General features: G+C 41.4%; 1 protein-coding gene across 4 annotated transcripts; it reads left to right on the plus strand.

Annotated features, from left to right (window-relative positions):
* Positions 1-16,957: 16,957 nt before the first annotated feature.
* pdzrn3b (PDZ domain containing RING finger 3b) lies at positions 16,958-115,233 on the plus strand. 4 transcript variants are annotated; one of them, XM_042406552.1, is made up of 10 exons: positions 16,959-18,012; positions 23,573-23,659; positions 25,809-25,916; positions 108,393-108,646; positions 109,654-109,741; positions 111,242-111,340; positions 111,636-111,698; positions 111,882-111,983; positions 112,225-112,341; positions 112,833-115,233. In XM_042406552.1, the coding sequence occupies exons 1-10, from the start codon at positions 17,299-17,301 to the stop codon at positions 114,342-114,344; spliced, it is 3,144 nt and encodes a 1,047-aa protein (XP_042262486.1). In that variant the 5' UTR covers positions 16,959-17,298; the 3' UTR covers positions 114,345-115,233. The 4 variants fall into 4 exon arrangements, with proteins under 4 accessions (XP_042262487.1, XP_042262486.1, XP_042262489.1 ...); XM_042406553.1 differs by lacking the exon at positions 23,573-23,659 and having other exon boundaries at positions 16,958-18,012; XM_042406555.1 differs by lacking the exons at positions 16,959-18,012; positions 23,573-23,659; positions 25,809-25,916 and adding an exon at positions 103,206-103,520.
* Positions 115,234-131,915: the final 16,682 nt, after the last annotated feature.

The raw sequence follows: 131,915 nt of genomic DNA on the forward strand, positions 1-131,915 counted from the left end.
CAGCTCAACAATAGTTACAAATGTTTGCCCTTTTCAACACTTGCTCTCAGTGTTACACTTTTGCTTATTTATTAGCTCTTTAAACAGCTGATTCAAAAACCTTCTTGTTTGGAGAAAGTGGAGCCAGACCATCTCAAAGCTAGTAACAGCTACTATTGATTTGTGTGTCTGTTTTGCGTCGTTGATTGTCCATCGCTAAGCAACAGTGGACAGCCGAGGCAGCGTTCAGTCATTGCTGGTGCCGTTCCAGAAGGTTAATGATGAGGCTTTGACCACGGGGGACTCCACATCTTTCCTGCATGTCCTCTGTGGTTTAATGCTGAAGTGGTTTCAGCGTGCACAAGCAGATTAAAGAAGAACTGGGGGAGACGGTGTGGGGAGGATATCGAGTTATGCAGCTGCCAAATCTCAAACACTAATTGCAGGGCAGCATCTACATATGTTGAGGAACAGTATGCTTTGCAGGAAATCCCACTTTTCTTCTTCTCCTTTTTTTTTTTTTATCTCTGTTTCATGCTTCAAGAATAGATGTGTCACTGAATAGTGCTTCCAGTTAACTGTCAGATTTTATTTATGGTTTTATTGACATCTGTGAAATTGGCAAAATGGTGTTGGTATTTAAATACATTGGTATTGATGAAAAGAACCAATATGAGGCAGAAATATACTTGCTTTACAATAAGCCCTTATGCATGACCTTTTTTTTCCTAATTTGCATCTATTTTCTCCAGGCATGTTCAACACGGGCCAATTTACTATTAATAAATCCTCATGTATCCCCGGATATGTGTAAATAATCTTAATGACCTAATTATGATTCCACAAAGTAAATCCTCTCTGTTGTGAGAGAACACTGATTTGCATCCAAGAGGTAGTGCATATTAGGTCTGCTGCGTATCCTACAGGGAGGAGAATGTGTTTAAGTCAGGCTTACATTAACTAATATCATATAATGAGACCCTTTAAAGCAGCTTGTACTACCTTCAAGTAAGCATCCAGAGTTACTGCCAAGCTGAACTCCCCCAACAGTGAGTCAGTGAAAGCCACAGGCTTGAAATCACTGGAAAAGTCATCTTTGGATCTGGCATCGATACCTCAAATATCATATGATATCTTACTTTGTTTGCTTACAAAATGTAACTCTATCATATGCAGATGTGCCTTCTCTATATTTTTGGTCAGCTCATCTATTATTATTGACACACTCAAGCAAAATGGTTTACTTTAACCATTTGATGATGATTTCTTTTGTATTAAAAAGACAAGAATGTTTATCTTAATAACATCAACATTGGAGAAATTGTGGTGGAACAATCATACCCGCAGTATGTAATGGGTAATATTTGATTTTAGACTTTGTGTCTTCGAGCTTTTAACTGTTTAACCTCATGAGGTTGTGGACATTTTCAACACTGCACACAAGAGTGAAGATTCACAAATGTGAACCTCACTTTGTCATTTTTACAACATATTTGGCATTTATAGCCATGCTAGCAGTGTGGCAAGGGATGGCAATTTCAGTTGATTGGTTCACTATTTTGGTCAAATATGCCAACAACTATTGGATGGATTGCCATGAAATTTTGCACAGATACCTATGGTGCCCAGATGGTAAATCTTAATGACTTTGGTGATCCTCTGACTTCCTTCAGTGCCACTAGCAGGTCAAATTTTTCACTTATCCAGTGAAATATCTCAACATCTATTGGATGGATTGACACAAAATTTTGTACAGACATTCATGGTTCCCAGATGATATATATTCCAATGTGCGACCATGAGTTTCACATTTGTAGTTTTGAGTGAAATGTCTTGACAACTGTTGGATGGATTGCCACAAAATTTGGTGTAGATATTCATGTCCACCTCAGGATGAATTGAAATAACTTTGGCGTGCGCCATCATTGGCTTTGTTCAATACTTCAGTTTATTTGCATTTTTATTTATCATCCACATATGAGGTACAATCCAAGCCATAGTGGTTCAAGGAGAAGCCTTTGAGAATAAGTGCTGCAACACTCAACTCCATGTTCCACTTGACACAAGTGGTACAAGGTTGTAGGTGCATGAGCTAACACATGATTGCGTAGAGGATTACTTTGATTTTTTTAATTTTATTAGAGACAGAAAGATAGAGAGGAAGAAAGAGCGAAAAAGAGAGATAGCATATTCGGCGAAAAGGTATATTTGTTCCACCAGCAAGGGAGCATACAGGAGAAGAGTTTGGATTCAGATTTCCTGCCAGTGACAGTGGGACTAGTCATCGTTCATTTTCAGATAGTCAATGAGAAGGTTCTAAAACCTGAATGTGTAAGTTCAGATATTTGGGACCTACTCTATTGGCAAGGATAAGTGACTTGAACTTAATGCAAGAAGAATGCCATGTTTTGGACCATTTTCAGAGGCTTTACTGGGCATGCTGGCAGCCCAAAACCTGCTGATGACCAAATATCTGAAAAGCTTATGACATCAGGTTCAACTCTACTCTAATGCTAATTAGAAAATGTTAGTATGCTAGCGGGCTAAACTAAGATATTCAAAATGATAAACATTATACCTGCTAAACATCTGCATGTTTGCATTGTTATTGTGGGAATGTTAGCATGCTGACGTTAGCATTCAGCCCAAAGCACTGCTGTGCCTAAGTAGGCCTACAGCCTCTAAACCCTCCAGAACCCTCCCTCCAGTCTGAGTGGCACTCCCTATGACCCACATTAATTAAAATTGATGAACTGTCCCTTTTATCCTTACCTTTAATTTCTTCTTTTGCATTACCGACTTATTCATATAAGCCCTCCACGCTGATTATATGGTCAAAATCTAATTTGTTGAGAAGCTACCTCATTAACCATTACATTTTTCAATTTTGATGATTTAATTGAGCAAATTTGCCCCATATTATATAGGCCACAAACATTAAATTTACCACAGATGTTATGATTTTTGAGCACAGCAAGTGGTTCTCTGCTACTATAGTCAAAGAACACTTTCTATGAAGTTAAGTAGATTTGTAAGTGAGAATGGGGAGCTGTTCTACTTTGTAAAAACTTGTTTTATGTCAAAGTTATAGCTTTCTTGTGGTTTTACTGTGTTCCCATGAGCAAAGATATTGACATAGTACTTTATAACAAGAACGCTCGTCTGGCCACAACTCTAAGAGGGATGACATCATGGGCTAACTTCAAGCTATACTGGAGAACGTCCAGATAAAAGTGGCAGGATATGCAAGCCATATAAGCCCCATCTGGTGTGAGGACTGTGTATGCAGTCTCAGAGCTTTATTATATGTGGCATGAAAGGATTACAGCACAACGGTTTATTTAGGCTTCCTTGAATATCACTGATTTGGCCCTGCTGCAGAGTGAACATTTGACCTGGAGGGCAGCAGGGCAACCAGATGGACAGCTCTCACAGACCAGTAGACATGTCATGGCTGTGTTCGTAACAGCAAATACTGGGCAGCTATGAAGTATCTCTGAGATACTGAGCATCAAAGACATATCGTCTCATATAGAAGATAAAAACAAGTATAAACAATTTCACAAGACCATGAATATGAATGTGTAGATAACACAGTTTAGATTAAAATAAATAAGTCAGCTGGAACTTTAATTTCAAGCACACAAAATGCAAAAAGGTGCAAAGTACTAAGACTTCTTAAGAGTAGAGATTGTTTCCTGGATGATCATTATCTAGCTCATTACATGCTCATAATTTCCATTTAGAAAACAAAACTATTCAGGTGTGTCTGAAAGGTGTCTTATATATTAATGTGTTATTGATTCAGTGCTGCACACATCGTTTAAAAGAAAAAAAGTCTGGTTTTAATAAGCCTCGCAGTACTTGAGCTGACATTCTCAAGGTTACTAATGATCTCCCGATGGACTTCTTATTCTGTGAGCAGCGTTAGTTCTGCTTGAGCTGAGCTCAGCATTCAACCTGCCTCGTCATATAATTTTGATAGATAGTTGGACCACCCCCCCAAAATAATTCTTACCTGTCAAACATAAACTTTTAACAGTGTGGCTGATGCTGTTTCTTTTTTTTTTTTTTTTTGACCATGTTATTTGTTTTCACCACAGCTCTTAAAGGGTCAGTTCACAAAAAAATACACGTCAAAATACATGTCATATTTTACTTACATATAGTGGTATTTAGCCATGCAGATAGTTTTGGATTTATTTGTCTGTGTTTTGAAATACAGCATCTCTTTCTGAGATTTCTATCTGCACCTTGGTGAAGCTGAATGGAATTTTGTTTGTGGTGCTCAGAGCATTGAAAAATTCAAAATTCAGCATCATAATGTTTGTTCAGAAACAATGTCCCTGTCCACAGAATACAGTGTTCGTAGGACTATTTCTTTGATAAAAAGTATATTTCCAACTACTCACACTGAGATTTGAGATGATCCTGAGTTATCAGAACATTGTTTTATAGAAAAAGGGCATTGTTGTTTTTTTGTAATTTTTCAGTACTGTGAGCATAGCAAAAATTACACCTTTATTATATTGGGATGGAGACAGAAATTGGATAAGAAAATCAAAACTATCCACATGGCTTTATACTACCAGAGGAAAGTGGCAAATGTTTTCTTTATAATTATCATTTCACTCTATACATAAAGAAGATTGTACTGAAATATTCAAATGCTACAAGAACAAGAAAATAAGTTATTGGTCCATGTCCTCCAGAATGACACATAAAAGCATTTCCTGATCTGGCGCCACTATTTTACCATCTGACAAGGTTTGGTTAAGTTTAGGCACTAAAAAACATTGTTAGGGTCACATCATGGTCGAGCAAAAATTACTACATTGTTAAGGATAAAAGACCTTTGTCGTCATGATTACAGTAATACCCACTTGGTTATACCCACAGTTAAGGAATAAAACACGGTTAGCTTTTAGAAGCTCTCACCCGTCTGAATGGTTGGCTAATGCAGCCCTCTCCCATTATTATGTAGTTGATTATAGTATTGAAACACTCAGCAGGGTGTTCAGTAAGACAAAGAGAGATGGAGTTGAAGTTCAGAACTTCACCACATAGAGTACTTCCACACACACCTACTTGTAATTTCCAAAGTGCAATAATGTGGTTCTGAAATGTGGTTGAATATGCATATACAGTACCGTATGCACACATATAAATGCATATATGTAGCCTATGAATATGCACATAATTAAAGATTCACCCATATATGCATATCTAGGTTAAGGCACTGTTAATACAAAAGAGAAAACGTACAAAATAGAAGAATCTCAATCTTCCTAATATTCAACCAAGCACAGTCATGGTTAAAAGAAACCAACGTTGACTGTTGGTTGATGTGAAACAAACAGCAGTCTCCTTTGTTAAAGAGCCATTTATCTACTCTGACCTCCTTCCTCTGTGAACTTAGCTGCTCCATAATGTTATACTGTTTACTCCTTTGTTCCCAGAGGATAAGAGCTATAATCACTATGACTCCTAGAGGGCTTTTGCTTTAACAAATGATGCTCTCATTTTTCTTTGGAGGACCGTCACCTGACTCATGTTTAAATTAAATATTCAGTGTGGTGCAGACATGCTGTACAATTTTGGATGTATTTTTCCTACCATTCCAGGCAGCCATTGGTTTCCATTCCATTTCCTACAGGATGAAAATCACCCTTTTGCAGGCTCTTGAACCTTGCTTAAGTTGTGTAACCCATAACAGTGAACATCAAGTCTGTATCAGAGTTACATTATTGTTAATGTTTGTTAATGCAAAGTGTGGTATTGTCTTGTAATCTATCAGTGTATTCTTTATTGATGTTGAGCCTGTACTGACCACTATTAAAGTTTGTCTCAGAGAAGTAACAGTCTTCATCTCAAATCTGAGGTGACAGGTCTACTAATGGTCATGTTCAAGTGTCCAGATGGCAAAAAAGGGTCACATTTGGAATATTGCTGTCATGTTGTGTAATAAAGACTTTTACTGTGTAATTTATTTGACCCATTTTATCCTCATTTTCTTTTACTTAATCTTTCCCAGTTTTATTTTTCCTGCTTTCCCATTCATGCATAGAATGTATTTTTCTCATTATCTTTTATTTGTCATTTTACTGTTTGTACAGTACTTTGCTTATAAATATTTACTCCACACTACAAATTCACTTCTACATTATGTCATTACAACAGCCAAAAGAGATGCACAGTGTGTTCTGAGACACAAACCAGGACAGCCTCAAGGTTAATATCTCCATATTCTTCTACAAGTTATTCAAGCGTTGCACATTTGCGTGTAACAAGTAGGTCAGAAACTGAAAGGCTAAATAGGATACTCATGTTTTGTACCAAGAATTAATATATTTTTGCACATAATATTTTTAAACAAAAGCTACTGCATGTTATTTTGGGCCCAGCCCACACACTGTTCCTTTGTGAGATTTATCTTGCACCGTGATCCACAGCAGAACAACCAGCATCTAAAATAGCCAAATAAAAGAGAATGAGGTTTTTTTTTCTCTCTTTATTTGGACAGTGTTTACAGGAAGGTTGTCTTCAGCTGTGGAGTGGAGGTATGTTTGTTTTCACACCGCTCCAAAGAATATAAGCAGAGACGGTATCTCCATTCCCATCTGATCTGGCCAGGTAAAGCAGCAGCACTGGCAGGCAAAGACTCCTTTGGACCAAATGGAGTTGAGTTATTTGCCTCTAAGGCATCTTAAGTGGGACAGGGAGAGGTGTACGGTATAAGCACCCCTGCAATTATGTGATTGTGATTAAATCTTTGCTTTGCAAAATTAACTGATTGCTCATCACAAAAGAATAATTTATGGTAATTTTTAATTATATGTTCTTATGCTTTTACATATGCTACAGCTGTCTGGTAGGTCATTACTAAGAAAGATCCTTTTTTGCGTAGGTAGGTGTGTATTTTTTGACCATGATTATGAGGTAACATCAGCAGTGAGAACTAGCATGGCTGACTGAAGAACAACAGAAACTTAAATCCCCTCAAAACTTGGTTTCAAACATAAAGTATTTCTCTATAACATTAAATATCCTTGACTTAATAAGCAACAATATTATTATTATTATTATTGTTTATTAAGAGATAAAGTTCAAAAACTCTGCTTCAACAGGACTCTGTCGGTGTGGTTTGATCAGATACTATCAACAGTGCTGATAACATAAGCAAACATCCACAACCATCATCACATTTTTATTCAAGCATTGCTGCATCCTGATTGGTGCATGGCAATACATGACATCACCTTTCCCCAACCTAGCCCCATCCTCTTCAAACCAATGAGAAAGGCACAGACAAAAACACAAACTACAGAAATCTTTCATAAACTGTGTGTTTATGTAGGGCCACATCACTCACAGTAATGATTGAGAAAATTTGATTTTTATGGCCTTTAATAAACTTAATCAACAGAAAATTCAATAGTCATAGTGCCATTTTCATTAATTGTCTGACAAGTGATCTATCAAATCACTAGAAAAAGGCCACAGCTGTTTGCCAGAGATGGAAAAAAGAACAGCTAAATAAAAGATGAGTTAACATGAATTACCTCTTCAGGCTGCGTACTCACAACAATAAATAACATCAGAGAAAATGGCAACAATCACTTGATTATGTGGGTGTCTGTTTCACTGAAGGCTGCATTTAAAACTCCGAGTCTAAAAATACTTCATTTCAGCCACCATCCAAATCGAGTCAAACCCAGACCAGTGTTCCCCATAAGGGAAAGCAATAACTATGACCTCAGTCTGTTATTTTGGTAATGGCTAATTAGAAGGGGCTTGTTTCCGATTAGCTCCTAATGTTACTTACACAGACCATTGCCTTGTTTCCGTGTATATTGAGTTATCCCTCAGTGAACCCCACTCGCTGGTGTGCTGCTCAAATCACTGGTTGTTCCAATCAGGCTGTTTGTTTTTGTCCTTGATCGCATACACAATAATTACACTCAGTTCATTATTCTTGCTTTTTGCATTTTCAGTATTTGTCACTTAATGAAGGCGTTTCCCATTGAACTAATCACTTCTCTGGTTCTGAGAAACTCCCAGGAGACAGATTTGATATTTGGATGAATGGTTTTAATTATTCTGTGAAGAGGTGACTGGTCATGCTTGCTGGATGGACCCTATCGCTGTTTGTCACTGCCTTCCAAAACTGTCACGACAAAAGATTCATTGTTGTACCAAAAAGGATTAATAGAATGCTTTCGAATCTTAACTCACCTTGAGGTTAGGTTTGACTGAGTTTAAGCAACTAAAACTATTCAGGGAATAAGTTTCCAGTAAGTCAGATACTTCTACTCTGGCCTCCTCACTAAAGGTGAAACTTATTTGTACCTTTCATTATTTAGGCTATGTAAATTTGACTGCAGGAGTGGTTTGATTTGGGGTTTTTTTTGCCTGTATATATTCACTCCAGTACAAAACAGCTGTACAGCCAACTGTTCCACAAACTAGACATGATTTGCACACAGTTAGATAAATATGTCTCTTACTAACTAGCAGAACTAACTGACTACTGCTAGCATGTTCCCAGCTAGCTAGCTTGCAAGTGATAGCTCACCAGCTGCTGTAGTTTGCAACATGCCTCGTGAGTATTCACTATAAGTGCATTTCCATCCACCTTTTTATACTTGCATATTCATTTTGTGCATTAAATACCTAAGTGGAATCACCAAAATTTGAAAAAATATTTTCAGTTTTTACACTTGGTGAGGTGGAAAAGTTGGTGTATTGATAAAAGCAAAATGCCAAAAAGTGCAATGGAAACAGACTTATATAAATCACAACATACATGATGTATGTGACTTTTAGACTAGGGCAGTACACCTGTCAAATGGTAACTCAGGTGTGGTAAAGCAAGCCCAGGTAGGACAGAAACCTTCCATGGGGCAGAAGGCAGAAGGGCAACTGCTCACTTGATCTGGATTTTCAGTATGAGTACAGTACATAAACCCTGTTTTTTTGGATTTCAAGCAGGAGGTATGAGAAAAGTTACCACAAACCTTTTGAAGTTTGACTGGTGCTCTTTTAAGTACATCATCATGTTGCTTCCTCTTCTTCTGCAATGGTTTAATGGCCCCAAACTGGAAAATTAGCACCACCAGCTGTTCATCTCGATGACCCAACTCCAAATATTCACACAAAGGCAGTGAATAGAAATGAATTCATTCAAAATAGGCTGTTTTCAGTGACAAACAACCCGTGCTGTTGTTTTTGTGGTGAGGAGTCTCCATCAGAAGCACTATATAAATGATTCAAAACAAGAAGTCACACACCCCACTATTCTTGTGAAAAAAATATTCTGTATTCTCATGAGACTGGTGGAGCAGTGTAGCTCCACATATAGTTATTTTCTTTTTCAGCTCTGTGTAAAACCAGTATGAACACAAAATTTATGAGTATCCAAATGTTAATCTGAAGTTGACCTATTTTTAGCATTAGTGCATTGTAGTCCAGGAAGATAGGACAACTGTGAACGCAAGGCAAAACAGCCCTTAAATGCACAGTGAGGAATAAATGTGATTTTTGTGGCTAAAAGAGATTTAATATTTAAGATGCAATAACAAACACTCACAGTCAGTGTTTATATTCAGCCTTGTTATTTCCATTACCATATTCAAATATAAGTGATCTAATGAGCTGCTTGCAGACTTGTATAATAAAAGCCTAGAAATGTTGGCAGTGCTCACTAACTATATACAGAGTTGTCTGTTTGCTGAAGATGCATTAAAACTGCATTCAGAGCTAATACAGAATAGCATCTGTATGCGTCCTATCCCATCAACTCCCACTGCTTTACAAAGGGGATGTACTGTCACATTCATCAGGAGTCGCCTGCATATGATGTGACACAAATGGAGGCATAGTGGCCTCTGAGCAGCTAGCCTAGAGACTTTGTGGTGAGCGAGGGGCATAAAAATGTGACTTCCTCTTCCTTTGTTTTGATTGAGTTGAAGTCTGGCTTCAATTTCTGCAGGAACTCATGAAACCCTTACCTGGCCAGCTATAAAGCAGCTGATAAGGATTCTACTCTCTTTTTTTTTCTTTATTTTATTTTATGCAAGATGAGTGATTAAAAAAAACAAACATATATAACACGGGACAGTACAAACGGGAGAAGCAAGAGAACTAGACAATAACCCAAACAAACAACAACATGAACAAATAAAGCAAATAAATAAATAAAATTTTGACTTAATACTAGATGCACGTGCATGCATGTGTGTGTGTGTAAGAATATAGAAGGGAGAGAGAGCAGAAGGGACAGAAGAGAAGAAGAAGAAAAAGGAGAAGAAGAAAAAGAAGAAGAAAGAAAAAGAAAGAAGAAAGCTACAGTGCTGTTGGGGGGCATCACTGGTTGAGTCCCAAATACGATGGGTCAGGACAGCTGGGCCAGGGAAGAATTTATGTCTAAGAATTTATGTCATTCTTATTTATGTCTAAGTTATTAAACTCCCCTTTCTCTCCTCCTTCCCCTTCCTGGTTTTTCTTGCTCTCTCCTTCCACTTTCAATTTTAACCCTTTAATCTGCTGTTTACTAGTTCAGGACATTTAGTACTACACAGGATCTGTTGTGTCTCTTTACTTTGATTATTAATTATTCTATCACAACTTTTCTTGGCTATACTTCTACTTTCAGTTTTTGTGGTTGGTATTGTTGTTCAGTTTAGTTCCCAAGAATGTAAGGAATCAAGTCGTGCTAGTATCATTCTCATGCTCATCAACTATGCATGAGCGGTTAGTAGGAGGGTGTAAGTGTGAACGATGCCTGTTGGATGACCTGTCAACACTGTTGTCACAGCTTGCTGGTTCATGGTTGCTGTTCTCATTATCAACAAGCTTTCAGCATAGCAGCTTTTATCTGCAGCTCCAGTTCCTGCTGTCGTTCTGCTTCAGGTGTTAGACTCAGGCAAGAACAGCTTCTCCAACGATGTAGATAATTTGCTGTATAGACAAGTCTGTTAAATCAAACAATGAAACAGATATGATACATCATCATGAGGCACATGCGGAACACGCATCTGTGTCTGCAGATCCATGATTGTAGTATGTATGGAACCGCATGCAAGTCCACAGCTGTCTGCAGAAGCGTAACGCAGAAAGTAAGAATTGGCTTTAAGGCTGATTGGGATTGGGCATTAGACAAAAGGCCACAGAGTCATTGTATCAAAAGAATTTATTCCTTTAGAAGCATATGTGCTCAGGTAATTGAATCCCATTAGAATATGAAATATCCTGTTTGCTGAACTGATATGGAATGTCCAAAGTGAAAAGCTGTCATCTCCTGGGGAGCATGAATGTGCTCAGCAAATTTCACTGTAGCCTTGCCATTCAAATTTCTTATGTTTTGTATTCTATGTGAAAAACATTTGACTGATGATGGCACTGAATTAGGATCAGTGGGTGACTACAAATGTTAGAGTTTACACTAAAGAGACTGTCCATATTCATCATAGATTCAGTCACTGGTTTCTAAGATGGTTAAGTAGAAATGTGGATCTGACTATGCCACTTAAGGGAAAAATGAAGATCAAGACCAAAATTCCATTAAAATAGGAAAACTGTCAAGATATGTTGCTGTGGAGCGAAGTGTTGAAAGGACCAAACAAACGTCTGACTGTCCGTAGCAAAATGTATTAAATGTGCTTTATATGGATGTGTAATCAAAACCTTTAAACTCTGTGTGGTTTATCTTTAAATGTCTTTCTTTTTTTTTCCTTTTTTTTTTTTAAATAAGCCACAGAGATAAGATGTGCCAAGTATACTTTGAATGTTATTTATGGAACCAGTGGGAACAGAGCTTCCAGAAAATCGGCAGTGCTTCACAGGCTTCAGAAAGGAACTTTTGATTGGAGATTCTCAAGTAGCCTCCTCCCCTCCTCCCCCCTGCAGAGGGACTCATCTGTTCCTAATATTACACACTTGTGCCCTGGAAAACTCTGTAACTAATGCATTATGCTAGTCCATCTGAAAAAATGCTGAAGGCTTTATACAAGATCTATAGCAGATCACACTCTGTATATAGTTTCAGGTAGAAAACACATGAACACATTGTCATTACCTGAGAGTTGTGATGCTGCATATGCCGCTAAATACTGCATTCATTTAACTCATATATGCACAGTTAGAACACACACACGCACACTGCTGTCTAAATTTATACTGTAGAATAACACCACCACTGTATAGCAATGTCGACTTACATTGTTAAAACAGGCTATAATGTAGGCTTAATTAAACTATTAGGTTTACAGTCCATTAAGAACATGCTCACTTCCAGATTGAAAAAAAGAGACAAACAACTTTGGAGACAAATTACGTAAGAACACGTGGTTTAAACCTGGATATTTTAGTCATAATGAGTGACCTGCTGCTTTGTAAAAGGGGTTATTTCTTTTACAGCTCTTACTCTCTCTCTCTGCTCCTTTTTTTAAAGGGCACTGTCGCTGTGCAACACTCAATGTGAAACTTCATTTATGAGGCTACATTAACCTTAGGTAACCACAGTCAACATTATTCTTTGATAATAGGAGCTCCACATTATCGAACGCAACCAGAATGTTTCTATACATGAAATACTTGTTAAGAAATGTTGCATATAACTTGCTGCATTTGATTCAGGGGAGTTGCTGCTGCTTTTTATTGTGTATTTTCACTTCCTGTGGTTTTTCTTTATTAAAAACAGTCTCTACTTGAAAAAGCCCTTTACTTATTCACATTACCAGGCAAAGTGTTGCAACACGCTGACCACATAACATCATTAAGATCCAACTGGGAACAAGCAAGTATGTACATAGCATGTAATAAAGAACATACATGTTCATTCATGCACAAACCAATAAAGAAAGGTGTAGAGGGCAGACTTTCTCACATGATTATTATAATAATAGCTGCAGCAGTAGTGACAACACCAATAAAACTTGTAATAATGATAATCATTATTTTTGCTTTGGCCCAGAAATGCAGTTAAGCCAAAAGAGGGCAAAGGCGCCGTGTCTGTATACTCTTTCTACACGTCTGTGCCATGAAGATTTAATTAGCTACTGTATGTGACTGCAGATTTAGGTCAGATTTTCTTCTCAGACTTTGACTTAGTTCATATAAAATGGGGATTTTCTCCACTTGTGCAGTTTTGCTTTTGGGTAAATCTGGGTTCCACTGACCCACATCCTGTTTCAAACCTCCCTGAGAGAATTCATAACAGTCTGCTGTGAAAAGTGAGCATAATATTTATTGACTTCCTCTCATGTTCGCATAGCAGTTTGTGATAACGATCTTTCTAGCAACAGCAAATATTTTGCTCATCACTATCTCTACTGTGGATGTGTTTTTTTTCTCTGCATTTGATTATCAATTGTGTTTAGCGAGGCGATATGCTTGTGTGGCTCAACAAGTTAACAATCAGTTGGAAGTGTCATACCTGTATACTATTAAGTGTGTCTTCAAACAACACCGCTGCTGACACCTGTGTTGTGCAATCATTACTAATCACACATTCACATGTTTATGCCTGTGAGGATGTTGTGACGGTTGAGCTGCTGTTCTCTGTCATAACACACCAACAGGGCCAGGGCCGTTGTTTGGTTCACACCATCTGTCAGTAGTGTGTTAGCAGAGGCCAGTGTAGCCTCACTGGTTCCACGTCACGAGCCCAACCTGCCCATAAGGTCACCCTGAGATCTTTCCAAACAGCCTTTAAAGTTACTCATTCACTCAAGGCGCTGGAGCCACAAAACTCCAATTCCCTTCGTGAAAGGCACAATAAGTCACTGATGTTTGTAAGAAAAACAAACCATACTATTGGCGTATAAATCATTTTGGGGCTAGACTCAGTTTTGACAATATTACTGACTCCCGAGGGAGTTGAAGGCGCATGGGAAACCACAGCGAAATGGATAGTGTATTCCTTTTGTAAGTACATCATGTTTCAGTGCAACATGAAAAGGCATCCCGAGGAGCAATAACTCATCTTTGCAGTTTCCCACATGGCCCTCATGTCTTTGACATATCTAAAGAAGAGTGGTGATGATTACTAAATGGCCCAGCTCCAAAGCCCTACAAAACACCCTCATCACACATGCTGAAACCTAGATCTCTCTGTTGCTTTACAACAAAGGCTTCAAGTAAGACGGTTCAACAATGAAATCCAGGACCACTCAGTCCATGTCACTCAGAGCATGCATTACATTGCACACTTTTTTTTTTTTTGTTGCTCAAAATAGTTGTTGCATCTATTAAGTGACAGATTATTAGTTTAAAATGAAAACAAAGCTTTTGCTCATTTAAAGAAATGTTTCAACATTTTGAAGAATATGCTATTCACTTTCTTTCCAAGAGTTAGATGGGAAAATTGATACCACTCTCATGTCTGTATGCTAAATATGAAGCTACAGCCAGCAGCCTATTAGCTTAGCTTAGCATAAAGCTAACAAAAAGTTAAATAAATTAAATTTGTTAATTAGTGAGCTTTAGAGGTTTCTGATAGGTGCTTTTTGTTACCTTTGGACAGAGTGAGACTTGTTGCAGTCTTAATGCTAACCTAAACTACTGGGCTGATGGCTGTAAATTCATATTCAGTGTACAGACATGAGTTTGGGATCAATCTCATCTAACTCTCAACAACAAATGAGTCTATTTCCCACAACGTTAAATCTGAATCAGCTGGTGTTGTAAAGTCAAGACACTAGAAGTTTGTATTCTTGCGTGGTCATTATCTTCAAATGCTATTTTGACCTGTAGGTCTGTTGGGAGCATGTAAGTCCAGTCTGTCCTGATCCTTCATTCACAGTTTAGTTTGAAGGAGTGGGATTAACTCTTATCTCAGCTGGGACGCTGTCTGTCTTTGGGCTGTACCCAACATGGACTCGTCTAAGCCCCCTCTGTTGCCACTTCACCCAGCTTCATGGAAAACATTCCTAAATAGGCCATTCCCATCCACATACAGATAGCGTATCTTTAACATACTGTAGCAAAGAAATCCAAAAGCTTCAGCCTCTCATACTGTACATTCCTGCTTCCTCTCACTCCAACACAGTCTATAAAAACATTGATATCTTAGTTATACTGTTTGCTTGTTTATTCTCACTCCATTTTGAGAGCAAACATTTTTGAGACTGAGGCAGACCAAACAACTGACTCTCATAGTAAACAGCCGTACACAGACAGGCAGGTTGTTTGCTCCTGGGCTGAAATAATAAATCACAGGCGGCAGGTTGGCCCTGAGGTCGAGAGGCTGAGCATAGCTGAAAGGTTGCCGGTTTGATTCCGCAACACAGAGTATTATCCTTCTAAAATACCCTGAACAAAAGTGCTGGAACCTGATTTGATAGCGACCTTAAGCTCTGAACTGTGAAATAATATATAGCTTTATTGTGCCATATACAGCTGATGTGCATCAGCATGAAAAAAATCCAATTACCTTGTGAAAACTGACTGAGGAAGCAGGTGTTAAAGTGAAACACCAGTTCACTCTTCAATTTTTCATCCATTCATTTTTCCACATCTGTTTAAACATTTCATGACACATCATGTAAAAAAGTTTATTAAAGATAACTTAAAAAAAAAAAAATCAAGCCATGACCTAAAGTGTACCTGCTAAGAGAAATATGTAATCATACAGTTAGTATGAAACAGGCTGTATATACAATACAAGGACCTTTGATGTGTTCTGCACAGGGAGTTTTTCTTCCACCTCATCTAAGACATCCCATAACATCAGTGTAGGATTACCCACAAGCTCAGACTCTCTCTGTCACACTTTGTCCATGAAGTCTTTGATAAGCCCTTGTTTTTAGTTCTGGATAATGTACATATGGAAAGGTTTTATTGAGCACGGCATTGCATAAAACTGGATTTCCGAAAGAGGAGGCAACCAGTAGGAATGGATATCTAATCATGGCAGGGTCAGATCCTACTCTGGCTGTGTGTTCTGCCTGAGCAGCAGATCCTATTCTTTTCCTTCACTGAGCACATCCAGTGAGCCCACTGAGTTTCATCTACAATTCAAATACATTTAGTTCCAGAAGACCTCCTGCATGGATTAAAAATGTATTCAAATCAACGTGTCATAGAGGTAAAACAGAGTAATAGCATGCCCTCTTTACATAAGGAGTGTTTTGAGAGGTGTGTTCAAACACGAATCCTATGGAGGTACCTCAAATATTCATTTTCATACCACACATTGTGATCCAGGTTGATTTTCCCAACTTTCACCTGATCTCCTCCTCACTCAAAGTGTGTTGAAACTTGAAAGTCTCGCTTGTGGTTGTGATGGTAGTGTCCTTCCAAAGTTGCTTGTTTTCACAAGTGTTGTGCATGCCTGAACGCTCACCCACCGTGTTGTAAATATCTAAGTGTCATGTCACCTCGGCTAACATTTATGTAGTGGAATTTGGCAGTTCATCATTTAGAAATATTCAGGTGGGGAATATACCTACAGCATAGGCCTACATGGTAGACAGCATTGTTGAACTGTATTCTTATCCCATCAAAATTCCAGACTATGTGTGAGAACAAAAATTATAGGTCAAGTTTAACCTCTCACATTAGTCTCAAAAAGCTTTACACTGCCTATAATTTGAACCAATTAATGACAACCATGGTTTGTTCAGTTATTACAAGTACACAGTTAAGCTACAAAATATCTCTTGCGTATAAAACTTTTAAATCTCGACAGCAAAAATTAGCCAAATTCTATTTTGTCCCAGTCTCAACATCTTATGCGCAGTTGTTAGAGTAGTTACGGTAGAAAGTTCCTCCACACTTTCGTCCCTAGAAATGTTGCCTTCACTGCCTGTCAGAATAGGTTCATTTACCGATTGAGGTCACGTGAACGGTGTGTGAGAAAGTTTGACATAGAGATAGTTTTGTGATAAACACACTGTATGTCGTGCCATCAAGAAAGACTTACATCTTGGCATGTTGTAAAATAGACTATCTTTATTTTTTCATTCCTCTATTTACCTTTTAGGTGTCATGAAAAGCCTTTAACAACAATATTTTTCATCTAGATTTTGTCTTTTTCATGTTGTAGCTCCACAACAAAGTTGGTTCTATTTGAAAAGTCACCGAAAGCAGTTCTGCTGTATTCCTATAAACTTTTCTAACTTTTCGAACTTTAAAGCTTACGAGGCGCACCTGAAGGCACCAAAAAGTCTCGGTCAATTAGTTGAGTTTAGACAGTGAGGAGAGCTTGTAGTCGGTCTGTGAGCGCTCCACCAATGACCAGCTAAAAACGCCCCACTGCTCCGACTCAGATCTGCGGGGGTGGGGAGTCCAGAAGTTTGGATTCGGACTTTGAAAACCATGGGATTCGAGCTGGACCGCTTTAAGGGGACCGTGGACCCGGATTTCAAATGCAACTTGTGTAATAAAGTCCTGGAGGACCCGCTGACGACTCCGTGCGGTCACGTCTTCTGCTCAGGCTGCGTGCTGCCCTGGGTCGTCCAGCAGAGCAGCTGCCCCGTCAAATGTCAGCGGATCTCCACCAAAGAGCTGAACCACGTCCTGCCTCTGAAAAACCTCATCCTGAAGCTGGAGATCAAATGTGACAACCACGCGAGGGGCTGCGATGCGGTGGTGAAGCTGCAGCATCTGGCCGAACACGCCGAGATGTGCGACTACTCCCCGGCGAAGTGCAGGAATAAAGGATGCAACGAGGTGCTCAACCTGGGGGACATGGATGCTCATATGCGTGAGACTTGCGAATACAGAGCTGTGGGGATATGCGAGAACGGCTGCGGGCTGATGCTCACCCATAAGGAGCAGAAATTAAACAGCCACTGCTGCCTGAGAGCCCTGAAGGCGCACAACAGCGCGCTGCACTGCAAAATCATCAGCCTGGACAGAGAGTTCAAGAAGCAGACTATTAAAGCCAACAAGAGGGAGAAGTCACTGCTGGCACAACTTTCCGCCGTGCACAGCGAGCTGCAGATGACAGCGCTGAAATATCAGAAGAAATTCACCGAGTACAGCGAGAGGATCGACTCTCTTACTAAGACCGTGGCTTTCTCCTGCAAGGTAACTTAAACAACAAAGTTTCTACTGTCAGAGAGCACAAGCAGCTTTTCTCTCTCTCATCCACAATGCTTTTTCTCCCTGTAACTGAGGGAAAACCTGTTTTATGTTAGATTAAAATGCACAACAGAGAGAAAACAGTAAAAAAAACTACACATATTCTCACACTTGTGTTTCAGAATGATCCCAAAATGTGAAGATTGAGTTTATTCTCATAGTGTAGACAGAGACAGTAACTAGCCTATATTTTCTTAAATATGTATCAGCAACATGCTGTATATTACTCATCTTTAGTGGCATCCTCCTGTACATATGCTTCTAGGTCAACTTTTATGGGCTCTAAAATATCTTTGCCAACATGTTTGCTTGTTTGCTTGAGCTGTGGGGACTCGGTGTCTCAGTTTTATGGGATCTTCATGTTGTTTGGGCAAGTATATTTTGACTTCTTCCCTGGTAAAAATAAAAGTCAAACTTTCTGTGTTTTCTCCCCCCTGATAATTCAAGAGTCTGAGGGGCCAGTTCTCCAGGGCTCAGAAGTTTGTTTCTTTGCTGTCCTCTGCTTTGAGACATGGATGTCAGCTGTGCCTCTGGCCAGCTGGCAGTCAATGGGGGAGGGCCAAATATTTACTGCAGTTCTGTACACAACAAGAGCCAGGTTCCAGTTATATTGCCTCCTGGCAGCATGCTTGTTTGAGGCTTTCTGTCATCTGATGTTCGCCCCTTTTCCTTAGACAATCATAACAAATCAGAATCACGGAAGCAGCAGAGTTACTGGCACTGAAGTTTTAATAGTGTGGTGAGCCTCAACAGTTCTTAAAGGAGTTCTGAAGGACTGCAAGGCTTTAAAAAAAAAAGAGCCATTGTTATGGGGATACTGCAAGCTGTGATGACGGTTGATGTTTTTTTCACTCCCACCTACAGTGTTACATGATGTAGTACAGTACCTGGTTAATGATGTATCTAAATCTGAGGGCTGGTGCAGGCCCCTATTGCCGAAAAAGTGCTGTTGTAAGGAATAAGTGTGTTTTATGGTTCAAATTTGAAAACCTAATGCCTCCTTTAATGACCAATTATCAACATCATAAAGGATGCAGAAGTTCATAAGTCAGTTAATGAACTGAATTAGTGCATGGTTTTTGCACTGCTGCTGTGATCAGCAGAGGGGAGCGGTCAGATTGTAATCAGGCTTAGTTATAAAATCTGTCCAAGAACAGGAGGAGGAGCTTTTGATTCACTACAATTTGCACAGAAGGTACACAAACTGCTGGCAGTGTTACGTAAAGAAATCTGGATGAATGGGAACTTGGATGCTGGACTTGTTTCATTTTACACCTCATAACTACTTGTGTTACTTCACTGAAGTTTCTTGCGCAGACACACAACTGCACGTCTTGTTTAAGTCACGTCTTTCAAAGACTTCACTTTTCTCTGAGTTTTCTTTTTCTTTTTCGGTTGGTGGTTTCATTTGTTCGTTATGGGCTCAGTTCCCAGCGATATGTGTTCCGGTAGACTGGTAAATTGCGCATCAAAAGCACCGATGCGGGGAAATGGTGAAATCGCTCATGCTGATATAAAGGAGCTTGCAGGGCCTGTAGCACAGCTGTTATCATAGTTCATTTGACAGCGGCTGCTCCTACCACTGAGGTAAACTGTAAGTTCAGTGCATTATTCCCAGTGTAACCCTAATAAAGTAATCAGAAGGAATAAATTCCCCTGTTCTGACACTCCTCGAACGTATAGGCCTATAAAACACACAGGAATTGTTCTGGAAATTGTCCCCGAAAGAGAAGGAGCAGCTCGGGAAGAGATGAAACGACGTTTTGCGAATGATGTGGTTAGTTGGAAAACTTTTTTTTTTTTTCTAGAAAGGCTCTTTCACTGGGTCCAGTCAAGCAGTGAACAGGATTGTTTGATGGGAGAGGCTCAATGCACACATGAAACAGAGCGTCAAAAGTGGGATTAGCTGTGGGAGGCGGGCGATTCGTAGGCTGCCACTGAAACTCTGCCGGAGCACAGCTTCCTTTTTGTGAAGTCAGTGATCAGTTGTTATCAGATTTCATGAAATTCATGGCCTGTAGACCTTTTTCATGGGGGACATTTTGACTTGTCATACCAGGAAAAGTCCAGGTAATCATATTTATGATGTTATCCCTTTGAAGCGTCCCAGTAGCCAGCATGTTCCTCTGAACCAGCATACACAATGTCAAGGCATTGGAACCGTCACACTCAAATTGACCTCTGCCATTATTGATATTATGTAATAACACAAAAGGTCTATAGCATTATTTGTTATGACATATATTTTCCTCAGATCATTGTCAAAGAGTGAATACAGGCCCATCATTCCATGTGACGTTTGACGGGTAACCTACTTTAGTCTGTTTTTGAGTCTTCGTCTCTCCTGGGCTTAGGCTTCCTGAGCCAGATGGAGGATTTTAATGTCATCTTTTAATATCCAGGCGGTGACTGTGAGGGAGATCAAGATGACCTGGACATGTGGAATAACTGACTGGAGTTTCCAATAATAGTCCTAACACTTTTTAAACTTCTTCAGTGAGCCAGCAAGGGCAATAAACACAGTGAAAAAAAAAGACAAAGCCAAAAAAAAAAAAAAGTGAGAGCTCAGATCTCCCTTTCACTGTCACACTTTCCGTTCAGCCTCAAATCTCTGTTTTGAACTGTGCTCCTCTGCTCTAACTGTGGCAGTGTTTGTGCTACTTGATGCGATAAAGGGCGTCTCTTCAAATCACAAGACATCAAACAGACTGAGCCTCCATTGAATTTGATCTGGGTAATCATGGGCTCAATCTGATTATGCTAATTGAGGTCTAATTTTAAAGCGTGAATCTATGAGATAATTTAGCAGAGTAATGTAGCCCATTAGTTATCTCCAATGCATGGGTGTCAATTGAATATGAGAGATCGCATTAATGAAAGGCATTAAGAAGTCACAGAAAGGATTTCCTGTTTCTTCTAGCTGATTTTATTTTAAAGTAATCCTTCAAACATAAGATATTGATTAAGCTGCTTCCTTTGTATATACTGTCTTTATATCTTTACTTCACCGCCACTCGCTTTACTTGACCGGCTCACAGAGTTTCTATCTCCTGATCACCAGCCAAAAGTTTAAGAATTAATATTTTTTTTGCTCTTGATTACAATACCAACACTATAATTAGACACACTATGTTAAGAGGCAGATGGAGGGGAAGCAGTTTGATGGAGGACAGGCTCGGAAAGTGTGACTGGTGCTGAGGTGAAGGCTCACCGTGAGTGTGCCAAGTCACCAGTAAGCAGTAGACGAAAGTTTCACTGCCAGTTTGCTTTCTTACCTCAGTAACAAAGTGCCCTGTGCTGCTTTTTCCGTAGTCACATTAAACGTTTGTTTACTTGACATTGCTCCCATGTGTTTCCCCCTAAATGATGTCAGTATGATCATGTTTTGCATTTTTGTCGGTAAGAACATTTTATTTTTATCACCTGGGCATGCCTGATGTTTTAGTAAATACACAACCTCCTGAAGAGAGACTCTTCATTTAGGGATTGGAGCTTTGCTAGAGTGTTCACAGATGTGCAAAAAAAAAAAAAAAAAAAACACTCCTTAATTACTCTGAGTTCATTTTAATGGTTCTTGCAAGACTAAATGTGAAAGCACCTTTAAAATCCATCCAATTTGTTTTGGGGCTTGAGGCAGATTCAGTGTAACTCAGTTGGATGAAACTGTCTTTAATGTGCTTGCTTTTTTGCTTTTCTTTGTCAAATACTCTGTCAACGGTTTTCACTTAATGCCCAACTGTCCTCTTGTTGACAGTAACGGCTGTAGTCACTATGATTTGAAAGCATGTGTTGCTAATGCTGCCGTGACATGGTGCAGGAGCGCACATTCCTGAATGGCCTGACATGCACATGATGGTCTTTTTAGCCTATACGGTGGTCAGGACACTGTACATACCGATAATATCTGCTTTATATTTAGTCCCTCTATGTCGCAGCATACTGGAGTGGCAGCTGAAATTATGTTACCTTGCAACTCCCCTCTAAGTCCCCTTTAAAAAAAAGAGATTAAGAGCTGACTCTGCTAGTTTCCCAGAGTTCTTCATGTCATGTTGCCACTGAGTAAGAGGTCCGCTGGTGTATTGATTTACATAGGACAACAGTTTGTGAGAGGGAAAGGCTCTTTGAACTGGTCACTTCTGGGCTTCAGGCTGGCTAAGACTCAGGGAATGGTGAAGATTATGTCTGAACAACTTTAAAAAATGATATAATTGTTTTTTTTTGTTGTTGTTTTCAGCAATATTGGGATTAAGATTTAATTAAGAATTATTTTTCATAAATTAAACTCCAGACATATATTTTTGTACGGTTTAAAACAAGATCATTTGTAGCAAGCATAAACACAAACTCACTTTGTTCTACAGTCATTTAATCTGTTACAATAATGCAATTTCTTGCTGTCACTGTTCCGCCAGAGTTTGTCAAACCAGTGAGTTGGAGAAAAGTAAAGTTTTAAGTAAACTTTCTCTTTTTCTATAGAAAAATTGAGCAATTTAGCCCACATTCATTAATACATTACATTAGTGGTTGATGTTGTAACATTCAGATATAATTGTGACATTCAACAATGGTGTTATTATTATTAATAACAGCTACATAGCTAGCCATTTATGATATTAATGACGAACTATAAGTAAGTCATGTCTTACAATGTCTTTTGACAACCTAATGAAACAGCTCACAGCTCTGCCCTGTAGCTGCTTAAGCTAACGTTAACGTAAGACTTAGAGTCTGACTGGAAGAGCTGCTTCACAGTCCTGCTTTAAGATGATAAGCTTAAAATAATGATGTGATATACTTATCAGTTTAACCAGCAGCAGCAGTCTGTCACAACTGACAGCTACTAGCTGTGACAGACTGCTAGCTACCTGCTACTGTAGCTACCTGTCTGGAATATGAGGTACCTTGAATGTTTATTGTGAGAAAAAGTCACTCTTCTTTTGAGTGGTGAGTGATGTTTTCCTTTGACAAAACCATCTTTAACCGAGCGTTAATAATACCAACATGCAGAGAGCATATTAACTACAGAATAGTCTCATTTTTTTGCTGTCTGACCAGTTCACCCAATTAACATCAGTTAGCTACAACTGAGTTGAATTTGCCAGTTGTCATTATAGCTGGCAAAATCGGCAGTCATCTACTAAAACTGTCACTTTCTACATCTTGATAATTGATTGAATTATAATTAAAATTCCAGAGATTTTCACATCATGATTTTGATATAAAATAAAATGAAGATGTGAAAAGAAAGCTGTTACAGTTTGACATCACCCCTTAATGTCTAGAGGAGTGTATAATTAATTTCTATTACCCCTACACCTTGTTTTTTAGTGTGTCAGTGCCCCTATTATCTGCTAATTTGGTCGAGTATTTATTGGTCATTTTTTTCTGTTCTGTTCCTCTTACCCAGTTCAATCATTCTGTCGACCTCCTGGACGTGAAAATGGATTATTATGAATAACTTCCTGCCATCTCTTTGTTCACGTGTCTCTCCTCTGTCTGTCTGTAGGAAGGCGAGACTAAAAGCGTGACGGTTGTCCTTCTTCGTGAGGGCGGATCTCTGGGTTTTAACATCATAGGAGGAAGGCCATGCGCGGTAGGTTGAAAGCAGAGCGTCTTGGAGGTTTCATCTCCCCACGGTGATCAGCCAAGTGTCATATGGCAACCCAGGAATGAATAGCACATACTTGAACCACCACAAGCTTTCTCTGTACTGACTGACACAGCTTAGACAGTCATGCATGTGTTTTCTAGTCTGTGGATAGATGGACCGCATCTATCAAGTTTTTATTGTGTTTATATATTGGTCTGGTTTAGCGGATTTGGCATTACAGATTAAAAAAACTATAATTACTTTTATGAGAGTTAAATCCGGGATTATGGCTTTGACCGCAGTTGTTTTGTCTCTAATTGAGGGGATTTTGGTGGTGAGGTAAACACAGAGGAGAGGAAAGGGTCTTTTATCCCGGGCTGAACCTTTCACAGCCGCTGTGTTTTCTGCCTCGAGGCTCTGAAGTTAAAGTCATTAATGATGCCACACACTCTTGTGAGTGAAGGGTTGAAAATATCTCGACACCAGTCACAACTCTATTTTCCATACATGGAGCTTCGTTCTGCAGCGGAGGTCCTATTGAAATGGTGTTCCCTATATCTGTTTCACCGGGACTGAACTCAGCTTTAACAGGGCTGTTTTTCCACAGCCACAGTGACGCACTTTTCTGTAGCGACATACATTATCACTGTAAAACTTTTTATAGCGGGAAACTATAAAAAGATATGGACATAAAAAGCTGAGTCCACAGTCTAGATTTGCAACCTTTCTCGCTCTTGTGACAGAACCATGTATCAAACTCAATCATAAGAGAGCAGAGATAATACTTGGTTTTTGCTTTCCCTGCTAGCCTCAAATCAACAGTGTGTGTAAGGAGCTATTCCTTAAAATGGAAATAGCTAATATCCCTGTAGCCTTTGACACATATGTTTCATGTGGCTGTCATTCTGCCATGGCTTGGTAGGAGCAATCAGCTGCCAGGGTTTGTGGTCTCCAGAAGGTCTGGTTTGTCTACAAATCTCAAGATAGTTGTAAGGCAAAGTAGAAAGCTTGTCGAATAATTTGCCTCTGAAAGAGGAGGCGCACCAGAAATTATTAATTAGACAGATTGCAGTGTGACTTCTGAGGTTTCTTTAAGTATCCCATTAAATTGCAGTTGTGTTGCAGAGCTCAGCAGGACTGTAGTGTATGTTTCATGTGGCTTTAAAGAGAGTGCAAAGAGAGATCTTAGCAGCAGTTTACATTTTTTTTTAAAGCCAGTCATAGCTCTGACTCTGGGGTCATGGCCACAAGGTTCGATGCAGACTACCTTGTGTCCATGCAACATGTCCTCATGTCAACATATAGGCCCTTTTGCAAGCCGGGGTCAACCCTCCAGGCCTGGGAAGCATCTGAAGTTAAAGCTAACCCTTAAGTCCACACTCAAGGGCAGGGTGAAAAGGTCAGTTCACCCAAATTACAAAAAGACATATTTTTTCCATTTACTTCTACCGGTATGTAGCCATTCAAATAGTTTTGTTTTCATGTGCCCAGAGATTTGGAGATATCCAAAACTGAGATAGCTGCTGCCAATTAAAACAGATGACAGTGAGGATTGTGGATTACCCTGGACTGGGAAATTCCTTCTGGAGAGTTTTTCCAATATAATGTTAAATTCTTTTGAGCAGCACAAACAAAATTCCATTGAACTGCATTGTATTTGTGTTGAAGCAGAAGTTTGAAAGACCTATTTTTTCATTTTTTTATTTATTACACAGGGTCAAAGTTACATACATAAACATATAAAGGAAAATATTAAGTGTCAACAATGAAAACATACTAGAAAAGAAAAAAAAAGTTTGAAAAACTTAACAGCATGGCCAAATACAGCTAGGGTTTTAGTGATAAAATATGTTTTTTTTGTAATTTGGGTGAACTGTCTCTTCAACTAGCATGCCTTACAAAATTGGTTTGAATTGGTTGGTGTGGGCAAACCATTTGAATGTGTGCAAAATGTTTTTTCTTTAAAGTGATTCATCAGTTTTGAGAGTGTAATTGAATGTTTCTAACACTCCTTTTGTTCAGATGTCAGCCCTAACTTTAGCAAGGTTTCAAAGAATCTGTCAAAAAATTGTTTAGTAGCATTCTCCTTAACAATGTGAACACTGTGCTTATATTATTATGCTCCAGTGAATAACTGCAATTTACTCCACAGGACGACAATGACAGCACTTCAAATGAAGGGATCTTTGTATCCAAGATTGTTGAGAAAGGTCCAGCGGACAAGGAGGGCGGCCTTCAAATTCACGACAGAATAATAGAGGTATGTGACCTCCACTGTAGTATACACTGTAATGTTTCATGATATGAAGGGAAAAAGCATAAGTTGACGTACTGTAGAAGGGAAGTTGGATTATGTGACAGCTGCTGTCTGCCCTATAAAGATGACAGCAGCGAGGAACCATGAAACCATCACTCAATATTTATATCCCATTGACCTCTGAAAATTTAACTCCAGCTTAAAGCAGCAAATGTGACACATCAATTGAGCATTTACATTTTATTTCAGCTCAAGAAAATAAATCTTGTAGACAGCTAAAGTTTCTACATATACTTCTACCAATCGACACTCAGTCGGAGGCTTTTGTTAAGTGGGGCATCACTGCATATAGATGGAGATAAACCTGAGGCGAGGCTGTCTGTCTTTAGTTTTAGGGAGTGAGAAAGAGCCCTGTGTTTTGCTTCCAAGCTGACAAATCCCCTATGACAGAGCTGCCGCGTAGCATCCTCCTCTCGCCTTTAAACAGAATCTCGTGCGGAAAGGCCAGCTCACCCTGAGGTCAACTTGAGGGATGCGTTGAAAAACCCAACATCACAAAGGTTGCTTTTATAGAACAGTTGTCAGCTAGAATCCTACACAATGGCTGCATTGAACAGAGAGGTTTATGTGGATTACAAGCGTGTATTACCGCGCCCCGCAAGATGACAAATACGGTTTGTCGCAGGCTTTATTCGAACCTCAATGAAATTGCCCTCCGAGCATTTTGACCAGCACATTGCTTACAGAGTTGTTTGTGGAAAGTGTTTACAAGAAAAGAAGACTACCACATCTGGACTCTGTTGATCACTCTATCCTGCCATTCATGCACTTGAATACTAACTGCTTAGAAAAATGCCACAACTCCTCTGGCACAAGGCTCACACTGTAGTTCTAAATATTGTGGTTGTAAGTATGGCAACACCATTACAAAGATGTGACATGTTAGTCTTAAGTTGTAATCTCTTCTAGTAACATAATCAAGTGTTTCTGCAACTTGAGACTTGTCATGAGATCCCCTAACAAAAGGCAGGTTGAACCAGCCATTCATTCCGATCCTGGTGACATCAGGCCAAAGAAGGGACTCCAAGTGGGCCACTAGCTGATGCTGGAAGAGAGATTAGCTCATATGTCACATGAATATGTATCAGTGGAACTAAAATGTGTGTCTTTGCATGCATCTGCAGTGTCTGTTTTTATGAGCTTGCGTGCATGTGTTGGCCTGGGTGTGTGTGTGTGAAGGCATGAAGTTTGGGGAATCATGTTAATGGACCAGATGTTGCTGTATTTGGTTACTTGAGAAGATATCTTGTGTAAGGCTTAGTGTTGAGATAGCCATTCACTGTTTATCAACTTAAAAAAAAAAAAGAAGGTACAGATTTTGCTTTAGGATAATGCTGCACTTGTGTTTGTCTTGCTGTTGAGCCATTGTGGGCGAAGTCACGGAATCTCTCCAATGGGAACATGAGCAGAGAGAATGTGAAGAGCCTAAGGAGGTAGCAAAGCACCCTATTCAGTGACCTTTTCTTTTCATGAGGTGAGAAACTACCAGACAAAAACCGACAAAATTAATCATTCAGCCATTGAAATAGAAATGCATAGACAGTTCAGAATTGTTGTTCCACATTAGTGCTTTTCATCGGATGGGAAACACGATAGTAGAGGTGGTTCATATTTCGAAGACTCCCTCTTTGTTGGCTGGTTAGAGGAAAAAGTTCCATGTCATGGTTTCTCAGACCACAATAAGACATGCAACGTCATAACGACATGTTTGCAATTGTGTGAGGTCTTTAACCTCGGGTGATTGGGTCTCTGAACTCTTGTTTATAGTGGTGAATTAAAGGAATTTAATCCAAGAGCCTAAAGGCAGTTTCATGTTCATGTTTTGAAACAGCTCGTTACTCTGTCCTATTTAGCATCCCGTGTGGGACGCAGTGCATTAGAGAAGCAGAAGCCTTCAAGTGGTTTCGCATCGTACCTCTCAGGAAGCATTTTTTTCAAGCACATACTGTATGACTCCAATGCCTTTCACTCATCATATCTATAGGTATGATTTTATTCATGTTTGATGATCTTTGCAGGGAAGAAACCATTGATGGTTTCTCATTAGAGTTGCTGCTTCAACTATGTGTAGAAATTGTTTGAGGTTGAGATTTAAGGCACTCTGGCACTTAAGGCACTTGAAGGCACTCTGTTGTGATAATTATTATTAATATTACTTTCATGATTGATGAATCTATTAGCTTTAGAATAAAATTTCAGAAGAAAAATGAAAAATTTGATGTACCCAAAAGTTCCCTGAGCCCAATAATCTAACCAAATTTATTTGCATGAGCTTATTACTACCTCACTTTTCAAAAGTACTTTTGTAAAGCAGTCCAAACCCCAAAGATATGCAATTTGGTCATATAACAAAGAAAAGCAGACAATACTTGTGTTTGAGAAGGTGAGGTTTTGGGACTTTTGCTTAATAAATGACAGATAAATGACTAATCCATTAATTGAGTAAAAGCTTCAGCGTTAATTAGAATTGTAAAAGTGAACAATCTTGAATTCCCAACGCAAACTTAAAAGCTTGAATGAAGTTGTAGCTGAAAAGTGTTAAAACTTTTCTGATTTCCCATGAAGGCTTTAGCTTCAGCATTTCGTAACATTCTATAATAACCACAGTCCTTGTGTTTCTGCCCACGTGACAAATGTATGCCCAACATTCACTCTTCTTCTTGCTCTGTTTAGATCCTCACCGCCTCCAGAGAAAAACATCTTTCTAGCTTGATAGATGCTATGTGCATTAGCTAGTTGCTGACTTTGTCTGCCTTCTGGTGCTGGTCTGGTAGTATATAGTCACTTTATCAGAGCTTCTTCTCTGAAAATAGCTGCTTGCTGCACCTGGAAATAAGGTGGATAAGAGTGGGGTAGAGGGCCAGTAAACAAAAACAATTAGCTAAAAGAGGCTAAAACACTCCATAGAGCTTAGGGAACTGTGAGATAGGGTGATAAATGTCTGTGGGTTCATTTCTACCAGCGATGTCTTTCACATTATATATAATTTGATCCATTGTTTATATAAAAAATAATTAGTGCAGCTTTAAAGAGTATATTCAGAAACTTCAGTGTTCCATTTTTAGTCATCATCACCCTCATTTCAAATTATAACGGAAAAGGAATATTTTTCCTCTTCTCTGACACATGAAATAGGCCTTACATGCCAACAAAAGCAATAATTTTGACAGCCATTCACAAGGCATAGCATAACACTGCTATGGGGATCAACCGCTCTGTATGAGGACAATCACATTACATGGAGCAGTGAAAAGCACGTTCACCTGAGGAAGCAGAACACCGCAGTACTGTCAACAGCCACAGAGCTGTTTTCTCTTCCTGTAGTAGAGGTGTTAGTTCCAGTAAGTCTATATGGATGTAACATGTACATGATGATCCACGGCTCGTCCTTCTATAACAGGCTCTTAGCGGGGGAGTGTGATAGCAGATGGCTGTCCTCTAACTGAGCTACAGGCTGGTATGAATCAGCACATGAATGCCTCCTTGTTCAGCCAGACATTTTTCTCATAAAAACCTTGAGCTGTGTTTGCTTTCACTAGCCCCCTCCGCAAGCTGAAAAATCTTTGCACTCTGGTCAGGATCTGCCCGTGTTTGCGGCCAGGATTTGATAAATAGGTTTTGATTCAGTTTAACTGTTTGGTCTGGTATGATGGGCACTGCTCCGCGGACCTGGCTTCTTCTCTAATCAGGTTTTAAGATAGTAGACTGATTACATCTTATTTAGAGAATGTTTACAAGTTTACCGTGTAAATGTAATCCTAGCATTTTTGTCTTCAATCTCACTTCACCCTGAGCAATGCTGGAACTCTGGCAAGAGTTTGTTGCTATGTATTTTCCTGCAAAGAATGACCTTCTACTTTCTTCAAGCCTCTTTGCTTGTGCAATATGACTAAGCCAATGTCACAATCCCAGAATGACCGTGCCTGATCTCTCAGGGCTGAAGGGGATGTTTTCTGTGTGGGCTTCCGAGTGTGAAAATAGGAAGAGAATGGAGACGCCTGGGTTGCTGTTGTAAATATCGCCTTGTAAATCCTCAGCAAACATTCTTAGGTCGCAGAGGGTGAATGGCAACAACTACTTTAAAATAAACTGACATTGGGAGATGCCAGTTCTAATATGGAGGACGGGTCTGCGTGTGTGTCTTTGGGTGGAGGGGGAGGAGGGGGTGATTTAGCCAGCAGCAAAATGTTCCAGCTAAGACAATGTTTATATAAATATATAAACTGCATGTCATTTGAATTGGAAAGTGGAGACTGGAAGGGCAAAATTCAGCAGGACAACCTTTCTAGTCAGTTTCAACAACTCCAGAAGACATAGCATCTTAAAACTTGGAACCAAAAATAGCAGACATGTTTGTGCTGGCACAGTTTTGTAACAGATGATGCAAGTTGGATTAGCTGTTAGTTACCTCTGTTCATTTAACCTGTCTGAGATCGATAATGTATTTTTGCACGATAAGCTCGAGGAAGAGCAGGAGGATCATGGTGGAAAAATGCCAGCAGTTACAGTCGAGCGTGCATGAAATGCAAAGTCGTCTGCTCTGAATACAGCTACTTTATTGGCAACGCTGATATAAAATCCTTGTTGCTCGTCCTGAGACTTTGTAACTCACTACTCTCATATCAGCTTTATTATGTTAGACACAGCCTGGTCCCATAATCATATTGCTTTAGTTTTTACTACTTATAAAAATATATATACATATGTAGGCTTTTAAACTTTCGGATGAAATTAATTTCACTGTAGATGTTTAAAATCTAGGGAAAAGGATTTTATCCTATTTGGTACTGCAAAATAATACATTTGGTATTTAAACTTCCTAGTCTTTGATTATATAAAATATAGAAGCGTGACACTCTTTAAGGCAGTCTGCAGTTTCTTACTTGTCACTTGCTCAATGAGTTGCGAGGTTACCCACAGTGAGCCACTAAACACTTCAAACCTCCCTGCAGTTCCTTAAGTATCAAGTCACCAGGCCAGAGACAGCTTAAAACCCAGCCACCTCGCACTTAGCGATGACTGACAGAAATGTGAAGTGAGCTGTGTTGGAGGCGGATCCGAAGTGTGCGTGTCGATGAGCCTTTTATTCCTCTTTTTTTTTTTGTGTGTGTCAGGGCCGCCATCCAAGGCAAAAAAAGAACCAAGATATCTGGATAGTTTGGGGAGAAATTGGAATGTTAAGACATTCCAGATATTATTCCGATCCCTGGAAAGCTGTCATGACAAAAAAGTTTATTTCCATTATGATTGATTCAGTGTTCAATAATGTTCTTCTTTATGGTTTTTATGGCATGTTTTACAACACGGCTCTCAAGTGTAATTTTACTACAAAACGTTCGGTGCGTGCAAGCTCTGAATGAAATGTTATACTTGAAGGCTCCACTGATGAATATTGCTCTCAACCTTGGTTTGTGGAGCACATGTAATGTCATTGAATCTGACAGTTTCTTTCATGAGCGTGTGTCTAAAGGTGCATTTAGCATGTCATCAGTCCTCCATGGAAATAAAATGTCAGACTACAAGAGAATTGTGTGATTGGCTTGACTCCACTCTGACTAATAAGTCATTGCAGCACATGGCATCCTCAGCAGGACATGTGCCAAAAGTTCCCCAGGCGTTATTTCTGACCCGGAGGGCTATGAGGAACAGACATAGAAGTTATTTCCCTAAGGGGGATCACATGTTGTTTGGCATTCTGAGGCAAGAAGCAGGCCTTTGTCAAGCCTGTTATTGGATTTTGGTCCCCGTGCAGGCAGTGTGTTTATTCCCCAGATGGGCAAGCTGAATGTGGCCTTGCTCTGTTGCTCCTGTCTGACCCTAGACAGGATGAATCCACCCCAGGCCAAGCGGGCCAAGCCTAGCAGCGAGCCACATTCCTGTGCCCCGTGGTCCAGCTGAGGCAGGAGCAGGACATTAAATCAAATCTAACTTTAAAGAGTCCATAATCAGCTTCTGGTGGTAGCCGCTGCCCTATGCAGAGCTGGTTTTAAGAAGTGAGGACAAGCACATCTTTGTTTTCCACTGCTCCCTATGGGGTGAAAAGAAAAGATTTTTAAGATGTGGAGTCGTCTCAGTCTAGAGATGGTGTGAGGTGAGATTCTGCCTCGCTCTAGCTAGAAGGCTGCTTTTGTCTCTGTCCCTCACCGCACACAGAATATTGTATTTTCCACTGAGTTTAAACAGCTTGTGTCCTCAAAGGCGAGCTGGCGCTTGATGATTTTTGTGGAGACATACAGTCTGGGCCTACAGTAAATGTGTTTGCTCTGCTCCAACACAGTCTCTGCCGGCTCCTCGTTCATTGGAGTTAGTGTGTTAATTTATGGCTCCTAAAAGGTTTAAGGGGGGCAGAAATAGGCAGGTGTAATTAAGACTAATTTTCCTGCCAATCAATCACTGGCCTTGTACAAATGGATCAGCAACAATCGGCTCAGGTTGCTCTGCCAGCTGCTTCTCTTGTCAGACCCTGACCCCCAAGCACAGACTGCCCACCGACTCCTAATTAACTACCCTCAATTAAACCCTAATAGGCTGATTAACAGACCCTTAGTTGTGCTGTAATGGCCCGTCGTTTCCTCCCAGTGCCCCTCTGAAATAATCACCGCCCACTCTCTCTCAGCCTCTCTCTCTCTCTCTCTCTCTCTCTCTATTTGCAGGGCAGATGTGAGCTTAGCAGACTTGACACAAGCATGTTCACGTCTAGATGGAATACATACACATTTTCAAAAGCATTACAACAGAAGGACAGTAGCTCACTATTTTCCATGTTCTCTTTTATGTTCACAATAACATTTTACATAACAAATTACCAGATATGCCTTTTTTTTGCAAACATTAAATGACCTCTTTACATATAGTCACTCAATCCTGAAAGATAACAGTGAAGGAACATCCCCAAACATGAACAATAACCCAGTAAAACTACACAGTGTTGCTTTTCATGTCCATGACAGCATTTTTTATGTCAAAATTCCCATTATTCTACAGCAATGAGAGAGTTCAGCTTCAAAGTTCATTCTTGGCTTTGGAATTTGACAAAACAATATCACCTCGAGGTCCATTTAGTAGCTGTTTTGGAGCCTTCGATCCTGTCACATGATCTTCATCAGCATTTACAGTTTTCCCAGTTGAAATGATAGATTTTTAAATTTCCATTTTTTCCGAGCACTCGAAAGATTTTTGTCCATGTTGACTTAAAAGTTAACAAGTTTAGAAAAGCTTGAGAGCTGCCACTAAATGGACCTTGAAGTGAATTTGAAAACTAGATAGTTTAGCATTCCACCAATTCTATATATATTTTTAGATAAAAATATATAAAATTACCACATTTTTGAACCATCTTTTTGTCAAATCGACACCAGTCTGCCCTCACATCAAGAAACAATATGTGTGGCCGAGAAATGTTACCGCAATTTAATATGTGTGTCAATACCGCAGTTTATGCCAGTTTTCTTACAACCACATCTACTGAAAAATCTCTTTAACTGCACCAAAAATAGCACAGCTCGTAAATGTAGCTTTCTTATTATTTGAGATGATCATAGAACGATTCTCACGAGGGAACGAAACAGAAATAGGAAACAGTGGTGCAGTCTTAAAGCCATCATCTTAATGAAAGTGTTGACAGTTTTTACCAGATTGATCATCCGTTGTGTAGAACAGTTTAAAACTGTGTATAACTGCATTGAAAAAGTTGTAAATCTTTCTCGCTTGCTTTCTTCTGCAGTGGAGTCAAAGTCATGAAGGCTTGTCTTGACTTCTTCTCATGTCTGTCTGAGCTTCAGGAACAATAAGCAGAGATGACTCTACATGGTCAAATTCTTCACCGCAGTAGTTATGTCAAATAAAATAAAGGTGCTTAACATTAGGCCTGTATAGAGGTAGTTTATTCCACTTAGAGCTGATATATAGGAGCATTATGGCAAACATAAAAACGAAATGGGGACTGGTGATAGAGGGAATGCTCCATGCAGGGAAATCAATTAACTGGAGAAACAGACTGCCAAGACTCAGTGGTAGACTTAACAATAAATCACAAGATGTCGACATGCGTGCAGCTTTGTTTACAATTGTTATTGTTATTTTTCATTGGAATCTTGTTTTTTTTTTCAGTTGGACTAGACCTACAGTTGTATCTTTCTTGACATAACTGGATTCTCGTGAGTCTATTTTACGACCAGTGCCAACATCATGATGATACACGAAGGGGACTTTCCTGTTTTATTACACAGATTCCATCTCTTACTTGTTGGCGGCAGACACCGTGACATATGTATTTGTCTCTATGGGAATGGCTATAGGCTGACAGTGATTTAAACATGGTTTGTGTGGCACTCTGTGATCCAACATTGGTCATTCAGCAGATTATAGGCTATAGATTTCCCTCATCTATCAAAATGCCAGAATGTGCTTGTCTCCCTCTCATATGGAATCATTACAGTTGTTGCTCCATTGAGATGATGAAGTGGACTTTATTCCTTTTCCCACAGCTTTGTATTACTTTAGATTCGACTCGCTGTTCGTCATGCACAGTAGTTTCAGTTTTTTTTTTTTTTTCCAGAATGTGTCACCAGTGCAACAGAAAAGTTCACAAATCCTGCCTTTCAAAACTTAAAATTTCCCTAACTTTCTCAATATGTATATACTTCCTCAAGCACTTTGTCTGATACGAATTTCCCAAACTATGAAACTTAGCCTAATGGTTCTTCAGAGCTACAAAAAGTGCAAGACTGTCAACAAGAGTCCATGGTCACAGCTGGTGACTTTAGCATTAATGCTAGCTGCTTGCTAGTGTTCAGGTACTTTACATTCTGGGCAGGGTGAGAGGATGTGCCTGAGGTTGCTGCCTTCACTGTAGAGCAGGTGATGACGGCCACACAGTGCATGATGAATGTGGCCCGGCGAGCAATGCAGTGCATCCAGCGGTCCAGTGCACTCAATCTCTGCTTAATGCAAATAGATCCGACTGGCACAGAGCGCTCTGCTCACGGAACTCAGATCAAACTGTCACGTTTAGGTATTTCAGGTCGATTTTTAATAAAAGATTCAAGAATTGCATTGCCTATTTATCACTGCAAATGTTATTCGATTGGACTATGTAGGTGGAACATGTGTGGGCTTCCCTGTTTTTGCTATAAGAACCATTACAATACTTAATTTGCTTAAATTCAGCTAAATTCTTAAAAAAAAACGCTACCTTTACTTAAATAATATATTTGTACTTGACTTTTCTGAAATGTATCACTCCTTTACATCAAAAAGTGCCAGTCTGACTTTCAGAAGAAGTCTGAGGCCCGCATTGAAGTGAGATTAATCAGGCTCTACTCACAGCAGCGCTGTGGCCATGGCCGATTCTGCTGCCAGCAGATGTTAGGTTTCATTTTGTAGGGCTCCATTAGGACTTCACAGATGCAAAACACACAGAGTTGGCATCACTGTATCATAATTGTCCCTTCTGTACATGACAGATGTTCAGTAATATCAGAGTTAATTGGACTACATCAACACATTTGTTTTTTTTGAAAGAACTATTGCACATGTGCCTTAACTTGACATATTTATGTACAGTAGTCCTGCAGTGCACACCTGCTCTTTTTCAACTCAAACATGTTGAGCATCTCCTCTCTGTGTAGTGAATGGCATTAGCTGTTAGTGGTTTGTTGGTGTGGTACAACATGGTTAGACTGGCGTTGATGGACCACAGCTAAGAAGAAGAAGCTCGTCGTCCCTTATCAAAATGTTTCCTTCATTCTGACGACTAATCCCGGCGATGCATCCTGCTTTGTAGTTTGCCACTGCCCCCATTCTCCCCAGCCTCTCTTGAGGAGGTTCGGAGCTTTCCTACATTCACCAGCCAACTAGTGGAACGGGTGGCCGCTGCGCCGCCTTTTCTCATGCAAATGTGTGCAAATAGAAAACATTGTTCATCAGCGTGGTTCTCCGTCTCTGTTACGCCGCTTTGCTCTGGCCTTTCTCTTGTTCCCTTGAGAGAGATGTTCCCTTTCAAGTGTTACCTCTCTGTCTCATTCAAGACTTCCTCTTCCCTTTCGACAAATAGCCTGGAGGAACGGTCAGCGTCGGCTCATTGAGCAACCTTTATAGGGACGGGGAGAAAAAAGAGATAGAGATGTTCTGCAGGCGCCTCCCTCACACATCCCCACTCAAGTCTTATTTCTTTTTTTTTCCTCCCCTCAGAGGATGAGTTATTCCAGTGGGAAGTAAAGTGTGCTCTCTCCCAATACTCCCTTTTCTCTGAGAATATACAGGTGCCCTCCCTGCAAGTGCATGCTTCCCTGTCTTAGAAAGAAATCACAGCTTTTCATATCTTCTCAAAAGAAGCTGCTATATTTTTTTAATCGCACTACTCAGCGTCCATCTGTGAATATCTGTTCAGTTATGTAGCGATATTTCAGCATGAGCTTGCAGTTCTATTAAACTCTTTTATTAAAAGCATATGTTTAATAACTTGTCTCTTCCATTCCTGCTGATCTACTGAGCATTCAGTCGTCTCCTTAAAATGGCACACCTTGTACCTGGGGTTGAATAGGTTGTGTCCGCAAATTCCTTTAGATTATGACATACGATAGTGCTTAGGCAGAGAAAATAACTGGCAGGCTCAGGAGAAGCCCAGGACCACCGGCTGAGAGCGCAGAGCCCTGTGCCAAGGTCAACGCCAAGGTGTCAATAAAGATACCTTTACTCCCTGCTAACAGAGGAGTGCTTTGATTAGCAACTGGGAGAATATGTAGCAGTTAATCAGGGAGGCATGCCAGCGGATGCACAGTGGCAGCCATTTTGTCTGCATCTTGCAGCGAGATCCAAGCAGATTTTTCCCCCTTCTTCCCTCCGTATTCCAGCCAAGCGCTTGGCCAAACGCGTGATTGATATGTGCAGGTGGTAAAGGATATCCCCCTGGGTAAAAGTTCCCAGCTAACTTGAAAGAGAACATTTTCCCTTCTTGCCATCTTATAAAAACAGTTGTCTCAAAGCTGAAAGGCAAAGCAAGCCAGGAAAAGAAAAAGAAGTGTAATTTAACGTCTAATGTCTCTAACGTCATGCCTATCCTGGTTGGACAATAGGCCTTTGTAAGTCTTTGTAGGCCTGTTTTTTAATGCTCATAACACCATAAGCCCAGCTGCCTTGGGCTTACTTTTAAATACAAGGAAATTAAGCCTTTTGTCACTGTAGTTTCCACACTCCCCTCTTCTGCGACAGTATACCCTGAATATAAATGGAAGGAGGCTGCAAAGTGCCAAGTGGGAAGATGGAAAATTATTGTGAGGTAAAGCAGGCAGCCTTTTCTCTGGCAGAGTGCTGGGATGTTCCAGTTTGTGTGCAGCGGTGAGTCTACATTCGCTAAAAACAATTGATTTTCTCAAACTCTTAATAGGGTTGTTACGGTACACAAAATTCACGGTTCGGTATGTCAGTTTTGGGGTCACAGTTCGGTACAGAAGGAAAAAAAACATTTAGAAAATAACATTTGGTCTTTTATTTTCAAAAATGTAAACATCCAACAAAGGGTCATTGGCAGTAACTATTACTGAATCAGTTAGTTGTGCTGCAGTGGAAACTATTACGGAAACACTGCTGTGTTTACTGCTGTGGAAAAGGAAAACAAGCTTTCTGTTTCTTGCAAGAAGTCAGGACACCTGCTGACAGCTGTTTTGTGCTGATTTATTGTCTAACTGTATATAAAGTAGTTGAAACTATTTCCACCTCCAGTAGCTACAACAGTAACAAGCTGCTAAAGACACTGATGCTTCAGTATTAATAAGCTAATGATGTCATATATAATAATAGTCAGAGGGACCAAACCACTCCTTTGACTTTCATACTTTTTGAAGTACTTTTGAGCTTTCTCTCTCAGAACTGGTTCTTGCAACATGCTGTCTGACCACGTCAGAAATCAGATGTTTTTATCGTTTCTGAACGGCTTCACTCAAAGGCGAAGTGAAACGCTGACTGTCACAGAGAGGGGAGGGGGACGGGGAGACACGGTATCACATCGCCACAGAGATAACGATGCATATTTTAATAATAGTGTTGTATTCAGTCCAGTGTTATGGGTCTCTCATTTGTCATTCTGATGGCAGCGACACTACAGTGTAACCAGGGTAACCAGGCTACCTTGGCTAAGCCGGCTAGCATACACCAATCAGTATGCTACACAAGCGTGTCTTGCAAAGAAAAGCAGTGGGATCCATAGTAACGTGTATGCTACTGCTAGGTGGTGCGCTGCAAAAACATTCTGGGTGTAACTCGCACTCTACAATTATTGTTCAACACGTCAGAGTAAGTGGATTATTAAACTATTTTGACAGTAATCGTTTGGGTCATGGGGCATATTGTTCGTACGACTGTACCGTCCGTATGACCGTCCCATCCTGAACTATAATATCCATACCAAGACAGTTCAGGACGAATACACATACTGTTACACCCCTAACTCTTTTGCAGCATAGAACTGAAATGCTATTATGTACCTGGCACAACAAAGATGAAATGTCTTTCAACTTTTAAGAGACAGAGAGGCCACAGAAGCTTCTTTTATCGTCCAAAAGAAGACAGAAGTTGTTTGTTTTCTCTATCCATGTCTGTTAGGTTTAAGGTTAAAGCCCCCAAACCCCCCTTGAATTCTTGATTTCTGCTCTATCTAGTTCTTGCTAAGCACGAGGTCACCGCCATCTTTCAGACACGGCGTAGATTTACACCAGATATCTATTTCTCTTTTGTTTTCATATCGTTGGGCATCATCTAGACTTATTCTGCCAGGGCACGCACTCTTGGCGATAACAGAACATAAAACAACATGGAAAATATGAGAGCTCAGGAATCCAGCCACCTGAAGCAGACTGATGTAGATAAAGCAGAATTTGGCCACAAAAAGAGGGAAACTGCATTGCTCTGTTTGGCTTTGAAATCCCTTCGTGGACACTACATTTTACATTATTCTTGAATTTTACATCCCAAAAATTCTCTTATTTTTGCATCAATAGCGAGAGCAAGAGCACAAATGTCATTATTTTTTCCTCTGCCATCATTAAAGAAGACTACCTGCAGTCTTTCTTAGAGAGAGAGCCTGTGAAAGAACAAGGCTGGTTTTAACAGTGTGGCCTCTCTGCTCTCTAGCCATGCTATATCAGGCCAACAGCTGCTGTCTCTCAGCAAAGGCATGCTGACTGCTGGGGCTTGGCTTCCACACACACCGGATCTTACACAAGGCCCTTTATTTTTGGGCTTATGAGTTCGAAAAAGAAAAAAAAAAAAAAAAAACACAACCCCAGCTCTATCTTGGATTTTATTAGTGTAAGAAATGAAAACATTTTTTCATGTTTGACGTGAAACCTTGAGTGTCTGGATAAACTATAGTGTTTGTTGTGCCGCATAGCTGCTGTCTTACCCTGGAGTTTAAAGATTTAAACAAGGTATCTCAGGTAAAGAGTGTGCAATGTTCTCCATGACTCAAATTCCTTGAATTAGAGCCAAAAAATGTAAACCCTCTTCCAGCTGTCCCTTGGCACATCAAGACAAGGCCTTTATCTGATTTTCAGGGAGTTTGAGTCGGTGCTGTTTGAACAGTACTGTTCACAGACAACAACCTTACACAACATGGGACGAATGCCACTAGAATCAGCGCCCAGTACAAGCTCCACTACATCTGTAGAAGCACATCTATAACCAGTGTTTTTTTTGGGGGGGGGGGGTGGGAGCTTTTTTGTCATGCCACAATTTGCTTTACCTTTTTAAAACCTGGTAGATTTGATGGTTACAATAATATTTTCAACCATTATCACCGTGTGTTAAACTTGCTGTGGAAATAAGAACCACATGTCCATTCGTTTTTCTGTACATAAAGGTATAGGTTAAGGAAAATGAAAGCTTCTCTGTCTCATCTGGACCTCCTCCCAGTCCCTTACCTCCAAGTAGCCGACTTGCTCCTGCAGACACACCACAACCACAGCGTGTAATACTGACATACTCTCCTGCCCCTAGAAAAAGCATTTCACCTCCTGCGAGAAACATTTCCACTTCCAGAACTCACATAATTCAAACAATAATTAGGAAATGTTCATGGCACCGACTAGCCCCTGAGTTCATGTTTCAGGTAGGGTTAGAAAGAGAAGTGGTTCCAGACTGTTAATGTCTGTCACAGCAGAGTCAGAGCCCTGTGATTATTTTGGTGCAAAGGTCCAAATAAACCCTGTGGGTCACGACCTTGCTGATCTGAACCAAATGTGCTGCGCTTTGCAGCCTTTGTTGAAAGCCTTACCGAGCCGAGTGGCTGGATTGGAGCGACAATGGACGTTTTTTTTTTTTTTTTTCCACTGTTGCTGTCCTGCTAAGCTCTTCTTGGGTAGAATGTTTGAGTAGTAAGAACAGGGCGTCTAGCAGGCCATGCTTCATCTGCTCTCAAGTTGGTTTTCAGACAAAGGTTTCTTAGACAAATATACAAATCCTTACTTGAGCCAACCTTTTGAGGGCTCCTTCACAATGTGTCTAGACAAATACCTTTCCCATCGATCACTATCCATTTGCGAGTGTTAAACAAGTGGATTCGGTTTTTATCTCTCCCGCAGCTGCATTAAAACTGTGGACATCAGCATGTATGTTACACATCCATCGGAGTGGGAAAACATGGTTCATTATGATGGCATTTCTTTGAAAGGCAAGTGATTCATCAAGTGGTGAAAGTCAACACTTTCAAACATGTTCAAAGGCTAAAGGACTCAAGCGTGTTCCAGCTATCTCCTCTGCTTTTCTGCAGCCGAACAATTTACATGGCCCTCAAAATTCAGTCAATATTTATGTAAGCGTGTACATTAGGGGCAGGCCGACAGAGCTCTGATCAAACGTTTCTTTCATCTATGACCTTCCTCTGACTCGAGTCACAGAAGCCTCGAACCAGGCCGAGGGTAATCAGATGTCAGGCCGGGTGTTTCGCCAGGGAATTGAGCACAGCTTCATACACGGGGGCCAAGGCTTTTGCATATCCCACCCCCCCCCCACCCCTGTGGACTACCTATCCGCGTGCCCTCGGCTTTTCACTTCACTCTGACACCTTGCAGTGACAGAAGTTAAATTCCTCTCTGTGTACAGCTCCTAACAAGGAATGAAGGATGGGCGGGAATGGAAAGGTGGGGGCAGAATGGAAGCGTTCAAATCCATTGAGAACATATAATTCTACCCAGATTCTATGCAGTGTATATTGCTGTGGCCATGAAATGTTTCTAAATCAATTATCCGACTGGATCATGTGCTGCCTCACATACAATGGCTGTTAGTGGTACGTCTCGGCAGTTGAAGCTGCCTTTAGTTCTTTTTTTGTACTGCTGTAACTGTAACAATCCATTTATGTAACCATAACATCTCTAAGAATAGCCAGACATGGCCCTGCAGGATTAAAAAAAACAAATCTTTACCTTTTTGTGTTGAGAAGAGCATGCCAACACTATGAAGTCAAGGGCTATAAACGGCCACCAGTGGTACCAGTATGGCACAGGCTAGCAATAAGATCTCATAGCTAGTTTCAGCTCTTATTTGAGGACTCCCTGTTTGCAGACTAGAAAGGAGGGGGGATTAACTTTGTTATTAGAATCCCTTGAAATGTTTTCTCAGATGTTTTTGCGCTCATTTGTCTGGCAGTAAAAACACAAAATCACAGTCATTCATAAATGACTGTTGTGGTTATAGGCTATGTCTTCGTCCTGTTAGAGCCTCACTTGGCTGTGTTTTGCCGCCCATGAATTAAATTACATGATGCAGAAACTCTAGGGGGCCAGACTGGAGACTCCACTCACTCAGTGGTGAGGGGCAGTCAAATAACTCTCCTGGTTTGCCTTTTCCAAAAGGATTCTGTGCCATCGTGCTGAAATGACAAGTAGCTGCTCCTGACATTGAAAGCCTCGCACTCACTCTCTCTTAGCCTTCAGTGTCTCTTTTGCTGTTTTCTCAGATGGTTCTCTCCTCATCTTGAGCACACATTTATTCTCTCTTCCCCCAACCTCTGATTAATCAAGTATGACTCTCCGAGGAAAAAATGCAACTTGGTGGTTTTGATGCTTCGCTCCTTGTCAGTGTGTCCAAATATGGAATTTTTGGAGCTAAATATTAAGTCTGGACTTCGGGGGAAAAATGAATGTCATCCCTTTGCAGTGTCCATTGTGAATGGTGTCATTGTAATCGTACACTCAAGCTGCTCCTGTTAATCATTCAGAATTGCACAGTAAGCCCAAAACAAGGCCACTGAGTTGTGGTTTGACTGACACATGACATACGGTTTAAAAAAATATATTTTGGTAATGAGGTGCAACATGGTGTGATTTTCACAGCATGTGTCTGTGGTCTTACACCTCCGGACTTCTCCATAAAGTTCACATTTAAAGCCACTGTTTTACCTGTTTTGGGAAGGAAAAGAGTTTTAAGTGAGGAAGAGAAGGTTCATTTGGGGAGAAACACCACTGAGCTGCATATCATTTACATCACTTAAACAGGGATTACGGTAATCTTCAACTTGCATCACCTGGTTGTGTTGTCACCCTGATTCCCTTGTTGTCGTGTCTCCCGAGGAAACCGTCACACCGGCTTTCACAGCTGACTGAGCTGTTTGTCCAGCTCCTACACAGAGAGTAAAAGTCAACACAGAGAGTAAAACTGCACTCCCCTCATCACGAGAACAAGAACCGTCCAGCTGGAACCAGAGGAGGAACGCTCACCCACAAACACATGATTCACTTTAGTCAATTAGCCTGTTCGCTCAACAAAGCTTTTTATACCGCCTCAAAAATATCCTGCCTTTGTGCTGTTCATTCCAAAGCTTAATCTGTAAATTGTAAACAAGCGTGTCTTAAAGGAGAAGCCTCGATGAAGGAATGACGCAGTGGACATGTCAGGAGAAAGTGATCAAGAAGACTCAAATCTCAAGAGGACAAAACCTGGAGCGAACATCCAGCAGCACCTGAGATGAATTATAAATTATTCGGAGTCAAATGAATGATAAGAACACAAACCTCTCTCTGTCTCTTAGACACATACCATTTATAGTCTGCACCATTTAGCCATAAGTCATGAACTGTGTATATAAAATCAAGTTTACTGTTTTTGCATTGGTGCCGAGTAAAGAAAAAAAATCTAGTATGTCAAACTTAATTAGTCATTTGTCTACATTTTCAATCCAAGGTAGAGCAGTATAGACATAATGTGGCAAGGCATGCTTGAGGAATGCATCGTTCAGATATTTGCTTTTGTGAAACTACAAAGAAGGCAGTGTGCACGGCTCAGGTTAGATTGGTTAGTTTAGAATAAGCACGACATGCTTGGTGTAGGAGATTGGACACAGTCCTAGAGAGACGCACCAATGGGAGAAATGAGTCTTGGAATATCAAAACTTTTGGCATACACTGTCTCTTTCATGAACTGTCAAGAATTCTTTGTTTCTTAACATGTTCTCCTTTGTCAACTTGATTAAGATATGCTGAATTTTTCACAAGAAGAAGTAAAGTGAGATCTGACGACTCACATGGCTCGCTGTGTGCTAGCTCAAGATGTTGGCTGTTTGTGAGGAAGAACAGGAACAGTTTTTTTTTTTTCTTTTTTTTTTTCTTTTTTAGGTGCAACATTTCCACTGTGAGGGATTCTGCTAAAAGGGCAAGTTGTACACTGATTTGGCAAGTGTGACATCACCAGCTTGTCAAGTCTATACAATGATTGTGTTGAAGTACTGAAAGGAGCTTTGTATACTGTAAAACAAGACGGGACAAAAGAGGGGATGGTGTATGTCTGGTCACTGTAGAGAAGGCTTGAGAAAACATTCCTGTACAGCTTCCCATCTGGAACACAGAAAAAGGCTACAGAACCATATTGATGGAAGAAAATATGAAGGAGACAAAGAGGGGAGTGGAATTTAAACAGGATCTCCCTATTCCTGCTGGTTAATTCAAAAGCTGCAGTGCCTGGAGGCTGTCTGCCTGTCTGCTGTATTACTCTAAGGGGCAGATCCCTCTGGTTCTGCTTATCTAAGCACATCCAGTCTGGTCCAGTTTTTTGACCCACTGCTCACTTTCAGCCCCGGTGTTTCCTCCTTTTGAGCTGGATGTGTGGTCCATTGTGAGTGTGGCAAAAAGCTGGCAGCACAGGGACCACCAAAGTGAAGCGAAGGTCCCAGTGGCCCCTATCAGCAGGGGAGGCCAGTCCAGTCTGCACCAGATACCAAATATCACATATTAAACACTATCCTCAGTCTCTCTATCTGCTTTGCGACAGTTATGTCCTAAATATTTAAAGCTGCATTGACACGCAGCTACCTCGGTGTGGATAAGGTAGCTGCCAGATATCAAAAAGTCATGTGTAAATGCAAGCAATAAGCTTTTGAGATGGATTCAGGTGCGTTACCACCAATCTCTGGACTGGAGTACGGCCGATTCTGATTCATAAATGAAACAGTACAAAATCATATCTGGATTTTATCTGGATAGAATGCACTTGAAATGAAAAGTGTGTGTATTCTCTAGGCCTAAGAAATGTGTTAAATGTATTTTCTAACTCATAAAACCTTTTTTGAATCCTGCGTTGTTCACATCAGTTAGCAGTTTTCTCCCTCCCAGACGTTTGTAGGTGCATCGTTACGATTTTGCCACCAACTCACAATCAATTCAACTGTCAGTTAACATAGAGGCCTAGCTAGTTATGTTTCCAGTCAAGGCAATGCTGGGACCAGACTACACATTAATTTTGTCTCTGTGTCAGATAAGGTGTCTGGTTATAAATTCTTTCTGGGACTCGGCCAAGAGAAATGGTAGACTACAAATTGGATCCTGACCAATCATAGCCTACTATCTTGTCAGAGCATGTCGTAGAACTTGTCAAATTAGGTAGCAGAAGGCCAAAAAACTGACACCGTAGTGTTTTGTGGGTATGTTGTAAAGCATCCCAGATGCAGCCTCATTTGTCTTTGTTCATGACACACTACACAGGGTAAAAAGAGCAATTGTAGCAGCTAGCGCTTATTTTTGTTCCTGCCGCCCCACGTCTGTCGCCTTGAGCTATAGTTAGTTTGATATTGTCTGGTCTGATTCTGGCATAAGACGCTCTAAAAACATTAGCACACCACACGGCTCACTGGAATCTATGGCCTCACCTGCATGTTGTTTTGTGTTTGGGATACAGGCAAAACAGGGACCTACTGATCAAAACCTTATTCCACTAATGGACAAAAACTCCACATGAGCCTTTAAGCTGCAAAATGAAATAAAACCCATCTCACTGTAAATCAAACTAGGGTCTCATTCTCTCTGATGGAAACATTGTAGATAAGTCATATGACATATCGGTGTACTTCCTAAGCTCGAAGCCTTATATATTTTCCATGATAACATCCATGCTTGTACATTATGGTGATTATTGGATCTTGCATGTCAGCAGTGAACTTGGCAAGGTTACTCTAGTGCTCTGTGACAGATCTGCAGCCATATTCATTTTCTTCCAGCTCACTTGCTGACTCATCCAGCCTCCACAGCTCGTAGGAGCAGCTGGGAGGCTCACATGTTGCAAACACATTATTAATGTGTGTGAGCAGAGCAAGACTAACAGTGCCAATAAAGATCTCAGTTATCACTATGTTCATATCCTTGATGTATCAGTTGGATCCCCTTATAGTTTTGAATAATGAGCCTGAGACTAATGGATGTTGTGGAGAAAATGTCATGTTCTGTTGCCTATCAAAACACCAGTTTTCAAACTAGATAGTGTGTTCATATTTCATCAGTTTGACGTCAGAATCTGGAATTTCATTTTTTGGAAAAGAAACACCTTGGCATAAAGTAAAAGGAGTTTAATTTTTACAAGATTTTTTAAAGAGATGTGTTGTTAGAACTGCGTCCCATTTTTCACTCCATTTTTATTTACTAGTTTGCTTCTCACTGCTTTTTCGGAGCATTTTAGCATCATAACAACTGCTTTGGCTGCATGAACAGCTGCACAAAAGATGCAGTTTGTGAATTTTTTTCAGTTTCAGACTGATGGTTTGCCAGTTTAGCAATTTACTCTCAGTTTACTCTCCTTTTTTTCAAAACTGTTCACAAAATAAAAAAGAATAATCAAAGAAAATTGGGGGTTGTTAACTAGCTGCTGACTGGGCTTGTCACCCTCCATGCTCTCCCAAATCAAGTCATCAGTCCCCTGCTCATATTGACCGCAGTGATGACACAGGCCCATATGACACCATACCAGCCTCTGATATGCTTTTTGTCCGTAGAACAAGAGAGTGTCATTCCACACATTCCTGAGCGGAGCCTCTGTTCTCTCAGGATGACCTTCAACTTATCTCTCCATCAGAGCATGTCTGGGAGGGAGAGGAGTAGGGGGGGAGGGTGGGGGACAAAGGGGAGGGGGGTAGGGAGGAGGGGTGCAATCTCCCTCTCACACACACAAAGAACCGGTCTAGCTTATTGGCGAGCTAAGAAAACCCACAGGACTGGCTCAGTATTATTCTGCCGGACTCTGTTTGTGTGTGTATCTGTGAGGAATTAAATCTTTATGTGTGGTTTGTGTCCATGTGCGTTCTTGTATTTCAATCTTTGAGAGAGCCAGATTGAGCTTTAGATCAGTGGAGTCAGGAAGTTTTGTGAAGTGAAGTCATTTTGGCTTCTTTTGAGATTCTATTTTAAGACTTTGGTTCATTTACATTTAGGTTTGACATAATATAGAGAATTCATTTTGTTTATTGATGTGTTGGAAGACAACCCAGCAAATATTTCATGATGTTCGAGATTAACATCAATCTAGACTAGCTGAGATTTCACTTTATAATGTAATATTTAGGTCCCCAACTGTCATTTTAGTCTCTCTGGTTTCTCCAGGCTTCCCACAGAGGAAGATGACTTGAGAGCCTGGTGATGGTTTCCAAGGTTGTCTCCACAGTAACATCATCGCTGAGTCCCCCTCCAGTAGAAGAGGGTCCTGACAGTTACTACATGTACTGTTGTAGATTAGGTTCTTGCGGTTTCAGCGGCCCTGCGCACTCACGCACACGTCTGACAGGATAGGAAACAGTCCTGGCGTCCCTGCTCCAACCTCTCAACTTCAGGTTTCCACTTTCATACTCAAAATGTCAGCTTCACTTTATTAAGTCATTTCAGCCCCATAGGATCCAAGAACAGTACTAAATCTGTCACTCGTTCGAAATGCAGGGCCAAGAAAGCATTGAGCTCTGTTGCATGAATATTACCTCTTGTCACGGTAATGGAGTCATTTTGAGGAAGTGAATGAAGGTGGGGAGACTGGCTGCTGGCCTCGAATATGTACGAGTTTGACTTGCCGATCTGATCTGGTAGCTGTTTTTCTGCTATCACGTACGTGCCGCCTTAACTATGTGCTTGACTAGATAACACAACAAGATTTAGTGCTGTTGGATTATCTGTGTCCTACCAGAACAACAGAGTAAACCCATGTTGATTTATGGACCTCTACATGTCAGAAAACCATTTTCCTACAAGCACTTTAAGTCACAGGCATGTAGTCAAATTACATTTTCAAAATTGTACAAATTTTCATTAAGTTTTTAATTCTACTAGGAATCCAATGTGGAACACAGAGGAGATGTAAGCAGGGCTTCAACTAACAATTATTTTCCACAGCCATGCTAATAGCTCTGCTAATTTGTACTTAGGCACAATGGCGCTTTGAGCTAAATGCTAATGTAAGCACTCTAACATGCTTATAATGACAAAAAACAAGTTATGATGTTTTCCATCTTCACTATCTTAGTTTAGCGTGTTTACTAAACTCAAACAAGAGTAGAATCAGACTGGTTTATGACAAATTGAAAGCGGCAAATCCTAATATTTGAGAAGCTGGAATCAGCAAATGTTAAAATCCTTTTTTGATAAATGATTAATCAGTTCAGCTTATCAGCAGAATGGGTGATGCTTGGTTTGTCTAATCTTCTAAAAATCTAAACATTTACTCAAGGAAATGTTAGAAGAAGCGTACTCCACGTCAGCAAACAAAAAGCTACTGAGGTAGTGAAGAAGAATTATCAGGTGTTGCTAACATATCTGTGTTCTTGTTGTTTCATATCACTACTCCAACTGTCAGATTGAATTACTTCATGCTCTCAGCAACAGTATGCCTGAAAAAACAAAGATACTCAAGAACAGTTTTTTTCTGTTATGAGTTCATATTTCGCTCGTGTGGGGAATAACAGCACTTCAGTGGAGAGTGGAGAGTAAGAAGAAGAAGTGCACATTATGCTGTACACATCATTAGCTGGCTCAGTGGATGAGTTCTCTGTGATGTATTCTTCAGAACTGTACGGTGAATTACTGCGTCTATTTAAATGCAGTCTGTGCACATGCATTTTGTACGTGCAACCGACGTCAGCTTGTGTCGATCTGTGTGTGTGTGTGTGTGTGCCATGGGGTGTGAGAGAGAGAGAAAGAGAGAGAGAGAGAGAGAGGGTTTTAGTAAAGCCCTGCAGACTTTTCACATAACTCCTCTTATGGCCCCGTAAAGCCTGATAGCCAAACGCCACAGGGCTAATTGGAGAATGTGTGTCTATGTACTTGGATACAGCTGAGGTCGCAGGGTGTCATAACCCAGCTAATCAACATCAACTGCTTGCAAATTACCAACACATGCTGCCTAGTTAGAGGAGGGTGTGGGCTTGAGTTGGTCCAGGGGGTGGAAACTGCCTGATGAGTATTCTTGACACTGGGGGGGGGGTGTTTGGCTTAGATGCAATCAATATCTTTTATTTTTGATTGCTAGCGCTCATGACTTGTTATCTTTTCAGTCTTTCAGTCCTATATTTGTACTGCCATTGTTATAAAGCCGGCTGGAGGGTAATTGATTGACGGATTTCTTCCCTCAGAAAATCAGCGGATTTACTTTTTGCTTCTGTAAGATCTGCCGCAGTGCAGATAAAAACAGTTTTCTATTCCTCTCAGTAGAATAGCAGAGTTAAGGACTTCATGCAGAGATGAGTCCCAGTGCACATTACACATTCGTCAAAACCATGAACAGCTAGTAGCTCTGAGCTCTCTGGGTAGTGCTCTGCCTACTGAAAGCTGCCCAGATGGCTACTTAACTAACACCAGAAATTCTGACTTGGAGGTGACTCAGCACTCAAGTTCCAAACAAAGCTCAGCATGGATTTTTAGCACACTTTACACTGCTGCTAGCTACCACGCATGGCAGAGAGAGGCATGTTGTATGTAACACAATGTTCAGTGGTGGTGGACTCACTGAAAACCGCACAGTCCCCAGACTGCTGCTCCACTGCTCTCCTAATTAGCTGCTCTTAGTTTCAGTCATGATTTAGGTCTGGACCAAAAATCCCCCTGTTCTCCCACCGGAGACCATAAATCTGCTTAAAGCCGGCCCAGTCAGAATGCGGGCAGCTTGCCGAGGTCCGTGTACTGTAGCAGTGTTCACATCCACACAGATGAGCCATTCTAATTTCATTAGCAGACTACATATACAGCCTCTGTGTCCCTACTGCGCCAATCTGGCTGGAAACAACATGCAAATGAAATATTGCATCTTCTCAGGAGTGTTGCTGATTTAGAGTGGTTCTGATTTAGGTACTGTAGCAGGCAGCCATGTTAAACTTGGCAACACAGGTCTGCGCTGGGCTGTGCGGGGCCAGGGGAGTGGCTGACTGAGTTAAAGCTTGCCTCAGCATCCAGCTGGAGCTGAGCTCATCTCCCTGGTCTGACTCAGGCCTGAGTGAAGAAGCAGATTATGTGTTTGTGTGTGTGTGTGTGTGTGTGTCTGTGTGGGATTGGATTAGAGAGAGGTGTATTTACAGACATTGTTAATATCTCCCTATCCTGTGTGGTCACATTGTTGGAGTTAGACATCATCAGACAGGACAGGGAGAGCAATGTTTAGTGGCTTAAGTAATTACCTTAATCTCTTTCAGTGTTTTTAAAGCTGTCCCTTCAAATTATGCTCATAACTATAAAACCTTAACACATTTAACACTGTTGCTGCTTGTGGACCATATTGCTCACATCTTGACTCTTCTGTTGACAAGTGACTGAGTCTGTGCATCCCTTGTGTAAATGAAGAGTGTTAAAAAGCCCCAAATCCTGTTCTCTTATCCAACATCTCACTATAATGATGGGCCCCCACATAAACACGCTATTTACTACCAGTTAAAACAATGTTGGTTATTTACATGAGAGATTTCTGCATTTTGTGTTTTTGTCTGTGCTCCTCTCACTGGTTTGAAGTAGGAAGGGCTCCACTAGAAAAAGGCGATGTCACCTATTTTCGTGCACCATTGAGAATGTAACAGTATAAGAATTAGTATCTGATGACACAATGAGCTTTTTGCATATGTCGCCAGGGAGAAGCCGCTGTCCATCCCTGATGAAGCAGACCAGCTGAGTTTTGATTGTTAAACTCATACTAATAACTGAGGATGTTTTTATTCATTTATTTTTTGGCCACTTTAGAGGCAGCTGCTGTAACACAACATTGAGATTACTATTACAATTTATCCAAAGCAACGTGAGAGTTAATACAACACAAGCAAGGATCTCATCAGGAGAGAGCAATGCGAGTTAGCATCATAAAGCTAAGTTCAGGTCTGATAGGATGCAGGTGCCAACAGGCAGAGGCAATGCATTGAAGCAGATAATAGTTTTTTGTTTTTTTTTAATTTTAATTTATAAGTCCATTAGGTGCGGAGGTGTTCACAAAAGAGCTGAGTATTTAGCTTTTTCTTAAAGATTGCGAGGGACTCTGCGGATCAAATGGAGTTTGATAACTTGACCCCCACTGGGGTCCTACAGAGGAGAAGAGTCTAGCTAGCGACTTAGGGCCCTGCTGTGTTGGTAGTACCAGGCACCTTTTTTATTTTTTATTGCTCATATTGCAAACAGTTGCCAATTTACACGTCCAGTCACACAGTAATATCAACCTAAAGTTTGCTAACATTAGCCAACATTAGCCACCGTAAGCTACTGATCATACCAAACCAAGAAAGGCTGTAACTCTTGAGGAAAAACATGCTATTTCTTCTTTCAAAAATGGCATAGTCTCTCTTTAAAACCTGACAGTAGCATGACTTTTATAACATTAGCGTCATGTCTGGGTGCCATTACATTTTTGGTCAAGTCCTTGGCGGGACAAGTCAATATTTCATGCCCACCCGCTAACAGGTGTCACGACTGTCTTCAGTATATGCTTCTCCATCACGATCAGTCTTGCAGGTTACAGCAGAGCACTTGATCAGTGCCCGGATGGGTTTTTGTCCTCTTCATACGTCAGTTATCTTCTTCGGATCCTAAATTTACAAGTCTGCGTCTGGTTTGCACACTCTCAGGCTGGCATCGATACCTCCACTTGAAAGAAGAGCTGTATATCAGCCTTTAATTTGGCATGAGCGAAACCGATCTGTTTTATCGCCACGCTTGGGTGGCACGAAGTGTCAAAGCAATCAATGTTGGTGGAAACTAATAGCATTGATGAGCACACAGCCGTGTAACTTCATCTCTAGCCTGCACATGCCTTCATGTGGATTTACGCTGATAACCACCTGCATAAACTAGTGCTGAGTGCATATAAAAACACATATATCCAAGAGGCAGTGCGACGGCTCATAAACAGTCTTTATTAATAGCCAACGCTTTTATATGTCGGTATTCCGTTTGCATGGGAAGCAGCCAGGAGGTATTCTGGGTACTTTGCCTCCTAAAACACTGGCATGCTGTTCACTCCATAGCACAGACATATAAACCTTCTCCTCTACCGCCCAGCTATATGTTTATCCTGGATTAGGTCATTTGTATCCTTATACCAAGGAGACCTGCTTTTAGCAGCATGGCTGAAAGTGTGAGAGGGCTCTGTCTAAACCTTTGAAGTATTTTCTCGTCCAGATTGTCGCACAGTGAAAGAGATGGTGTGCGGTTGCTCACTACCATCGCAGCTCAGTTTCTACCGGCGTTGTTTGTTTATGTGATACTCACGAGCGGCATGCGTCCTGCATGTGACATGGGGTTTTAATTATGAAAAGTTATGGCTGCCGTTTGTATGTGCACCCTGTTTTCCAACTGTGTGTGTGCCTCTCTGCTTACCTTCATGCCTGCCCGTGTGTATATAACTGTGTGTGTGTGTGTGTGTGGTTTACTCTTAAAGGTCCACATTCATCCAGTGAGGCCCAGCGGTGGCCAGCAGCTCGCCAAGCGCACAACAGAGCGCCTGTTGTGCGCTTGGCCTGAAGCTGCGTCAGCTCCTTTGGGAGAAATGTTAAAAAATGTCTTGGTCAAGAATCCATTTTCTGCATGCAACATTTAGTCCACCCTAAGCCTGGATTCTGATGATACTGAGTCAGTCATGAGTCAATCTGAATGACGTTCATGCAAATTAGCAGACAGTGCCGGACAAAAAAAAGTGGCTCTTGTTTATACAGTCTTTTTTTCACCCTTAAAGAAGATTTTTTTGTCTTACCACTCATCCCTGACCTTTGCCTCAGGAAAAGAGGTAACACCACAGCATCTTAACTGATAAACACTAGAATTTTACCATGTTTTCATAAAATATTCATGTCCTCCAGTCCTTGACTCTTCCTAAAATAATATAATGCAGCACCCCCCGTTGTTAAGAAAAATGTATACCTATAACCACCACCAGGTAAAATGTACCCGTATATGAAACGCATGTATTTCTGCACAGTTTATGTTTAAACTTTTTAAGTTGCTATGCAACAACATTCGTTGGAGTGTGTGATCTGACAACTATGTTAAGTCTCAATTAAATGATAAAACGAGCAGAGGAGGATGACCTGCAAAAAAAAACCTTCGCCGAGTGTTTGAAGTGCAGGAAAGCTGTGTGTGGAAAATTCACAGTCAAGGTGCTGAATGTCTGCTTGAAGTCTGTTTGAGGGACACGTATAATCAGATATATTCAAATGAAGATGATTTAGCCTCCTCACAAACATTCATTGTGTGTAAAAGTTATTTTTCATTAATTGATTATTCATTCATTTTATTTTTGTCATGTTAATGTTTATTGTTTATAAGCTATTTAGCCTCATTTGCCCGTTGCCTTACTCCGTTTTCATGAACATGAACATCAAAAGAGAAATATATATTTGCGTTATGATGTTGTAAATTTAAAAAAGAAATGGTGCGCTTAACTTTGTCATGTCGATTTTGTTGCGACATTAAATCACCCATACGTGCGGTGGTTGTTTATTGTTATTATTACGGTTCATTATTGTCCATTTGGGGTATTTAGGCTACATTGGTCATTTACATTGGTCCCATAACATGGGTTATCTCATTATATGATGAATGTTGTTCTATAATAACATCACATCACCCAAATATGCAAATATTTCCTTTTAATACCCATCTTCACTGTCATTTTAGACTGATTTATACTGACGGCCATGCAAAGCAATGAGTGTCCTCAAAGGTACTTCAATTATAAAACAACAGGACCAAAACACCGGTGATGATTAAAGAAACTCATTTGGTGATTTTAGACATTCCTTTGTGAAGACAAAGCCTTAACATGATGACAGAGTACATTTGTTAGTATTAGAGATGCGGTAGCCAGGCGCACGGGTACATTTTATAGCAACCCCTGGCGGTTCTAGTGTTAAATCTGCATTCCCACAATACTATCATTACTGTGATTGATTAGATTAAGCTGACATTTCATTTTAAGTGTTAACATGTTTTGAGGCAGCTGTGAAACGAAAAACTTGATCTGTTTTTTCATTTGCTTAAGAATGTTTTGTTAATGCGGCAGAGACGGTTGTCACCACTTTCCATAATGTCAAATATAAAAAAACAAAAGGAAAAGACATGCCCAAAGAAAATCAAAGATGCAGCAGAAAGTGAGGTGTTTTTAATCAGGTTGTGTTTACACTGATAATGATGTTGCTAAAATTAAAGCAGGACATGACAATCACTATAATTGCCTTTTAAATGCAGCACACAACCACTCTAATTTTTTGGAAACTGGGACACTGAGAACATGAAGCACCTTCATAAAATTTACACTCTTTGTGGCTGGAAAGTAAGTAAGTGCCTGTCAACAGGATGATTCATCTCGCTACAGTAGATTCAATTTGCAAGGCTCCATGCAGGACATAAGTTTTGGCCACCCTAAATAAAGTGATGCAAGACATTATTAATTCTTTCTGTTCTGAGTCCTATTCTGGAAATGTCACACAACTTTATCTAAAATGTCTGGCAACATGCTGCTCTGTCATTCTGCTGCAGCTACATCTTAATTTGGTCTGATTATTCACAAGATGGCTGAACTCCGAGGCAAGGAAGGGAAAGCAGTTGGAGAGACTGATGGACAAAGGCAAAAGGAAAATAAACACAGGAGGAAAAGTAAGCAAGCCTGTGCTACTTTCCATTTTTAAGGCCAGGGGAAGACATGAGCACATTGAAAGAAGAAAAATCTTACATCGTTCCTTGCATTAAGTTGTAAAATACCATTTTTCATAAAAAGTGGAAAAGAAAACCTGCCTGTAAAGGGTTACGTACTTGAGAAATTCCCACAATGCAAACTTATTTTAAGAACTACTTTGAGTCAAGTGACATTTTCTTAATGCTAGTGGAGTCATCTGGCTTTTTCTGTCTTGTTTCAAGCTCCCTTGTGGCTAGAAAATACCTGAAATATGTGGCACTGCACTGGGCATAAGGGAGTTAGCTGTCCCATTTCACAGACTTTTTCAGATTTTAAAGCTGAATATGAGAAAAAATAAATAAAGCTTCCACAAATTTATACAGAAAAATATTCCCTCGATCAGATTAAGATCAAATGATTCGAACGCATGCTAACACAGTCACCACGTCGAACATGACGGCTCCCGACTTACAGCTTCTTCGATTTTCCGTCATTGTTGCTGTTTTTTTACGAAAGCAGTTTTTCCCATTCTTCTTCCCCCCGGGTCACTCTAGGTTTGATTTGTATTATATCTCCCAAATCCGCAGCTCGCTACGATGGCATAACTCTTCATGATAGCTGGATTTGGGCTAAAGCTGCTGTCAGAACAGGATATCTTGTTAATGTGTTGAGCAGGCCCGGTCCCGACACAAGAGACAAAGAGAGACAAGAGAGAGAGTGGGTGGAGGAGAGAAGGGAGAGAAAAAGAAAGAGAAGGAGAACAGAATAGAAGAAGAGAATTTAGAGATATAATGACAAAATCCTTATTCAGTTTACAGTGACAGAGGTGTAGAGGATGAATTTGTCTGAGATGTCGATGCTTAGATCTAAGTCGATTATTTTAGGAGAGAGCGTGGCTGATTCTTCTCCCTACCTCTCTGTCTCTCTTTTTTCTTTTTCCCCTCCTCTCTCTCTCTCTCTCTCTCTCTCTCTCTCTGGCCTGACAACAGTGCACAGCTGCACCCACAGCTGTGCGTCAGTCCACAGCAGACCCTGCTCTTTATCAGCTTGATTGGTCACATCTGGTGTCATTACTTCCACCTTGGGGTTGTCCAGCGTGGAGTAGGGAAAAGAGGGAGGAGGAGCAGGGTATCGGTGGACAGGAGTGGGTCGGGGTTGGATTAGGCTCTTGGGGGCCGTGGTGCTGGATGTAAGGCTTTAGCTAAAAGGAGCATGGCTCTGTTTGTGTTTGCTGGCTGGGCCTCACCTCTGTTTTTGCCCTTTGTGCCCTGGAGGTCTTCCAGCACACTGGGCCAGAAGATTGTCTGCAGTGCAACAATATTTCTTTTCTCAGAGGTGTCTTCTTCTGGGGTCTGCACAGAGGTGTTGGGGGAAATTGCCAGTTGGCCAGCTTGTTAAGTTATGCTATACTAAGCTATGTAACACTGCAACTAAAGTAGCCTTTGTCTGCAGTGGACAGCTGGCTCTTGTGTTTGATACTAACACTTGTTGAGTTGAGTGATTTATCTCTAAAGTGATAAAAATGAGAATTCATAGCAACTGCGAATATATTGTGGCATAGCAAAGAGTATCGAAAGGCTGCTATTGCTTATGTGCTTAAATTCTGACTCTTGTTCACTTATTATTTGATCATAAATCATATTCAGTTTTTTAAGCAATGTTCTTATATGGTTTCTTGCATTTACATCTGGTTGTATTGCATCCACACAACACTCATTTTTGTGTATTGGCAGTAATATTGAAAAACTTCTAACAGCTCTGGTGAAGCAATGAGAGCATTAATAGACAGCTGGCTTCAGTGCTCCGTGTTAGCACTTGTGGTTTTCAGTGATTCATCTCAAAAGTGAGAAAAATAAGTGTTTTTTGGAAAACCTATGCTTCCTATGTCAAATTAAGGTTTGGAGAAAAGTATATTTTTGGTATTGGCAACAAAACTACAATTTCAAATGCTACCTAGCCCTTATGCTAACTTTTTGTCGTTGTGTTCAATTTATCTTTAAAACGAGAAAAATTAGAACTTAAAGCAAGTCTAGCAAATGTGAATGTGTTGGGCTGAGTCTGTCAGCTTTGTGTTCGAGAGAGGTATGTACATGAAATATGGTGCAAGAGTAACAAAAACAAGAGACTACTTGCTTTGTTTATGTAGGAAATGGCTTTCCTTTGACATAACCCTCTGACATGGACGTCTCTCATCCTTTTACTCATGGAAGGATTTCTTCATTTCTACAGAAACCTCACCATACCTCTCACTCTTTGAGGCAAACAACCTTCATTTTCCATCCTCTTCATTTCCATTTTTTTTCTCTCTTGCACCACCACTTGTAGTCCAACTCAGCCCCCACAGTGATGCTACCACAGAGCGCGCTTGAAGTCTCTGTCATTACGAAGCTGCCTAGAAGCAGTAAAAACAAAGCTAGTGACAAATAAGATCAAGACTATTGTACGCAGGCGGGGTAGCATGTTACATGGAGGCTAAGTAACAAAGGGTTTTTAAGCCTCCGATCGCTGCGTAGCCAGCGCTAATTCCCTGCACATGTGCCGAGTAGGATCCCTCCGGCTCTCCAGCAGTGGAGTTGTGATCCAGATGCAGATACAAGGCTCTGAACTGAGCTGACCTCTCTGTGGCACAAGGATCTGCATCAGGGACTCGTGCCCAACTCTGTGATCACTGTGAAAGTGTTACTGGCAGGAGCAGCGCTGATGACGTACTGTACGGGTAAAAATCCGCCACCTACACATCAGCCGTCATAGCTGGATGGGTTGGGAAGTGGAGAGGACGGTTGTTCTGTCTGTAGATCTCTTTCTCTTTTCTCTGAGAAGACATGAAGTGGAACCCCCCACCTACCCCACCACCACCACCACCACCACCACCACCACCCCCCCAGAGGAACCAGTTTCCTGCCATGCCTCCATGCTGAAATCAGATCCCAGCGTCGCTCAGGCCTTGTTTTTCTTGGCAAGGGCCGCACACAGACACTCACACAGAACTGAGGCTCCCGATCATTTCCACCCACCGTCGCTACCTCTCCTTTTTCCCCCTTGCTCCTTCTCTCCACCTCTGCTCTGCTCTTCATAAATTTACAGGGAAACAGGCCCTTTATCTGCTTCCCCCCCAAAGTAGTTTTCACACTACCAGAGCGTAAATGTTTCACTGATAAAGCTGTGTGTGATTGTGTGATGTGAAAGTTGTGATGAGGTGAGATGCTAGACTCGCATATTTCTCCAGCCATTTTGGAGGCTGTAATTTGCAAGTAGCCCTCACTGCAGCGCGCAGGTCGGGCCATGCTCAATGTGGGCGGACTCAAACGTCGAGCACAGCCCGTTTTTGTTTTTTTTTTTGTTTTTTTCAAGGCACACATTGAATACAAACGTATTTCATTTTTGAAGATCATAAGAAATATGCTACAAAAAGGTACCAGCACATGAGTGATGAGCTTCATGTTATACATCTCAAACTTTGATATAAGCTACTCATATTGTTGCAGTGAACAACTACTGTTTCTGCTTCAAAACTTGCTTGACTTACTATATATGTTGTGTATGTATGTTATGCTATATGCTTATATTGTTTCATTTTTCTGAAACTCCTATTCAACATTGAAAATCATTACTGATCAGACTGTTGTTTCACCATCCATTTTTATTCTATTTCATATATTTCTATCTTATTTGATCTATTTTTCTATTCTATTGTTAGATGTACCTTTATTATATTTCATTTTTCTAATTGTTAGGCTCGCTCTGGAGCTCAGCACCTAAAAATTTCACTATAGGTTATACTGTGAATGATTGTGTACATGACGATAAAACTTGATTTGTTTTACTTACTGAAAGGCACCATGTGGTGACAGAAGCCGTCTGACACATTCACAAACATCGAAACTGCATGAACATAAAATTATGAACACCGCAGCCTAGAAATCATATTAAACTAGTACATTTGCAATAGAAACATTGCCTGCATATAAAAAATAAAGATGCAATTGCAAATTGATGTTTTAGCTGAATTAAATGAAATTATACAAAAAATACCATGGGGTCCCTTATAAACAATATCCTGCTGTTAACAGTGTACATATACCAAAATAGTAAACATGAACAACCTTCATAGTATCAGTTAACCTCTCACATTTGCAGCAAAAAAATAGTTATATAAAAATCTGGAACATAATCCCAGAATGTGTGAGTTAATGTCAAATACAAAAAGTTCCATTGTTACTGTATAATCAACTCCAGTACCAATGTGAGTTGTAACACTAGCTGGAGATGGATTAACAGTAACAGAATGTTTGCGGCCCAGACAGTGAAATTGACAAAGGAAGTTTAAAGAGGCTTAATGGTTCTGTTTCCACCCTGCCAACTTCATCTGCAGCCTTTTGAAATAAGTCTGCATATTTTTTTTCCTCCAGTGCATTCCAGTCCATTCATTATTTTGTGAAATATGGGTCATATGTTAATTTTGATAAATGTTATAAGTTATATTATATGATTGAACATATATATACAGTTACCACACATCCTGATTTATGATGCTGTTTACTTTCCTCATAAGAATGGAGACAGACTATACCAAATAGACATAATGACAAGCTGAATGTGCTTTGTACATTTAGTTATACCAGCTCCAGTAAAGAGATCAGAGACTCTGGTGACTTCTACATCATCTCTACTAAAGAACATAACACAACAATTGAAACAATTAACACAGCAGACTAAAACAAGGTGTGACATCTCCTCATAAATGGCTTCACTCCTGCTCCTCAAAAGAGGGAAAGACTTTCATTTTCCTCTTGTCAGCTGCCTCCACACAGAAAATCTTGCTCTGTAACTGAAATGAGAACATGAGGAGAATATTCTCCTCTTCATCCAGGCCATCGTACAACTGTAGTTCTTTAAGGGTTGTTGTGCACATGGCTGGATGCTGATGGTATGTTTGGTGCTTCAGAAACCTGTTGATTAGTGTTGCTGTACGATAGCAAAAAATAAAGTTTGTTGCATTTCTACAACTCAAGCCACACTTTATGATTGTGAACTCTGAAAGAGAGGAATAACACTAAAGTAAGAAGTTATAAAATTAAATTAAATACATAGTACTGTAACTGTGAAAAAAATGGACAAGTCCAAAACGTCAACATCAAATATATTCAATAAACAAGGAAAGAAATAATACCACTGCCTCACTGGAACATGAACTTAGTTGTTGACCATATATTGTGCAGCCTTACATGTGCAGAAGGGGCAGTGATGCAGTTGACTGCTGCTGCATTTTTCTATTTTGGGACTCTCTCCCTCCAATAACACACTAATCTCAATACATCAAAGTAAATTAGCTTACACATAAAAGGCGTGATAATTAGAAAGGCATAAAATAAGCAATAGGCATTTAATTTCATTATTGTATATACTATATGTAGGTTATGTGTAACTTAGGTAATGGCCATCAGTATCAATGATACACATTCAGAGTCAGGCCAAACACAACAAGGCATACATTGAAGAAACACAGAAAATCAACAATCAAATCAATAACATATCTGTACATGTAGACGTAGGCTTCCTGCTCAAGTAGGCAAATTTGTCCAAAAACGATGACCTCATTGGAAGCAATTAGCCAACATCAGTGCGGTAGTTGGTTATATATAAATATACCACTGCACTGGTGTAACAGGAATATTACAAAGTGCATTATGCATAATGACAGTCTCACTTACTTCCATGGTTTATATTTTTATCAATGTAGGTCAGGTTCGATTAAGATGTGCTTTCATTGACATTTGATACCTTCAACGTGAAGCTCAGGAGAACTTGAAGGAGGCCAATGTGGGCGCCCACATTGAGCACGGCCCTTCCCGAACTACACACTGCATTGAGGGGCTTCTCGTAATTTGAGCCCAACCCGTTCAGCCAGCCCATATTTTAATGACATTTAAACATCTCCAGATGTAATTTGAAATAAGTCCAAACAAATGCCTCATGAGGCTTTTAAGATGATATTTTTCTCTCTGTAGCAAACCGATGCATCATGTTTTAGAGATAAGTTTTACGGTAAATTTTTTCTGACACTGAAAAACCCGAAAGTCCTCAAAGGCTTGTCTTTGTTGAGCAGAGCAGCATTCCACCAAGTTCATGCACAGGATTTTTTTTTTTTTTCCCCCCTTCCTCCGGTTTGGAGCTTTACTATCCCCCTGGCTTGGCCCAAGTGAGCCTAACTTGACAGAATGTGAGTGATGCAAAGTAAGCGTATTGTTTTCCAGCGCAGCTCTGTGGCTTGTGGGAACAGGGTTGTAAAGAGGGTTTGAATGACAGAAGCGTGCACTCTGGTCAGTCTGCTCATTGTCGTCTGGTGTTTACATGCCTTTGGCTCTCACACCACTGCCATGGCCTGGGGCGGTTTAACTGCAAACCTATGAGTTAGTGCTGTCTGTTGAAAAGGTGCTCTGTCTCTCAGGGTCTAGCGGTGCGCAGGAGTGCTGAGTATATGTGCTTTTTCATGGATGGGCACACAAGGCTCGCATCCCCCCCCCTGCCTGTCTGCTTGTGTTTGTGTGGTTATGTGTGTGTACGCACATATGCATGGGGGGGGGGGAGTGCTACAACAACAAACTGGGCTCATCAGTGACATTAAACAGTCCCATATTTCAGGAAGAAAGCAAACAGAACTGGCTGTTGCTCTACATTTGCACTTATTACAAGTGCATGCAAGTCAGCCGAGCACTTCAAGGAAGCACCCTTCCCACAAGGACATTAAATCCAGAATCAAAGTCATTGATGGAAGTTTAGTTATCTCAGGCTATTAACCCTCCACCTCCCTCTGTCCTTCTCCCCCTCTTACCTACAGCGGAGCACAAATGAAACCCATATGCCACTCACGCAGGCATTGTGAGCTGCTGAATCGAAAAATGACCCTGTGCTTGGATTTCCATCTATTCCTCATGCGATGTTTTCCACTGAGGTGCTACAGAGAGGGAGGGAGGGAGGGAGGATGGGGCAAGAGGGGGGGCAGAAAGAGGAGTGGAGGCCCTCCTTTGCTGCTCCACGTCACCACCGTTCCCACCCAGCCGATGGAGTTATCACACAATTACAGCTGTTTAAATACATAGACAGGCCTTGTAATATAGCCGGCATACACTGACCACAGGCTCCTTCTCCCCCACCCCCCGCCCCCCCCCCCCCCCCCGCCTTACTGGAGCCATCACGTGTCCGTCCCTCTGCTCATTACGCAAGGCTACAGCTGAGCCTCCTTTTTTTTTCTTCTCTTCTCTGCAATTTTTTTTTTTTTTGTCTGCACTCCCTAATTTGATTTTGGGCTCAGCGGATGTTACAGCTTGATCTTTGCACATCACAATGTTGTGTTGTTCTTGCATGTTGTAAAATGTTGTTGTTTCCTCAGCTTTCCCATGGCTAGTAATTAGAGGCGTGTGATGTGTGGGCAGAAAAGGGGGTGGAGGGAGACAAGGTGGGTCGGGATGTGATTTTTGGGGATGAGGCAGGGGTTGTCTTCCCCACAACCCCCCCTCACCCTCCCCCCTCAAGCTAAGCCCCCACCCGCCCCTGGTGTGTGCGTCTCTTCAGCCAAGGCCAAATTAAAAGCCTTTGCAACTTGCATTCACATTCAATTAAAAGCTCCCCTCTGCGGCCGCGGAGAAACAGCTGCACAGACTCCACGCTGTCTGTTCTCCTCAGTTGTTGTTGCCGCGGCTTGGAGAGAAGGTCGCGGCTCGTCTCCTGTCGGAGGTTTACAACCCCCACCACCCCCACCACCACCTCCCCCCCTCCCCTCTACCCCCCGAACCTGACACACACGCAGACACACATTAGACACTGGGAGAGAACAGCGAAGATAACAAGAGCCAAAATCACATCCAAATGTTTACATGAGAGGCGGTGTCCCTGTTTCATCATTTCCTTATCGCTCTGGCATAATAAGGCGCAATTACAGAAAAGATAGCACAATGTGGACAACAATCCAGCAAGAAAGGGAAGTGAGTAATAGCTTGTAAACAGATACTCTCCGGCCCATATTCTTTGATGGAAAAAGATGTGTTTCTCAAAGACCTGAATGAGCCCGTCTGCAATTATGCGTTATTTGTCGATTTGCATGCTGGTCAGACTTTCCACATCAGAGACTCTGATAAGACATCTCACTATTATCATTACCTCTGCTTGAACTGTTGTTTGCACACTGCAACATCAGATGGAGAATCATTGTAATAAGTCAGTGCTTCTCTCTCTCTCTTTTTTTTTTTTTTTTTTTCTCAAAATGTTCTTGTCAGAGTGAACACAAAGAAAAGTGAAACCATCCCCTGTATGTTTATATATACAGTGGAAATTTAGCTGGTGGTCTAGAACTTAAGAGTATAATGTATACAGTATGTTAAGATTTTGATTTGTAGGTGGGAAGTATGCCTGCAATTTTAAACCACAATTACTCAAAATGAGACACTGGAGTTAAACATCACAAATGTCCCAAAACACATATTCATTAGCTGTAAACACGTACTCTTAAAGCAGAAGTTAAGGTAATACATCTAACAGGAGAAAATGCTTTGCTTTGAATTCATTGCTGCCTGGCAGTCATGAATAGGCTCCTTAAAACCAGAGACTTCTGCATGCATCAAGTCAAGTTTAATGTTGGGTGGCCGGCCGCGTCCTCCTCTCTTAGAGGTGAGGAGAAATGATAATGTGGTCTGCGATGGCTTCCACGAGTTACGCGCCGGGCTGACTATGAGGGCGAGGGCCGAGGCGTCGCGTCTGATCCGGCCTAAATTTAAACCTGTGGACAGACAAGTCTAGCCAGCGGCCAGCCTCATTCCAGCCGCTGATCATCCACGGCATGGAGAGAGAGAGAGAGAGAGAGAGAGAGAAAGAAAGAGAGAGAGCCAGCTTTGGGCCTTTTAAGTCTGTCCTCCTACTCCTCTCACTCCCTCCTCTGCTCTCCTTCGCTTTCCTCATGTTTTCTCCCTCGCCTCTTCTTTTAACTCCTGCTTTGAAATTATACTTTATAACTTAGGCTATGTTCTTCCAGCCTCAAGACTCTCCAGAAGTGGGCGAAAAAACTGTATATATTAGAGTACTTAGAGCATTGTTGAGGTGAAATGCAGAGCACCAGCAGGATTCACTTCTCAGTCCTTTCAGTGCTGTCGTTTAGCTTTGGAAAGTTGTCATTTTTAACTAATTATTAAACTAATAAAAATTATTTTAACTAACATTTCCCAACAAATACATCTGACTTCTTTCAGCTGCTGATGGATCTAATACAACAGTGATTCATCGTGCACAAAAGCTGTTTTCATTTGCTGGTATGAACATATGAAGAAGATGTTTCCCATGAAAATCCTCAGGCACACTAGAAGGGATGCATTTTACAGTGTCAACTGCAATACAATAGGTTTGTTTGGAAGACTGGTAAATAAAATATGAAGCAACAGCAGTGATAGTCACCAGGCAAAGAAAAAACAAGCACTAGGAGGAAATCCAAGGAGCAGATATGACAAGATGTACCCAAAAAACAATTTAAAAAAGAAAAGATTTTAAAATAAATCCTCTGTAATGAACAAATTAATTGCATCTTGTGGTTTTCTTTCCACATTTTGAATTTTGAATACATTGAAAGTCATCTGACCTCAACCCTGGTAGACAGACACGCTGTGCTGGACCGACTTGTTTGGGGTTATGATAATAGTAGTCTGTTGTTCTGGAAAATGTTGGCTCACTCTCCCTCATGTACCTGCACAGCCTTTCCTTATCTCCTCTCTGAATGCCTCGCTCCTCAAATCATGTAATAGAGGAGAGAGTTTAGACAGTCTCAATGGAGGATTGGAAAAAGTTCAAAAACATGTGCAGATGTTCACAGAAACAGTACTGCTATTATGCTACATTTGTCTACTTAGTTTTATTGCCGCACTGAGAATTAGTCTGCCATTTATGTGACAATGGAAAAAGAGCTTAGGTTGTACATGCACGTGTGTGTCTCATATCCCCAAATGCAGCCAATTTGAGAAGAGTCCCACATGGCTTCAGCCTTCCAGGACAGTCCGTTCTCATTCCCAGGGCGTCAAATACCGAGGCTTTGTCACGCCCCTCGGCATCTGATACTGACACCCTTTAGTGTCTGTATGAGACGCACCGGGCTTTCAGCTAACTCCACTGTAAACCCATCCACGTCATTATTAGACGCCATGAGACTGATGATGTCTATATAAGGTGACATTTTCCTTCTTAGGAGGAGCTGGGTTGGGTGGATGGCTGGATAGTTATGGCAAAAAGTGGACTCTGCTGCAGGAAACCGCTACTCGCTTCCCGCTTCCAACTGCGACTCGGGACAGTTTTTTATTGTGGTGATTACTGTTGTCATGACAATGTTTCAAGTGATCATTTTAACCCAAACCATGATATTTCCCTAAACCCAACCAAGTGGTTTTTGTGCCTAAACCTAACCAGACCATGCTGGTTGCTCTGGGCATGTAATATTGTGGCAGATGGGTCTACATTGGATTTAGTTGAAAGCAAGGTGCGTCGCTATACAGACTATAAGGGTGCCTTGTGCTTCTATATGAGATGCTAGAAGGGCATGACAAAGTGTCGGTATTTGGCAACCTGGGATGAGAACGTGTTGTCCAGGACTGAGCTAAGTCAGTGTGAGGAAGTATCAACTGTTAGCTGAACGGACCGCACAAGCCAGACAGCTCAGAGACAGACAAGATACTGTATGTTTCCAATCTCGCCCCATCCACCTTCCTTCCTTCTACCCTTCCTTCCTTTCATCTCTGTCTTTCTGTCCTGTTCTCTCTCCGTCTGTCTCTCTTGCTCCATTCTTCTCCTCCCTGTAATCAGGGCCCTTTGAAGTGCGCCGAGTAGACAGATTTAGAGTGGGACCTGCAGGGTCTTTGACCTGGGGTGCGTCGGGGACGAGTAATTAGACAGGGAATTAAGAGGAAGCCCAGCCCCTCTCTTTCTCTCTCTGTTTCTCTCTCATGAATTGTATGTCTGCTGTAGTGGAAACATGCTGCCACTTTGCTCAGCTTTTATTTTAGTTTTTAGTAAAATACTGTCTAGGAGTAGCAGGAGTAGCAGTAACAGTACTAATGAAATCAATGTACAACAATCAGACATTAATGCAAGAAAAAGCAGCGTAACTAAATACCAAGATAAAATTTTTTGGGAATGTAATTTCTGTGGGTTTCAGACGCTCTTGACCTGTTATACTGGGTGGGTACTGTCCCTATATGAGATCATTTATACAACCATACTTTTATTATAATCAAAATAAGCAACAATGTCTAAACAATGTTTTGTTTGGCCCGTTGGGACGGTGCACCAAGCTGTAAACACAACATTGACATAGTGTCATCTGATAAAGTTGATAATATATAATAATAATCTGTAATTCTGTGGGTTCATCACTACGAGCAACACCTCTCACAATGCATGTAGTCATTTGATACATTGTTATTGCTCTTCTCCATACGATGCCTCCTCAGTGCAGGCATGAATAAAAGAAGTAGCAGTTGTTGCTGTAGTGGTAACAGTTAAAACTGATAATAACAGTAAAAGCTGTAGCTGCATCAAAAGTAATAACAGCAGCAGTTGCAGTGTAACCTGCAGTCACATCTGTAGTGTTACACCAACTTTACTCATGAATCATGTACATTTGCTTGTGGTGTGTGTGTGTGTGTGTGTGTGTTGTTAACTCTGCAGTAAGAGGAATTATACCCATCAGGCCAACCAGCTGAGACCAGGCATTGTGTTATTAAACAGAGACCATGTAGAGGAGCACCCACATGGCCAAATATGGACATCCAGTCACCCTCTCTGTCTCTCTGAGGGAGAGAAGAATGAACCCAAACCAACTGGCTGACAAGTGACAAACACTCTGTGCTAAAGAAATACACTTAACATTCTGCATCTCTGTCTTTTTTTCTCTTTCTCTCCTGCAGGTAAGAGAGATTTCCAGTGCTATAAAAGCTTTTGTGATCTGCCATGTAAGTAAAGCGTCGCAATTTCAGGTTCTCTATACTTCTATCTCCTTCCTGACACCCTTTTCCTGTGTGTGTATATTTATTTGGTGTGTGTGTGTGTGTGTGTGTGATATCCCCCAGGGTACCTGTTGTTGTGACAGGCTCTTGACTTGAGCGGTGTTAGAAGATAGCGTGTAAATTGTAATCTGGGAGCTCCCATTCCTTAGCCTGTGTCATGCTAATAATGCCGCGCGTCAGTCAAACCTGGCCACTGATTACAGGCACAAGCCGATGCTATCTCTCCTCCTTTTTCTATTGTGCTGACACCACAAAAGGAGCCATTTACCAGTGGCAATTTAGCGCCAGGAGGAGAGTATTGGCTGTGCGATAATAGAGACTTAACCTGTATTGACTTACTCCTTTGCATAATCCTTAAGCTAGTGTTAAAGAGTAACTTCCAGTCGGGAGTGTGTGATTATTACAAGTTAATAGCGCAGGGGTAAACAGATGAGTGACACTGGCTGTAATCCTTCCTAAGGGGCCATGAGCTGAGGCCCAAAGAGGAGCGAGGCTCGGAGATGGAAAAAAGGCAATCAATCTTTGCAATATCTATCAAAAATACGAGGAAGTTTTGGTTAAGGAGAAAGGAAATCCCTCCTTTCCTTTTATGCCGTAGCTTTTATTCTACTTTTAACCTTAGCTACTTTATGTGATCCAGGAATTCAGTTCTACTGTTGAACTCTTGCAATGTCAGTCCAGATTAAAGTTTGGGCTGATGTCTGAAATACAAATGGAGCAGTGTTGGTTTTTGTCCAGAGGGGACAGGGAGGCCAGACACAGTTTAAGAATGGTGGGTGTAGGGTTTTGTAGTAGAAATACCACTGAGAACAACATACCTCTATCAGCACCTAGACATACACACACATTCACACACTTCCCCCGTAAACCCATAACTCTTGCTTACATAACCCACCTGCCTATCCCCGACCTCAGCCACATCCTGGGAGCAACAGGGAGCGGAGGAGGGGTGGATGACAAGGGAAGGGGCTGTTAAAGATAAGAGCGTTCACTCTAACATTGTGAGGAAGTTGTAGACATTCTTATCAGGTACAATGAGAAAAAAAGTCAACAATAGACAAACATTTTTATCTTAACAACCGTTTCAAGAATCTGTTAATAAGAAATACAAAGAAGAAAACAATGTTTAGGAAAATTGGAAGCACAAAGTGTCTACTTATTGAGAATACCACGTAAGGTTTCTCTTGCAGTCCGAAGTTATAAAGAGAAAGTTGCAACAAAGGTCCTTGGCTGGAACTGGGGGTACGTTGCGGTTAACAGTCACCATTTTAACCCCTAAGCCATGGGGGGGTGCCCCTGCAGTCAAAATTTACAGTAGCTTTTGACCAGTTGCATTGACGACTAGACTTTGATTGTTTCTGCACTCAATACAGCACAGTAGCACGGCTGGTCAAGAGGCAGTGATGACAGAGTGTGTACCACAGTCAGGAAGGTTAATCCCAATGGTGCCGTCTATGACAACCTCAAGAGTAGAAGCAGAAATTACTGCTCCGCCACAATGTGTCTTTTCTTTCAGACTAAGGTGCCAAGTAAAGGAATAAGAGCCTAGCATTTATGCTGCGAAGAGCCCTTTTAAGATTTGACATTTTGACCTCTGATCTCACCACATTTCTAACCCAGAGACATTTCTTTGTGACCAAATTCTATCCTTGTATTGCTTGTGACGGCTGACATCATCACTGTTCTGCCCATTAGGTTCGCCTCTCTTGAGAAGAAACAGCTGCGTCACCCAGAGACCACGTTGAGGGTGTATTTAGGTTCCTCGGTTAAATAGAACATTTGAACTCACTTCTCTAGAGGGCCAGCCAACCCAACTATTGGGATTGGGGAACAGAGCATGTTGTGCAGTCTCACATTCAACCTCATTTCCCTTCCAAACCTTCATCCACTTTGGCCAGACCACACATCCTTAAACGTTGATAGTTCTGCTGGCTTGCTCATATTCTCCCTTACACACAACCGCGCAGTCACGACCTCAGATAGGGATCACATTCAGCCTCGCTTGGCTGCTAACTACCCTCAATTGCATTTAGGGTTTACAACCTAGCAGAGCTTGAGGTACCCCTCAGTATTTATAAACAGTTATGATCACATTTGCTCGATAAAATGATCTGAAATTAGTATTTTTCTGGAAGGTCAAGAGAAACATGGCTGTCAAATGGACCAAATTTGCACTGTGTATTCTAAACTTGTGCTGTTTGTGCGGTTTGGTGTCAGCTTGGCTGCCAGTAAAAATGCACAGTGGATGGGTTGAGCGTGAGGTTACAAAGGACTCCAGCAGCCATGATAAAACTACATGTGGGCAGCTGGTAAAGTGCACAGACTGGACCTTCCAGGAATGATAAATCCAGACCTGTTTTTAGGGTGCTTTGTGCACAGGATTCAGGTGCTTAACAAGGTCACGGTGGGAAGAGTTAACAGAGATTCTGTCGTGCAAGCCTTGAGCTTTAAAATTAAGTTGTACCTTGAGGCATGTATAGCAATTGCTAGAGCTGTGTGAAGACTGAAACTGATGGGTGTATTCATTTTCAAAGAAATAAAAATTCTCCCAGAGGCAATTTTGTATTCCTCCCCCACAATAGACATCTACAATGAATTCTCAAGGTGGCAACTCGTCATTCAATTTGATTTCAGATTTGTTCAAATTAAGGGAATTATTTCCTTTCTAATTGTTGTGAGAAAGAGTATCTGTGATTCGGAGCCAGTCGAGGCTGCATGCTGCTCACCATGTAGGCATAGAGGCCATGCTGGGTGAGCAATGCACCGTTATCAGACGAGAAGCGAGAGGTAGGGGTGGTGATGGAAGGGGTGGTTGATGTGCCATGTGATGCAGAGAGAGGTGATAATGAGCCTTGTCTTCCACATTCCTCCCTCCCAAACACTTCCATGCTATCGGTGCCATCTGCCGCTCTGATTGTGTTTCATCTGCAGTACAGTACCAGTGACGGACTGCTGGCAGCCCTCCCTCTCTCCTCTGGGTTGTCTCTGTGAATAGGCATGTGTTCTTCATCAGCCTCTTTCTTTCTACACATTGTATTCTTTCTTCAATTATTCTCTCTCTCTACAAATCCCCTCAATCAGCTCAGAGTTGAGTGAAGATGCCAAGGGGGCGTTCACTGATCAGCTGATGACTTTCACAAAGGGTCAGGAAAACAAGGATTACAGCTCATGATGAGCTAGCAGCTCCAGCTCATCAGGGTGAATAATGGCAGCACCTTGGCATCTGTAGTTCTGGGGGGCATCAATGTGAAATGACGCAAGTCGTAACTGGCTGGCAGCATTCTGACAGATCTGGCTCAAATGCCACTTTGCCCTTCAAAACTGCCAGAGCCAGCTTCAAGAGTCAGTGAAGCATCACTAGTTAAAGCCTTTTGGAAATGAATTCCGGGTCACTGACATTTATCTGGGAGAAGATCATTTGAAAATGAGCCAGGCTGTTGTAACTAAGAGATCCTGGGTTTAACAAGAGTGCCAACACAGCGAGCTGTGTAGCATGCCTTTAATTTAACCCCATTGGACTGCAGCACAGCTGGAGGGAGCCCCGTTCACTGGATACAAATCCTCTGCTAGTACATTGTGTAAAACCCCCCAGAGCGACTAGCACACTAGGGTGCATTCCTCTTACCCAGGGCAGGGATTGGTTGGAGAATCTTTCACCCTATTTAAAACTGTCCATGTAGCAACTGAACCATGCTTTGGATCAGGTGGGAGTTACTCAGAGAGAAAAACATGTTGTGTGTTTGTCTGTTGTTGTCTGCCTTTATGAGGACCAGAAGTCCTTACAAAGACAAAAAGATGAACAAATCCAACTAGACTGAAGACCTTTCCTCTACTAAATGCTACTTTTGGTTATTTTCGGGTTTACAACCTAGCAGAGCAGCTTGCTAGGTCATGCAACTTGATAGTATCTTCCATAAAACCACCCGTGTTTGGTAAATGTTTGGTAAATGCCCATGCCTTACAAACTCCAGTTTTGTAATACTGACTTTCTGTTAAAAATATTGAGGGCCAAATTTTCCAGGAGAGAAAGAGAGAGAACAGCAGCAGGTCCAGCAGCTCAGAGCGGAACAGGTGGAGTTGGAGATGGTGTTGATAAGGATGTTAATACTTAGGTAAATGCAGCCAAATGCACACTGTACATTTCTTCACAAAAGACACAAACAGGCAGTTGCAGCTGTTAGTGATTTTACTGTTCATTAATGCCAAGTTAAAATTCAAGTTGGACAAACTCAAACCAAAACTCCCCACTGTGATGCAAACTATTTGTTAGCATCACAGTAATCACATATGGTGTTCATATGCTTATCTGCTTTGTTTTTCTTTGTAATAATTATATTTTAGTTGTACACAATCCTATATTTAGTTTATGTATCCATGTTTCTTTTCCCACCACAACCCTCCTTGTAAATCCTTCTATGGGTACACCTTGTCTTGAAAGGTTGAGAATTTCTCCCGCAAAACTGACCGTCACAAAGTCTGTGACTTTAATAAATCCAGTGGAATACATAATCACCTGTTAATATGTCTCTCCTATTATTTGCATGATCCACCCTTAAGTGCATATGAGGAGAGAGACGCACCTTGCAAACACAAATGATTCTGATCAATGGAGGGTTCTCACAAGGCTAGAAACACAATATTGTGTGTGTGTGTGTGTGCGTGCTTTATGCTTTCACATGCATGTGTGTCAGTGTGTACATGTGTGCTGCACATTCCATGGACTCCTTGTTAGTACAATGTCAGACATGTCCATCAGTGACATCCCTCGCTGCTCCATAGACGAGCCCCAAGCCGCAGCTCTGACGCACATTTCACCTCTCTCACTGTGTTTACCTCTTCATCCCCATTTTCCCATTTCTGTACTCTTGGCTTCTTCTTTTCAATTAACTTTTCAGTTTCCCATCTTAAGACTCTCCCCTGTCTCCCCACATCCTTGCCTAAAGTGTGAGTAACACTTGATTATGAAGCATCCCAGGGTCTCACAGAGTCTTAACACAGTTTTGTTTAAATCCTTATTTGATGTCTATGAGCATGCTGTGGGAGAATTCTTCCTGACCTTCTCTTTCTGTCAGCTTTGGTCTGCTTTTCTGAAAAAAAAAAAATGCTGATCAGCTCAAAGTTTGTGTCACACCTTCTTACACATCCTGGCACTTTTTTTAAGCCGGGGCTTACCTTCTGTAACTGGCAAACTCAATCAAGAGCGGGTAAAGTTAAGACTTCCCTTGTCACATTTGGCTGTTGGTGAGGCTCTTGCTCCAATATGATGAATCTAATTCAATTAGTGGGAGCAGCGGCAGAAAGACTGTACATGGCTCAGTGGCATGAGGGAAAGTGAGAGAACTCAAGGCCGGATAGGTATAATCCCACTCCTCCTTATCAGTGCTGACCTCTGGGAGGCTGTGCGTGGATCTTGACTCTCTTGGGGCTCCCTTTGGGGGGAATGCCTTTTATTTCCCTGTCTGATCGGACTTCAAAGGCGACAGAGGGAGTGGCGGTCATCCTTTCTTTCATTACGGGGAGCTTTGCGCTAATCTGCGAGGGCACACCTGACGCCCCTCCCCTCTCCAGATCCTCCAAACACACACCCTTCCCACATTTTCTCTCTGCCAGGAGGGCTAAACACTGTGTAATCTGGGTATAAAGGAGCCTTAATCCTCGGCAGTCGGGTCGTGTACTCCTGCACACCGCTACCTGAAGCCTGGACAAATTCCCCAGCTTGTTAATTTGTTAATCAGAGACGAGTTAGAGGGAAGGCCCGGCAGGGATCAGAAGATGAGTCAGAGTAGTTGTTGGTTGGAGGGGTAGGCACTACTTCTGACCTGCATGCATGCGTGAGAGCATATCTGACATACAGACACACATTTAGTCATGGATTAATGAAACAGAAAGACATGATAAAAATAGCCTAAATCCTGCCACTGCACTTAGCTGTGAGATCAGTTTAGTAGCCTGCGTGTTTGGATTTTGGACTGTTAGACAAGACAAGCCAAATGTCACATTGGGCTGTGAAAATAGTGATTTGGAAATGGTGATTTTTCACCATTTTCTGAAATTTTATAGACAAAAACAATTATCGGTAAGGAAAGTAAATGTTGGTTGCAGCCTTAATGAATACAACACATCAATAGAGGAACTTTTTTGTTTTTTTCTGAGGGGTTTTTACAACTTTTGGCTTACAGCGGACAGTCTTTAAAACAGCCAGGGTTTCAGAGAAATGTTTGACAAAAGAGCTCTTGTATCATTCACACAGAAGTTGTAACTTGTTACTCAAAGTTAAAGAGTAACCCTTAATCGACGGCTGTTGAAGCCCCTTCAAAGAATAATAGCCACCCTGAGTGGTTTTCACTTGTTTTTCACTTCAGATCAAGGTTTGCATGTTGCAAAAATAAAGCACTAATTGGCTAACACTGTGGGGTTTGTTAAGGGGCCTTTGTTATAAGAAGTGAAGGACGAGCAGAAAAACATCAACAACAACAGCATTAGTGCAAAAGTCAGTTTAATTTTTAGGTCTAGCTGAAAATACAGGACTACAAACAGTTACATTTCCATTTCTTTCAAGGGATATCTTCTTTTCCTGAGTTTAGCTTGGGGAATACTTGAAGATGTTTCAGCCATAAGCTCACTTGGAGCTTTCTTTAAGGCATGTCAGGTCACAGGCATACGAGAGCAGGAGACAAAACTTGGAAAAGATTGTACCTTTTATTTCCCATTGTAACAGGAAAATGAATTTCCACTAACTTCATTTTCAGCACTCTGGCTCTCAGTAGCATTAGAGTTGATTTGCCAAGGGCCTCTGGAAAAGAGAACATAACAAGAAGTGCTTGGCCTCAGAGAGCAGCGCTGGTGTGAACTGCACTCCCTGCCCCGGGCCTGTTCTCCATATAATTCTTTACCTAGGAATCTGTGATAGATAAAGATCGATGTGAGGGTTGGAACTCAGATTCAGATTCAGATCAACTTTATTATCCCACATGGGGAAAATCGTTTGATCCAGTGCTCCAGACATAAAAGCACCATCGGATCCACAGTAAAAACAATAGAATACCCAATAAGACCACAGTATAATCATAATGAAACACATTTGATCACATTTAGACAGAATAAAACAATAAAATCATATCAAAACAAACAGTCAATCCAAAATCAGTAGAGTCTAATTTGATATAATGCCCCCCCCCCCGCCACAACCCTTTACTCCAGCCCCCATTTTTCCTCCTCCTCCTCCTCATCTGCTTCTTCTCTTCCTCCTCTAAATCTCTATTCATCTTCTCATGACCAGCAGTAATTACAGCAGCTCATCAGCCTCACCGCCAGAATGAACTGTTTACATTGGGCCACTTGCCTCTGGCTGCTGTGGCCAGCCTCTCATCCCCCATTGAGCCCAGCATGAGCAGCCACACAGTCACCAAAACGCAACCCAGCGCGACCCAGTGCCCGCCAGTCCCAGCTCACCCAGACTCCCACCCAGCTGCTTGTGCTCCGCCCCAAAACCTCACAGCTCCATCAGTCATGTTCTTCATACAACCCTCTTTTTCCTCCTCTTTCTAGCAGCAGCTCGCTACAGTTTGGATTTCCAGCCCAGCGGAGGGAAAACCATTTAATTTGTTGAAGGTTTTAGTGTAAAGAGGCAGATCTAGGAGCCAACAGTTCTACCACACGCTGTTCTCCTCGGTGTTTTCTGTGCCTGAGGGTTGAAAGAGAATGAAAGAGCGTAGTCCCCTGTGCCACTGCCGCATACAGAGGAGGTATGTTTGTTTACACACAGGCAGCCGGGGAGTGCTGTTTAGAGCTACGGAGCCTGCACAGGATCCTTCTAGTCTAGTTGATGATGTGTTGCGATGGGTGGGGCTGGGGGCCCCCACCACTCTCCGGCCTTTGGACCCAGGTGCTTCCTGTCTGCCTGCTGGAAAAGTGCGAGTGTGCCCATGATGGGCCAAGTCAACCATGAGCCTTGCGCCGTTGCTGCTCCTGCAATGTCCTGTGGGACCAGCAAAAGGCCTTTAAACATCCAACTTTTTTTCTTTCTCTCTATTTTTCTAGTTTTCCACCTCCCACGCTCTGTGCTTTTCTCTTGGACTCTTGTAATAAAAGAGATAAATTTGTCACCAACATCTGCAGAGAGAGTTAAATGTGAAGCAGGGAGCTTTGCATTTCTCATCTTATATTGTGTGTCTTCCAATTCTCAGGTGTGGCCTGTTTCTCTGGCAAAAAAAAAAGAAGATTTCATATTTTAATACAAATTTAGCCTGACAGTGTATTGTTTTGGATTTGTCCCTTTTTTTTTGCATTGTTCTCCAAAGGATCCCTGGAGTTGTACTCCAGTAATAATCCCAAGACAAAGGAATATTTTGGCAGATTTTGTCACAAATGAGAAGGGATTTACAAGTTTTAGTGCCAGCTGTGGCAGTTCCATAAAGTATTTATATGCTCCCTAAAATATGCATTTTATATGTAACTGGAGCTGTTGTCAGTTAAAGGAGCGCAGGTCGACCTGCTGGAGCTGTGTGCTCCTTGCAGGCTGGGTTTTGTGTCTGGATAGAGGCTTAGTTCTGTGAAGATCATTCTTGACTACTGTCCAGCTGGCCTTGCCCTAATCTGCCAAATAAAACACTGGAGGGATGGAGCGACCCCTGGTGGCCACAGCGTGTACTTACAACATCAGAGCCATTTCATTCTTCAAAGCAGGTTGTAAAAAATGGAAAGCCCTAGTGAAAGGAGTATGTTGCTGGTGGTTGTTGTGAATTTTTTTTGTCTGATCACTCTCCACCACAGTTACATTCACTTCCCACCTGTCATGCTTATGTTTTATGCCTGACACAAAAGCATTTAACCAGCAAGGTCTGATTTATGGCTCCTCTGAAAGGTGTAATTTGAGGTTTCTGATGGAAGCTCTGAAAAAAATGTGTGTCTCTTCGCTGTGGAATCATGCGGGGACCAGCCTGAGCTGCGATCATTTGCACCCTCTCCCACTCTGACACCCAAAGGTTCAGGCTTTTCAACCGTGCAGTGAAGTCAAGAGGTGACAGAATACATTAACAACACCTCTTCTTCTTCTCCTCCTCCTCCTGCTCCATAACATGAGTCATCAGATGAGTCTGTCTGAGAGGAGTAAGTGAACGGTGGTAATAACGGACAGCCCCGGCTGAGGTATGAGAGTACATTAGTCGCTTGTAAAAAAAGGAAAAAAGAAAAAAAAAAAAAAAGCTGATGGCACTCACTTGGCAGGCTGTTCCTCCATTGTCGGCATGTCATTGGTGTTCCCCCTTGAGGGTATCTCCATGGCAATGGGTGCAGTTAAGGTGGTGTTTATTTCCAGGTACGGCAGTCTGCCCCGTCCGACGCCAGGAGTCTGCGTCTGCTGATAAGGCCGAGACTGGCTGGGAAGAGACAGGGACTCAAGGTTAATACCCGCAGTCTGGGAGACGTTTGCTTTTGCTTTAGGGTAAAGTTGTGCAAGAGAAACTTTATTGCCATTTGTCCAATGTAACAGCAAATGTTTAAAAGGTAAATTACTGTTTTTCTCTATAGCCTTGTGGAGTAGTTTATGGCAGGGACAGCAGCGCTCAATAAATCATGAAAGTCTAGTAAAACAAATCATCCATAAAATAAAAAAAACATCTTTTCTCTCTCTTAAATGACCATTTTTTTTGTTGCTTTTATCAGAGAATCACATTATCCACTGTTTATTATGTTTTTTTTGTTAAGGCTGAAAACTGAAAGAACAGAACATTTAGGTCAGAAGGGTCATACCCAGCTCGACCCCAAGAGTCATCTCACATCTTGGTGTGAGCAGTGACCTGAGCAGTGACTGGCCAAGGTCAGTCCCAGTGCACGTTGGTCTCTGTCCTCCTCACTACCACGCAGCCATGGCACTCTGTTGAGGATTTCAACCTTCCCTGCACCACGGAGGTTCAGCCAGTTCACCAAAGCTCCAGTTTGCTGTCTGACCAATAGGGTCTTTCTCTGTAAGAGGGCTGGTGAATAATTATGGTTGCACTGGAGCAGGTAATTGTAACCCACTTTAAAGTTGGCTCGCATACCATAACTTTTATAGACCTGTATGTACATAATAAGTGGAGGGGTTTTTTATTTTCTCTTTTGGTTCTGTGTCGGGCCTAGATGTGCAGATAGACAAGGATTGACGGGCCTGGAGCCAGCTGTGGAAACAGAAGATAGCAAGTGAGCCAGTGAGGAAGTGAAAGGGATTTGGTGTGCAGGATCTGCACAGCTCTGCAGAGATGGAAGTTTTCATTTCCTCAGGATAGCTCTGGCTGTTTGAACAGGTGGGCTACCCCCCCCCCCCGCCCCCCGCCCCCCGGGGGCTGTAAACGCTCCAGCCACTCTCATGTCGTCCAGTTTTCGCTCTCTCCTGGACGTCGCATTCTTCAGTCAACAGTACAGCAGAGCCTCTGGAACAAGGCTGCATATAGAGGCCAGTGCTCAATAAAGGAAGCAGCCTAGCACAGATCTATCTTCCCGGCCCTCTCTTTGCAGAAAGCCCAAACAGACTCTGCACTAATGCTTTTCCAGTCACCCTTCTGTCATTGCTGTTATTACTACTCTGAGCAGCTGGGCTAAGAGACATGGAAATGCTTGTTAAAGGGGGAAAGTGAGTATTTGAACACACTGATTACAGAGGGGTGAGGAGGGGGAGGGACAGTGTGTTTTGTTACATGTTTTGTGTGTTTTCCCCAGGGGCATGGATGCTCCCAGACTGAGTCATGCTAGACTGGAGCCATGGCTCCAGCTCCCTAAGCTCCTTTCCCTCTTTTTCCTCTTCCCTCTCCTCCCACTGCCGACATAACCAGCTGGGCTCCTGAAACATCCAAACACACACACACACACACACATGTTGGAGAGGTACTTGATGGGCGACATAAGGAGGGAGGGAAAGATGATGAAATGCCAGGAGAAGTTGGGGCGGGTGGTGTGAGGCCCGCATTGAGATTGATGTGCTGCTGTAGAATCTAGCAGGTAAACACCAGTGTGGCCCCTCCTCCCCCTCAGGACAGCACTCTGGGATTAGGCCACTTGTTGAAGCTGTTTCCACAAATTCTCAGTTTGCTAAAAGCCACACGCCCCCTCTTACTCTCACTTCATGTCTGTCTACTTGTTTATGTTTTTCTCCTTTACTTCCTTTCCCCACAATCCCCTCTCCTTTTTTTCATTTTTCTTCTTCCTTACTGAACATCTGTGAAAGTCATTAGAGTGTCTCTGTTTAACATTGAAGCAACATGAAAGCAAAACACAAAGCTTTGAACATTTCGAGGCTCCTTTGCTGCTCAGCATCAATGTTTTTTACCCGCAGACATTTAAATATCACCAGTAGGTGGCGATATGACTCTTCAGAAGCTCACTCAGAGCTCTCTTTAGTAAATAACCTCTCTTCCTTGCCCTTATTTGATCCCACACCCCTTCAGCAATGCTACTGCATTGTGTGATTTTTTTTTTTTAAAGAAAAAGAAGAAAGAACTGCTCCAACTCCAACTGCTTGATTCTGTTTTCCTCTCTTCTTGTAATGAGACAGATGAATATGTATGTGACAGTGGAGCACATACAATCCCCCAAGCTTTGGAAATACTAGAAGCATATGAGCTGTGTTTGTGGACAAATTACCTGTTGGGTCACTCAAACTGTAATATTTACAGCATATTTTCTCACAATATAGTGTATTTTTACTGCTTTGAATATACAGTAGTGTGAGATCTTCACAAGGAAAGACTGCTATGGATTTTTGCTACAATATAAATTGCAGTGCAATATTCCAGCTACATCGCAGGTCAATGTATGCATTGCATTTCTTTGCCATTTGGGGATTATACAAGTCTTTAGGCCAACAGTATTGACAGATTTCACTCTGGCAAAAAAAAAGCTCTTTGCATCCTCAGAGAGTCCAGGTGGTTAGCTGTAAGGTAGGTTATAGCCTGATATCAAACCTTTAAAGATAAACTTTTTAAGATTAAATATTCAAGTTTGCCGACCTACCACAATACCTATCAGTAATTCTTTCTCTTTCTTGCTGCCTGTGAATGGTCTGACCTTGCGGAAGTAACCTCAGGGTGGACGTCCCCTTCTATCACTCTCAAATAACATGACCTCTCTGTCAAATGAAGTAGATCGAGTGTTCACAGCTCTCTGAGGGTTGTTTAGTCTGGACTGCAGAAAGGCAGCTGAACTCCCAGAGGCCCCTCTCTCAGCGAGCGTTTCAGTTATTATGTATGTTTTGCATGGAGCAAGCTGCTTGTTGTTTCTCCATTGGCGGTGGAATGTGAGCAAATTTGCATGCCAGAGTGAGTGTGTGTGTTTGTGTGCGTATGCCATCCGGGGTGGATTCTACAATCCAAATCTCACTGCTGCATGTATTGGCAAAGGACAGCAGCTTGGGGCAGATTTGTGATGTAATCGGGAGTTAATCTCTGCCCTGTTGCTTGCTGATCAGCCCCCCAGAGCAGTCAACCCAGGCATGCATGTAAACCTCACCCCCGCCCCCAAACACACACACACACACACACATACACACTCCACATATCTGCAGCTCTGCCATCGTCCAGCCCCTCCAACTCCCATCTGAACCAATAATCTCATTACCAAAGCGAGCGCACCGAAAGAGAACAAAAGCTCCACTTCACCTGAACCCTTGTACTCATTACACATCAAGAGCAGCATTAGAGCCCGCTGGACGGAGTAAATCACACTCTGGGCCCAGCTCAGGTTGCATAACATGACTATGTGTGTAGCTGAGCTGGTTGAACAGCTACCAGAGCTGGAGCTCAAGGCCAAGCCCTGCTACTGTAGACGGGGTTGGATTGAGCGGCCAATGAGCATCATGTTTTCATCCTCAATTTAAGAAGAGAGGCGTGAAGAATATCAGAAGTTAGCATTTCTTGGCATGTTTGGTGATTTTTCGACATCTGAATTCTTTCTTCGCTAATTGGAAAGGATTATCTTAGATTATTATAAACTTGAAAGGATGGGGCGGGTTAGTTGAGTTTGCGTAATTTTTAATCGTAGAGCATTTTGCTGGAAAATCCCATTCATAACCACTTGTTTATGTTTTGTAATATTTACTCTGATGCCTACAGACGAAGACACATAGCCTCAAGAGAGAAATTTTGAACAGAGCCCTCGACACTTTCGGGATGCAGGTTGCCATAGTGATGGTCAGAAACAGGTTGTGTTTCCTTGGTGACTGGGGTCCTCTCCAGTGTGTGCATTAGCTTCATTGTTACTGTCCTCTTAGATGTTACCTGCTTCACTGTCTCTTCATCCCACTGACCCCCACACACATACTCAGGTACACAAACACACGCATACAAAGGTGTTCTGAGAGAAAAAAAATGGTCAGGTCATTATGGCTGCATCTAATAGCAAATACCAGAATGTCTAATCCAGTTTAATCGATCTAATTTGATTCTACTCAGTTTTCAAATCCAAAAAATGTTGATGTGACCTGTCTTTCATCTTTTTTCATCTGTTCTTTGAACAGTCTTTGAGTGACACTGAGGTTGTCTAATGGTTTTCCCTGCTCACCTGTTCCTCCCATTAGGAGCCTCTGTGTGGTGAGGCGAAGGAGAAACAACAGCATCAAAGCAGAGGGGTTAGTGAGACACCATGTCAACCTGTGACTCTCAATTAGGAGAAGGAGGGATATTACCCTGGGATGGGTAATGACAGTCTCCAGGGACCTGTGAGGGGGAGGAAGGGAGAGACATGTGGGAGTTTGGGTCATAAATCCAATCATCTGTTCTCCTTTTCTGGTCTGCTTGGGTTGATTATGGCTTGTTGTGGAACCTTACATGCAGTCAGCCGAATAGATGATTATTTTTTATTCCATTTGCATATTTACTCATTTGAGTTTCATTAAAGTTTCTTTTTTTCCTTATTCAAAGTCAGCAATGTCCCCAGAGTTTTCTCTGCCACTGAATAGTCATTCTTTGCCTTAAAATTAGACTATACTTAAAAGAATTAAAGTTGGTTTCAGTGCAAAGTGTGTGTGGTGTTGAAAGGTGTGTCAGATGATTGTCCTCCCTGACAATAATGCAATTATACTGGAAAGGAAGCACCAATCCAGCTTTTTCTCAACCTTCCCAATCTGCTTAATAAGGTTGATATCGCACTGATACGGATCTGGCCTGTCATATTGATGCATGTCTAGAAACACTGAAACTTTTAAGCCTTCTTGGCATGAAAATTGCCATTTAAAGATACAGAATAGCAGCACAGAATCATTTCTAGGCCTTTCATTTAATAATTAGTCTCTTCTAATTCTAATTTTAGTCTCATTTTCCTTCAAGTTTGCTTCAGAAATGAAAGGGTTACTGTCATGAAACCATGAAAATAGAGTTATCCAGATTTTTTTGTTGTTGTCTCTAGGCAGAGAAAAGGTTAGCTGGCTGTTAGCATCGTGCTAAGCGATGATTACTTCCCTGTCAGCCAGTCCCCTTGGAAACCTGTTTGCTAATAGTAGTGCATTTATTAAAGCTCTAAGCAGCAGACCAAATAAGCTCGGAGACAAATGTATTTTTCTTTCATTTGTACATGAAAAATAACACCACACATGACTGTTTGTAGTTTTGTTTGTTTAAGAGAGAGACCTGCAAGCTGTTTCTATGCACTTCCTCCTGCTGATTTGGAGTGATTTTTTTGATTGCTCTGATTAATAAATGCATTCTTTTGAAACAGTAGCCTTATGCTGTTGTTATTTAGCCTTTCTGGGGCTATTGCATGGTTAAATCAATGAATTTTATTTTGGAAAAAAATGCCCCCTTGCAATTTTTAACAACCCCCTCAGTCACTTCATCCTGGCGCTGGGCCTGAGAGACACAAAGGCTATTTTGATATCCTTTGACAAGAATAATATATATTCTGGGTGGCCAGTTTTATATTTCCAGTTGTTATCTTTGTATGGTGTTCATTTTGTAGCCTAAATGATCTCTGTGTTTTTTGTGACTTGTTTACATTGAGTAGATATAGAGAAGCCAACAAGGTTAAAATGATTGGTGGGGACTAAGATCTAATAGTCACTGCCGTTATCATGTTCAGATCTTATGCCTGTATAATTACAGTACTGCTGTGAACAGTAAATCGGCCAGTGTTTACTGTTTGCAGTTTTCTGCTTTACATTTAGCTTTTTGCATTCAGTGTTGATCCTCAGGTTTGTTAGTGTTATTCAGTGGCCTCGGTTTGCATGATATACTGTCTGCAGCCGTTCACTCCAGCTGGCAGCACAGCCAGCCGTGACTGGCACATAATACCTCCTCACCTCTACTACTCAGCAGCCAAAAATCTATCTTTTTTTTCTTGACTGAGGGACGTCCACTGGCTCGGAAGCAGTCTGAATGATAGTGTGTTAGCTGAGAGAAGTAGATAAGGAAGTCGTCAGTAGTGGACTGAGGAAGGAGTACTTTGTAGTGAGAAGCTTTGACAGAGATAGACGGAGCTGAAAGAACTTGGAGTGTGAACCTCAGTGGAAGGGAGAGCTGAGCTTCTTCTTGGCATATGGCACTGAATTTGAATACTACAAATATAGCAACAGAGTTTAGCAGTGAACCATCATGTTCTTTGCTTAAGAGTTTATCTTATCTGTGTTTGGCATATTTTAGTTGAGCATGAGAAAACCTGGACAGTGCACAGACAAAAGTATGTGTAAATCCAACTATTATACCAACATGTGATTGTTGAACTTCTCATTCCAAAATCATCACTGCTGGCCATTGACCGCAAGAGCATTAATGACGTTGGCCACTGATGTTGGCCGATATGGCCTGGCTCACAGTTGATGTTTCAGTTCATCCCAAAGGTGTTGGCCAATCAGGTTCTTCCATACCAAACTCCAAAAAAACATGGACCTGGATTTGTGCACAGGGGCACTGCCATATTGAAACAAAACATGGCCTTCCTCAAATTGTACCTAGGAAAATCAACTGAATGAGGAACCATGAATGATATTATTAGCAGATTTTGGCTTATCACAGATAAATCTGTATTGATATTATATCTTTTGATATTGGTCTCAATTCTTCTTTTTGAAATTTAAGACATTGCATTTAAGTTGAAAAAAAAAAAAATTGGCCAATATATTGTCTGTCTGTCAGTGGGTCGGTCGACCCACCGCTGACTGAAATAGACTGAAATATTTCAACAAGTATCGGATGGACTGCCATGAAATATATTATATATCCATGTCCCCAGAAGATGTATCCTAAAGATGTTGGTGTTCCCCTGACCTTTCTTTTAGCGCCACCAGCAGGTCAATATGTATATTCCCATCAGCCTCAGCTGTACTTCGTGTCTAGTGCTAATTAGCAAATACTAGCATGCTAGCATACTAAGCTAAGGTGTTGACCTTGTTATCATTGTGAGTTGGTTTGCATACTGATGTTAGCATTTAGCTCAAAGAACAGCTTTACTAAACCGCTAGTGTAGCTAGATCAGTATCTGCCTCAAAGATCCTGTATTGGTTGGGCTCTACTTTTTGGATATGCTGTTATATATAAAACAATTGATTTAAACAATCCAAGTATGGCTTGAGAAATATTCATAACACCTTGGATATTTACGGACGCAGAACATGTCATACAACCTGATTTTTTAGGTTTCTATGAAAACAAGATTACAAATGTGCCAGGTAATGACATAAAGTTGTTTAGAAAACAATAATAACTCTTCTTTAATTTGTGTTGCCCAGAGCAGTGTTGTCCTGGCTGTTCTTGTAGCACCACATAAGGTCTTTAAGGATCTATTGTGCGTGTCTGTCCCTATATAGTCATCTGTTCTGTTGCAGAAGACAGCTGCTCTGCCTTTCTTATTGTTATGTGATGTTTTTTCAAGGCACAGGGAGGGAGTCTGCTGGTGGGGGGCTGCTCTGTGGTCAAGGACCTCTCACCTAACTCGCTTCTCGAGGCAACCACCAGCCCCTCGGCAGGCTGTCCATGTCACAGCTTGACTGACAGGTACAAAGTAACCACTGTGTTCTCTGTGGTCCTAAACTCACCCCTGTCACTCAGCTGTCCCAGCACAATGCCGGGTCGTCCCACCCGCCGGACCTGCCTCTTTTGTGTCCTTATTGAATTACAGCACAAGTTGGTTCTGTGCACTCCCGGAGTAATTGAAAACATGTGATTAAAAAAAGGCAGGGATGTGCACCAGTGAACATGACTCCATCCAACAGGAGCACTGGTCAAATGGAGCCTGTGAAAGATGATATCGGCATGTGGCATCCTCATTATGAGGACTTAAACGTTCCCTTTGTAGGTGTTGAGACCGGAGCCAGGATTTTGAAGCGATTGAAGGAATTTTGCCAACCTCAAAATGAAGTCATGTTCCAGCAGTCTGCTGCAGACAGAGCGTAGCCTTTTAAGGTGCCTCCTTACTCTTGGCCTTGTCAGGACATCTGCTGGGGTACAGAAGGACTGTTGTACCTCTGTTTGCTTCTGTAGTGAGTGTAAGGATTTGAGAAAAACAAAGTCCACTTTTTTTATATTCTTATTTATGCTGGATTTTTTGTGATACCCTCTGTCTTTATATTGTATCCGTGCAAATTCTTAATCCAGACTAAAACAAACTACTGATACTGGTCCAATTTTAGGAGCCAAAACAATGTTTTGAGGATTTTACATTGGGACAGTGAGTTCCTGTCCATGTTGCAAAAATATCTTATATTAAATTAGCTTTTTCTTTGCTCCTTCTCCAGTTAACCTCTCATGGTACACATTCAGCATTCTAAGGTTGCTATTGGCCAGGTGTAATGGAGGCACCCAATGTCTTCAAATTGCTAGTTTTGTTCAATCAACAGTCCAAAACCCAGAGATATTCGATTTAGGATTATATAAAACAGCAAAAAGTTGCTGATTTATTTTCTCTTTACTCTTTCCTACAAGGTTAACTCTTGACAACCGCATGGTTTTTGTATCTCAAATATCAACATTCGGATAACTCATGCCAGTCAAGTTGGACTGAAGTGCTGTCTGTACCAGCTAAAAGACACGTGTCCTCATAAAGTGGAACAAAGGCAAGGTATCCCATTAATGGGGGGATGGGGTTATCCTGGGGTATTATTTCACACATCTATATCTGTCTGCAGTGGCCCCCTTCTGTCATGCTGAAGTAAACTACCACAGGCAAAGATGATGTCTAGGTGTGTACACGCTCACTTGGGAGAGAGGTGGGTAAGATGCATAATTGTTGCTTTCAGGGAGTGTCCAGGCTCATGAATGTGTGCTCTGTTCTCATTACTACCCTTGATTACCTTAATCCTCCGTCTGAACTCAGGCCTGTCACACGCACCGAGGGATCTGAGAGGTCAAAGATCAAACCTTCCCCCCTGCTCGCTCCTAAAAGCACTGTCTCCTCATTAAACCACAGCCTTCTCTGTCTTTCCCCTCTCTCCCTCCTTTTTCTCTGCATCTCTAACCCTCCTCCCTCCATCCACCGTTCCCCTCTGTCTGTTCCTCTTTTGTTTTTCTCTCCTGTAGCTCCTCTGCTCTTCTTGACGGGGAAGATGGCTCTCTATCTCTTAATGGACCGGCTCCTCTTAGCATCATCACAGCATTGTACGCTGTAAAGGCAGCATTTGAAGAGTACTTCAGTGCAAATGAAGTTGGAACTAGATTGAAATTATAGGCTTTGGTTCCTTAAAAGCATGCTTCTATTTTTCTCCCGTTCCATCTGGAAGGGAATAGGGTATAGAGGGGGAGAAGGGTGGAGTTATTGTTATTTTCAATCAAACACACTCCTTCTGAAGATGTGTTGGTGGAAACAGGGCTCGAGAAATTATATTTGGGTTAATGATGCTCAGAGCATCAAAAGAGAAACCTGCACTTTGGGGCCATTTTCCAATTCCCAGTTTGATGTGAAATACACTGAGCCCACTGGCTAAATGAGAAATGAAATGTTTTCAACCAGTGCCCTATATTGACATTTTCTGGTTGTCCTGACAGCCAAGTGTGCCACCATAATTGTAGCATATGTCTTTCATTTTGAAAGACATGCATGCTAAAAAGGCTTCATTATGATCCCTTGAGTTGTTTAGTAAAGGCTCTAATAGTCTTGTGTATGAGGGAAATAAACAGAAAAATAACTGCATGAACAGCTTTTTGCGGTTGCCATTCATATATTCATTTTAATTCACAACTCTGTGCATGCTTTGCATAGCATTAGAACACTTGCTGAATAACACATTAGCGCACTGAATGTTTCTCTTTGCACTCTAGGAACCACTTTGCACAACCATTTCAGTACATTTATTGACATATGTCACAAATTAATTTTCCATCCGGGCTGATAGCATCAGCTTTTCCTTTGTTAAAAGCTTCACTCTTTTGGGTAATCACTGGATCAGTAGTGGAGAATGAGGGCATTGTAAACACTTGGATTTCCTGGGAGTTGATAATGAAATTTACTCAGGGCAAACCTGGTTTGTATTGTCATGAGCAGATGTGTCATGGGAAGCATTTGAGAGGAGTTTATTGGCAAAATTGAATTAATTACAAGCTACTCATAACTGCATAATCAGTAATGTAAAATCCTGCAACGTTCAAACTCAGTAGTCTCACTGCTTTTGTATTGTATGTTATATTAACTGGTCACAAATTTGTTGTGTTTTTTATTTGCTAGTTTTACATCTCACAATCTGAAAACCCAGTTTTCTAAAAAATATATTTTAGGTAATTTCTTTCAATTAGAGCACTGCAATCTTGTAACATGTGATCTTTATGTCTGCTCCTCTTTGGCTATATGGATAGGAGGAATGATGAGGAGCAAGGACAGATAAGTTGAATTCACCATCAGTGCTAAATGTGTTGCTCAAAGACAGTTTAACTTTCAAAGTGCCAGTGACAGAGAAAATGAATCTTGTAGTTCGTCTAATCCAAAAGGTCAGCCTTCATCATCAAACCAGATTGTCTCAGGTATCCTGTGGGATTTCTTGGTTAATGATGATATTCAGTGTGTCATTTCACACCTCTAAAAATCCTGGAATGGTTAAAGAGACAGTGCTTTTCTAAACCACAATGCTGCCAGCTATTTCATTAATATTGGAGGCTTGCAATATTTGGATTCACCTCAGTGCCTTTTCCTTGGGATTGGAAATATATTCTGAAATTCAAAAGACCAGAAATGAAATGTTCTCGACCGTTTTCTCTGCCAAGGGAACAAGAAGAACTGTGAAATGACTAAAAGCTCTTACATCTTGCCTCTGGATATACATGAAGAGGTTTATTTAGTCACATTTAACTATCAGTCATCATGATGTTTAGAATAAGTGTCGTCTGGCATCCACTAGAGCTTGACACATCTGAAGAGCAGCGGACATCTCACTTTGAAATTGCTCACTGGCTCAGCGAAAACAACAGGGAGGCCATAAATCGGTCTTCACTGCCCGTAAGGTCTCTGAGGTCACTGCCTCGGCCTGACTAATGGGCTGGGGGTCATGTAGTAAAGAGATTTACTGACTGGTCAAGACATCCAGTTAGCATTGCTAGCAATTTCATCAAATTCCTGTCAAGCGCTAAAGACGGGCATGTATGTAAGAATAATATTTCTCCCTCCAGGACTTTTGGCAGTTAAACCAGGCAGCCCATCTGGGTATTGAGACATTTGAGTGATCTCAACCAAAATGTCAGTCACTTACCTCTCAATGACCTCAGCTCTCACTCAGAGCTTTTCATTTGGAAGAGCACTGTAATGTAATGAGATTGGGGGGCGAAACACAGACCTTTGGCCATAACTCACTCTTCAGAACCTCTTGCTCAAACAGGTTGATGTATTCCCCCTTTCCACTACAGCAACAAAACTAAATGTACTGTAACGTGTAGCCATTGTCAAGGGGTCTGCTATTATTTCCATTTGCAGTTACTTTCTTGCATTAGGGAGAACTTCTAAATTTCAACCCATCAGGAGATGATAGTAAGTTGCAGGTTCTTGCAGAAGATACTAGCAGTGCTTTTAATCACTATTGGTGAAGCAAAGGTTGCACCACAGAAAACTACAACAAACACAAAACCATAGCCTCAATCTGCAACCACATCTCCATTCATCAAGGGCTGTCTTGACAAATGAAACCATTGTAAACAATGGGGGAATTAGGGCAAACAATGAAATCCAAACCTCTGATAAGCATGGGGTGAAGATATCATTCAAAGGGAACTGGAATCAGCTGTAAGAAATGTGTACCAGAGAATATGGCAGCATTTGGAAGATTGGAGATATAGTAGCACATGGCAAAACCGTAAAGGAAAAAGATAAAGAAAATAACACAAGATCATAATGGACAGAACCGAACTAAGACTAAGTTGATGTGTTGATGTTGAAGTCCAGTCCAGTCCTCTGTCCAAACTATCTGATTGTCTCTATAGAGCCTCAGCCTCTGCCTAAAGTACAAGTAGCATGTGCACCCACACTTCCTCACTTTGCACCCAGTGTAGCTGGAGGCTTTTGATGGTGACTTTGGCTGCCAACATGGAGCAGCTAGGAGTGATGAAGGTTTGGGGAATTAGCTGGTGACAGGAACTCTTGTGTGGACTCCAGAGTTGGCAGAGCCCTACAGGGAGCCTCCGAGTGGAGTCACATCATCAAGCCATTCTCTCAGTACAGGAGAAGGGTTGAAATATGAACTCCTTTTAATATCCCACCTAATAACTGTGTTGACAAGCGCCATGAGTTACCTTCTGCAGGAATGTCATGGCATTTGGATAATTAGCTGTAAATAGTATTTTATTATACCTCGCCATTACACAGTAGTGAAGACGTTTTTATAGTAGCAAAGGTTAGGTGGTAATTTTACTAGGCCTATTATGGAGCTTAACACAGCTGGATACAGAGGTCTCTGAGGTGGTGAAGGGTTGCAGGGCAGTTGGCCAGGGACCAAGCCAAGAGAATCACTGAAAAAGCTTATCTGTCTGCAGCAGGGCCATTTAATTTACACTTAAACCTATCCTGGCTTTGCCTGCATCCACTTGGCACTGATACTGGCTCATTTAGAGAGCCAGAAAGCTGTCCTCTATACTCCTTTGTGAATGATGTTTGTTTTTATTTGGAGAACCTGCCGAATGGTTCTTTGGAAAAGTGGGGAATCTTCCCACAAGTTGGCAGCAGGACAGAGGTCCCACTCTGATGAACACACACACAAAAACTGATAATTACTTTTGTGCCATAATGTTTGTGTAAACCACCTCAGTGACCACACCTCAACAAATGCCTGGAGCTGTTTTTTCCAAGCCAAAAAAAAAAGTGATTTTATACAGCCCAGAGCAAAATTATGTGCATTTTACTGTTGGGCTGTTGATAATGGGAAACAGCCTCAGGGAGCTTGACAAGAAGAAGCAGGTTGCAACATTTACATCTTCTGTTAACAAAAAGAGTATAAGCTGTATCCCAAAAAGATCAAGTGTCATACATGGGAGGTTTGTGTGAGAAAGGGGAAATATCTGTTTTAGCTTATCAGTCTTGTTAAACATCCCGTTATACTTAAGTAATTACACTAAAATGATAGTGATGGCATTATTAGTTGTTTGAGTCTCCAATTAAACTGTTTCGGTGGCTGTCATTCCTGCTGGCTGGGGTCCCTGTTGGCACAGGATCTGGCTCGCAGAGTAAATAGGAGTACAAAGCTGACAGCTGTCTGATAAATTATGCACAGCCCAGTGTTTCAGAGGTGGATACACACACACACACGCGCACCCACAGACACACACATTCTCGCGCGCTCGGGCCCCAGCGGTACAGTTGAGAGGAACTGGAGACTCATTAAACTCCTCCACACATTTAGTTTCTACCCTCCTCTGTGGGTTCTGTCTGTCTCCCTGTCTCATGTGTCTTTCCTCTTCACACCTTCCTTTAACATCCCTTGTGTTAGTTCTCACTCTCTCTCTCTCTCCAATCCTGTTCGCTCATCTGGTGTCTCCATTAGCATGGTGGCATTGTAGCTCCCTTCTACTCTCATATCCTCTGCAGATTAGAGGGCTGATATGAGAACTCAAGCCAGAGTCAAATGGAGGGGGACTAAGATATGGCCAAAATCAACCCAGTGAAGGCCTTCTAATCCCTGTCTATGGTGGACTACCTCTACTTCCCTCTAGAAAACCTGTTGACTGTTGCCTGAGAAAATTCATGCTTGAGAAAAAAGTGGTTTATCAGAGACTTACTAATATTTGTCACTGCGGAACTGATGGCTTATTAGAAAGTGAGAAACCCTTCAATTCTATTAGTTATGATTTATAAACCCTTAATAAAGGATGCCATATTAGAAAGTAGTACACTTTGCTATAAGTATCTGCACTGCCCTGCACTATCCACCACAGACTTCTTTAAGAGTGTGACCATCCAGTCATGTCGGAAAAAGGAAAATTTAAGCATCGTCCTGTTTATGTTATCCGGTATTTGTGGTTTCACCCCACAGAATTATGAACAGTTGATGACAGTGGAAAGTCCTCATTTCTTCTTCTGACCTCAAGTAATGTGACGCAAAGTGACATCAATCCAAGCCTCTGCTGCTGCTCAGAACAATGATACTCTGTACAACAGACAAGCCACACTAGGGCATTCTCCTCATGGATTTACAATATGTGGCCAATTTAGTTTTCCCCATCGCTCTATCGTTCCTCATCTTCCACCCCCTCCTCCCTCCACTCTCCCCTCATCCTGCCGTCTGGACAGTGCATTAGAGTTGTGTGAGACAACCTGGACATCATGCTTTTTCCTTGTGTTATCACTCTCAGCCATCGGTGTCCTGTTTCTTCACATGTTGCCACGTCGTCACCCTCTACAAACTTTGTCCCCACACCCTGTTAAGTCCACTGCTTTTTTGAAATCCTTTCTCCGCTCTGATCACTGAGATCTCACTTCCCACGATGTAGAGATAAATGGTTTGGCATTTTGCCACGTGGCAGGCTCAAAGATTGAGGTCAGGTTATATTAATTCCATGGATCATGCAGCGATGCCATCATGAGGACCGAGGACAATGAGGGTTATGTATATTCAATTACTCTTTAGTCACCTACTGTAAATCTCCAGTTCGCTTCTTGGCTTCAGGCAAAATATGGTACTACCTTAGACCCAAGCCATTAGTCGATTAATCAATTAGTTGATCAACAGACATTAAATGACAAGAATTCATCAAGCAAAGATGCCAAACTGTTTAATATCATTGTAGATTGAATAATTTTGGGGGCATTTTGCCCTGTTGGTTGGACATTAGAAGCAAGATTTTGACCTTGTGCTCTGGGAAATTGTAATGGATTTTTTTGAGTATAGATGAATCACTTCATTAAAAAAGATAATGAAACTAGTCAATTCTGGCAGCTAGAGATGTCCAGATGAAGTTTTTTTGGCCCAATCCCAAACAATTAATATTTGATATTTGCAGATTTGGTACAAATTTGGTACACATTATTTTTCAAGGTAAAAAAGAACTTGATTAATTTGAATTATCGATATGATATGAATGAAAGTGACTCCTGACCACACACCAGGTTAATTTTGGTCTGTCATAAAGTTGCTCACAAAATGAATGTAAATGAGCATTTGTCATTTTAACTGGTGAAAGTGACTGTCAGGGCCAGCTAAAAGTGAGAAGCTTCTATCTGAGTGTTTTCTTCACTGCTCTTCACCAATAAGAGAGAGAGGAGAGATAACAAATTCGTTAGCATCTGACTTCAACAGATCTGTGTATTTTGCCAACCTTGGTGTCAGAACTCATCGTCAGTCGCAACTGTGAGCCCAGATAACTTTTCACATCCTCACTCTCTAATTTTCACTCTCACATGCAGCGATATGCTGGCACTGCAGTATATCGTAAAGGTAGGTTGAGGTGAACAGAACACAGTAGAGCAAAGACAGAATCGGCATTTGATTGGGTTTATTGTAGCCGATACTGATGCTAATATGCCCGGAGCAGCCCTGATACCAATCCTTAGGAACGGCTTGGGACATCTCTACTTGCCACCCTAGTAGTAACTAGAAGCCCTGCACTTCAAATGAAATAGTCAGTTTGTGAAGTTAGATGAGGGGCATAAAGCAGCTGAGACAGAGGGAAGACGATGTGTTAGAGAGTTATAAACCACACAGAGACGATGTACGCTGCAGTGATCGCCACCTGATCCCACTGTGACTGTAGTTAAAGCCATGACTCTTAAACTGGGCCCAGTGGGACACCGACACAACACCAGGCAGCCTCTATGAATATGAATGATCCAGCCAAGCATAGATCAAATGCACAGAACCCGAACACCACATTGCTAATTGGGAGGGGATGTGGTAACCTCTAGCCCCCTTGTTTCCATAAAAAAACATACCCAAATGTTGATGTTTATTATAACAAACCACATGACATTATTATTGTTTCAGTCTCGCTCCTGCTGAGATAGCAACCTCCGACACTGTGTCACCAGCTAGACCAGTAATGAATAAAAGCTGAAGTGTGTGTGTGTGTGTGTGTGTGTGTGTGTGTGTGTGTGTGTGTGTGTGTGTGTGTCTCCTGAGCCCGCAGATCAAACCACACCACAGGGACAGAGGAGAAAGGTTTCGTCACCAGAAGGGTTCAGAAATTTAATCAGCACTGACAAAATTAAATCTCTGAACACAATGACGGACAGTGTGCAGACACTCCACCTGCTGTTTGTGTTTGAACAGGCCCTCAGTTGACTTTTTTCTTGCTCCATATTTCCATATTTTACTGCTGCTGATTATTCATTAATATGCTTTTTTTTTTCTATAACCTTTGGTGCAGTTGTTCATATCAGAGCACTGTCTCCGCTTTGACTTTGTGAATGGGATAATCTCAGTGTGAAAGAAAGATTAGCCGGGTGAGAGCGCCGGCTAAAACTCTCCACTGATCCCAGCCCCAGGCACAACAGTACGGCTAATGTGAGCGTAGAATTGGTTTTCATGCTACATTGGATGAAAGTTTGAGCCTAGCACCCAGACAACCAAACCCAGAAGTAATTATGAATGATTGTTCACATAGATACCTTCAGTTTGCCCGAGGCAACTCCTGAGGCAACTTTATGTCGCCATTACTTCTTCTGCCTTAAGGATTTTATTTTAAGATCTTTGTTTTTAGTTTGTCCAGTATTCCGTGTAGTTAAAGGTTTAGAGGAAAAAGGTGAATTTATTCGAAGGCAACCTTTAGTTGAGAGCTGTTGGACTGAATGCAAACATAGAGATTAAATGGAAAAGTGAAATCTCATTAGCAGAATTCCCATCCAAGTGTTAATGTAAATTAGAAGTTAGGGAAGCTGAATAGCCAATTCTGGTAGAATTATGAAAAAGTTGCCTTGAGTCAGGAGGGATTTTTGCCAGTAGATAAATTATGCTTTAAAATGTGAAGTGTTGCATCTGACACAATTAATGTAGCAGTGTCTGCAGCCAAGTATTGTACACTAAAACCTCCCAGAAATGCTGCACATGCTGTCTGTCATGCTGATGTACAGTATGAGGTTCCCTTTGTGGATGCAGGGCCACTAATTTGTGCTTTACAAAACAATACCCATGTGCATTATAGCATGAAATATGAGAAATATTAGTTGACAACAAATAACATCTTTCATTTTCCTTTCTTCTGATGTAGTTCTCTTTTGCATTCAGGCTTCACATTCAGTTTTCTGTTGGCATTTGAAAAAATTAACATAAAAATTTGTTTGACATTTGATTGGAAACCTTTGAGCCTTGCTAATAATGTAGCTGTCTTGGAGAAGCGCTGAAGCTGTGGAACTGCTGATAGATAGGGATCAGTGGACACATCTGGCAGGAGGAAATACCACTATCACCAGCAGTCAGGGTCCTCCCGCAGGACCACCCCACCCCCACTTTTGCCATGAAATCTATCCAGGTAGGTGGCTTAGCACTGCAGACTAAATCGAAGCAATCCTTTCTATCTCAAAGTGAATTGGCTCGATAGAGTGAGATCAGATCATGAGGGGGTAAACTAAGACATCAAAGTGGGAAGTTACCACTTTATTACATCCTCTGCCTGCAGAAATATAAAGTTTTCCATCTCTGACCCCTACAAACTATAACCAGAAACTGCATTTTTGCCACTTCTTGTTGTCCCTATTGGACATTTATCTCTGTTTGGCGACATGAGCAAACAGCGGGACTGGTGCCAGGTCTAGCTTATGCAGCCATAGCAGTTGTCTGCACACAGAGCAGCGGACACCGTGAAGGACCCGGAAAACAGTGTGTCACTACGCACAAGATGCTCCACTGGGTGAAGTTTGTCGGCTGCGCTGGAGAGGGCCAGCATAAATATTTATCTGGTTTATTTGTTTTCCCTGGCTCTGGGCCTGTGTGTTTGGAGAGAAATACATGAGGAAAGAATGCTCAGTGTGTCTTTCTGCTGGATTAGTATACCAGAGGTCACCAAGTGCCGATTTAACTGGAGCATGGAAAAATCACTTTGGGTTAATACAGCACCAGTGGAATAATGGGTTAACTTTACCCGATACCCATGGGTGGTACCCAAGCAAAGAGCTTGTTTTGGGCTGGGTTATTTACCCAAACTAAAATGATGGTATGTTTGCAAACTGTTATAATTTTCTCTTTTTAAACTTGCATGTCACTATTTGTCTCTATTATTTAATATGTGTATGCTTTACAGTTTAGAATGTCAGATCATTTTGCACAACTAACAAACAAAATGTGACAATTTTAAAGTAAAGGTTGAGCTTCTTGGTTCAAAATAACCACATTTAGTTTGTGTACACAAACAACTCACACAAACAACCCAATGGTAGAGTGTAAAGTTAACCTAGTGTTGCGTCTGTGCAATATTGACCCAAACTGGGTCAATTTTCAACCCACTGATTTTTAGTGGGAATATTGTAGTGAATCTGCAGAGCATACGTTAGCTTTAGACACATGTCACCAATATTTGGTGTTTAATCCGCTGTCGTAGATGAACGCCTTCATGTAACACTCATGTATATGGGGCTGGATGTTAGGTGGACCCAAACGCAGGAGACTGCAGGCAACAGGAACTTGAAGGATAAATCTTTATTCCGGTCTGAGTGCAGGCAGAGCTGAACTGAACAGAACAGAACAAAACAAAGGATCCAACAAGGCTGAACTGAAAACCAGGGAACAGGTGACCAGGCAGAGAACAGGCAAGGAGCTGATTGGTTGGGGAAAACGTTGGGAGCAGGTAAGGACCAACGAGGCTGATAGAGGGCAGGTGTGCAGGGAAAAGCAGTACAGAAAACTAAAAACCCAGAAAACACAATATGTCAACAGTATGTCATCAGTACTTCTCCCACTCGGTCCAGTCTAAACAGACAGGGACAAAGTCTGAGGGCATCTGGTGGACTGGTGGAGAATGGCAACTAAGGGACACAGAACCAGACTGTGACACTGGATTTCAAATTACAAGTCTGGAACTGTTAACAGACAAGCCCCTTGAGAGAAACATATTTGTCTTGTCATGAAATGAAAAACCTCCCTGTCACTCAGCATCTTTCTAATGATGCTTATTAATTAAGTAGACTTTCTCTCGCATAATATCAGCCTCTCTAGTAAACCTCATTCATGAATAATCAATGAGCAGCTGCTTAATAAACATTAGGGGGTGTATATAGCCAAGCTCTGACTCCTTCCCCCGTAAGCTCAGCAGAGTGCCGGAGAGCGACGGAGAGGGAGGGAGCATGTGAGGCGAGGAGGGGGGGGACAAGTGTGTGAGAGTAGAGAGACGAGGCTGAGCGCAGAGATACAGCCACAAGCTGGGGGGAAGTCAATCCTGTCAGCCAAAGTCGTTGTGTGGCTGTGGAATAAAGACACAGAGCGGACAGAGGGAGTCAGTTCAGAGGGGAAAAAGAAGAAGAAAAAGAAGATATCTGCTTCTTCTCTCTTCCTGCCTGACTGGCTGGAGAGGGGAGCCTGGATGTTGTGATCTGCTCCACCATGGGATGCAGCCTCTGTACCCTGCAGAAGCCTGAGGAGCAATATAAACTACTCTATGAAGTCTGCCAGGTACTGTGACCAAGCTTCCTCAAGCCTCAGGAAGAGTTTTCAAGGCTCTTTTCAGGTTCTTTTATTGTAGTTTTTGTTATTTTGGCAAGAGCCACAATCCGTTTTAGTATTTCTTGGTGTTTTCTGACTTGTTGAAGGGGTCACTGGCTGAGTGGGAGTAGAGTAGATTGGAGTGGAGTGAAGTGGAGTTGTTGCCGGCTGGAGCTCCTGCAGCTGAGCAGCCTGAACTCTGGCCGCAGGGGTCAGCGAGAGGTGGCGCGCTTTGCTTAAAGGAGGGGGTGATGAAGAGGTGACAGCTCTCTCAATGTGTCTGCTAGTGTGTGCCGATCACTGCCCACCTCCTCATTGTCAACTGAATGCTGACTCGGGAGCTTTCCGGCTTTAACCCCTGTTTGACTTTCACTAAAGTTTATATTTAACACTCCAGTGCTTGTTTTGCACATTTTTTTTCCACCAAAGAAAACAGAGCAGGCGTGTTATAGATGCACCATTAACACATAGAGAGAATGTTTTCACATGAGAGCCCACAACAGGTTTTTATATTCTTCTTTTTATCATTTTATTTTAGCCTCTTTTTTTAAACAACCTGTAGGAAAAATCCTGATTAGTTCTGAGATTAATCAATAAATTGATCTACAGAAAATTAATTAATTAACACTTTGATAGTCAGTTAATTGTTTTTCAAGGAAATTACAAAACATTTGCTTATTCCAGTTTCTCAATTGTGAGGATTTACTGCTTTTCTTTTGGTTTCTTTGGGTTTTGGACTTTTGGTCAAACAAAACAAAGAATTTGATGACGTCAATTTGGGCTTTGGGAGATTGTGATGTGCATTTGTTTTTTACTTTTGTACTTTTACTTTCTGACATTTTATAGAGTGAACAATTAATAGGTTAATAAAAAAAAATCTACAGTTCACTAAATAATGAAAATAATGTTAGTTCCAGTCCTAATCCTATATTCAAAATACATTCTTGGCTTACAATATTTACATTTTGGTTTTATTTAAAAAAAAGTTCTGCACAAAATCTCTTAATAAGTCGATCTTAATGGAGTTTGTTTAGAATCTCAAAGCAATGAACCACATGTTTCCTTGTCTTCCAATTTTCTGTCTGTCTCTGCCCTCAGATGAACTCAGTGTGAACCCACCTTCTGTTGTTCTCACAACCATCCGGTTGTAGATTTTAGCATAGCAAAGGAAGATGCTTCACATTGCAGCCAATATGAAACTCAGCGGGCCAAATCATTACATATTCCTTCAGTTGAGAACTGGTTGGTGTATCATTCGCTGTGTGACTGACAGCTTACAGTGTGTTGCCATTCTCTGTTCTGTGCAGGCTTTGCTCTGTGTCAACTTCAATTGAGACAACATGCTCAGAGTGCTGGTTTATTCATTTGAGTGTTTGGATTCAAGAGCCAGTCTGGACAAATGAGTGAAAACACTGACCCGTCTTGACAGCAGACAGTGTCTGACTCTGACAGACTGTATAATACGTCTTTGAGGACTGGTTTCTGTAACACGCTCAAATCTGTGTTTTTTTGTTGGGTTTTTTTTTTGTCTTTCTTTTCATCCATACTGGACCCCAGCCAAGTGTTATCCTCCTATCACACCAAATTACATCTCCATTTACTGCGCAGGGTGCCGGGTGGCTAGTGGCTGGTTTAAATGAACGTAATGATCAAGCTCTCTGTGGACCTCGCTCATTATTCTCCCCTAAAAAACAAGCTCCCTCCCATCAGGGGAAGATAACAGGGGGAGTCTGACATTGTGCCTGCAAATAGTTCAGCTTTGATCAGGTCTGTTCAGAAAAAAAAAGACTAAAAGGTTTTGGCTTGTCTCAAAGAAAGGATGGGTGTTATGCAGTGGCATAATAAATGGATTATGGGTGCTAATATTGGGGTCAGAAAGCCCTCCATTCCTCCACTCCACCCCCAACCGACCACTAATAACAGCAAAAACATGGTGTGGGGAAGAGGTCTGTCACTTCTTTTGTTCTGCCTCCTCTTAGGTCACAATGTCACCTTGCCTGTCAGTTATCCTGGATTGGCAGGCCGTTCACCTACATTAGTCTGTTTGTTTTACAGCAGTTACTCCGTCTGCCACTGAGGCTCTGTAGAGAAAGTCAGCATGTAGGGTTTAACTTCATCAGTCGTTTGTCATTTTCGCTGCTCTCAGACAAGCCAATCAGCCGCCCAGCCTGACAGAAGAGATGACAGAAGATGTCTGGTGCACCATGCATGAACAAAAAGAAAAAGAAATGTTTTTTTTTTTTTCCTGTACTTCATCTCAAAGGATTGTGAGGAGTAATAGTGATGCTTTTTGAAGTGTATGAGGAGTCATGGAAGAATTTGTCATTCCACCCAATTTTCAGCTGGGTCACTTTTTCTTTTATCGGGTTGTTTTTCAGATGTGGAAACGATTTTAACCATTTTTCTTTTCTAAAAACTTGTCTCACACTAAAAGCATCACTCAACAAAACCATTCGACAACCGCGATTACCTACATTTTCCTTTAATCTGTGAAACTAAAAACACAACTGACAAGAACAGGTTCTCCTGTTGTTTAGTTGGAGAGAAACACAGCTCTAGTTTAGAAGTCTCTGTTTTTGGTAGTCACCAGGTGGATCTGACTTGAGATTGGACTCAGGTGATATCTTGTGTTTGTAATTGTTTTGCCTTTAATTCAGAGTATGATTCAATTAAAGAATAAAACTTGGAGCTTCATTGTTTGTCTTTTTACCCAAGGTTTTTGATGGCCTTTGTCAATGTAGACAGCACAGCACAGCACTACAGGTCAGACAAACCAGTCCTGCCCTGTGACACACTTTGCATGTTTAATCATTAGGTGTGTCCTACTAGAACGTGCATCCATGGACTTTTACTAGTAGCGCTGGTTAATGATGTCTGAGTTCAGGCTTTGCAGTTCAGACTCTTTTTTTTTTTTTTTTAATCTATCCCGTCAGGCCTGCATTCACCATGTGTTGCTGCAGGATATTGTAAGGATTTTGTTTAATCATTGGGATTGAATTTGTGATTGTCCGGAAATTGTGTATCTCTGCAAAGTGCATTAGAGTCACATTTGTAATAAGTATTGGCTGTGCAAAAGTTTTTTTCCCCTTTTTGTAGTACAAATTATTTCATAACACAAGGAAATATATGCTTTGAAGCGACTAGGTCTCAGTTTCTGGTAAGGTACTAAAATAATGTTCATGGTCAGCTGAAATACTTACATGTTAAATTTGTTAATGAAAACTGGAGACCTGACTTGCCCTCAAGGGCTTGTAACTTGACTGGAGACTTGTCATCAGACAGTGGTTCATAGTGAGTGCTATGTTGATCATGGCCACACAACTAAAACATAAACCATTTCTATTCACACATTGACAGTGTGTGTGCATTTTTGCGGTGCACGTTCCTCTGTAGCTGTTCATGGTAGAGTAGGTGGTGATGGATGAAATTTGTGCGAGTACATCCTCAGCTTGTACTCCTTGGGGGGGGGGGGATTCTGGGGAGTCTTATTTCTCCTCACTGATAATACAAGCAGATCCTCTTGATCGGTGAGCCTGGCACGGCGCCCACTCTGCTCTCCCCGTCAACCCTCTGAGGACTTAATAATCCATGAACACTTGAAATCTTTCCAGTTCATTAAACACCTTAGCTCTAAGTCCCATGTTGGAAGCATGGAAAATATGGTTTTGCACTATTTTATAAAAGTCAGCAGACTGTATCTCATTCTTTACCTGGAGCTATTTTATCAGTCCTGGCAGAATTAGAACTACTCGCTTGACTTGGTAACTTTTGCAGTCTGTTTGGAAAGAATTAATTAACAGGCTGTTATTTTCTCCAAGGAATTGCTCTTATGCAGATTTTTGTGTACAGCGCTGATATCAAACGTTGTTACAGTCTATTAAGAGCAGCCCACGCAGCTTTCAAGATAAGCGTTTTCCCTTTTCGTTATGATCATTAAAAGCCTGAGCTGTAGCAGCCTCGGTGTTCCCTTTTAAACTTGACCCTTCTGACAGCGGTGAACCCCTCGGCCCTTTCTTCAAAGCTAAAGGTAAGCACCATGTGGAGATGTAAGCTCAGCTGCTTTTGTCAGGGACTTAAAGGTAGAGGCCTTGGAAACTCTGTTTGACAGTCCTAGGGCTCTTAATCTCTCCAGAAGCACTCTGTAATGGCTGTGGCGCCGTGCTGCGGCTCTTCCAAGACCCAAAGCTTAATTAGAGCCTCAGCACAAACTGGCTATTGAGGCTCTGATCCACGCTGAACTGATCCAGACTATTGTTTGCCTACTAAGTCCTTTGCTTTGCTAGGTCTCCCTTTCTGTATCTGCCTTTCTCTGGCTATTTATCTCTCCCAGTTCCCCGCAGAGGAACAGCATCTTAAACCAAAAAAAACGATTGATCTGCTGAGCAAAAGAAGTTTACAAATGGGCCCATTGGAACATTTCCTATCTGAGGCTTTCCAAGTGCCAGTGCCTAATTAGCCATATTTCTGATTGAAGGCTGTAAAGATGTCACGCTCAGCTCAAGAAGCCAAGTTGTCACCGTGCCAGATGGTCTCAGTATGACATCTTCTCAATCAGACAGACAGAAATATTAGATGGAGATATTTGTACAAAACAGGCCCACATCCAGTCAATCCTCTGCCCCTCTGTCCCACTGTCAGAGACCCCCGTCATCAAAGCAGTTACCAAAAAACAAGGGAACTCGTAGAGATACAGCTCGGCCCGCTAGGCTCCCGGCCCCGTAATGAGGCTTGACACAGGCGGCGTACAGAGACAAAGCAGGGATCACCAGCGCCCGAGCGCGGCCACTGGAGCCTGACACTGTGTGTTTTTAACAACGGCTAAGATCAGCCCTGGTGTGCCGTCACATCTGTTAAACACTGGAGCAGGTGGCTGGCTGCCACAGGGGAGCTCTTATGGGAGCCTGTGTACTTACTGTCGGTCCAAAGGAAATGACAGAGAGGGATCGCAGTCACAAAAGAGACATAACAAGATCCCCATAAACAGTAGAAGAAAAACTCAAACTATGAGTGAGCTTTGAGAGAATATTGAATCAGAATGTTGATGTAGAGAGGAAATGTAAATAGCACCAGGCAACATTTTTTTCAGCCCAGAGGAGCAAAACAATCCCCAAATCAAGATTTTTTGCTGAAATTATTGTAATGTTCACAACTAAGATATGGAAATGAACCAAATATTAGGCTTTGGAGAAAAGGCAATATATATACTGTGAGATGAGAGATTTTGCTTTTGGTTAGACTGAATTGCAACTTCATTTCACTTCATTCATTCAGCCTGACACTGCTTTGTTTCGGGTAACCAACGTCATTTTCAGTCGAAACTGACTCATTTCTCCAACCAGTCGTCAATGGCCACAACACCAGACCTAGCGTTTGAATCGCTAAACAGATCTGACATGTTTCATGATTCAAGGGTCTGGAACCAGGCCATCCATGTGTTTAAGTCCTTTCAATTTTTTTTTTTTTTCAGTTATTTAATTAACAGAATTAGCCAAAAACAGACATGCACATGTGATTATTTATTACTCATAGGACATATACTCTTTTATCCTTCACCAACAAGCAAACAACACCACATAGTTTAAACAGAGATGATTCCATGTGCTAGATATTTTGCAAGCTCATTGGCTAAACAGGAAATCAGCACAACTGTGACCCATAGTGGAGTCACAGATGTTAGCTTGTGGTGTGCTGCACACCACACAAGAGTCAGCCTGATCTTTTTAGAAGGAGGCTTGAACGGGATGATTTCGACAATGAATAGTCCTCGTCACATTTTCTGCCTCAAATAAGAGGTTTGTTTTTTCATAATTCATTGCTTTTAGTTCGCAACAATCAGCTATTGTTTCACAAGAGCAGCATCTCGTTAACCTGATAGTCACGGTACATGATTATGAGTTTGCTGAAATTAGTGTACATGCATCTTTAAGTGCCTCATTTGTATATACACCCTGTAATGAATAAAACATGTGTGGCCCATGTGGGATGTGAGCAGTTGTTCAATAGCTTCAAGTTGTTGGGCACATTTGAATGATTAAGGATGATTATTTCTCATTATCAGGCTGTATAAAGGAGCCCCTCCCAGCAGTCTTCATTATGTGTCACTAACAATGTGATTTAGACTCAACTGTGGATGCCACCTGCATCGAGGGAGCTACGTTCCCTCTGCGGAGATGAGAATTATCCCATATTTTTGGGGTTTTCGTATCATGTCCGCTCCCTCTCTCTCCTCCTTCTTCCAGTGAGGTGTGTCTCTGTGCAGCTGTGTTTGATCACAGCTGGAGCAAACTTGACTTGAACAAACAGATTTGGCATTGAGCTGTGACACCTCAGAGGGGATGGGTGTGCATGTTTTATTGTGTGTGTGTGTGTGTGTATGTGTGTGGAGGTGCTAAGGCTAATGAGGGGATGTCTGCCTGAGGTAGTGGGGTGAGATAACGGTGCTGATGGGGCAGAACACGCACCAGGGTCTCAGTTCGTTTGCTGATTTTACCTTCCCCCATGAACTCCACCTTTCACTTTGCTCTATACTATACACTTTGCTCATATCTGCACTGAGGGACAGCTGCTTCTAGTCTTTTCTAATGTACATTATTGATGTTAGGTTTATATACACAGCATCTTTTATTGTTTGACTCCACAAGCTTTCCATTCATCATGTTATCTGGTTTATCAGCTTTACTTTATGCACTGTACCTCACTCTCCTGTGTGCAACTTGGCTTTCATGTTGTGTCTTTACTCAGGAACATGCTTAAAGGCTTTCAATCTGCCTTTCAGCCCTGATCATTTTGGAGTAGTTTCATCTTTTAATTCAAAGTTTTTGTCTGCAGATTTGGGTCGAGGCTGTGTCACTATTTTTGTTCGAATAATAACATGATGATGATGATACTGCAGGTGGGCAAAGGGCTTTTACCAATTCCCTGAGCCAGAAAATCATCCCATCCATTTAATTTTTAAATGAACGGGCTTTTATTAGTACTCATTCAAAAACACAGTGAATTAAATATTCTATTGTACTGGGGCTTAAAAGAAAAAGAAAAAGAAATAGTAGTCAAATAAAATTCAGAAGCTCCCTGACGCATACCTCCCACCTTAAGTTATGTTCACTGGACCAGAGAAAGGCAGCAGGAAATGTACGGAAGTGATTTGGGTTCTTAATTGATCAACTGTGGATAACACAATGTCCCATGCTTAAATCAGATTAGGTGAAAGTAAACAGTGGTGTCTCTTTCAGCCAGCATTAAGTTTTTAGCTGTTTGTTCTGTAATCCTCAGTAAGCTCGCACGCTGCGGTAAATAAAGACCGCTGTGTTTTCAAGCCTCACACCATGGAAAGTTGTCTGTCGAAAGGAATATGTGCAGATTTAAAGACACACTTAAAAGCATGTGTGTGCATCCACACACACATACACACACACACACACACACACTTAGAAATCACTGGCTGGTCCTTGAATTTTATTCCTTTTGTATGAAAATGGTTAAAAGTGAAATAAAAGAGGGATTAACTCTGTTTTTCAAGCTGAATGACCCACATTCAGACTGCTACTCAAACACTATATAGGCCCCCCGAAAATAAGCCTTCATGCTCTCTATCACGTCAGCACTCCTCTCTGTTCTGAAATACAGACTTTGAAGAATTTGTCTAAGAAGTGTACCCGACCAGAAAGAGGAGGCGAGCACCCTGGCTCTCAAGACTTTTTAAAAGGCTTGTCTATAGAGTGAAGTTCCCAGGGTTTTCTCTGTCCATCTCTGAAAGGCACCGTTAGGCTGGCAGAGTTTCCACTCTGTTCACCTCACTCAGGCTCGGACTGGCAATCTGGCAATTCTGGCAAGTACCGGAAGGGCTGGCCCACATAGTGGGCCGCAACACCACCACCAGCAATAAAAAAAATCCCCACAAAAAGTCCAGCAGGTGATACTGCTAACATTAATTCATATCGTGACAGTGTTAACAGCAGAGCTAGGCCAGAGGGGATTCATCATATTGAGTGCAGCTTTTCAACTTCAAAATGCATCAAGAATAGATTACGGAGCACTACATCACAAGAGCTTAGTGAAGCGTTCATGCTTATGGCTACAGAAAAAGATATTTTTATGGCTTTGGACACTGATAGCAGAGGAGTGCACTGGTGAGACGTCTTCTCACCACCCAAGGTAGGACATGCCATTCTACTTGCCGCTTAAGGCCGCTGTGTTATGCTGTTTTTTAAATGATGTCAGCTGGTTAGTCACTCTTGGTCCGCTCCAGTAGGATGCAGGCATGCTGCTTGTCACAGCCTGACAATAGCAGTGTTGGTAGCATGAAATCCTGACATTTAAGCCTGATGTGTGAATTGAATCAGATCAGCTGCGCACACAATGTCAGCTGATCGACTATAAATGCTGTTAATGTCTAGTTTCCGACACATTTCCAGATCGTCATTAGGCCAGGCCTATAGGAAAGCTTTTGTTCAGTGTGAGAATGAAGTTTTGGTTATTTTGTTTCATGATGACAGCATTGCATTTTATCATAGACTACATTCATGACTGTTTTATGACAACATATGATTATGTCATATTTGTTTTATTTGTGAAGTTATGGATTAAGTTTGCCGAGAGCTGGGTTGCCCATATCAATTGTCAAACAAATAAAATCCTAAGTGTGCCTCTTAGGGTGCCGACTTTTTCTCTAGACTATTTATTTAATACATTATTTTATGAAACTCTGTAAGTACACCTGTAGTTAGGGTGCCAACTTGATATCTATTGCTTAGCCTATATGTTATAAATAGCCTGACATTGCTTTTTGCAACTCATAAGTGCATATGTTGGGGAATAATGGGGCCAGTCCAGATGAAAATCGCGTCAGGGTCGGATTTTGTTCCCAGTCCGACCCTGACCTCAATGCTTCTGTTTCCCCAAGGAACAGAAACACTGGCTCTTTAATGATGTTCTTCTCCTCTTTATTAAAGGATTACGTGGTGATTGAATGGCTGTATCAAAGACTAATGTTATACAACACTGTCAGTGAATTGACTTAATGTCCTGCAAAACCTTTTCCTGCATGATAATGATTAGAGGAGTTAATTGTGTTACTGCCATAATGGTGCTTTTCATAGTAGTGTAGTCTTTGTCAATGATATTTTTTTTATTTTTTGTGGTCACATATTTAACAGCGTTTGGATGTTTGGTGTCTGTCTTTTTTGTTTGCCTTTCCAAAACCAAAAACACTGGAGCAAAAGTGTAAGGAATGAATTAAACTGTGTGTGCTGCTTTAAACTGCTTTAACGTTAGCATGACACTGCATGTCCGGCTACCTAGCATGTTACCTACAATAGCAACCGAGCATTACTTCCCGGGCCAAGGAGCATTTCATGCTACATTATTTTGTGGGGTAACAAGTTATGTAAAAATAAAAAAAAATGCTAACAATAGTAAATACACTGTGTAGTATTTTCTAACTGTGTGGAAGCTGGACCTGAATGCTATATCTGAGTGTAACATTAGCCTTAGCAGCTCTTTATTGGATTTGGGGACATTCACATGGCAGCGACCCTGGTGCTGCGTTTCCCAAACACACTAGCCTGTCACATTTCTCTGGTAATGTTACAAATGAAACATACTGTTTGAAAAATATTGGGGGAAAAACACTCTAACACATGCTATAAGCTTAAACCCTGTCTTACAGCAACTCAAAGGGGACACAGCACCTCAAATGCAGAAATGCGCAAACAGAAAAGTCAGTTACAGTTTGAAAGTGCATCTGTTGTGCAAGAATGGAAAGCTTGACAGCCATAGCAACAGTAACAAAGGGGGAGGGGATTTAGCAAACAGTCAAGTCAATTTCATTTCATGCAGATATTATTTTCTTTGTTAGTTTTTTGTTATGAGAGTTCTCATGAATAAGAAGGCTCAATTTCTAACAGACTACCTGATTAAATAAAGAATAAATGTAAACCTACCATAATAACACTTTACCATACCATGCCATGAGATAGAGCTCTCTGCCTGGGAGATAAGCATCTTTGGCAGCAGGTTAGCAGTCAGTGAATAGACACACACACGCAGACACACACACACACACACACACACTAGCTCCCACATCAACATCTCAATTCAGCTTGATTTGCGTTCCAGGGATGATACCACGCCGGGGCTCCCAGCACGACTCACCCCTGCTGCCCCTAGTTATTACCCAGAGGGCTGAAGACTGACACAGCTACTGCATGAACAGTCCGGGAAAACTGAAATCCTGAATTGTTCTGAAACGGCCTCAACCAAATCCCGCACAGGCCTACAGGTCCCCGAATTTACTGTTGCTTCACAGGTCAAATGTGATATTTTAATTTTAAAAAAAGGCTGCGAATAACAAAGCCACAGCTGTGTAAATTCCTCACCAGACACTGACACAGCAGACGTGAGATTTAGACCTAATTAGTATTCCTTTAAGTAGGGCCTTGCTGCCTTCTTGTCATTAAAATGGATTTAACAGAGACCCCTCTCAGAGGATGCACCAGAGGTTGACAAAGTAATTTCTGCATGACAGTCATCATTGCTTTACGTCAACATGAACAACAGTTCAAGTGTAGCCTTCAATTACAGTTAAGGAGTATTCAGTGTACTAAAAGTGTTAAAGTCTGGTTATTTCGGCTCATTACCACATTAACTTGTTATAAATTGAGTTTTCCGTGTTCACAAGCAGCTGAACTGTCTCTGTGTTAAGGCTCGGGGTTAATATGGCATAGTTGGAGAGCTCAGCGGTGGTGAAGCAGTGTGTATTGTGTCGGGGGAGTGTTGTGTGTTTTTTCCCAGTGTGCTGCAAAGGGCCGCTCCGTGTCAGAGGTGAGCGCAGTGAATGGAGGCCGTGGGACCCCCTCCACAGCTGGGAGGAGACTCCCCCCATTGAGAGCACTGAGGCAGAATGCTCTGGGCTCAACAAGAAGGGGGCTAAAGGCTTTGTCTCTGGTTCACTGCCTTCAAGTAGCCCCGGGATTCCTGGCAACCAGGTTTGACTGCTGGAGCCGGCATGCAGAGAGAAGAAAGCACAAAGGCGCTTGTATTCCTCAGCTGATGTGCAACATCGTGGCATGCTGTGGGAAACAAACGGGGATGAGGATGAGAGGGCTTGTGTGATGTTAGGAAGGCGTATTATTGATACCAGCAGTAACAACAAATGGGAATTGAGTTGTCTTTTTTTTTCTTTTTTTTAATTGTGATATTACTTGTTTTGATGGTTCAGCTCACAGTCAAGGTTATTGTGCTTTGGTCCACCAGTGGTCTTAAATCTCAAGGTTGTTGGGTTTTTTTTTTCTCAGTAGGATTTATTACATTAGTATTCTCCAGTATGAGAACTCGCTTTTCTCAATGTCAAATTATTCAGAGGGAACTGCAAATAAATGAGCTGTTAATTTTTTGGCCAAGTTTTGATGTAGAAGAAGTGGAAGTTTAAGTCCACTGAGATGATCCAATTATCCTGCAGGCCTAGGATTAGCATTAATCTGCTCTGGTTATTAGTCGGCACATAGCCTCTTCTGACTTCTGCATTAAGTTCCTTCCTTTTCCTGCCTTCCTCATCCTTCCTCTATAAGCACACACACACACACACACACACACACAAGCTCAGTGCCTTTGATTTCTATATGTACTCCTCTAAAGAAATATGTGCTCAGCTTTTACATTGTCTGGGTCAAAGTCAGGTTTGGTATAGGCTATATACTGCATTCAGTCCCTGGAGGCGGTGTAATATCGCTGCTGCTCCTGATGGGCAGCGCCACAGTTAAGTCTGCAAACTATGACATGAATTCGAATGAGACAGCCACAGCCAGAGGCAGATACACCAACGATCCACATGTTTATCAGAAAATGAATCCTCAAATACGGTCTTGCATGTATGTTAGATGTCAGGGAAGGTGAGAGGGGACACTAAAGATTTATGACACTCCTAATGACCTGCAACAATGTATGCTCTTGCTGGAAAGTAAAGTATTCTAAGGAGGCTTTGAGCGTGTGTGTGTGTGTCTGCAGTGGAGAGGCAGGAGGAGAGGAGACCATGGGAGCTTGTGAAATGAGAAGAGCCCAAGGCTGAGATCCTATCAAAGCTCTCAACACATCCAGGAATCACAAACCAACAAATTCCGTATGATTTGGTGATTGAAAGCGGAACAGCAGCTCTGTGTAAACCCTGATAAAGCCAGTGTGATGACCCAGGATGCAATATGCATGCGGGCGCCTGCGGGGGACCTCCACTCTTAATAAAGTTCAGGCTACTGCTTTTTTTGAGTCTTATGTCTCCTTTTTTGTTCCCACAGTAGTTGCTTTGGTGAGCCTCCAGTGACTTGATGGCATTTGGGCTGGAGCGAAAAATCTCAAATTTAATCCGTGCACTCTGCCTGACATTTTGGACAAAATAGATCTGTGTGCAGACTTAAGTCTTTTTTATTTAACTTTAAGTCGCATTGGATCCGGTGACACATTCTATTGAGAGCGGGGACTTTAGAGGGTCTGTGCTCATCTTTCATCAGCACACAGAGGCCTTAAATGGCTCAACCAAACTTAATTAGCCTCTTCTCTGTGACACGCTGCAGCCTTTTGCTCAAATTAATCTTTTCAGGTTAACACGCGGGACCCACTCCACTGTCTCTGACGGGAGGTCAAATTTATCCTCTGCTGAGAAATTACTTAGCTAAATGAGGGCTCCTCCATGCAGCCTCAGCTAATGACCTTGATTAATTAAAGAGAGACTCTTCCTAATTAAGGTCTTATTCTACTTGGTCCAACTGTGACCCTGTAAAACAAGCTGAGGCAGTAATGACTCATTTCTCAAACAGAATATTGCTGCTGTGTTTGTGTGGGCGCAGTACTTCATGCGAGGCCTTAATCATCTGAGATAATGATTGCATCAGTCTGGTATAATGAATATCTTCTTCAGTCTAACAAAGCCCGTATCTTTTGCGTCATCTTGTTTCAGTTGTTTCCTCTCCGTCAGGAAATACAGGCAGAATCCTTTTGCTGATTCTTTTCTGTCTACTTCTCACCCTTTCCCTCCAGGTCAATGGCAAGGACCTCTCTAAGGCCACCCATGACCAGGCGGTGGAGGCCTTCCGCACCGCCAAGGAGCCCATCATGGTACAAGTCCTGCGCCGGGACCCGCACCCCAAACTGGTCAGCCCCACCGCTGACACCCAGGTCTCGGATATCAGCACCCAGACCGACATCACCCTTCAGCACATCATGGCCCTCACCAAGCTGCCTCCCCCTTCACCCCCCATGACAGTGCTGGAGGAGTATCTGCTGCCAGAGGAGTGAGTACCAACTCAGTTGATGAGGAACTAGAGATAAAGCCAGATTCTGCAGTGTGATAGTGTGCTGGTTACTGGAAAAGGATCCTGACCATCCCACTCACATTTGATTCCCCAGTGCCACACTTTGCTCTAAATGGCCAGACTTGGCTGGCTATCTGATGGGTCGAAAATTAGTTTTAGGACTTTTAGAATTTTTATAGCAGCCAGATATAGAGAACTGAAGTCTAATAAGCACAGACTCCAGCAAGAAACTGACTTTAAAAAGCCAGCATTTAATTGCAGTGTCGCTTTGGTACTTTAAAAAAAAAAAAGTATGAAACATGTTTTTATGTCTGCTGTAGAGAGACTTTTTTCAAGAATGTTCGTTTTTATTCAAGAGGATACCGGGAATCTTTGGTGTCAGAACTCAGCAATATTGAAAAAGTGACTTAACTCTTAGAAACAATCAGACCTTTCACCCTAACAGTTAATTAAGAGAGTGACACCTTATCTTCTTCACCAGACCACACCGCTGTGATCACAAAGGATGTGTCTGAAGTTTGAGGGGGAAAATGTCCCTGTCACTTTCAGGAGATGACAGCTCCTCCAGGGCATACAGCCACATTAAAATGATGCCTCTCTTCATCTGTATTTGCATATTCCCAAATTGCGCCTGTTGTTTCTGTGTGTGTTTTAGGCCCCGGAGCTCTGAGAGTCTGGCTACATTTTCTACTCTGTGGCAGCAGCAGTTGCCCTTTAATGAATAATCGTGATTTCTTTAAGTGATTTGTGAGAGTCAAATTAATAACGCAGCATGTTAATTTGTGATTATCCTCCGGGTATAGCTACAATATATCTGATTCAAGTGTGATTTCCACACTCAGTTCCTATTATTTCCTCTCCGCTTCTCATTTAATTTTCAAACTCTGGGGCGAAATTAAATCCAGATTGACAAATGTGTTAGTGGGTGTGTTAAATTAGCATTCCAGTCTTTTTCAGTTTATCTTAAACTCTTTTTCATTTCTCAGGCATCCTCCTGGGCATGCATACTTTGACCCCAATGATTTCCTGGAGGGCATACAGCAGGACATAGAGCGTGAGGAGCTGGAATATGAGGTAAAACACCACCTCCTTCCCTCCTTTTCCACTGTCTTCTCAATGAAGATCTACACTCAGAAAGCAGTGCATTATTGCTCCATAAGCAGACCCGTGGCAGCCTCTGTGTCTCCAGTCCAATGGCCTTGCTGGCAGCCACAAGTCCCGATATATCATAGTTATTGATAGGGCACTCCTCCCTACATACAGACACTGAGATGTAGGCCAGACAGGAATCAAATAGCTGGTTTGTTCCAGCAGATGCACAACGGTGACATCATTACTTATTAGTGACAAGGCCTAATAAGTCTTCGAAACGAGGCCCGGTAGATAATTAGATGGCACAAATAATAGGTCTGCAGTGATGAATCTGATGATGGACGTTAACAATGCCTGGATGAGGCCATAATGTAGCCGGGGGTAAGAGGACTCTAAAGCCTTTGTTGTGCTCCGTCAGTGACCTCCGTCAACCCTGACCCCCTCTACCGCTAAACCCCAGCCACCTACTGCTTGATATTAATAATATCCATGCAGCTATGAGGACAAGAGAACAGAAAGTTGAAGTTCAGGGCGGCTAATAGCAGATGCACAGCAGACTAATACTGACTACCCTCAGTGTCCTTGTAGAGTGACTCTTTGTCTTAGAAATGAAAGGCTGAGAAACAATCTAGTGATGCTGTGTTTGTGTCAGAATCTGTTTCGTTTAATGTCCCGCAATCATGCTTTGTCACTCATTGTCAATCATTTTGTTTCGAATTTGATCAGAAAAGATATCACGTTTGTCCAAGTGACTACTAGTAGTGAATAAAAGCAAGTTGGTTATATGAAAAATCTCTCTTTTTGAAATGTACTCTGTGATACCTCATTTGTTTAATATGCGCAAAAACCAAAGTGTAAAAACAAATTGAGGTTTTACGAGAGGTCATGTGCCAGACCTTTGAATAGAGAAAACTAGCTGTTTCCAGTCTTTATGCTAAACTAAGCTAACCGGCTGCTCGCTGTGCTGTAGCTTTATATTTAGCATACAGACAAAAGAGCAGTACTTCTTGTCATCTAACTCTCTACAAGAAAGCCAATAAGTATATTTCCCAAAATGTAAAAACTATTCCTTTGAGAGGCGCTTCATCATTCAGCCGCGACCCAGTTTTTTGGGGGCTTAACCCTCGCAGATCTTGTCCTCTGCCCTCGAAGAACAGCACAGCCAGTATCTCTATCTGTATCTGTGAGATTACAGGTGTTGACAAGTGAAAAACGGGACTCTGTCCGTCTGCAGTCCACTGCATCATCTCTCATTCTGTCAGTGGGCCTCTGAGAAAGCCAATGTCTTCCCTGTGTCCAGCTGAAAGATTCATTACCGTGATTGATAGATCACTGTTGCTCCGTGATCCCATTTGGTAGTCGATATATTTAGTCTGTCCAGACAAACATGGGCAAAAATTCAACTATTTTCTCCTCAATCTTGGGGGAAAAACCAATTACTTAAGACGTGTGGGATATTAATTTGTCCGTGTGTCTCACCAGGAGGTGGATTTGTACCGAGCCAACATCCAAGACAAGCTTGGCCTGACGATCTGTTACAGGACTGATGATGAGGATGAAGCTGGGATCTACATTAGTGAGGTATGTGGTATTGCTCTCCTCTTTCTAATCACTTCTGGATGCTCTATAAATTATATATTATACATCTCCCTCACTCCAATTTTATTTCATTTTCTTACTCTCTGATTGTTGCATCTCTTTTTTTGATAATTCTTGGTGACTTAGGAAGTGAAGCTTCTTTAAACTTCTGCTCTAAAATGCCAAAAATGAATTGGTAAAACACAAGACAGGGTGCTCTGTGGGTGGACAAAATCAGGCAGATGTTAACCTCCTTCTTGATTTATTCTTTTTATGTTTTATTCTCTATTTACTTTAGATTGATCCAAACAGCATTGCTGCAAAAGATGGCAGAATTAGAGAAGGGGATAAAATCATCCAGGTAAGATCTCTATAATCTCTGCAGAGGAAGCTGCTTGCTTGTAAACGAATCACCAATATTTTTTTTAAAAAAAGGATTTTACCTAGGTGGTGGTTAGAATGTAATGTAGCTGTAAGAGTATAAGCAGTTATTTCATTTTAAAAGGATCAGGTATTCTAATATTTCTTTTCTCTGTCCTTCAAGATCAATGGCATTGAGATCCAAAACCGGGAGGATGCGGTAGCGCTGCTGACCAGTGAGGGGAACCAGAACATCTCTCTGCTAGTGGCCAGACCAGAGATCCAGGTAATTAGGATGTCATTATGGGTGTGAACTCTGTAAAGGTTAATGACAACAAGGCGTTTCATGCTAAAACCTCACATTGTTGCTTTTGGAACCAAATATGTTGTTCTTCAAAGTGAATTCTGTCTCAAACCATTAAACAAAAGAAATTGTAACTCAGAAATGTTATTTTTTTTTAGTAAAACTTTGCTGCAGTTGAATATTTGCGTCTAATGAGGTTTCTCCTCTCCCCACTGTGTCTCAGCTGGACGAGGGTTGGATGGATGATGACAGGAACGACTTCCTGGATGACCTCCACATGGACATGCTGGAGCAGCAGCACCATCAGGCCATGCAGTTCACTGCCAGCATGCTGCAGCAGGTACGCACACACACATACACAGCGTGAAGAGGCAAAGAAGGACTATCAATCTGCACTAACACATATGTAGATTACTCTGGCTGAGCCAATTCTGCAGAGAGTAGCAGCTGTTCAATTGTTTTTAGCAGCTGTCTTTCCATTTGCAGAAGATGGAGAGTGTGACATGTGGAAAAGCACATTGGCAAAAAGAAGGGAAGCACTTTGGTTTTAGGTGTATTTTTAAATAAGGTTTCATGAACAGTTATATGTAAGTTAAAAGTTGTTGTTGTGTAGTAGTAGAATCTTAATATTCTACAGTATTCCAATCATAACTACATTACCCATACTAAAAAATAGTGTTAACCCAAATTATAATTCTTATATTTTTGTATAAAATTACCAAAGTCTCCTGTGTATGTACCCCCTATAACACTTTCCACTCACATTCAGTGCACTTTCTTTCACCTTGGATGCAGCACTATTCCTGAGCTGTTTGCTGTCTGTCTTTACAGAAGAAGCACGAGGAGGATGGCGGCACTACAGACACAGCCACACTTTTGTCCAACCACCATGAGAAGGACAGCGGGGTTGGTCGCACAGATGAGAGCACGCGAAACGACGAGAGCTCGGAGCAGGAGAACCTCGCTGACGACCAGACCACGGCCTCCAACACGCTGGGCAGCTGCAGAATGCTGACCTACAGCCAGGACACCCTCGGCAGCACCGACTTGCCCTTCAGCGGCGAGTCATTCATCTCTGCAGACTACGCTGACACCGACTTCCTGGGCATCCCGGCTGATGAGTGCGAGCGCTTCAGAGAGCTCCTGGAGCTGAAATGCCAAATGAGGAACAGTGGAGCGCAGGCTCTGTACTGCCAGAGCGGCGGGGCAGGAGGACAGGACCAGGAGGGTGTGGACAAGGAGCTGGAGCTGCTCAACGAGGAGCTGCGCACCATCGAGCTGGAGTGCCTGAATATCGTCCGTGCTCACAAGATGCAGCAGCTGAGGGAGCAGTGTCGTGAGTCCTGGATGCTCCACAACAGCGGCTTCCGCAACTACAACACTAGCATTGACGCACGCCGTCACGAGCTCTCAGACATCACAGAGCTGCCGGAGAAATCAGACAAAGACAGCTCCAGTGCCTACAACACTGGCGAGAGCTGCCGCAGCACCCCTCTCACTCTGGAGCTGTCTCCAGACAACTCACTCCGTCGAGGAGCAGAGAACCAGGCCGGAGCGTCTGGCTCCAGCAGCTCCAACGGCAGGATGCTCAAACCTCTCCTGTCCCCTGTCCAGGAAGTTTGTGGCTCCAGCCGTAGCAGAGGTTCCTCCAAGGATCCAGATGCCCTGCAGGCAGAGAGCAAGGAGAGGAAGCTGGGAGAGTCCAGTAAGTCTGGGCGGAGCTTTTCCCAACCACACTCGCCTTACAAGCATGCCCACATCCCTGCCCACGCCCAGCACTACCAGAGCTACATGCAGCTGATCCAGCAGAAATCCGCCGTGGAGTACGCCCAAAGCCAGATGAGTCTAGTCAGCATGTGCCGGGACCACATCTCCTCCAATGACCTGGAGCCCAAGATGGAGTGGAAGGTGAAGATCCGCAGCGACGGTACACGCTACATCACCAAGCGGCCTGTTCGGGACAAACTGCTGAGGGAGCGAGCCCTGCGTATTCACGAAGAGCGCAGCGGTATGACCACAGACGATGACGCCATAAGCGAGCTGAAGATGGGCCGCTACTGGAGCAAGGAGGAGAGGAAACAACACGCCGTCCGCGCCAAGGAGCAGAGGCAGCGCCGCGAGTTCATGAAACAGAGCCGAGCCGATTGTCTGAAGGAACAGGCCGGTCCAGAGGACAAAAAAGAGCCCAACATCATAGAACTCAGCCACAAAAAGATGATGAAAAAGAGGAATAAGAAAATATTTGACAACTGGATGACCATCCAAGAACTGCTGACCCACGGTACCAAGTCACCAGACGGCACAAGGGTTTACAACTCACTCCTGTCTGTGACCACAGTCTAAGTCCTGCTCTGAGTTCAGGTGGCAGGCCAGCCAGAGGACAGACTGAGTGTAATGGACTGTACATAGGACACTACCAGTTGGGGTAGAGATTCCTGCCTCGTTCAATGTGGCAACATTTTGTAAATAGGAAATAAGGAAAGCCTTTCCTGGACGAACATTTTCCTCTGCTGTGGTGAAGAGAAGGTCCTTTAAATGATGGTTGGACTTGACATGAATCGGACATGGCTGTGAGGATGATTTTTGGAAAAGTTTTTCAAATTCTTTCAATAACCTTTTCTACCTTTGTGCTTGCTCTTTTGAATAATTTTGGAAACAAAAACACAATATCTGACTTTTTGGAAGGTTTTGAAAGTGTGTAAAGACCGTGTGCCATACATAAACAACCAGCATTAACACTATTTTACATTATTTTGTTCGTACTATATATCTCTTATCAGTATTTTACGGTTTTGCATACTCGATGCTTTTATGGAAACAAAATATTGCTATTTTCCTGCGAGGTAGAACACGTAATCCTTTCCAAAAGGACTTTTGTAAATTAAAAAAATAAAATTTTTGTAACAAATCCACTTCTTTAGTTTTAATTTCTCTCCTAATGGTGCTGATTTCCCAAAGTTAATACCACCAGCGACATACCATCTGTTCCATATTGTAGAGATCGTCATAATGTGAGATCATTGTGTATGTACGTATGTTTAGAGAAAGATGTTTCTCACATTGTTGAAATTGAAATGTCAGTGTTTGTTGAAGCACACATTGTAGTCGCTTTTGCTTTCTTAGGGCTTCATGTATTGAACAGAATAACAGCGTAACAAATCCTTAGTTAGCCACACAATTTGATGTCTTGTAAAATGAGAGAAATAATAAATTATTGTTTTATATATGATGAGCTTTCACGTGGTTGGATTTTGTCATTTGTAAGAACTGTTGGATACACCTGGTCCAGAGTAAGTCAGGAAGTAAATATGAATGAACTTGAATGAACAGTGTGCAGTAGAACAGGCATGACAGTGTGTTTGGGACCAGTCTGAACTATTAAGTCTCTGGCATACAGCTCATAATGTGAATGAAGTTTCTTTTTTACTGCTGATGTTCCACTGTTTTGACTCAGAGTTTACATTTACATTAAATCCAGTTGGATCCAATTGGCTCCTCCTGGGCTCATAAGCAGTAATGAAAATGTGTTTGTAGCAACAACAGTCAAGAAGTGAGCCTGATTATTGGTGGTAGTTTTGTTATTAACAAATTTGATTACAGATGGTGTACCTTAACCTTTTTTTTAACAGTAAAAGTTGGATTATATTTTTAAACCAGGAACAAACTCAAATTTGAGACACATTTTTTCAAGAGAAACCAGCCCAGCACTGATTCTATATAAATGTATCCGATTATTTTTGAGAGCATAAATCCCTGCCAGGTTCCTCTTATTCTCATCATAATCCTTCTACTCAGTTGCAGTTAATACTAATAACTTTAACATGAACTCATGTGTACAAACCTGTGATCCTGTCTTTAATTTATCAGGTCAGAGGAACATAAAGCCAAGGGTGGCATTTAACACAGGATATGTATAAATGCAAAAATAACAGAGAACCTTTTTGCTTCTCTCAGCTCATTGTTTTGGTTTTACAGCCCACAACTTTACTTTTTTGGTTCAAATCACCTTCATTTTCTGCTGCAGCAGGCGGCTGTTTAAGTGAAACAGCTCTCTAGCTGATGAACATAGTGGAACATTTAGCTCCTAAATAGACAGATATGTCTTCCTCAGGAGTCATGAAGAGTCAAACAGAACCAGTAGGTGAATGAATCAGGTAACCAGAAACTGAGAATGAATGCTAATGCAGCTCTGTGTCAGCTGAATGTATAAATGGGCAACTGTTTTTTCAACAAGTTAGCCATAGCAATTTACAACTTGTCAAACTTGTGTGAAGTTTAGTTTGTTGTGGAGTGCTGCCCCTAAGTGTCCAAAAACTGATACTTAATAAAATAATCCATTGAGGGACCTACAATATCCCTTAAACATGACAAACAAGTAAAGGTAATAATAGGTAATAGGTAATGTGCCATTTCACATAATAAGATCTTGTTAAATTCCTGTGTTCAATATTGACATTCAACAAAAGAGGTTTTTATGTCACTACTTCTAACAGTAAATGAATCCACAATTGGGGTGTAAGAATCAAACATCACACTTCTGCATTCTCTCTGTTAACATAAGTAAATAAACAATCACTGATCTCACCTTCACAAGCCATTGCTCCCAGTACAGCACTTTCTCCCCATTACACAGGAATGTGTCACTCCACCTCTTAACTTATGTATGTCATTCCAAAGATGGTCAATATGACAAAAAAAACAAAGGCTTTTTAACACTTGTTTGATTTGAATCCTTGTTTCTTTTGTGTCATTGCTTAATCAATTCAATTTGAAATTGGGGTTATTTCTATAGCTGTATTATCACCATCTCAGATGACAGATTGGACTGTGCAGAATTTGGTAATACAAACCCCCATACTCTCATATTGAATACATTTTAAAATAGAGGATATGCATTCTTAATGGAATCACAGAATCAGACTCTCTGTTCATGTAACGTCTATTTGCCAACTTATATTCATGATAGTAGAAGTCCTGAGGCAAAAAGAATTCTATTGGCTTTGTCTGTTTCATGTCAGAGCTCAAGTAGGGCAACAGTATGTCAAGCTGGCGTTAGCGTAAAACAATCCAATCAGCAGAGATCCCTGCTGTCCAGATCTGATGCAGCTGAAGGCTGACAACAAAGATTTATCTCTTTTGTCTTTCCCTCACATGGGTCTTGCAATGGTGGCTTCCCTCAATCATCTTTTATTGCTCTTCCTCAGCCAAGCAAAGTGATCCATCAGTTCATAACTAAGATCTGAGATTACACTATGTTGTTTCATGTTGTAACCAAGTTGTTAGTGAAGCTGGCATGAGGCTCCCTCACATGGTGATATCTCCATGCTGGGCTAATGGTTTATTTATCTGACTCCAGACTCCTACCATCTGTTAGAGGGACCTCGTACCCTCAGTCCCACATGATCCTTCAATTAGCAGCTCAGCGCCTCATTACTGAAGGCAGCGCGCGGTCTCTGCTGATACATTATTTTTGTCATTTTACCTCCCATCAAACATAACTTTTGTTTTTTAATGAAGCAACAACAATTGGGGCAAAATTAACATGCATGTTGTGCTTTGTTTCATACCCAGGTTAATTTTTTAATTCAGTACTTCAGAGTTTGGCTTGTATCTTTTTTAAAGTACACACCCATATCAGTTTGTAATGCTTCAGTTAAGGTATATATGAGCTTAAACCTGAACTAGTAGCTGTTTGTAACAAAAAAGCGCTCAACAAATGTAGCAGTTAGCTGGTGAACATAGTGGGGAGTTTAGTGGCTAAAGAGTGAGCTATATGAGGTGGTGGAGACCAAAGACAGAGCTAAAAGGAGAGTGAATATTGGACATTCAGCAGGTGGTCAGAAACACAACTCCAAATGAATGCTACTTTTCTCTGTGTCTGCTTGTTTATGTTAGACATACCAAATTTTAGTAATTATACCAATGTTGTGTTTACAGCTTGTTCTGCTGCCCCTAAGTGAACAAAAAAAAGCTGCTTTAAATTGTTGGTTTTGAACTCTGTTTATCTCCTGAGCATACTATTTAAAGGGGCACTTCAGCAATTTAGTATTGCACTTTGATAAAGCTGATAAATATGGAGCAATTGCGAGAGACAGATTTACAAAATTGAAGCAGCAAAGGTCAAGATATCTGGGTTTTTACTTCCTATTATGGGTCAAGATCCAAAAATCCAGGATCCTACACTACCCATCATGCAACCTGATAACATGCTTCTTTAGACTTTCCCTGGTTGGTAAATGTCTACATCAACTACATTCCCCAGGTTTGTAACGCAGGCTAAAAATTGTTCTCTTAACTACAATAACAACATTTGCAGAAAAATGACAAATCTGTAGTCTCAAAGCCCAACCTCAGATTACTCAATGAATGTCATTTGAGTAATTCTTATCAGGCTTTCTCCAAAACCACAGAAGACACAAGTGTTATCACACGCTGAGTACCCAGCATGAGTAGGAAACTGACTTTGATATGTGACCCTTTAAAGTTTTATTAGGATTTATTTGAGGTTTATCTGTTGACACAGTGTCTGATCATGGCCGTTGACTCCTGTTACAACCTCCAACTACACCTCACCACAAAATATCCTCCTCTCATAAAACAGACACTTGTCAATGCATGATTTATTTCAAACAAGATTTACTTTATACTAAACAACTATAATTCCTTTACTAATGCTGAGGTGCTGTCTTCAGTTTGTATTATTTGTCATGCCTGATAGTTCATGAATTCATCTCTTGTCTCTGTGTTTGAATCTGCATCACTTTAGGGGGGATGATTATGGTAATGAGAGCAGCTGGAGGTGCAAGCTCAGCCTCTTCCTCTATGTCTGGTAGAGTATAATTGATTACTCCTCCTTAAGCCTGACCGAACCCAAGCCTTGTGATTTATGTCTGGGTACAAGACTCTGTACACACTCTTTTAATGGAAGATAACAATATGGCATGCAAGGCAAACAAAAAGCTCTAGCAATCAATTTTGGGATGTCCCCCCCTCCCAACTCCACCACAGAATGCTGGGAGATTAGTCGATCACATACTTGGCTTTGCTTCTCCCATGTATTTTTATTATCTTTGGGATGAAAGCGTTTGTCTCCCCACCAGTTTGACAGTCCTGTGTTTGGGCTGGAGAGCAGGACTCATCAGTTTAAACGTCAGTGTGGAGAACAGGCCGACATTCCAGTGTATTCATCCATTAACTGATAAGGAGGCGGCTCCTCTGCTGCTCACGAGTGCTGCTGTTTCTGACGCTGTTTCACTGTGCAGACTGAAGGTACCTGCTCAGCGAGCTTGGACAATATCCTTCACACATTTACAAGTTGACCATCATAGTCACAATATTCAATTTTTGAAAGATGACACTGGAAATCAATTCAGGGAACTATTGACAAGACTTGGTAAACATCAACTTGTAGATGCTGATTTTTTGTATGACCTAAATTAAAATACAACCATGTTTTTATTTCTATTTGGTACGATAAACCTCGAAGGCACCTCATTGCTCCAGCAAGTTCAGCAGGTGAGGAGACTGTGTTAGCATGTCTCACATCGTGGATTAAAGAGATCAAACTGCTGGATAAACAGAAAGAAATGCTGAACCACATATTCACACTCTACATTATGTCTGAACATCAGTCAAAAAGCTAGGGTGCTAGATGTGGAGCCGTCATGTCCTCTGAGCTGTTTACTTTCTCAAGTTTTTTTTTCCTAAAAAATGTGATATTCACAATGAAACTTAAAGCTGCGCCAAAAAAATAAATTGCTGATGTGAAACTGGAGCTCTGCATGGAAAATGAAAATATTGCAAAATATTACTTTTTGCCTTGAGGCAATAAATTACCAGCACTCACTACCAGGTGCAATCATGAAATAGGGATTAGTGTACTGTTTTCCAAATTTTAATTAGTGAATATTTGTGTCTAGAACAATCATTCTGACTTTGACCTGCATGACTGATCAGTGGTTGAAGTCCATAGTAATAAGATCACTGTGATAACCCTGCTAGGTGTAAACAGCTCTGGATTTATGGTTTCACTAAAAGGAAATGTGGCTTTCTCCTTAAACTGAAGAAATTTTACAGTTTGTGTGAATAAACTTTTAACTTAAACATTTTTTATGTACTGACCCATTTATTACCTCAAATATGGTTTTCAAAGAGGTCTTAAAACATAAAAACAGGTATGAGCGAGGAAACCCATTTCTATTTTTGTAAATGTTTTCTTTGTGACATTAAACAACAGCACTTTGTGAGTGAGCTGAGCACTGGGACGCTGTGAACCCCAAGTGCTTCTGTAAAGAACTGTAAATGACTCTTATCTGTATCTTAATTGACTTCATCTTTCATTCTGCCTGCAATAATATCAAACATGGCAACGATGAAACACGAGGTCTAATCGTCATGTCATCACCCTTGTTTTGATCAACGAAAAAACATGTTTGCTGTGAAATCACATGACAGCCAGGAAAGATGAGCAAACCTCCAAAGGTAACTAAATATATCACGCACGTAAAATGCACAAGCTATTCTGATTCATCACAAGCATGAGATTGGAAGAGCAAAGAGACATTACAATGAGTAATGGAAGAAAAAGAACACTGGAACATGTTGTTTACCTGCAGAAGATATGATAAAAATGTGCACAAGCCTGGAAAACATGCAGGAATCTGGCTTATCAGGTAGACTGTAGTATGTTATCAGAAGCAAAATATTGATCATATTTTTCTTGTATCTTTCTTGATAGACATTCCTTAAAACACTGCCAAAAAGAGAGATATCTGACATGTTTTAGCATCAGACGCATGTAATACAGTCACAATGTTGTACCATAACTTTATGGAATCTTGTTCATCTTTTAACAGTCAATGTTTTCTTAATTTCTCTGTCAACAGTCAGGAGCACAAAGTTACACAGTATTTTATACAACTACAAAAATCTAGGTTATGAGTTAATGAAGGATAAAACGTCTTCACATTAAAACAAAGGGAAAGGTAAGGAATGATTTGATGTTCTTTGGTTCATTTCCCATTTTAACTGAAAAATCTTAAATACTAAGAATGTGGCCACACTAGTGACTCAGTGAGGCTACTTAGGCACAACGGTGCTTTGAGCTAAATGCTAACATGCTCACAATGACAATTTTAGCATGCTGATGTTTAACAGGTATAATTTTTTACCATGTTCTCCATCTTAGTGAACATAGTAAACATTCTAATATTAGCAAATGTTAGCATGCCAACACTTTAGCTGAGGCTGATGGGAATATCATTGGTTTTGCAGGTATTTGATTAGTAAACAAAGTATTAAAATTACAGGGTGTAAAGTAGTGTAGCTCAAATTGTCATGAAAGGTGGTAGGTAGGCAGACTCAGACATCTTGATTTCACCGAGGTGAATATTTATTTACAGTGCTCTCCATTACACGTGTAACTCAGGCAAAATAACGACAAACAAACAAAAAAAAAACAAACAAGGAAAATAACTCAGAAAATTAACTTATAATAAAACAAACAAAAGGCACGTCTTTTGGCAGCTCAGCCTGAACTCTGCTTCCCAGGAGCCAAAACCCCAGTTGACTATATAGAATGTTCAATTCACACCTAGACTGCTTCACCATAACAATAAGGGGACCTACACAGTAACCTTAATACAAGGAAAACATGCAAAAATCACTGAGTTACATAATTATGACCTCGTAAATTCATGATTACATCAGCAGTTCTTACATGCCAACAGCAAATGGAGAAAATCTAGAATAGTGAAGCTTGTTGTTTTGTCACGATGAGTTAATGTCTATATTAGTATTGTATTTGTCTTTGTGACTGACTCTGAGGAGATGCAGACCATTAGTGTACAATGACAAATCTGAAATGCAAAATAAAGGAACATAATGTCTTTGTAAGTGTGTTAATATGAACATTAGTCTGTCTGCAGCCTTTCGTCAATGAAATTCCAAAAACAGCAACAAGATCTGTGGCTTTTAAGAAACTCCATATGAAAAAGAGAGAAAAGGAAAAAAAAAACATGTTTGACTTAAAAGTCAAAGAAGAAAGTATTATTTGAAAGTTCAGTTTCCCCATTAACTCTGAGTGACCTTCACAATAGACTGAAACTGTGCAGTGGCACCGTGATAATCTGTGGCCGAGCCTTCATGCTGCTGATGCTTCTGTCTTTGAGACATTTCTTTGCACTTTGACTAAAAGGTCAGGACCAGCAATAAGGCAACAAGTACCCTGTCAGCAAGAGGAACGAGTGTGTCATCTAACCTTCCCCTTAACCAGACAGAGGCCTGGCAGGAATGGGACTTCCTTTCAAAAATGACACCGAAATGACACGACTATGTTCTGCTAGAATAAAGGAAATCCGTTTGTTATAATTGTCAGTTGTTACAAATGGATCCAGAAGCGTAATTTATTCACTTGCCAATAAAGAAGCATGATTTTTCTGTGTGGAGCATTGATTTTTGCTTTTCACCCTCATTTGAAAACATTACTGTCTCACCTTTGTACATTTTTTCCATCAGATGAATGCAAAATACGAGCCAACTCTTTGAATGCCAAAGACACATCTAACTACGTATTTGACCCTTGCATGGTCTTGTTAGCTTCAAAGGCCCCTTTCCTTGTGTTTTGTTTATGGCCTAGCGGAGCCATAACTCACAGCGGTCCGTCCTCCCACAGCTCGTCCCTCTCTGCACAACTATTCTCACAGCAGTTTCCTGGGTCAGATCGCATGAACCTCTATGGCTCCCTTTCCCCAGATTTATTGGTTGACAGCTAATTTTTCCATTGTACACATTCCAAATTATAGGCTTCGGCCAGCAGGATGGCTGCAACAGAACAAGGAAGGAGAGGAAAAGAGAAAGAGAGGGAAAGACATGCTGTCATTCCTCTGTACCACCACATCTCCCACTGGATCCACAGGATTTATCTCACCCTTGTGCAGAGCGTATGAGTGCTCATGTTCAAAGAGTCTGTGCAGAGTGCGGTGCTTGATAACACCTACATCATTAAGTGTTAAGTACAGCACTGTCACAACAGGACGACTGGATGAATGTAGAAAAACCACAGCCAGCAAAAAACGAGCAGATCGAAGTTTAGTTACAGACGCTGCACACTGACTATATATATGCTCAAAATGTTAAGAGGCTCTGCCATAGCGTAGATAACTTTTTGATTGTTAGTTTCGGAAAGCCAATAAAAACTGCATGAAGGGGACCCCTGTCCAAATGTCATGACTTTTCACTGTTTGTCTGAGCAGCACTTTTAAAGAGGAAGTGAATGAGGTTACATCTTCTAGTAATCATTCCCATCGACAGTAAAAATCAGTATATTGGCAATGTCACGGAGTTTCCAAAGCATATTTGCATTTCCTTGCAGAGCTGGTGACAGAGAAGATTACACAGTAATTTTTGTAGTGTTAAAGTGACACTTAAAGAGTTCAATTTAATACTATTCCCGAGTGTATTTGGTCCCATTTGGAATTGGTGTTAAATTGACACATTCCCTAATGCTAAACTAACTCTAAATACAGTAAAAAAAAATCACTTACACTGGATAGTGTTATTTAAACTTAACACTACAGGTTAAATAACTGGAGAGTGTAAAATATTGCTCTCTCTAATGTTGATAATTTACTCTTCTGCGATAACAAATCAGCTGTGATTGAGTTAAATCCCAATGCTCATTAACACTGCATTGAGTTATTAAAAGTTAACATTTGAGGGTCAAATAACTCTACTTTTGTAGTGATTTAGTGGCATCTAATCAGTGTATAATCACCTGAAAATAAGAATCGTTGTGTTTTTGGTACCTTAGAATGAGCCATAGGGAGTGGGTCCTCTTCCATGGAGCCTGTTATGTTGCACCGCCATGTTTCTACAGTAGCCCAGAACAGACAAACCAAACTCTGGCTCTAGAGAGGACCTTTCATGTTTTTCGTGAGTTTCACAACCACCGTAGGTTCTCCTACAGGCTTGGAAGTGGAGGCGGAGGGGGAGGGGTATTCAGTTGGTTGCAATATGCAACCTCACCGCTAGATGCCACACACTAAATCTTGCCATGCTAAATCCTACTACTACAAGATAATGCATTTAACAACTTTGGGCCAAATCCACAGAAGGATTGCATGGCTTTTGCTGCTGCTAAACGGGTGCAAATGAGACAATAAGATAGTGTGTGATTCACAAAGCACCCACAAAGGGTGAAATGCACCACAAACTGCACTGCCAAGCAAATAGCATCATGGTGCGCCTGTTCCATTTGCATGTATGTAAATTAGATAATATTCATACATTCTGTGCAAAATTGGCCCCTTTCTATGCAAATAAGCCTCATTGCAAAAACAGTCTGATTCACAGCACCAGCACTGATTGCCACATATAATTAGGGCGGAGTTATTGGCATCTTCAGATAGTTGGTGTTAACTGCATGCACTCTCTCTCTCTCTCTCTCTGTCTCCTCAAATATTCAAGCTTGTGAGGCTTGATATTGAATTGATTGATATTGAATTGATATTGAATTATATTAAGAGCGAAATCTACAGTCAGACATTGGAGGGATCAAGTGGGGTTGTGGGCTTATATTGGATTTGAAAATAAAAATAACTCATCCATACAACAGCCCCTTACTGTATGGATTCATCTATACAGTAAGGGGTTGCTTTATTACAAACAATTCCACCATATAAACCTGAATCCGTGTGTAACAGCTGACCTGTAGATGTGTAGCAGAACATAGAACATTTATTACCATCAGATCCTGACCGATCCGGTGTTAATGAAGTTACTGCTGCTGTGTCACGTGCGTAAACGTGCACAGCCTCTTTCTCAGTTTGGAGACACATTTATCGTTTCAGCTGCTGTGTGATGCTTCAGCCAGCTGTGACACACAGCCAGCTTTGGGCAACAAACAGGACACCCGTACTGATGTTTCTTCAAAATCCTGGATACATTCAGTGACACCTGCACAACATTATTGTAAGATTCAGGCATTAATCTGACACATTTTAGACCTGCCTGAGTCACATTAATAGCTGTATTTTGACATTTGACATTTCAGTAGATTATGTTATAGATGTGAAATACTAGAGAAGTAAATGAAGCAAAATACATGAAAGTTGGTTTGTGTTTGTGGAAGGGTCTGTGTGTGCACACCTCTGTTAAAGTCATGCAATTTGAGGCTTTTGTGCTCTCTGCAGTTTTCATTATGGACCAATATGTGTGCTGAAATATGGAGAAAAGCCTGAAACATTGGAAACAGCTCAGCTCAGTCAATCAAACACAAAACAATGGCAAATGGAAAATCAGCTGCAAAAATGAAAGCCATGGCAATTTTAGTGGGTGGCCTGGGGCCATGGCCACCCACTAAAATCCAGATATGATAGGTCATTGGTCAAGTTCATCAACACAATAAGGCGGGACAAACACAAGTCAATCAATGAACTGATTGAATCAATGACAGCTGATCAGCTGATGAAGGGCCAGTTTGCCATTTCCATTCCATGGATGTAAAAATGTAAAATTAAACTGTTGCTTAAAGCAAAAATGTGCTGAAATTTGAGTCTAATTATGAAAAAAAAAACTAAGTTTGATCAAATGAACATTATCCTCTAACATTTCTAAAGTATATAAGCTCCATCCACCAGTTAAAAGGCAGAAACATGTGCGAGCCAGAGATACGTTGTGTGTACTTGTGGTCAAACTGTTTGTGTGTGTAGTCTGGCGGGGCTTTTATTGACCATTAGCATTTATTAATATCTCTGGAGAGCATGAGGTAAGGCTGAAGTTCACATATTTAGCCAGGCTTGCTTCTTACAGTTTAGATGTCAACCTCGTAATATTTACAGTCTCCATCTCGCTTGTTCATTTATAATGTATGTGCCATGACGTATCACTCGTAATTCAAGTCCTGTGCACATAATATGCTGGTCTCCAGACCTCTCACCTATGTGAGTAACTCTTATTTTCTGCCTATTGATTTAAAATATTACAAGCAGCTCTAAATGTGACAAGAGGTCTATTGTTGCAGTGAATGAACTGTGCTTATGACACACATTTTTTTCTGGCCTCCAACAGCAGCAGTTCTCAACCATCCATAGCATGTTCTCACAAGCTACATTTCAACTTAATGCTCTTCCAACCAAAAGTCAAATCAATACAGTTTAAGTGGCCATCTTAAACGATTCAATTTCATTTGCCTGGTTTTCAAGGCCTCGAATAAATAAATGCTAATTGTGCTTAATGTAAGGAGTTGGAGTGAGCGGTTCAGTGAGTTACTCATTTATTTATACCTTTATGCTGTCAGACATACTCGAACCACAGACCTGAAGACTTGCTATATGTCAGCGTTTGCTTGGACAGGCAGGAGCAGCTCTGACAGGGCTGACTCTCCTGTGTGCTTCTCAAATGTGGCCTAACAATCCATTATCATCATCATAAAGCATCGAAGCAAGCTGCCTCCTCAGCGGCAGGATGCACATATACAATCACACTCAACCGCAGTATCACCACATACACACGCAATTGCTGTAATTGCACCTTTATTAGTCTCCCATTCACACTTTTTACAACCCGGTGCAAAGAGCAGGTTGCATCTCTCGAAATGGCCTCTAAAAGCATCAGGCTGTTATAGACAAGACTGTCCAGTGCCATTAGACTGAGTGGCTGGTGGGGGCAGACAGGCCCTGTGCTGCCAACATGTTGGATAAAGTCAATTAGTGTACTTCATTAGAGTGTAGTAAACTTACAGACAGGCCATAACCTGATGAACACAGGTCATGTTTCTTACTTTAGATGGATATTTTAATACGGATATGAATAAATTTACTGTGGACACTGCTGACATATCAGCAATGAAAAAGCTTTGAGAAATTCATTTTTTTGATCTTGTAGCAGGGTTAAGTGGGGATGGGGGAGTAAGCTGGAAGTTGAAGGTTCAGACAGATTTGAGAAAAAAGAATACTGAATACTGTCTAAGTCTTCTCTCCAGACTTGACTTTAAAAAGCCAAATAGTCAGTTAGTTTTCTTCAGAGTTTCCAGTAAAAAAAAAAAATCACAACAGTGTCAACAATCAGTGGAATTGTTCTCCATCTAGCTTCCAGCGTCTTTCTGCACTGTGGGAATAAAAGTAGGTCTGTCTGGTTGAGATGTGCAGCAAACTCTGAGGCTGTGGTGGTTCACTGTGTGACTGAAGAGCTAGCGGTGGAACGGTGGAGATGATGCAGTGTAGTACACCGCCCAGAAAAGGGAAAAACCTGCTATCATTTACCTAGTTGCATATAAACATAAACAGCTGGTTGTCACACATTTTCCTGCAATTTAACAATGACAAAATAGTCATTCCTGTTATCGGTGCTGAGGTTCTAAGAGGAGATATGTTTACATCCAGTCTCTCTGTGCCTGGAAAGTACCACAGAGGGAATCACTGACATTAATTTCCAGAGTTGTGTCATCAGCATAACAAAAATAGCCTTTTACTTACAATCAACGATGAGTCAGTAATACATACTTTCTTTTTTGAATGCATCAAAAGATAAGTAATTTTCTGGGCACTTTTGCTTTTAGCAAACATTACTCACACAGGAAATAGTGCACTTGCTGAGGACTATTTTCAGCAGTATTTACGTCAGCAGGATGTTGTATGTGGGATGGAAAATAAATGGTTGTTGTTGTGTGTTCATGATTCATTGCTTCTTTTGGTCTTTTCTTTAGATTTACTGATAATAAGAAACATATAGAATATCACCAGATTTATCCTTTAAGGTGTCAGTGTGCTTCAAACGGAGTGCTTGTCAGTCTTGTCAGTCTTCATACGTACTAGTTTGTTTCAAGAAAGGCCTAATATGATCTGATTTAAGGATTTTGATCACATTAATAGAACTGATCTTGACCTTCATATCAAATATCAGTCTCTTAAAGGTGCCCTGTGGGGTTTTCTTGCAAACAATCAAAAGTTATCTTTACATTCACTGTTACTCACCGAAACTTACTGTGTGTATCACTGTGATCTACAAATGTGTTGAATCAATTTCCTTTCTCATAAAACATTTGCAAAACTTAAATCCTGCATTTTTTACATCCATGTTTACTGGCTTTCCCTCTTCTTTTCTGCCTTTATTGGTGCATTGCTGTGTTCCATGGTGCATTACAGCCACTTGTAGATCAGTGGAATAGTGTGAAACAATTGGTAGGACTGTGTATCGCGTCACCTGTGTACACATGCATGTGATTGTGTCTCCTTGTACGTGTGGAAGCTGCAAACAAAATGGGAGCCCACTCATAAAAAACAGCTCCATAGCGCTTAAAGTCAAAAACTCCACAGGGACCACCTGGGTATGGTTGAAACCAACTAGTTCATATAAAGTGTCATCTGACAGTCTGACAGCAAAAGTGTTTCCATACTGTAGGTTTAGTTGCTAACAGGCGCCCTCAGGAGCTAAATGCCACTGTTAGCTGTGAAACTTTACCAGTTCATGAGAGATATACTCAAGATACCGTAGGCTGTTAAGCTCAGCGTTCAGCCCAAATCAGTTTGTCTTCTGTATGAACATGTTAATTGAAATGCTGGATATGATACATTTTACAGTGCTAAACTGGTGAAGCACACAAGCTGCATTGTCAGAATGGTGTGGTTGAGGGTTCAGATGCTGTTTAACGATCTGCCAAGCACTTTGTTTCAAGCATACTGACACCACCAGGTCATCTGGCACAAGCCTTCTGGTTGTTCCAAAGTTTAAATCATAAATTGGTTGAACTGCTTACTCCATGCATTCATGTGTATATATAAAGTGCACATTTAATGTGTTTTCCTTCAGTGTGAGGCACATTGTATTTCTGCTGGAATTAAAGATGTGAAATAAATAATTTGTTCTTGCTTGCTTTATTTTGTCTACTGTACAGTATTTTTATGTCTTTGAGGCCAAGATGCATTTCATGGAAACATAAGGTTAAGTGCTTCTGTAGGAGTCTTTTAACACTAACCTGATTTTCCCAGCCAGGCTTGCAGCCAGCATTTTATTGCCAACCATAAATGTCACCACTTTATGTAATGTGTAATGTCTCAGAATTTCCCAACTTGGCATATTTGAGGGGACCTGAAGCTGTTCTGAAAGAGGACGCTGATAGGCAGTGACACTGACACAAATAGACCGGCTGAATCAAAGCAGTCTTCCACTTACTGTCTCTCTTTCTCTGCGATGATGCCATACTGATAGAGAAGTGGAAATTCAAACAGTAGCCACCTGAGGTCGGTGCCTGCTGGGCGTGCCGCCCCCACACTGAGCCGCATAAAAAATCCACTCCTCAAAGCCACTGGAGCCTGGACATCAAGATAATTGAATCTCTACCTATTTCCACTGACCATTTCAGAGCATTACATAGTATTTCTCACTGTCCCCACTTTGCCAGAGCGGTCCTTGTGAAGTCTGTCTGGAGGCCTCCTGCGGTGGAGCCTTCCTGCTGCCTCCATTTTTAGGTTCGTTTGGTATTTTTGAAAGGGGGGAAATAATATTTTTTTCCCCCAGATTTTTCTAGTCTGCCAACACACTGAACAGCCTCCCACCCACTGCTGGTGTTTGCCAGTTTGTCAGAGTAGTTCAGAATGTTTGACCCTGCTGTGTGCCAAATAATGAAACTTGACATTGACACCAACCCTCATCTGACCCTGGACCTGCTCACACCTGAACTTTTCTAACAGAAACACTTACAAATATATTGTGTCTATAAAGAAAATTTGTTCGCTCATTATTTCATGCCTTGGAATTTACCACAAGACAAGAAGAAGCTAGTATTTACAAGCTGCATACTCTAGATCATGCTGATAAAAGCTTTTTTTTTTTCACCCCACGAGAAACGAGACACGTGGGAGTTGAGCTGATGTCTGTGGTTTTTGAAGGAGTGTGACAAATTTGTCAGAGCCTCTGCCGAGCACTAGCAGAAACTATCATTCTGACTGGCATGTGGACAATAAAGAAAAAGATTGTTAAGTAAATTCATTCACATTCATTCAGTCCTCTTCCCGAAGACAAAATTAGACAAGCGAGGGTTCATCCTGCGGACAGTGCCGGATGGAGCTGAGGGAGGTCATGATGTCTGTGTGTGCTTTTTCAGGCGATTCAAGGCAGTGTGTAAGGAGGCATACTGAATGTGTCTCAGGCTGCGCTCACTGGCAGCCGGACGACTCCCTCTGCATTCTGATTTCAGGGCAGACGAAGCATGTTTGGTCTGTCTCGGAAACTAAACAGTACCCTCTATTGGATGACACAGAGATTGCGTGTGGCGCTGCCTGACCCCGTCAAGAGGACTGCGCTCCATCTGTGAACTTTCAATCCTCTTGAACCACTTTATATGTTGAAATGTCACAACTGATGCGGTAAAATACTAACTCCTTATGTTATAATGACTTTCTTTAAACTTGATATATTCTTTCTTTTAATCCTGTCAGTGTCACCGAGTGTGTCTAACACCAAAGTGCTTGATGACTCCAGACAATTAGTGTGATTTGGTATGCGCTACTGCTGACCACAGATCCGTTTAAAAGCCCTTCTCTTGAGGCAGGTGGTGAAGCATGAAACTCAAGTATAACTACATGCAGCTGCCCGGTGATTTTTAAGTGTAGTCCAGAGGCCCCTCGGGGTCCACGAGGGGGCTCCAGGGGGGTCACCGGCGAAATGAAGGAGAGTTTAATTTCATAGTTATTTTAGTGACTTGTTTGATCAAAGGCTTCACTCTGCTCACCACAGCTCCTACCCAAGCCACTTTATAGACTTTTCTAATTACATATCTACCAACAATATGTACTTGCAATGAGACCATTTATGGGATGTTGGGGAAGAGTAAAAACATTTATATCTAAAGCTTTTGAATAGTTTTGATAAATTAGGAATGCAAAGTAGAGTGATTCCTGCAGTGTATTTTCTTTTTTAATACATATATTAAATTTTATTTGATATTTTGTTTCCCAGAGAGGCCAGAGGCAGCTTTTCTCATTGCAGAGCCAACAACTGGCGAGTGTATTCACCTCTCTGATATTTTATTACCAACTAATGGAGTCCTGCTCCCCAAGGCTGCAGGCAAAGAAAATAGCAGATATAATTTAAGGCCCAAAGCAAATTCTGCAAGTGCAGTAATGACACATATATTGAGGAGTAACTAAGACATAAAATTGTGTATAATCTGTGATGCGAGTGCGAAGAGTCAACTGGCTATTTTTGCAAGCCACAGATGTCTGAGTGTGTGAAACCACGCTGCTCTCTCTATCATCTGCCATTGGTGAAGCGGGGTCAGATTAAAAATCATTTGGTGTCAAGCTGCTTTTAATATCCCTCCTGACCTGGCATTTGTTTCCCTGGAGACAAGTCTTCAAAGCCCACCATTTCAACAGCGCTGCATGGATTAACACTGTCCACTTTTTATTTCCTCAGAGAGCCTGAGCAAATTTCAGTCAGTCAAAAGACACCAGTGAGGGGCGATATTGTAAGATGACCTAGAGGGACACCTTTTGGACATGAAAAGTCATCTTTATTTAACAGGCAAAGGGTCACTCCTCTGGATATTTTGATTGTGACCAGAGCCCCATAACAGCTGGTGAGCTTCTGTGGAAGGAGTTTGCCAAACACATCTTAATGCATCCTTCGCTCTTTGTCATGTGACACAGAGAGGGAGAAGACAACAGTGGTGCTAATGGGTTCCACACGGTTAAGAAAAACTCCCAACAAAAACAAAACATAAATGAATGTCTTTTTATACAAATCATGGCTTTAACTACACCTAATTTTACTGCATCTGATATCTTTTGTGGCTCCATTGCTACCTGGGGAAATTACATGAGGATTAAACACAGCATAATGAGGCTCATGAAGCTCATCCTCATCATCATATTCACATCAGTGCCATGGTTTCCAATAGGTACAGCAGATATTTTG

The sequence above is a fragment of the Thunnus maccoyii genome, chromosome 3 (assembly GCF_910596095.1).
Source record: "Thunnus maccoyii chromosome 3, fThuMac1.1, whole genome shotgun sequence".
Lineage (NCBI taxonomy): Eukaryota > Metazoa > Chordata > Actinopteri > Scombriformes > Scombridae > Thunnus > Thunnus maccoyii.

Coding starts and splice junctions, on each gene's coding strand:
- pdzrn3b (XM_042406552.1), top strand. CDS start 17,299: ATGGGATTCGAGCTGGACCGCTTTAAGGGGACCGTGGACCCGGATTTC. Junction 25,917..108,392: donor TTCACGACAGAATAATAGAG/GTATGTGACCTC, acceptor CTTTCCCTCCAG/GTCAATGGCAAGGACCTCTC. Junction 111,341..111,635: donor CTGGGATCTACATTAGTGAG/GTATGTGGTATT, acceptor TATTTACTTTAG/ATTGATCCAAACAGCATTGC.